At 39.9% G+C, this 141,455-nt stretch overlaps 10 protein-coding genes across 27 annotated transcripts in view; 6 read left to right on the top strand and 4 right to left on the bottom strand.

Moving 5' to 3' along the window:
* Nucleotides 1-3,077, top strand: part of rpl6 (ribosomal protein L6) — a 3,526-nt gene extending 449 nt beyond the window's left edge. Inside the window, exons 2-7 of the mRNA XM_034237443.1 lie at nt 324-470; nt 560-658; nt 1,019-1,162; nt 2,420-2,468; nt 2,597-2,781; nt 2,894-3,077. Of these exons, the coding sequence (XP_034093334.1) occupies nt 324-470; nt 560-658; nt 1,019-1,162; nt 2,420-2,468; nt 2,597-2,781; nt 2,894-3,046 (777 nt within the window). The 3' untranslated portion in view covers nt 3,047-3,077. The remainder of the gene's footprint in view (nt 1-323; nt 471-559; nt 659-1,018; nt 1,163-2,419; nt 2,469-2,596; nt 2,782-2,893) is intronic.
* A 1,112-nt stretch (nt 3,078-4,189) lies between these two features.
* Nucleotides 4,190-6,070, bottom strand: dynll1 (dynein, light chain, LC8-type 1). Its single transcript, XM_034237456.1, has 3 exons — nt 5,934-6,070; nt 5,069-5,207; nt 4,190-4,572 (listed from the first exon to the last, which is right to left on the bottom strand). Exons 2-3 carry the CDS (start codon nt 5,198-5,200, stop codon nt 4,435-4,437), a joined length of 270 nt encoding a protein of 89 aa, XP_034093347.1. The 5' UTR covers nt 5,201-5,207; nt 5,934-6,070; the 3' UTR covers nt 4,190-4,434.
* A 1,265-nt stretch (nt 6,071-7,335) lies between these two features.
* On the bottom strand, nt 7,336-12,615 carry polb (polymerase (DNA directed), beta). Its single transcript, XM_034237418.1, has 14 exons — nt 12,401-12,615; nt 12,024-12,081; nt 11,505-11,571; nt 10,890-10,964; nt 10,704-10,762; nt 10,480-10,529; nt 10,266-10,317; nt 10,084-10,138; nt 9,933-10,005; nt 9,773-9,843; nt 9,564-9,650; nt 9,374-9,441; nt 8,435-8,574; nt 7,336-8,305 (listed from the first exon to the last, which is right to left on the bottom strand). Exons 1-14 carry the CDS (start codon nt 12,459-12,461, stop codon nt 8,211-8,213), a joined length of 1,011 nt encoding a protein of 336 aa, XP_034093309.1. The 5' UTR covers nt 12,462-12,615; the 3' UTR covers nt 7,336-8,210.
* Nucleotides 12,616-12,996: 381 nt separating this feature from the next.
* Nucleotides 12,997-16,270, bottom strand: enkd1 (enkurin domain containing 1). Its single transcript, XM_034237403.1, has 8 exons — nt 16,153-16,270; nt 15,279-15,369; nt 14,728-14,952; nt 14,371-14,543; nt 14,153-14,296; nt 13,918-14,060; nt 13,542-13,678; nt 12,997-13,425 (listed from the first exon to the last, which is right to left on the bottom strand). The coding sequence occupies exons 2-8, from the start codon at nt 15,361-15,363 to the stop codon at nt 13,265-13,267; spliced, it is 1,068 nt and encodes a 355-aa protein (XP_034093294.1). The 5' UTR covers nt 15,364-15,369; nt 16,153-16,270; the 3' UTR covers nt 12,997-13,264.
* A 1,223-nt stretch (nt 16,271-17,493) lies between these two features.
* On the top strand, nt 17,494-26,768 carry vdac3 (voltage-dependent anion channel 3). 6 transcript variants are annotated; one of them, XM_034237352.1, is made up of 11 exons: nt 17,561-17,577; nt 21,297-21,410; nt 22,777-22,848; nt 23,092-23,141; nt 23,648-23,650; nt 24,143-24,295; nt 24,394-24,446; nt 24,607-24,834; nt 24,992-25,142; nt 25,630-25,687; nt 25,772-26,768. In XM_034237352.1, exons 2-11 carry the CDS (start codon nt 21,299-21,301, stop codon nt 25,861-25,863), a joined length of 972 nt encoding a protein of 323 aa, XP_034093243.1. In that variant the 5' UTR covers nt 17,561-17,577; nt 21,297-21,298; the 3' UTR covers nt 25,864-26,768. The 6 variants fall into 6 exon arrangements, with proteins under 6 accessions (XP_034093261.1, XP_034093279.1, XP_034093243.1 ...); XM_034237370.1 differs by lacking the exon at nt 21,297-21,410 and having other exon boundaries at nt 17,494-17,577; XM_034237361.1 differs by lacking the exon at nt 23,648-23,650.
* ikbkb (inhibitor of nuclear factor kappa B kinase subunit beta) lies at nt 26,769-42,882 on the bottom strand. 3 transcript variants are annotated; one of them, XM_034237335.1, is made up of 23 exons: nt 42,726-42,878; nt 41,564-41,619; nt 40,281-40,418; nt 37,999-38,093; nt 35,514-35,634; nt 34,541-34,610; nt 33,444-33,532; nt 32,737-32,826; nt 32,524-32,648; nt 31,832-31,939; nt 31,601-31,742; nt 31,152-31,346; nt 30,933-31,047; nt 30,571-30,694; nt 30,326-30,477; nt 30,083-30,144; nt 29,900-30,000; nt 29,759-29,808; nt 29,563-29,662; nt 29,198-29,345; nt 28,693-28,790; nt 28,263-28,356; nt 26,769-28,130 (listed from the first exon to the last, which is right to left on the bottom strand). In XM_034237335.1, the coding sequence occupies exons 3-23, from the start codon at nt 40,383-40,385 to the stop codon at nt 28,074-28,076; spliced, it is 2,241 nt and encodes a 746-aa protein (XP_034093226.1). In that variant the 5' UTR covers nt 40,386-40,418; nt 41,564-41,619; nt 42,726-42,878; the 3' UTR covers nt 26,769-28,073. The 3 variants fall into 3 exon arrangements, with proteins under 3 accessions (XP_034093226.1, XP_034093231.1, XP_034093219.1); XM_034237340.1 differs by having other exon boundaries at nt 40,281-40,402; XM_034237328.1 differs by lacking the exon at nt 41,564-41,619 and having other exon boundaries at nt 40,281-40,402; nt 42,726-42,882.
* An 18,356-nt stretch (nt 42,883-61,238) lies between these two features.
* plat (plasminogen activator, tissue) lies at nt 61,239-72,848 on the top strand. 6 transcript variants are annotated; one of them, XM_034238375.1, is made up of 15 exons: nt 61,250-61,375; nt 66,332-66,419; nt 66,816-66,858; nt 67,170-67,304; nt 68,047-68,157; nt 68,922-69,096; nt 69,261-69,352; nt 69,451-69,625; nt 69,722-69,807; nt 69,890-69,955; nt 70,079-70,283; nt 70,372-70,508; nt 70,822-70,962; nt 71,135-71,283; nt 71,507-72,848. In XM_034238375.1, the coding sequence occupies exons 2-15, from the start codon at nt 66,357-66,359 to the stop codon at nt 71,672-71,674; spliced, it is 1,746 nt and encodes a 581-aa protein (XP_034094266.1). In that variant the 5' UTR covers nt 61,250-61,375; nt 66,332-66,356; the 3' UTR covers nt 71,675-72,848. The 6 variants fall into 6 exon arrangements, with proteins under 6 accessions (XP_034094289.1, XP_034094266.1, XP_034094250.1 ...); XM_034238359.1 differs by having other exon boundaries at nt 66,816-66,939; XM_034238384.1 differs by lacking the exon at nt 61,250-61,375 and adding an exon at nt 64,703-64,967.
* Nucleotides 72,849-73,556: 708 nt separating this feature from the next.
* On the top strand, nt 73,557-81,016 carry si:dkeyp-117b11.1 (B-cell linker protein). Of its 2 annotated transcripts, none has more exons than XM_034238419.1 (19): nt 73,557-73,692; nt 75,865-75,890; nt 75,982-76,016; nt 76,123-76,160; nt 76,398-76,491; nt 76,578-76,648; nt 76,756-76,807; nt 76,908-76,979; nt 77,639-77,667; nt 77,942-77,978; nt 78,124-78,196; nt 78,404-78,434; nt 78,633-78,663; nt 78,786-78,882; nt 79,061-79,092; nt 79,285-79,328; nt 79,409-79,477; nt 79,853-80,011; nt 80,158-81,016. In XM_034238419.1, the coding sequence occupies exons 1-19, from the start codon at nt 73,690-73,692 to the stop codon at nt 80,272-80,274; spliced, it is 1,110 nt and encodes a 369-aa protein (XP_034094310.1). In that variant the 5' UTR covers nt 73,557-73,689; the 3' UTR covers nt 80,275-81,016. The 2 variants fall into 2 exon arrangements, with proteins under 2 accessions (XP_034094310.1, XP_034094300.1); XM_034238409.1 differs by having other exon boundaries at nt 78,633-78,669.
* Nucleotides 81,017-83,134: 2,118 nt separating this feature from the next.
* Nucleotides 83,135-112,137, top strand: cltcl1 (clathrin, heavy chain-like 1). Of its 5 annotated transcripts, none has more exons than XM_034237287.1 (33): nt 83,136-83,538; nt 90,275-90,482; nt 91,016-91,018; nt 92,461-92,729; nt 95,685-95,846; nt 96,069-96,182; nt 96,270-96,443; nt 96,583-96,780; nt 97,454-97,654; nt 97,741-97,893; nt 98,158-98,280; nt 98,656-98,793; nt 98,889-99,053; nt 99,190-99,370; nt 99,501-99,664; nt 99,781-99,906; nt 99,995-100,137; nt 101,000-101,234; nt 101,323-101,445; nt 101,537-101,682; nt 101,775-101,958; nt 102,392-102,584; nt 102,665-102,822; nt 102,932-103,096; nt 103,610-103,885; nt 104,455-104,604; nt 104,709-104,840; nt 104,952-105,062; nt 105,613-105,783; nt 105,883-106,104; nt 106,735-106,761; nt 109,594-109,669; nt 110,667-112,137. In XM_034237287.1, exons 1-33 carry the CDS (start codon nt 83,497-83,499, stop codon nt 110,789-110,791), a joined length of 5,058 nt encoding a protein of 1,685 aa, XP_034093178.1. In that variant the 5' UTR covers nt 83,136-83,496; the 3' UTR covers nt 110,792-112,137. The 5 variants fall into 5 exon arrangements, 4 of the variants coding, with proteins under 4 accessions (XP_034093185.1, XP_034093178.1, XP_034093199.1 ...); XR_004571164.1 differs by lacking the exon at nt 106,735-106,761 and adding an exon at nt 106,828-106,904 and having other exon boundaries at nt 83,137-83,538; XM_034237294.1 differs by lacking the exon at nt 91,016-91,018 and having other exon boundaries at nt 83,135-83,538.
* A 490-nt stretch (nt 112,138-112,627) lies between these two features.
* Nucleotides 112,628-139,236, top strand: si:dkey-178e17.1 (tricarboxylate transport protein B, mitochondrial). Its single transcript, XM_034237318.1, has 9 exons — nt 112,628-113,222; nt 130,265-130,372; nt 131,512-131,611; nt 134,528-134,666; nt 135,275-135,359; nt 135,517-135,621; nt 136,446-136,561; nt 136,696-136,769; nt 137,261-139,236. The coding sequence occupies exons 1-9, from the start codon at nt 113,111-113,113 to the stop codon at nt 137,373-137,375; spliced, it is 954 nt and encodes a 317-aa protein (XP_034093209.1). The 5' UTR covers nt 112,628-113,110; the 3' UTR covers nt 137,376-139,236.
* The last annotated feature ends 2,219 nt before the right edge of the window (nt 139,237-141,455 follow it).

Raw genomic sequence — 141,455 nt, 5'->3', positions numbered from 1 at the left:
GCGAAGGCTGTGGTGTGTAGCCACAGCCAAGCACGTTTAGTAATCATCTGCTGTATTGCCTGGATGTTTTCTTGTGTTAAGCAACTTCTTGCATATTTTAATATTTGTTTCTGCTGCTGCAAAAGCGTTGTCATTTTAAACTAGACACATTTTCTCATAGGCTGTAGTATTGCTACAGTGTTAGCCTTCTGTAAGGTTTATGAATACCAACATTCCAAAGCTGGAATACTGTTTGGAGTCAAGAAGATTATTTAAAAATAAATTCATTTGAAAGTGGACACCACATACTTCTGCTTTACTAACCTTTTTCTTGTTCATGTCAGATGGCAGACGGAGACAAAAAGACTCCCAAGAGGAAGCACGGGAGCCGGAACCCGGTCCTGGCCCGGGGTATCGGCCGTTACTCCCGGTCAGCTATGTATGCCCGCAGGGCCATGTACAAGAGGAAGAGCAAGATCACTGAGACCAAGGTGAGGGCAGATATGTGACACCATGCCAAATAGATGATAAAACCATACACTTGACTCTTGTATTGATGACAATTTGCTTTTTGTTTCAGGTGGAGAAAAAGATTAGGGAGAGGCCCAAGGCAACTATTGTCAAGACAGTTGGAGGAGACAAGAATGGAGGCACTCGTGTTGTCAAGCAGCACAAGATGGTGAGCAAAGTGTAATTTCTTGTTTTTAACCCTGAGTTTATTTTGTTATTAAGATCAGAATTAACTCCCATCATATACTTAAATATACTAAATAAATATATATATAAACATATACTAAATATCTCTTCAAGTATTTGAGAGCACAATTGGTGGCCAGTTTAAAATATCAGGGGCAGTGGGTCAATTCCTCTTACACCTTTCATATAAGCCGATAAAGCAATAGGGACACTTGGGTTCCACAGGGCTATGAGTTCAATTAAATGTACTTGTTTTTTTGTATGGACATGTCTTCCACTATATATTTTTTTGCAAACCTCAATTTAAAATGGTAATGTTTATTTCCATGTGCTCCTTCTGTAGCCCCGCTACTACCCCACAGAAGATGTTCCCCGTAAACTGAAGAGCCACGGGAAGAAACCCTTCAGCCAGCACAAGAGGAAGCTGCGCAGCTCCATCACCCCAGGAACTGTCCTCATCCTGCTCACTGGCCGTCACCGTGGAAAGGTGAGAATCATTTCTAGCGGGTCTTCCCTTTTTAATTTTGTTTAATGTTCAGGGATTATCAGTAATGAGGACATTAACAACACAGGCCCAAAGTGCTAAGATTCTTCTAGTGTGTTAGGAAGCATGGGTGAATTCTTATATATTCTTTGTACGATCAAAGCCATGAAAGATTATACATAAAGTAATGTTGAGATTACAGTCTGATGTCGGGGTTATTTTTTCTCTCTGCTTCAGGGCTAAAAGGGGGTAATTGGCCTGCGTAAAAATGAACTGAATGGGTGAATTCTTTTTTAAATGACTGCTCGCCTAGCATCATGTTTAATCATTTTCATGTTAAGTAATTGAACCTCGAAATCTTCTAAACCCAACGCTGCTCAACTCCTGGTTACAGCCTCAATAATGGAATTGGAGTAATGTTAAATTACTGAATTAGGAAATCCCATCTCTTCCATTTGTATGCCTCCTATTGCACAATATTTCACTGTACATCATTTTTATCAAGGCATTGGTGTGTTTTACTAATTGCATCAGAGGTGGACTTGTGCTTGTTGTTGTACTGTCACAAGTGTAACTGTGTAACAGTGGCAACATAATGGCTGCTCGGTTCTCCCCAACGTACATTCTTATAAAGGCGCATGTACAACCCACGTATCTATAGATAGTGCCCCTCCGGAAAAAAGCCACATGTTATCGTGAATAAAAAAGGAATTTTCTAACAAGCGTGCTTGATGCATCACTATAATCACACAACCTCAGGTCCACAGACACTGGCCGTTTCTCAATCGCAAGTAAAACTGCTGCAGAGCAACTATTTCAAGTATACTACGTCATCGAGTGGTGCCGAAGGACTGTTTAAATGCATGTTAAATGCCCAGCATTCTGCGCCACTCTGACGTAGTATACGTGAAATAGTTGCTCTGCAGCAGGTGTACTCGCGATTGAGAAACGGCCATTGTCTTTACCTCCCACACGCAAATGATGCATGGGCAAGTTATGGAGGCATGCTAGTGTGCCCACACACACTTTGAGCAGTAGCTGACCTAAATAATGTTTCAGCTGTGAATATGACAGTCTTCCTGTTATAATTAGGAGTGTCAGATTTATTTTTCTCCATTCTCAAAACCATGGAATGGAAGCAGCCATTTAACATGTCTTAACCAAATGACACATTTCTTATAAGCTCACTAATTGAGCTGAATAGTGTGAAACTCCAGTACAAAAGGTTGATCCTAAAGAGACTTGATTTTTGTCTTTCAGCGTGTGGTGTTCCTGAAGCAGCTCTCAAGTGGTCTCCTGCTTGTCACTGGTAAGGATAATTGTTTTTGGTGCACATGCTGTTACCTTCACATTTAAGCTGACTGACATTAGAACAGCAATTATTTGGGCATCTTTCTACTTTTCTTAACGTTGCTATTTTCCTGTTTGCGTGTGTAGGCCCTCTTGCGCTGAACAGAGTACCCCTGCGCAGGGCTCACCAGAAGTTCTCCATTGCCACCAACACCAAAGTTGACATCACTGGCATGAAGATCCCCAAAACTCTGAACGATGCCTACTTCAAGAAGAAGAAGCTGAGGAAGCCCCGCCACCAGGAGGGAGAGATCTTCGATACAGAGAAAGAGGTGAACTAACTGGGCTATTGTCTTTTAATGCCTTACTTTGAACATTTCAACAGGACTTTGCCTTCCACATTTTTACATCACTCACGGATTTCTTCTCCATGTCTCTGTGCAGAAGTACCAGCTGACCGAGCAGAGGAAAGAGGACCAGAAAGCGGTGGACGCTCAGCTCCTGCCCCTCATCAAGAAAGTACCTCAGCTCAAAGGATACCTTCGCTCTTCCTTCAGCCTGTCAAATGGAGTCTTTCCACACAAGCTGGTTTTCTAAATGTGTTGTAATAAACAGTACCACCGTCTAATCCTCTTTCCTGCCTCATTTGTGCTGAAGCTGAGTATGTGAAGGCAATGATGGAAGTTGAACTAAAAAGCCTGTGCTATAAGTACAAATCCTTCATTTTTAAATGGTACATGTAAAAAGTATGAATATTTAATGTAGATGATGGTTTTGAAGCACTCAATAGAAGGAAAGGGCTCATTTTTGATGCAGTAATATAAAATTAGTTTTAATGTTGTGGCTGGTAGCATTACAGCTAATGGTTAATTGCATAACCATGCCTGCATTTCAGGAAGTGGGTATGAGAACCGATCTGTGAAACTAGTAATTTGATTAATCAACAGGTGGGAAGTGAGTATAAATACTTCATTACTTACGTACATTTTTCTGGTATCAGTACTTACTCCACTACTTATTTTTCTGACGACTTTTTACTTACATTTTTAACACATACCTGTACGTTCTACTTAGTTTTTCATTACAAGTTTGTTACTTTAGTTTTAATCTGTCAGATGGCGTGATTAGTCATGAGGGCCTATTTTTAACACTATTATTCATTTCCTGGTCTTCAAAGAGGGACCAATGGAAACGTAATTTTGCCGTTCAGCATCAAAACATTCATTAGCTAACAGACATTGTTTTATTATGAAGTGAGGTCAGTTGCTATTTAAATCAGTCAGTATTTCTATCACAGTATTTTTAAACACTAGTATCTACTTCTTGAGTAAAGGATGTGTACTTTGCCATCTCTGGTAATCAAATGTGGTAAAACACAATGTTCCCCTTTTAAAATGGAGTGGGACATCGCATACAAATGAATTGAAATATATTTCTAAAGAGTTTGAACATTCAAATGCGTTGTAATATTATCAGGTTTATTCTGTTTTGTTCCCTTGCAATCAACCATAAATGAGCATCAGATATAGCCAAAGATAATTGTTCTACTACAAAAGCTCTAAGAAGCTGGCATGATGAGTGACTTGTCTTTCAAGTTATGGCGGAAAAATGTCAATTGCATACACTCTACTGTGTTAACTGCAAATATAGGATTTTATCCCACTTGTAATGTTATGCCTTTTGCTAATATTACCAATCTCCTGGTTCAGTTAGAGTATAATGAAGTGACCACACCAGACATTGGACCCAGACAGCTTAACAGCTACACTTTAATAAAAAAAATGACATGTCTAATGTAACAAGACAAAAATAAATACAAGTTTCATCTCTTTAACATGGCCACGTTTTTTTTATCCTCAAAAACAGAACAAAGTAGAAAGCAGCACAGAAAAAGGCAGCGGCCCCTTGCCAAGGAATGATAAGTGCCTTTGTCGAATCAGTCAGTACTGTATGTATGGTCAGCTGATTTAGAGAAAATGCTTCTCTCAGCCCGACTTGAACAGCAGGATGGCGACTTGACCCAAGTAGAAGTAAATGAAATGCTTGGTCTCATGGGTCACGTAGCTGCCAAAGTTCCTCCCAACGATGCAGTGCCAGGTTGGGTTGTATTTCTTGTCAAACTCCTGTGAGGGGCGAATAAATGTATTGATCAAACATTTGTGGTCCAACATGTTTGGAGGTGAAAACAAAATACATTATTAAATGCTTATATGGTGAAGTAATGTTTCTTATTTGTAGTTTCATATGCTATATCACAACTACCAAGTAATACATGTTTACGTATCTATATTTTTTGTAACTGGATATGGTTGATTTATTGTGACCAATGGGCCACGATCAAGACGCAAACATTTCTTACTTAGAAATGTTAAACTTAAAGTTGAATTTATAACTAATTTGTTTGATAAGCATCTTTTTTTTTCTTTCAATGATCTTCTGGATAAAATGCATTTTATAATGGGAATTATTCAAAAATTATTTTGAATTGCCAACGACTGGTTTTGTTTTTTGAATTATGTAAATTTCTTTGAAATACTACATGTTGCTCAAAAGTCAGCAGGTTAAAGATTCAATTTGTTTGAGTCTACTTTAAGACTTTTAATGAATGGAAGTATTTACCTTCTTGATGTATGCAGCGATATCTTTCTCGATGTTGTACTTCTCCAGGGCCTGAGTGGCACACTCCACGGCGTCCTGCTGCATGTCCTCCGACATGTCGGCATTTTTTATCACTGCCTTTCTGTCAGACATGGTTGTCCTGGGAAACCAAAACACAGCGGAGGATTTATCATCTTCACGGGCGCATTGAAACACACACAATACAAAAGACCCTGAGCATCCCAACAGTCCTTATCATCGATTGACTGAAACGATACGGTATGGTTAACGTACTTGGTTGTCATCACCCAGTAAATAAAATGGTTTACGTTAGTTGGTGACGAGTTATCGTTACATAATTAGACACATAATGTGAACTAGCCGTTTCTACAAGTGTTGCATAACAACTCCATCAAGCTCAAAGGATGCGCGCGCTGCGTAGTTTCTATGGATACGCAAGACATTTTAGATTATCGTCTCAATTTTGTCCAAGGTTTAATCCAGGATCCTATTAAACTAAATGAAAGACCATTTTCCACAAACGTTACCTAACATTATAAAGCAGCGAAAGGACAAGCCTCATTTGCCCTAACGTGCAGGATACCAGGAAAAGGCACATTTCTCATAATAACATAACGTTTGTGATAAATATGACTTATCCGAAGTAAGGTGTCATGGGGGTTTGCTAACAGACATCGATACATGCTTATTCAGCGACGACGAGCCTCTCATTTGCTAACGGTTGCGATAACTAGCTACTCATTCATATTGGAAAAATAAACATCGTCTAACAGTCAGCACAGATTTAATCGTTTTGATAATGATGAAAACTAAGTAAAGTACACATGCAGTCATTTTAAAATGCGAAATTGTTAAATGTACTTACTAGTCTCTCGTATAGTGTTGTCTAGTTTTAAAGAGATGACCGCTCCTGTTGTGATAACTCCCGCGAAGTGGTTGACACAAAAGTAATGTGGGTGTGTAGCGGTAGAAGACTGCTGCCTTGCCATATCCCCATTGGCTGTTATTAATGCACAGGGCGTTATCATTGGCTGGTACAGGCCAATGTCTCGGGTATTTCTGCCCGCATTTTATTTCAAACCATCATGCCTTGCGGTCGTTACCGCGGCAACCACTGTAAATACATTGCTAATGCCAAAGATGCTAAATAACTTTTTTTTTTAAACCAACACTGTTATTCTATGGTCCATGCCTCACTGATGGTAGGCACTAGGCAGGATATTTTAGTACTTCGTTTACAACTATGTTGTAAGTGAAGTTAAAGAAAATGTAGGCCTAGTCAATGTGAAACATTTTTGTTGGAAGAAGCAACATATTTATTTCTAACTGGAAAGGTTATTGGTTCAATACATGACTTATGCTTGTATCCTTATCCATAGCACGGGTACAAGTTACATTTAGATAAAGGCATAAAACATTTACAAAATAATAAAATTACCCTTTTTCAGCTTTTATTAGTCATACGTACATAGCTACAGTGTAGTTGTGATGATGAAAATCTTAGGTCACAGGCTCCACCAACAGTGCAACACAATACAACAGTGTGTGCAAAAAATGATTAATAATGACCAATCCAGTATGTCATGGCATAGTTTCATAAAAAAGGATAAAACATTGAACACACATTGATGATAAATAAATGATAGTATGAAACATAACAAGTCGTGGTTCAGCTTTTCTTAAAAACAAAAAAATCCTAGTAGTAGCCTACTGTAGGCTATGTCTTTTTCAAAAAGACTCAAAATCCAATCATTGTTTTAGTACACTGGACAAATATGAACTTTTTATTGTACCAACTATTTTGAGTTGTGTGTGTTGAAAAGTGTAATTTCTATTTCAATACATTCTATATATTGAGACCCATTGACTCCCAATCTGAACCAGATACAAACCTAACACTGTAAAATTAAGACACACTCCTTTTTATTTGGATTTGAGTTCACCTTCTATTTAATGTGTATGTAAAAATGTGTTTGTTTCCCCTTCATTTCTTTAAAAGCTTACATGTCATGTGACCAAGTGACTTCAACTCCATACCATTTATTAATTCACTGGAACACACACACACACACACCTTTTAGTCCACCCTGGGTTAAATATTATTTTTATCGACATTCAGCACTATTTTCTTTTGATTAGCTTTATTACTACACTGAATTCACGGGACACACATCTGTTTATTGGACTTAGTTCATTCTATGTCATGTCAATGATCCCAAATAATATCAGACCAGATATTATGACTACACTTGACAAAAAGACACATACAGGTTTCCATGGTTTTATTTTCTTAAATATCTTTTTAGAAAAGGTTACAATCCTCCCCATAAAGAAAACTAAACAGAATCCATATACTAATATTTAAGTTTTGCAATACAGATTCAAGTCTGTATCACCAAGGTTCATGGTAGCAGTATTTCAGTTGAATAACTGTATTACTTTTATACTTTCTAAATGCCACCCATATAAGCACTGAAGATACAATAATATCATATAAGTAAAAATGTTCACACAACCACATGCAAGAGAAACAAATCTACCATAGTAACATTCACACATCAATCAACAACTGGAAAACATCTCAACACATTGATGATCTTTTTTTTGTCCAACATGGAGCCCCTTAACCACAAATCACATTTGCTTTATTGCATTCTTTCCTTCCGTTTCATCAGTTTGCCCAAATTGGAAAATAAATACTCACAAGTTTAAAAACAGGGATTCTTGAATGTCCATGGTGATTGACATAAAGTAAGAACAACCGCAGTACCGCTGTGGTGTCTGAATGTGTAACAGTTATAAAAACATGTTTGAACAACAAAGCGTTAAAGGGTGCTATATAAAAAGTGAAATGTATATGCGTTGTAAAAAATAAAATTACTGTTGAGAGCATGATTTAAAAAAAGAGCCCAATAAGTCTTTACAAAGATACGTTATGGGAAAATCAAACAAAAAATAAATCTAAATTATAATTTTGTTTTGCAAGACGTGTATGCATTTGGGTTGAAAAGTCATTAAAAAGGGGATGATTCGTTTTCACAGTTGTTATTTTTTTCAGAACATAGTTGTACGGTATACTAACATATACATACACAGATCTTGTTTATAGGAAAGCTGTACAGATGTACAGTATCTGTAAACTTCACTGGCTGCGCTCACTTGGCTCTTTGTATTTGTAGTGGATGTATTCAAAGATGTCTCTCTCACTATCCACCAACAGAGGCTCCCCTGCCACACCTACAACAGATCGAGAAAGGAAAATATTTCATAGTTAGAGCATGAATCATTGATTACTGATTGATGCCAGAAGAACCACATGGCTGACAGATTGAGCAGGGTCATATGTCACATTGGACTGAGACTCACCAGTGACTCCAACAGGCCGTATGGTGTACTCATTGAGAGTGAAGCCTTTCTCCAGAGCATGAGTTCTCATGTTTTTATTGAAGATATCACTTCCAGTGAAATACAGAACTCCACAGTAGTACTGGTCCTTGGGAATTAACCTTGGGGAAATGGAGAACAGTCAGTCAGGGAGCAGTAGAGACAGAGAAAGTAGTACAGAAAGTGGCTTCTTTACTTGGTATATTCTTCTGTACTGGGCCTGTTGAGTATTGTTGTACGTAGAGGCAATGTTTTCATTGGAAAATCATTAGAGATGCAGCAATTGCATTTCCTGATTTCTTAAAAGCCCGACCGTACCTTTCCAATTTTTCTTTCTTTCTAAGAACTATATTTAATAGCATACATAAACATTTCTGTACCTTATTTTCAATATTGACTTGTAAGGTTCATGCATATCATAGGAGAATAAAGGACAAATATTATAGTTTTTCAGTTTTATTTAGAACACTATCTATCTGCTCTCTATTTCTTAATGAAATCATAATTGTTTTTATACAGAAAGTACAAGTCCACTATTAATTATATATCCAAAACAATGTATACATTTATCAATACAAAAGTATTTCGAAATCAGTATTTAACAATAATGTAAATGTGTGTGGCTGTCTGTGCTGCTACGTGTGTGACATAAGACCATCATGCAGTACATGCGATATAATAGAAATAATATAATATATAATAATAATAATAATAAGATATAATATCGGATCGACCGGACAGTTTCCTCGAGAGGCCCATTTTTTATTTTGCCTTTATTTATACAGGTCTCATTTTCAAGAGAGACCTGTTCAGTGGTTACACTACCACACAAAGTTACAGACAAACAGGACACTAAACACATGCACCATTCATTGGTGCATCCCTAAAGAGGATAGATATGAGCAATATAAAGAAGGGCACCTGATATCAATACGCCTGTGAAGGTATTCTTCCTCTTCCTCGTCGCTCTTCTGAAGCTGGCTGACTCCCTAGAAAACAAAATCCAGCACATTGTGACCAGTGATGTTCTTTATGCACTGGGAACTGACTGTGTTGCACATCGATCACACATACAGCTGAGCACCAGAGAGATAATAACTACAAGCCTCACCATGTACTTGGTGTCTCCTTTGGACATATTATCAGTCACAAACCCAATGGACTCGAAATGTTCCACCACGGCATGAAGGAGCTTAGGCTGTAAAAGAAGATAAATGCAACAAAATAAATTGTTAAAAGATGACAAAAGTGGAACCGCAGTTAATCTTAATATCGACGGTATACTGATTTTGAATGAGATACCCTAGAGAAGAGTCTTACCTGCTTCTCAGTCTCAGAGGTGTAGTCTGGGTGGGTCAGCAAAATATCAATATCACCACTCGATGCTGCACCTGGAAATTATGAACATGTGAATCAATAGCTTGAATAATGGAGTTTGAATTACTATTAACTTAAATTCAACTTGAAGGGAAAGTTTTACCTCTCCTGTAGCTTCCACAGATCGTCCCAATATATTCTGTATCGACCTTCTTCAACTCTTCATGAATAAAAGTCTAAACAAAACACACGGTTTAAGAAAACTCTCAATAAAATGTAATAGAAGATAACAAAAACTTTAAAACTTCAAGTACCTCCATCTGCTCCATTTCAGCACGTGGAATCCTTTTCTCAAATTCTTCAAAGTACCTGAAAGCAGCACAAATAATTCATGAAACAGCTGGAGTGATACTAGAGAAAGACTTTAATATATTTGATTATTTGGGTTTTAATGAATGTATTTACACATTTACAGACAACATCCAGCCAAACTTACCTGAGTCCAATCTGTTGATGATGGTTTAGCTTGTGCTCGATCTTTTTCAGATCTAAGAATACAACAAGAAACAGAAAAAAAACATTGCTCAATTATAAATCACACCAAAGCTAAATCTACATTGTGCACATGTGTTGAGATCGGTATATTGTACATCATATACAATGTTCAGCCATTTCTACCTAAATGTTTTGAAAAATGATAATAAACAAACCTTCTAACGTCTTCACCCCTTCTTCAAAGAACTTCCTGGCAGCAGCGGGGCTGAAGTCAGAACAAGGAGATGCATTTGGTAACATGAAGCATTATATTAAAACTATATCAGTATTCAAATCCTAACCATTCCTGCATCACTCCGGAGTGGCTGCTGAACTGGTGCATTTCAGTTTGAATATCCAATTAATAAATATTTGATTTAGATGATTTCCAATGACATACCCAATTCCAGTCACTCTGGTGAGGAAATTAATGGAAGAGCTGGTGTCATCGGTACGAATCTAGAGGAACAAATAGTCATCAGTCTGTGTAATACATTTAAAGTGAGCTATTTTAAAAACGCATACTCTTACAATGCAGCATTATTCAGACATTACCACGTGACTGTATATTAAATAGAACACTAACCTTTTCCAGTTTCCGTAGTGTGCCAGTTTGCAGGAACTCATCAATCTTTTCTGATATTTTAGCTCCAACACCTTCCTGTTGAAATGTAGAAATAAAATACAAAATTGAGAAAGCTGAATAGAGCTATTTGCAGCAGTTATGTAAGATGTAGTACTATTGACAAACAAAGGCTGCAGCAGAGCGCTCTACATGTCCCCAGAAACAAGAGCAGAGTAGTGCTCGAGAAGACAAGCAGTGATGGAGTCCTTTCCAGTTTCCAGGCAGCATTACATGAAATACACCATCAGAAAAGCAGAAATAGCATCAAGTCAGCTCCCCTGTTCAATACAAAGATGGATAATAATAAATGAATCCAAGAAATAGGAAATGCTATTAATTAACTATGAGAACCAGTATATTTGCACCATCTTCCACTACAACTAGTAAAAATGACAATCTTCTAAAATGTAGAATTTATTGCAGGACTGGACTCTGCATTGCGGTGTCTAGGTTTGTTATTGTTACACAAAATGTGCCTCTTGATCATTGTCAACAGTTCACATTTTTCAAACATTCACTGATGTGTTTTTAAGGCAATTACTTTTATGACAGTGAAACCAAATCCAGAGCACATACCAGTTTCTTGGCCTCTTCGCCATTTCTGATTTTGTTAGGGTACTTAGAAATGGTTGATGCTGCTTTCCTAGACAGGGAAAAAGCAAAAGGATTAATACAAAATAGAACATGATAAGGACTTTAAAGAAGCAAATCATTTGTTGATAAAAAGCTGCCTTTGAATGCCAAATCACAATTAATATTCAACTCTTTTTCCCATATAACATTACATATATTATTCACTCATTTGCCAGGCTAAAACATAACAACAAACCCTACCTCTATGAATGTTAAAACATTGAAATGTATTCATATATTTTTTACTTCATGGTTATTTTGTAGTTTGTATTGCGCATAATTATACATGAATGAAGTGAATTAAACACCTCTAAAATGGTTTCTGTAAATTGATTGTCTCTTAAACTGGCAGTTTGGTTTATGCTCTATATGCATCTGATATTGATGTATTTGTTTTGTTAAGATGCCTTGTTGTATTTCAGGCATCTTATCAAAGCACTCTGCTGAAGCTTCAGACCTTACCTGTAAGCGTTGGACTTGTGTATTGCCCTGTTCACGTTTTTCTCATAATTGGCCAGCTCTGAAATGACAAGAGAGACATCAAATGGTTTTTATATGTACCTCTTACCTCTGAAGTTTATTGAAACTATGTTCACAATTTGTTTTATTCCCTCAACCCAGCTGAAGGCAGGAAGCCTTTCAATGACAACACGGTGACTGTCAGCGTCAGAGCTGACAAAACTCAGATTTTAGGTCGAAGCAAACCACATAATTTAGCACATTTGTTTTACAAATATTTACTTCTAGTGCAAAGTATTTTTAGTTGTACTTAAAAACTAAACCCTGGTGCTATGCTAGCTATTGTTAGCCAAACTCAGCCGTCCCTTCCATTCACGTACCGACGAGAAAGTCTGTAATTCCCTCATTTGGGGATTCCTGTGGCGCTTTCCTTTTGCTCATTGTTGCTTTGACAAGCTCTCAGATGTCTGCTGTAAGACTTAAAGGTCTTATATGAATGCACGAAGTCTAAACCTCTGTAATCTTCGCACGATTCTAACTAGCACACTAGCTAGCTCAAGCCGAACAATGACCGAAGTACGCACAGGGGGCGGGGCGGGGCGTGCGTCAACACGTCATACATACTCAGCGGTTTTCCTTTTTTACAGCACTTTTTAATTTCATAAAACGATATACCTTAACGTAAATAGAAGACAGAAACACGTGCATTGGATAAAATGAACGTCTTCAATGGTATTCCAAGTTTGTTTACAATACTTTAAATTATTAAGGACATATATTCTTTCTACAATGTGATCACTGAGTTGTGTCATCATGACAGTTTTACAGAACCAATATGGAGTTCATCCAATCCGGATAAACAGAGAAATAATTACTTCTTTAGCAGTCTGCAACATCTTCAGCATATACACTTCCCAAAATATTCATTATTACAAACCAACAATCAGTTTTACACAAAAAGAAAAACACATCCAAGAAGGTTTTACCAAAGGAACAGTTTTTAATGTACAGTTTACATTGCATCTGATAGGTTAAAAATGCATATTTTCTAGTTGCATGTAAATTGTTCTTTAAGTAACTGATTATCAGTAGCCTCAATGGTTGACCTTATGGAATAATCACTCGTATTATAGACATGAAAATTGCTAACGTATAAATAATCATGAATTCTACAAGTTCAGCATTATTTACATGATGCTTAATGAAGCAGTACATATACAGGACCTTCTCCAGATTCTAATTGGTTAGGAATCTGTTTTCACATAAACTTTGTCCCTGGAGAATATTTGTATGGCTTCCTCAATTTCAGAAAGCCTAGAATCCAGATGAGCCCGACGTGAGCGAATACTCAGATTGTCAGCTTTGAGAGGGAAGGACAACAGCTCCGTCACCAGTGAGCGATGGGCTGAGGAAACAAAATCAATACAATTAGAAGAGCAAATACTCACTACCCATGTCGTAGCTTAAGTTGTGTTGATATCATTAATACAAGGGCAGAAATAAAGAACAATAGAGACATACTCTCTTTGAGGGACTTCAGTGTCTCCTGTCTCTTATTTTCAGGCATCAGCGTGTGACCAGTCGGGGCTGTAGGATCAGGGGCGTTCCTCCTCTTCTCTTCCTCCTCTATTTGCCACCTCTCCTTCCTTTCCTCCAGACTGAATGTGTGTCAATGAAAGTGATAACAGGAATGAGTAACAGGGAGTCAACATGGTTGCTTGCTGGGAAGAGTCATAGGTTTTTAACATGTACTTTTTTTTAATAGAAAAAGCACTTCAATCCTATAAGAAGTTGTATGTCCTGTGAATCCCAGAAGTTCCCAAGAATATATTCAGTTAAAATAGAAGATTTGAGTAGACAGTGATTCTTTTTTAAGATATGGCATGTGAATACTCACTATTGAGGCACCTGTCCCTTAACTGCCATGGGCACAGGCTTATCTCTAAGGTTGGTCAATGACTGGGATCGACGCATCCCAGTTTTTCCTGCAGAACGGGCATTATGTTTTACAAAGTCTATCGTCTGGCCTTGTACCTGTAACTGTATCCACAAACAGAAATGTATAGAATTAAAAAAAAAAATCCTTTATAAATACTCTCTGAACTGACTAAACACTTATTTGCACTTCTCACTTGCAAGTCGAGGTCCTGTATGGAGTTGCAGGAGGTCCGCCGTTGCAAAGTTACAGGAGAGTTTTTAGAGCGTGGTCTTGGTGGAGCAGTAGAATGGGCCTTCAGAAAGTTTTGAAACTGTGGTTTAGAAGTTGGACTAGAAACCTGCAAGGAGGAGACATGATTAAAAGTGATCAAGAGGACATATTTATAACCTAAGAATTTGCAATACTCCCTACCTGTAGTTGGACCATCACCCTGGATGCGACGTTCTCGTATTTGGAGGAGGTCCAAAGAGCTTTGACTGGAGCTGGACGAGACAGTGCCCTCTCTGACTCCTGCTCTTTGCAGCGCCTCTGAATCTCCCTAAGCCGACGCACATTCTCTTTACCAAAGTCATGTACTCGCGGTTCTGAGAGTGAAGAATCACAAACGTTTTTTCAATATCTTTTTCATTTTCGGATCAAGCAAGTGTTTAATCAAACTACCTTACTTGCTTTAACAACTCAAAAATTCAAAAGGGAAAACTAAAATAATAAGATACACGTATACCACAAGAAAAAACAACAAAAACAAAAAAAAACAATTGCATTTACTCTGTTTGGGAACAGGGCTGATAGAGACATCCCCTAGTTTGAGTAGTTCCCCAACTACCCCTCTCTGTCCGCGTTCAAGAATATGGGTGGCATTAGGGCCGATACGGGGAGGATGTGATGGGGTACGGGCACTATAGCAGCGAGGGTACAACACAGGATCTGGAGCGAGCGGCCCTGAGAGGAGTGCCACACTCCCAATGTCGTTTCTCTCTAAACGGCCACATGCTGGAGAAAGAAAGGAAAACTGAACAAGGTCACTTGAGGCTCATGATAAACAATGAGTTATCAAATATGAACAGAAAATTACTCTTTAATAGCAGTTTCCTGCATATGATTTTTGTGTATCATTTATTTAACGTATCATTTATTTAACTTAAAACACACTCATGGATGTCAATAGACTAACTGAAATTGAACTGAAATTCCCAATGGAAACAACAGTTGGAGTTAGTCTTTAGCTAATAGATATTATTTACTGCCCAAATTCATTGGGAAATAAAAAGATTGTTAAAGGGGGTTTAATATAATAGAGCCCAGAGGCTTCATCTAACCTGAAGCAGGTCGCTTGTAGTACTGTGGAAACAGAGAAGGATCTGGGGGGATTGGCCCAGATATCGATGAAGGTCCTTCACACATCTGAAGCTGTACATTTTACAAAAAAAGGAGATGAAAACAGTTAAAGTTACAGTACCAGCTAAGCAGAAACAGCACCTAACAGAATCACAAGGGCCTGCAAAGAGAAGTATTTTCGTCTGAACATAAAGTGAGCAGTGGTTTGCCCTGGCTAAAGGGTATTTCCACCAGAGGCTGAAAGAATAATGTTAGGACACTGATAAAGGATCCCAAACACAAAAAAAAACTATTCTCGTTTGAGGTTGGGGAAAAGTGACTGGACATATCCAGGCCAGCACTGAGAGGCTAAGGAAATATTTTTACTTAATGACAAGCTAGATAAGTAACTAATTTTTAATTACCTCTGCACTACAGGTGGTGTAATAGCAGCAATTTTTCTAGCGGAATATACATCCTAGAAGGTGATAAAATCACACTGTATGACTAACTATACAGAATTGTCGTGTATATGTTAATCAATAGTTAGTCAGTATGAGAGTGAATGAATGAATGAACAAATCAATGAGTCGTTCTTGATATTATAATAATCAAAATGTAGTTCATGAAGAGTTAGATTGCTTTCTAACGTTAAGTTACCTAAACGCTGTCTAAATAAAACTAATGTTATCTTAATTAGCTAGCCTGTTGTAAAGTTAGCAAAATCAACACGATCCATTTCGACGTATTCCTCCTCAGAAATGATTTAACACAAACGTCACCAACACATATTGCAAGTCTTTACGTCGACCAAACAACTGGAACGGGTTGCGATCTGGTTGCGATGCATTAGAATAGTCAAGACAGTTTGTTTACCTTTATTTGTCCTGTTGTTTATCACTGAGGATTTTGTTCACGCAGAGCGATGACGCCGAGGTATCAACACTTGTTTCAATTCTCTTCCCCATGGCAACGGGGCAGTTGCACATAGAACTAGACCTAATAGAAAAGAGCGGTTACCTCTGGGCTGCCAAAATACTATTCGAGTCCCACTTTTATCAAACACAATATAAATCCCAACCTATTTAAAATTAAAAACCTGTAAATGTATAGGTTGTTCAGATTTTATCAGAAATATGACACGTTCAATGCAGAATAATTATAACAACAACAACAACAACAACAACAACATACAACTATGTTTCGCCAAAGCGGACTTTTTTGGTGAGGTTCTATAAAGGGATTGCTGATGACTGTATCAATAATAATGACACATTGAACGAATATGCAACTCGCACCTTAAAAGGTAATTCGTTTTGATAAGCCACAGCCTGCGTGCGTGTGCTCACCTGCAGTTTTAAGTTCTAGCAGGTATATTTCTAGTGTGATCTTGCTGGGGTGTGTGGAAATCATAGACTGTATATACTGATACCCTGAGCATTGCCTTACAGGTTCACATTAAAAACAAATCTAATTTAGTAATCTACGACCGCAATGCTTATAGTTCTAATCTAAACTAGTTTACCCTAAACTGAAATGTTACTATATGATTGGGTACACTACACAGGAGGGAGCATACTACACTGCACTAATATTTAGGTACGCCTGACAGATTTACCTCAGGGCTAAGACACCCTATTCTAAACTATAGAGGTCATTTCCCCCGAGTGGTGAAAGAGTCTTACTACAACAAATACATGCATCATTTCCATAGTGGTTGTTTCACATAGGCAGTATAATCCGAGTAGTATAATACATACATAATACTCAGTCATTGAAATAATGTACTTATGTACATCCCTATATTTGATTTACCAATATTTGGAAGAATGTACTCTTTTTCCTATTTCCTTTGTAATGGCAATGTGTGTGATATACTGTATATTAAATTGTTACTGTAAAAACATGCACCAGGGTAATTAGCTAATCTCAAAAATATTGTATAGTCAGATATATAGTAATAAGAATTGTCTAACATTATACAACTATAAACCGTTTTTTCCTTAATATCAAATGAGTATTCGAGTGATATTATCTGACAGACCAGTAGATCCCAAATAAAAGACCATGAGCTGCAATGAGCAACTTAAAGACTGAACCCAGTGTACATGTGTAAGTGTTTACGAGTAGAATACTATTTAACAAGTTATTTCTGCTCAATGTCATTACACAACAGCCCCGCCCCCGGTTGGAGGTCTGCCTCGCGCCTGCCCAGTGTGTTCTCTCTGCTTTCTCCTTCACTTTGCCCCGCTGCATCCTACAGCACCGTTAAACTCTGCACTTCCCGCCCCATACAGAAAGGTAAGAAACAACTGACTATAGCAAATTGTTATTTTAGAAAAGGGTCTTATATCGATGTTTCCATCATGACAATCAACTGTTGACAATTGTGGTTTGACTGTCAGTGAGATTTGAAGGGTGTGCTGTAGCAGCTGCAGAGGGTATGCGAGGGTGTTAAAGCCAGTTCAGGCCTGTAAGTGCCGTGGCATATGTAAACTGTAATAAAGAACCATAAACAAGGAGTATAACTAAATGTCGTCCTATGTTACAGACAGGGGACACAAAACGACACATGGGAGGAAGGGAGGTTTGCGGGGATCATATTTTCTGCCAATACTATAAAGTAGCATATTTTTGCTATGGCCAAGCAATATATAGGATAGAACATCTGAAAACAAGCTTTTTTGGTGTAAAACGTTAGCCTTCGGTGGTTGCCCATTAGCAATACTCTCGTCTTATGGACGCACGAACAATGGCAACCAGCAGAGGACATATCTGGAAAATAAGAATACTCGTTCTCTTATGGGACAGGCGAAGGGAAGTTTCTTATCTGTCAGTCTGTCAAGAAGCACAAGGTCCATGAACAGCTACAGAGCAAGGACTTCCATCATTTAGCATTAGCCACCTTTACTCTTATGTCATTACACACAAAGACGCAGAGTGGCAGTGACCAACAATGAGTATTCATAAGGCAAATTAAACATCATGGACAGCTTGGAGAAAAACAGTTTAACAGTTAAATACATCTATATATTTGGGGACATTGTGGGAATGTAATATATTGTTTTATAGAATATGTTATAGAACATTGCCCATACTGTAGGTGTGATATCAGGCCTGGGCCAGACTGCCTCAGAACGGAAAACACTCACTACTTCTTATACAGGATGCTGCAGCCCACTGGTAAACAGGTGCTTGCACATCAAACTTAACTATCGTCATTACAATGAAGAAAAACCTCTGGATGCATATCATATCAAACTATGTAAGAAACTCATACCTCATGCTCTTAACATTTAAGCTATAAATTGTGTTAGTGTAACTTGACTTCACTTGAACCCATCTCACACCCTTACATGGCACACCCACCTCACCTTATCCGAGGGTTCACCCTTTATTGGGTAACTGCCTGTTTACTCAAGTTTGTAGTCTATTTTATTCATTATCTGCTCTTTAGCTAGGAGGGCAATCTTCATGGTGTTTACAACTGCTAAACTCTTTCCATTATTTAAATGATTTAATACATTTCAAAGCTATTGCTCGTACGACAGATAATATATAGGATAACTACACCGATTATCTTGATTGGTTAGAAATGTATCAAAAAAACAACATTAAACACAATGGCTTTACCTTTAAAATTATTTTATGGACCCTGAATCGAAATATCAGTTTGCAGTTTGACAGAGGAATTAACTACGGTTACTTTTATTCTGATAATAACACTTATTTGCTTTGTATATATCATACTCTGCAGAAAAACACTATTTAATAAGACAGGTGAGTAGCATGAACAATTATTGTATGCTGATAAATAAATGTTTAGCAAGTGAGACAATGTGCTGGAGCTAGTTTGAAACTATACAATATATTACAGGTGTTCCTCATTTTTTGGATCAGGCTTCTATGTGTTTTTACATCAAGCCGCTTTCATATTAAACAGTGTTTTACAATTAAGACCATCATTGGAAAATTGCTAATTGAAAAAAAAGGACATTTGTTTTGTTTCTAATATATTTTTGGTCTCTGTTTGATTATTGAACACTACACAACAACCATCTTGTTGTTTGTGTGGTCTCTGTTTTCCCTTCACATACATCTGTTGTTTATGGGTGTCATTTTTACCTTTAAGCTCAGTCAAGGCTGCAGCTAATGAAAGTGTTACGACGGGTAACAGGAATTATGATATATAAATAAAGTGTCTATGCAGACAACAACATTAGTATTCAATGGGGATTTAAAACATTGAACCTGGAGAAGGACACTCGCTGAAAGCCTAGTCACATGTGTTAGTGTTAGGTTCACCTGGGCTATATTTAGAGCTGCGTGACGAGACTGAGGAAAGAAGGCCAGGAGGGAAAGGGTCCAAAAATGTGTGTTGTTGGGGGAGAGGGGGGACAGGGTCGATAAGCAGTGTATGTTGGGAGACAAAGACAGTCAGGACATGCACGGGTCAACAAAAAGCAGGTCAGCTGGCAAACATTTGCTTACCATTTGAGAAATGCAGAGCAACTCTGAGACAGACAAGACTTCATGACACATACTTTGATTTATGCTCAGGATTCTGTGTGGGAGAAATATTGACATCTTAAAGGTCAAAAAAAAAAATCTTAAAGGTCAATTTCTTGTTGAGTAAGGGGTTGAAACCATAAGACCAACAAGACCAATTATATTTGCTATTTTCATAGAGAGAGATTTCTGTATGTGTGGTCTTTGTTTGTTGGTTAGGTTTGAAGTGTTTTGGACTTGATTGGAAAAAGGTAATGTCATGGTAATTTAGCTATATTTGTAAATGGTAGCGAACAAAACTGAGCTAAAAGAGTATAATTAGACCATAACAATTATTGTTTGTTAGAAAACATATTCTAAATGACTGTTGAAGTGCTCAATAACAAGCTAACAAGTTTCAACCTAAACTATTATAATATGTTGTGTTTGTCCTCTGTGGCAAAAATGTCAGTTATATAAATATAATAAATAGGGATGTAGGTCAATTTAACACTGACTTATTGTTTTGTAGTCGTTTATATGTTATGTTCCTCTGAATCTGAAGAAGACACATTTGGAGAGAGATTACTGTACATGTATTCAGCTAATCTTTTGGTGACATGTAAGAGGTGAGCGTCACTGTGTCATGAAGTAGCATCACAGCACTGTTGATGTAATGCTTGTGGACAGGCACCTGACTGGTGTGCTTTGTTTTCTGTGCCCTTGTAAGCAGCATATTTCACCAGATCATCATTTTGTACCCTTCATACACAATCAGTATTCTTTGCCAGATAAAAATGCCAGGCTCTACACAGGCTTTATCATGTTCAAAGGCTGTGCACAAAGTACATGTGTTCATCAACTGCTGGCCTTTGCAAATACTGTTCAATATAATCCAATAGAAGGCTAGTTCTCTGCATAGTAAGGCAACGTCTAAGATCTGACTGCATGCTAAAGAAGCATGCTGATATGTATAGCAGCTGCAGACAAACCCACATATTGTGTATTGCGTAGGGGTGTAACGGTATCCGTATTCGTCCCGTACCGTCACGGTTCGGCACACGCAGTCACACGACGAATACGCCTTTTTTTTATGAGTGGGAAAAAAGTCTGTCATTCAGGGCAGTATCCACTACACTATATATAATCCAGGGGGCGGTATTGCGCCTAAAAGCTGTTTGCCAGCCGCCCTTAAACAACAAATGAAGAACAAGAAGAAACACAACAACAAAACGAACAAAATACAAGAAGAAGAAAAGTTAGTATGGCGATTTCAGATAACACACAGGAGCTAGAACCCACCTGCTTCTTTTAAATCAGCTGTGTGGGAACATTTCGGGTTCCCTGTGGACTACAATAACGATGGAGTGTACGAGTGGTGGATCGGGACCGAACCGTGACCTCCAAACCGAGGTACGAACCGAACCGTGACTTCTGTGAACCGTTACACCCCTATGTATTGGTGCTGTTGAAAAAGGGCCAGACTGCCAATGTTTCTATCGTCCCTCCTTGCACTTCCTTCCTTTAAAGAGACATGGCAGAGAAAGGAGTTGGGAGTGAGGTGCAGCACAAGACAGAACAAGTCAAGCTGGTAGAGAACAAAGACCACTGTGGGACATGTGTGCACCACGCACCCAAGGGAAATGGTGAGTGGGGGTGTGTAAAACAGATGACGCATGGTCAGGGTCCCTGGATTGAGCTTTGGCTGCAGCGACATTAACCTCGACTTGCAATCTGTGAAATCTTTTTCAATTCCACTGTTTTTGGTTGCAACCAAACATGCATCGGCTCATTGAGTCATTAGCTTATAAGGATCTCCAAAGTCTCTATTTCTCTTCACAAAAGATGTCATAGGTGAGATTTATATTGGAGGGAGCAGCAGGACAAAGGCAAAGAAAGGAAGGCAAGTCACTGGTAAAATATTAAACCAGCCTAGGGAGTGCAGAACAAATGTCCCTGCAAAGTCACCTTGTCAAAAATGTCTTCTTTTTCTAACACATGCACACTCACGCACGCACGCACTCCAGCACGCACGCACTCCAGCACGCACGCACTCCAGCACGCACGCACGCACACACACACACACACACACACACACACACACACACACACACACACACACACACACACACACACACACACACACACACACACACACACACACACACACAGGTCCCTGATGACTGCCTGAAGCCGGTGCAGTGCAGTAGTGTGCAGGACTCGTAGTTGCTGACTAACCAAACCTGCTACTGCTTAGGCTAGCTTGACTGCATTAGCTTGCATATTATCTCTGTCCACATCATACATATGTATGTCCTCCTTCACACGCATATCACAGCCTAGATGCTATTGATGGTGAAACACAGTAGTAAGTCTTGCTGAAAAAGGACCATGTTTGATGGCTACGTGAGCCAAGATGTGCTGCTTGCTAATGGACTGTTGCCAGGCAATCAATGGGGGTCATATGGAAGAAATAGGGGGAGGAGAGAAGCTGTACATCACACAAACAGGTCCCCTCCAGATGGTGAGGTCATCCCAAATAACAAATATGTATACTGATGTTTGTTGGCAAGTAAATAATTGTAGAAATGATTTTTTTGATGCTTTGTGTGCAGGCTAATATAGTGAACCTAAGCCCTCATTAGTGCTCTCTGAGTTAAATATCTCATCTAACGCAACGTAGCTATATAGGTTCAGCTTGTATATATTTGTAGCATTTGTTCTACCATTTGTTCTAGCATTTTGATTTGAAGGGGCATTCCAACAATGTTACGTAAAAGTTATGGGTACCATTTTATAAACTCTTAAGGGTGTGGGCATCTACTCAGTATGGAATGAAAACACACTATTGAGTTGCATTATGCATCATCCATTTTTAGACCATTGATCACTACAACTTGGAAGCGCATTACTCAATTGCTGGAGTATCGCTTTAATTATGCATTTAGAGAGCCTGATGCAGTAAAGTGTGTATACTGAATGATGTGGTTTTTTAAATGTCTGTTTCCTCAGGAACAATGGCCGTCCCTCCTTCATACGCCGACTTGGGGAAATCTGCCAAAGACATCCTCAACAAGGGCTTTGGTAACTATACAATTTGTCTTAATGTATTTAAATACTATTTATACGATGTTGCTTTATATTTAGAACAGTTTTGGATGAAGCTGTTCTGAAACAGGATTGATGTTAGAACACTTTGCTCTTTGAATGCACTCTGTTTATTTTAACTGCAGCTGTTTTAGTGCCTTGCTGTGCAGTAAAAGGATGTGTGTTATTTTCCCAGGCTTTCCTTTTTTTCAAATTTCCCTAATTTCCTTTCTTTCCCAGGATATGGAATTCTGAAGCTGGATGTTAAGACCAAGTCCCAGAGTGGTGTTGTAAGTACTACTGTTTTCTGTGTTAATGCCTCTCTCTCATTGCCATGCAGCACTCCATGTCAGTGTGTTTGCTGCCTGACATGTACTCAGTGTCATTTACACATCAGCAGATTAACTCGGATCTGCAGATTAACTCTGTCTGCTTGGCACCTTACTGACACCAATACTCTTTTGCCTCAAGCTACATATTATGTTGTATCATGACGGGGAAAACAATTCTCCATTTGAGAAAAGTGTTTTGCTCCAGACATGCTGTGTGTCTGTGTTGGTATAAACCTGTTGCCATGGAAAAACCATAATGTACACTTGCACACAGAATTTTCCACATGACACAAACCTCATAAAAAACATTATAAATGCATTCCCTCTGACTAATCTCACAGGGTTCTGCTTTCTGTTTCTCTGCTTTTCATTTATTTCCCCAAAGAGCATGTTCATTCTGTGTGGATTTCCCCTAACTCTCTCCTTTCTCTTCTTTCTGCTTCTTCTTTGGATGTTCCTGTCAGATGGTAAGAGAGTGTTTGTGTGCATAAATACTATTTAATCACAGGTGCACCTCAGGGTAAGCCAGTTATACCAGTGATGTGTTTGTGTGCAGACAATCTGTGCAGGCTTTGTGCTTAATGTGTCTTTGCAGCGGTAGCTCGTCCGAGCCACACCCTAATCAAACTGCTGCACCGTGTAATTAACACAACCAGCCTCTCCCTCACAGTCCTGCCTATATTTTAACATTCCACCTAATTTCTCCATCTTAAAGGTGTAGATCCTCCGATAAATAACTGGACATACAAACCTGAGAGGGATTGTGTGGCAGAGGAAGAGCAGAGAACAATTGTTTACCTCGACTTTGTCTTTTCTTCTTCTTTCTCTGTGTATGTTTTCTCTCCCTTTCTGCCACTCGTGTCTGTAGTTGAGCTCTTATGTGCCTTTCTGCCTCCCTACCCATCTCATTTGACATCTCCATCCCCCCCTTCATCACTTCGTCCCTCTTTGTCCTGCAGGAATTTGCCACCTCTGGCTCCAACAACACCGACACAGGGAAGTCAGGAGGCCACCTGGAGACTAAGTACAAAGTGAGCGACCTGGGCCTCAACTTCAACCAGAAATGGAACACAGACAACACTCTGACCACAGAAATCACCATGGAGGACCAGGTGATTGCATATTAGTAATCTCAAACAATTTTCATAACATCAATACATTAACTTTCAGTTAGAATATAAGCTCATGGTCTGTTTCTGTTTGTCTGTAGCTGGCTAAGGGCTTGAAGCTCGGTCTGGACGCGTCATTTGTGCCCAACACCGGGTAAGAGCAATTGTGCTCACGCCAAGTATAGCTCCAAAATCTTCAAAATAATTGACTATACAGTGTAAACAGTTCTTAAATGAATACATGGGTGTGCTATCAACATAATACTAACTTCTTAATGACTGTCACAATTGTCTCTCCTTGTTATTCTTTGTAGCAAGAAGAGTGCCAAAGCGAAGACCGGCTACAAGCGTGAGTTCGTAAACGTTGGCTGCGACCTGGACTTCGACATGGCCGGTCCCACCGTCCACGCTGCTGCTGTGCTGGGCTTTGAGGGCTGGCTGGCGGGTTACCAGTTGGCCTTTGACACAGCCAAATCTAACCTGACCCAGAACAACTTTGCTCTCGGATACAAGGCCGGGGACTTCCAGCTTCACACCAGCGTGTGAGTCCCAACATCACAGTAAAGTGAAAAAGAGGAAAAGGAAGTGATATATTGGATGATGGCGGTAATGAGAGGAAGCATTTCCCCAGGATGAAACATGAAGTTTAGACTCATTTCCGCTCCTGCTTATCTCCAACATTTTATTTTTGTATTTCAGTAATGACGGCACAGAATTCGGTGGCTCCATCTACCAAAAGGTGAACAGCAACTTGGAGACGGCTGTACAACTGGCCTGGACAGCTGGCAGCAACAACACACGCTTTGGAATTGGAGCCAAATACCAGCTGGATAAGGATACCTCCCTGTCTGTAAGAACTGACGATTCTATAATGATAAGACAGCATCAATAGATTTAGCAGTGACAATGACTGCAGCTCATAAGGAATTATATATTTCAATTTGGGAGAATAGAGGAACAAAAGTAGAGAGTATGCAGCCACACTAGCAACTCTGTTCTTTGAGCTAAATGCACACAATGTTAAAATGCTGATGTTTAGCAAGTATATTTGACTATGTTTAGCGTCTTAGTTAAGCATATTAGCATGCTAACATTTGGCACTAAACTTAGCTGAGGCTGATAGAAATGTCTTTAGCTTTGCAGGTATTTAGTGATGAACTGAAATACTTGATATAGTGAAATTTTGATAATGGAAAGACATGAGCTCACCAATTATTATAATTCATTTTCAGGAATGTGTGCACCAGTGATCATGATTATCCATCTAACAGTCCAATCTGTCTACTCTCTTATTGCTGTGTTCATGATTATCCCTCATGTTTTGTTTCTCCTCACAGGCCAAAGTTAACAACGCCTGCCTTGTTGGAGTTGGATACACACAAACCCTCAGGCCAGGTTAGCTGATTTTCTTTCTGTTACAACAATCCAATACAACTTAGTCATGGCTTCTTGATACATATTCTGACTTTCTTACCTCAGGAGTGAAGCTCACCCTCTCAGGCCTGATTGATGGGAAGAACGTGAACGGAGGTGGCCACAAAATCGGCTTGGGCTTCGAGCTGGAGGCATAAAGAGACAGCAGGAGGACAGACAAAAAAAGAGGAAAACAACACAAGAAAAGAATAAAGAGCCCAAAAGTGAAACCAGCAACTTGTGAACACATCTTCCCACTGAGTCCTACACACTTATGCACACAGAAACACACGTTTGTTGGCCTTATCCCAGAGTAGCCTCCAAGACCTCCGGTACTGTGGTTTATAAAGAATCAAGCATTGTTTCGTGTTGATTACACCCTTTACAGCTCCCACAACCAACCTTTGAGCATAACTTATCAAAATACATCAGAAGGACAAACAGAAATGAATGTGAACGCCCCATTCTCTAAATAATTGGCCGATTATTACCAGACAAAGTGCACTATTAATAGAGCATTTGCGTCTTAAACATATCCTTTTCTTCCTGAAATAACATTTGAAGCACTTTCTTATTTTACTGTGTGGTCAGCTTGTTTTAACCTGAGTTAGACCATTAATACGTTTATTAGATGATGCTTGTTTTGGTATATTTTGGTTATTTGCATGCTTTCAAGGCTGAGGAGAAGTTTTTTTTGTCTTTTCATTGTCACGTTGACAAGTACGGTGACTGTAAATGGATGCAATAAAAGCTGGAGAGAAAATCCAGGAAATACAACATAGTAGCAGATCCTCAGAGTGAGTGGACTGACTTATTCCACCAATTGACCTCAGTAACAGTTTTAAACCTTCAGTTGCCTAAATATCTATTTTCAGGTTCTGTTTGGTAAAAAGGCCAACAGAAATGTGAGACTCTTTGTATCCTGTCTCGTTTTGTGTCCTGTACCTACGAAACCCTTACCACGACATTTCATTGTGCTGTGCTTTGTACAGGAGAGTTAGTCAACAGTTAGGTCCTCAAACTGATTTTATTGAATTAATGGAATAAACAATGTTAAACACTATGATTTTGAGGGCTGTTTATTTATTTTGTTTAAAGGAAACACCACTTACAGTACAGTAAAATACTGTATTCAAGTTACAACATCACTGTTGTTGTACATAATGATGTAATGGTCAGATTGTGTAATTCTACATTTTAAAAATCTTAACAGCATGTTCAAAGAAAGGCAAGATATCACAAACACTTATGACAGAATGTGTAACAATTATCATCACTTTGTGGAATCTATACACAATAATACCTCGAATAGTTAGAATGATATCTAGAATACCCTGTTAACGTTCATTACAATTTACTTAGTTTTAAAGCCATTTTCACAGTTTTGCAACAGTTCATAAATTGGATTCTACTTTTGCATGTGCTTTGTTTTCACCCTATTGCACCAAGCAAAGAGAGAACCAGTTTCAACATGAATTTAACATAAAAAGCCTCAAAACACTTCTTGCATACTAGATACATTATTGTACTGGACTGCTGCTGTTATTTTGAACACACCCTCCTTATGAGATTCAATAGATGACAGAAAACTTTTCATTAATAAAATAACATTTGCAAGAACAATATTGGTCCAGTGAGAAATACATACAAATGCAAAAATATTGACATTTTAGGTATGTAACACAGAGGTCAAGGGATATTTTTAGAATATAAAATGTTTTACATGATGAATGAACATAATTATTCAAAAATATAATCGGTGGTTTCCTAATAAAAATCCACCAAACATTATGAAACAATTGGAAATGAATATGCCTCAAAAACAGAAGAGAAATATCATCTAATTCGTGAATTCTATCACTCTTAAATCTAAAGATAAAACTGTCTCTCGATGTGTGTCAGCTTTTTATAGAGAGATTGAGTTTTATACTTTGTACATCGTGCAAGCCTCCCTTCATGCTGTGACAAGTGTACGCAAGTTTAATGAGATTTTCTAAATGCTTTGTTAGGACCATCTTATTTGATACATGATACCAATTAAATGGATATTTTTACCCCAAAACTCAAATAAATGTTGTGCTAAAATGGAAAATGGGCACATAAATAAGATCCTGCTTAAATAAGTTCCTCTGATTAAAATCGGAAAGATTTGCTTTAAAGCACTTTACATTTAATTTCCGTATTTTACAACGTTAGACCGAGAAGGATTACCTACTCCTAAATCTAATTTAGCAAATATGTTTCATCAGATATTCCTCTATATTCACATTTTTCACAGACCAGCTTGTGCTACATTCTGATGTAGTTTGACATCTCCTCCACACAGGGGCAGTAGAGTAACTCATGGAAGCAAAATAATGAAACCAAATTAGGAGAGGTCACTGGAGAAATTCTGGCCACTCATCCACGTCCACCCCCTCAACATCTAGGACAAAAACAAAGGGTAAATGCAGATAATCAATTATCATAAACCACAGCAGGCATCTGCTAGGCATCTCAGTGTGAGAGAGCTGAAGAAGGGAGAGTATGTAGATAGATAGATACATTATGTACGTACATCCATACTGCTCTCTGACTCCTGGATGGTGTCATTCAGCAGACTCTGGAGTCGACTCTCAAATGTCCTGCTCTCCTCCACAAGAGACTCGTCTCTACAGACACAAGCAACAGTGATTCATGCAGACAGTACTCGTAGTTTTGATGATAGGTTATCTGTGTAATTGCATTTGTGCCTTTCTGAAAGTCTCTGCTAATGAAAAGAAGCGGTGTGGAGTGTGTGAAAGCTAAATTAAAGTTTGTAGAAGACCATCAGCTTACAGGGAAAACGTCATGATTAAAGTAGTAGGCATACCTGAAAAAAAATAGTCCTAAACAACATTTATAAAAGATGAGTCTTTTAAACCCTGAATGGAAATCCTTTTTATACCCAGGTGTGGGGTGTGTCTGTGCGCGTGTGTGTGTGTGTGTGTGTGTGTGTGTAGACTCACAACTGCTGTAAACTGTGTCTGGGGGTGAACAGAGGCGGAACTGACGAGGGGGTTCGTAATCCGTCAGGACTCCCACTCACTGGGCTGCGAACTTTGCTCTGCACAGAAAAGATGATGAATTGTATTCTGTGTTAGTTCATCAAGCACCTGGAAGTTCTTACCTTTGTCTCTGGCATTTGTATGTTTAAATATCAAAGTAGAGTACATGTAGGTACAAAACACACAGGTCAAGCATCTTCTTAAGAATAGCCTTTTTTTAACTTGGGATGAATGTACATAAGTCTTTAAATATAATCTATGGTCTAATCGCAAAAGTCCACCAAACATGATGAAACAAATGTAAACAAAATACACTTTTCTTGAGAATGACGTGAAACTTTTCTATACATGCTGCTATTATATGGTTATACACTGTGGCTACTCGTATCATTAAATACAAATATAGGCAATTGACAGTCATCCCCCCAGTAAGAGTAGGTGTGAGTGTGTGTGTGTCCGTCCTTACACAGGCGACTTTGAGCAGGTTCCACAGCTCCCTCTGACGTTTCTCCTGCAGACTCATCAGCACTTGTTCGCTCTCAGCCATCCTCTGGACCACCCCCTCCACCTTTGGCAGCAGCTCCATCACCCGCTGACGGCACACTGCTGTCTTACTGCATAATAAAACAAACAACACTTACCATTCACATTACCGTTACATCAAAGAAGTCTTTTTGACTTTTTGATATCTTGCTTCATTTCATACAGATACAGTAATGCATTGCACATTCAGAGCTGCTCAGAACTCATTCAGTTTCAGATTGAGCTACATCTTTGTTCGATTGTCTTTTTAGACTTTCAGAAAATATATAGTGTTTTGTGTCTTATTACCTGAGGTGTGTGTAGAAGTCTCGGAGCTTCCTCTCGTAGAACTGCACAGCTTGCACCACCAGGCGCACCACCTCCTGACCGTCCCCTGCGCACCTCTGGTCTGAGCAGGGGAAAGAAAGAAAAGCCATGTTTATTTTCACATGGAAACACTGTAATGATTGTTATGAAAAGGCGAACAGAGGCATGCTATCCAAACCTCTGGGTTTCTCTCGGAGTTTGCGAAACAGTTCCATGGCCTTTCCTTCCCTGAGGACCAAAGAGAGGAAGAGAGCAGGGTTAAAGATCACAAAGCAGTTCATTTCTTCAGTTTTTAAAGTTGAGTTGGGTTCGCACTTACAGTGTGTCCAGGGCCTCTCCACTCCTACAGGGCTGTCTCTGCACATCCACTATGTCTGGCTGCAGCTGCATCATCTCCTCCTCCAGTTCACTGACCTTGGCCTAGACACACACATGGGTTTTATTGTCTTTAATGCACATGTGACTACTTCTTACACACACACATAAACACACTCAACTCTACCTGACCACAGCTGACAGCAGTCTGCTCCATCTCCCTCCACACGCCAAGGAGCTTTTCTGACGCTACAAATATAAAAGCACTATCATTAGTCAGGGGCAAACTAAATTCCTCTAGCCATTCAGGTGCACTTTCTACCAAATTAGGCAAATCATAATTAACATTAAAGGACGGATTAAATGTAGTTTTGGCAGCTGTAGTGTAAAATTCCTGCTCTGTACAAACATGCATATTTTTAAATAGTACCGATCCCAGTTGCTGTCTGTTCCTGGTATTTATCCATGTCTATGTGAAGGCTGGTGGTGAAGAAGTCCAGCTTGGCCATGAGTCTCTGGTGCATGGACACCATCTCGTTCTTCTGTTTGGAAAGTGAAGAGTTGTGTCTCAGCAGGCTCATGCTGAAAGAAAGAGGCAAAGAAATGTGTTTGTTTTATTAAATGCATGCGTATGTTGTGTGTGGGAGTTTGTGTGTGTATTTGCGTATGCCCTACATAGCAGCTTTCTGGCCCTGCTGCAGTCTTTGCCAGTCTTCCTTCAGGGAGCGGATGGTGTGCCACGCCTGGCCGCAGGTTCTCCTCAGAGAGCTGTAGGCTAGAACGTGTTTAGGGTCGTTTTCTGTGACAAAGACAAAGAACCAGAGAGAGAGAAACACAGTCACATAAGAGCAAAGGCATCTTGCTAAGGTAGTACAAAAAGGTTTTAGTGTCATATAGGCTGTATGTTTGATACAGACATACAAAACAAGTTGCTTGAGTACCCAAATAATTGAAAAGTTGAAGCAAATGTATCCATGGTATTTAAGCCAACACATGTTTGTAGATAGCAACAGGTTAGCTTATTGTTGTGTACTCACGGACAAAGAGAATGTTTTCTGGAAGGGTGCGAGGAGCAAATTGAGGTTCATAACTGCAAGAGGAACGATCAAACAGGAAGACCAGAGGCAAGTCTGTCCGTCGCCCATCTATCTCCTACAGACAAAGATAACAATATTTCTATAACTCACTCCATTATAACATTTCCTGTTGATTATTTTGTGAAGGTATTGCATGTGCAGTGTTGATGCTGATATTACTGAGTAATCTATGGCGCACTGTGTGGCCAGTCCATGAGGCTCCAAGGCTAGTCCCGCTTCCAGCAGCAGCTCCTGATTGGCTGCAGGGATGCTGGCGTCTTTCTCTATCCTGAGCTGCAGGTCGGCCACAGTCTCTTCTTCCGAGACAGAGTAGGTCAGGATTTTAGCAGAAATCATGTTCAGGACATGGACCAGCTGAGGGAAGAGACACAGGCCAAACACATTGCAGAAAGAATGTGAAAAACGAGTTTGTCTAAATCAAAACAGGTGCACATCTGTGCTAATTCTATAAAATGTAAACACTGATTTGGCTCTTAGAAAGTTAGGAATGTTGCCGTCTTTTACTAATATAATATCATCAACATCAGACCACTGAGGCCTAACTGAACAATAAAAACATGAAAGTAAGACAACATGAAAATAATAAATTAATGAAATACTCAATTGACCTTGAGCTGCAGAACGACCTGCAGCTGGGAGAAGCAGTCCATGGGTGCAGCGCCGGGCTCTTTGCCGCGCTCTTTGCCGCGCTCCTGAGGAGACCACTTCAACATCAGCTGTAGCCACCTCTCCAGTCTCTCTAATAACAGACTGCCAAACACCAGCCAACATATTAGACTGAGATAATTGGAGTATCAGATTAGTATTTTTTTGTGTATGTCTGTCATTGACAAAATCACCTGTTGAGGTTGTTGGGCTGAGGAAGATGTTGAGAGAAACGGACGTCCCCCAAGAGGTCCTCGTAGACGACAATATCTTTGTCCTGCTTCAGCCTCAGTTTGTTGTGCCTGAAATAATACCGATGGATTACATGAGAAAAAAGTCCTTCAAATCTCTGGAGTTGAATATTGTGCATACAAATGTTTTTTCCCACATTTTATTTGCTTTTTGATAATGGGAAATTCCAGCCTGCAAACACAACAAGTTACATGCCAGAAACTGAACCTCTACTGAGGGAGTATTTTCACATGTAACCAGACCCCCCACCTCCATATGAGTTTCATATCTATTATTCATTATATTAGTGAGGCACAAGGGGCATTGACGTTGGCACAACCCACATATCCTGCAATTCTTTGCTTTGGCATTGTTTATTTATATAGTCCCTGTGTGCCAGTCACATAGCAATACATTTTCATTTCAGTGCTTAATGTTGATAAACGTCATTGTTAAGGTTTGTTTTGCAAAAGATAACCTGTCTTAAGAAAGGTATAAAAGCAACATTTGAGTGAAAATAGGAGTTGAAAAGTGAGAAATGTGGGCATTTAGACTTGCATGAATGTCGAAATAGCCTGAAAAACACGACTTCACATTAAACAAATCAAATCAACAACTTAGTTCAGGTAAAAGCATTTTCAAAATGTGGTATTACCAAGGAACAGGTTGCCAGGTTGGTAAGAAAGGCCTAAATCCTGTGATGCACTCAAACACCAGGGTCCCGAAGCTCCAGTAGTCCACAGTGACCGTGTACTTCTGTCTCTCGATGAGCTCTGGAGCCTCGAGGAGGGAAGAGAAAACATGTTCAGCGGTTACTGTCCAGCGTATGGTGAGAAGATCATGTGGAAAATGTGTTTTAATTACCTACCAAGTACTGAAGAGTTCCCACAAATGAGGTGCACAGGCTGCTCTGGTCCAGCTCTTTAGCATAGCCCAGGTCAATAATCTTGTGGATCAACTAAGAATAAAGGGGTGAAAAAAATCAGCATTTTTTCATTCTACATTGACAAATTAATAACTTAAAAGAATAGCTCTACATCTTGGAGTTTGATTTGTTTCGTAAAGGTCAGCATAATCCCTGTAAAACAGCTTTATTTGTGCTGGCAAACATATTTTGTTGATATCTGACTGACAAAAAGTCTATATCTTAGATAAGTGTATGCCAGACAAAAACAAGTGTTCAACTGTAAACTTGGCGCAGATATAGTCTGTTTCTATAAACTTAGCAATGTGCATAAATGTGAATATATAACCTTTTTATATGTCTGGCCTCATGTATATGACATTCATAATTTGTTGTTGATCTACTGCAGGCTGGGGGATGCAACAAGTAAAATCAAAGTAGACTCATAGAGGAAGGTAGGAGATGAAGTGCAAATCTAAAGGAGTGAGTTTTCCAAATTAAATATTCAGTACAGCAAAGTTGTGGAGGGTAAACATGTGGACGTGAGAGTCAAGTTTCCTGCACTTATTGGACAAAACCCACACTGAGACAAAAAGCTTTAAAATAAACCTCTCTGTTGTGGTTAGGGTGCATTTGTCATAAAAAGACGGTTCACAGGGTCATTAACTCACTCTCTTCTCTCCCTGCTGCAGCACAATGTTTTCTGGTTTCAAATCTCTGTGGATGATCCTCTTCTTATGGAGGTAGGTAAGAGCTGACGCTGAAGAGAGAAGGAATAAGAAGGGATAAGAGTCATGAGTAAATGAGAAGAAAAAATAATGCAGAGTACAAGGTGAATGCTTTGTAAATGATTTGAAGAGTCCTGGCTTACTCTCATATGAAAAAAGTAACAAAGTATGTGAACTAGACATCGACGAACAATGCAAATTGACCGCAACCAGTTTGATGTGCAAATTCATTATTTACATAATCAATGATAATTCAAGAAGAAAACAAATTGGTTGGATGAGGGTTGATAGAGCTCATAAGATGATAAGACCGGTATTTACATTATGTAGCCTTTAGTGTGCTCTAACTGAAGTTGATGTCTAATATGTTTTGTCTCAGCAGAAACCACAATGTCACTTTATTGTACGTGTCAAAGGGTGAGTAGCGTGTGTGCTGGCAAAGAGTGTTCAACAAAGCGGAACTCGTAACCTGACTGTGAGTGTGTGTGTGTGTGTGTGTGTGTGTGTGTGTGTGTGTGTGTGTGTGTGTGTGTGTGTGTTAGGGTGTGGATGTGCATGACTATGTCTTTACCCTCCTTCTTTACAGTTTTAAGGTGATCACTCATTATCAGGAAATGTCCTGATAATTTATGTGTGTGTATGTGTGTGTGTCTGTGTGAGTTGTGTGTGTGTGTTGATTACTCTACTCTCTACATACTCTTACTCTGTGTGATCCATCCCATATGTGTACTGTGTCGCTGTGTATACAGTGTGTAATATACAATGTATACAAGGTCTTGTTGATGTGAGCATTTTTACATCATGTTTGGGTTAAAGCGTGAGCTGCCAATTGCTGACGTAGACCTCCGTCTGAGCGTGACGTGTCGCCATGGTGACGAAGAGGTTGGTGGTTAAGGGTCATTGATGACATCATGATTGTCCGTACTACAGGAAACTAATCACGCTGCCAGCACACCCAATCTCACAATGAATCCCTCACTTTCATCTCCACATGCTTGAAAATGTTGTTCTAGTCCCATTACAGCCGGGGGGATACTCACAAATGTCACATAACAGAATCAAAACAGAGCCCTCTCTCATTCCAGCGCAGTTATCCAGGAGGTTCAGATACTGCAGAGAGAACAAACAGACACATGATACAAAGAATTGCATTAATATCTGTCTTCTTTATGAATGTTTTACAAGGTTCTGCTTTTCTTTATAAAAGGGCAATTTCCTGCCCGGGGAGCAGTGTAGGGAACAGTGCCTTGCTCAGGGACACCTCGGTAGCACTTGGTCTTGCCAGGACTTGAACTGGTGACCTTCCAGTTGCCAATCCAAATCCCTATGGACTTCGCCACCACCGCCCCAAGTACATGTGTTTGGAAGGGATTAGACATAAAGTAGATGTCATGATCGGCTCACATTCAAGCAGAAAACGATCACTAGTATCAACTTTCTCTAATACACGAACAGATCATTCTTTCACGAGGCTGTCGATTCGATTTTTTAGATAATTTTTTTTTAGATTCAAACTAAAAGTACTTTTACAAATTGGCAAATTAGCACTTCTGTTGTAAATCCTTTGGTTTGTTTTACTTGAAACAATAACATTAAAACTACTTGAAACTTGTGGCAGGCGGGATTAAAGAGTCAACCTTTTCGTTTTTGGCCGTCTAAGATGCTTTGAAAGTTTTATGACACTGTGGTTTGTGACGGTTGACATTTTCCTCCTCTGCTGGCTGCCTGGTGCCAACATAGTCTAGCTCCTCAGGCTGCACACTTAGTTTGTTTCAGATTAAAAAAACATTTATGGGTGAGCATCTTAAACCCAATAAAAAAAGGGACATTTTGATGCGCCTGTATTCTTTATTCCACAAACACAGTCTGATCTTATTGAAGGAAGTCAGGATGAAGGATTATCAACACAGATGATTCCTGCTCCTTGAAAGGACTAAGGGCTCTTATCCAATGTCCTGAACTACATTTGTGCGCACACATTCCCAAACACATCCCAGATATATATATATATACCTTTCTCAGATCTCCTCCCTGACAGTACTCCATTGCCAGCAGCGGCAGGTCATTGGTGAACACCAATTTCTGCATTCCCTCAGGAACCTCTCGGGCTGCGACAACGTTGACATGATCCAACCTATGAGAGTAAAGAGGAGCAGACATCAGTTAGTGGGAGCAGAAGTTATCGTTTCATATTTCTTATTCAGATATAAACTTCCACAATAATCCAACTCCTAGGGCTGCCATTTTAGACGTTAAATATTTATAAACATAGCAGTCATTGTGCAGTTTATTTGAAGAGTTGTCAGAGAGTCTTCCTTTGTAAGGCTTAAAAGAGAGTTATTTGAGTAGGTTTTAAAGAATTTCACATTAAAGAGATTTGAGAAAAGTCTGAAAAAAAATGTAGACCACTATATTTCCCCCCCCTCACTATCGTGTTGATCTACTGCTCAGATTGATCTTGAAACCTCTTGGGAGGCATTTCCCATATCTAGACTAACCTTTATGAAAAAACACAATACATCATTTTCTCAGCTTATACCTGCATGACATCAATCAGAAATAATATTTTTCTTGCATGTCATGTCATTTGCTGTATCTAAAAACTAAAACGGCTTACTTTCGCAATAACGGGCAAACCTTTTCATCAGTTTATTCATCAATCCCAATACTCCCTTGACCTGCTGTGTTACTTTTGTCTTTTTCACATTTCCTGCTGTTTTATAACTTTGATTGAAACAATGTGTTCCTGATACTCACAGGGTCAGGCACTTTTTGAAAAAAACAAAAGAGAAATAAAGATAACAAACTCAAACTGATTCCAGATGCAGACGATGTATGATACCTTTTACAAGAATCATAAACTGTGGTTAAGTTGTAACCAGTAAGATGTTATCTTTCCCCTGCAAATCTTTAGAATAATGGACAGTATTTCTCTCACTCTAATCTCTCTCTTTGTTGTGCCTCTCTTCAGTTTACATGAAACACATTTTTGGGGGCGTGGGTACAAAAACAGTGAGAGAGAGTAGGATAAAATAGGGAACCTGAACAAGATTGTCTGATAAACAATTTGTTCATGTTGTTCAGCAGATGGTCTTGCAATACAAGCGCTGTATAACTAAAACATTGTGAAATGGAAGTGTTGTTATATAAGCATGTGTACATCTTTGTTAAGTAGCTGTAATAATATAATGGTAGGGTGCCATGTATGTGTCCCCTGCCCTGTGGTTTTTCCACAAGTTGAGCGTGGGTGCACGAAGGGTTGTGGTCCTGACCATGTCTGTCTGAAAACAACACACTTGTTAAACTGGGACTAGGAAATAAATGGTTTTATAATCATGTTTGCACCAGCAAATGACAAAACACACACACTACACACAAAAAAGCAAAACCTGCATGAGCTGAGATCCGGCTCCAGTGACCCGACACCCAAACTAAGACCGGTAATAGACAAAGCAGACGTGTAGGGAAATCAAACCCTCCAACGCAAAGCAAAATGAGGAGGTGGTACATTATCCTGTCAGAAATAACCGCCAACCGACCGAAATAACCCAAACGCCCATGCTGACCTAATGTTTTAATGTCTTGAGTGATTTCTACTATTTCAGGATACAAATTAAGCTTTTTCTTGCATTTTGAGAAAACTTGTGAAACAGATGGGTACATAAAGTCAAATGTCAAACTCATAAGCCCCGAGCGTGTCATGGAATGTACCGCGGTGAGTTACAACACGTCAAACCAACACTTGTCTCTCGTGCCAAACAGAGCTTTAAGGCAAAGCATGAAATAGTGTGGACGGCTAAGTTAAATGTGTCAAACAGTAAGATGAATCAGCCTGAATCATTTGTATACAGAGAGACAAACTTAGGCAAGGTGCGTCGGTCAAAAAACAAACAAACAAAATAAGTTGCTGCATGTTGCACAACTAATTGCTGCTGCTTGATTTTAAATACAAAACAGTGACTGATGAGAACTTATTGTACCTTTGGTAATTTTTATTAAATCATAAATGAAATGTGATTATTATCTGAGCTTGACCTAAGAGAAGAGTAGTCAGGTGTTTCTTTATTGCCAAATACTGAGCACATGGCCTGTGACGAAATACATTTTACAGATATAATATTGTAGTTAAGTTTGTGTTTATATGGTTCATACATAGTCCCACATACATTTCTGTTTAAAGCACAAACACTGATTGGAGAGTGGTCTGGTGTCTTAATGGTCATGACAAAAAACACATAACCTTTGTTGCCTCCCACTCTGTCTCTCTATATATATATATATATATATATTTCCCGTCTTCACCTGCACTGTCAAATATCTAATAAAGGCAATCAGCCAAGAAAATAACACATATTGCACATATATGTTGAAGCTGCTGAATGTCCTGTACATGAATGGTGTTTGAGGGTGAGAGAGAGACCGATTGGATCCAACAGGAAGTTTTTTTTGTTATTGTTCTGAGGCCCTTTAGTAGGCTGTGTGCAAGTGTGAAACTGACCTCTTCATGATCTGGATCTCCAGACACCATCTCTCTTTGTTTTTCTCGCTCAGCTCCTGACGACACTGCTTTATAGCAATCTGTTCCTCTGTGTCCTGAAACCACATACACACACATTGTTATACTGTAGGTATAGTTCAGTTGCTAAAGTTGTTATGGTTCATTGTGCGTTTAGATTTAGGGCAGAAACTAATATTTCATTTTATATTGAAAATATCAGCCTTTTATTTTCTCTATTCATTGTTTCAGTAAACAGTTACCAATAGAACATTAATAAAACACATTCGAGACGGTACATAGCAGGGGATATAAGTTTAACAGCAGGGTCGTTGCCAATGTATTTCTTAATAATAATTGATAAAAAGAGAGGGAATGGAGAACAAACCATGACAAATACAAAACATAAACGACTACAACTTGTCCTGCAAATCACTAAACACAATCTGAATTTAACAACTTGCCAAAAATAATGAGCAACACAAGTATCACAACGAGGAAAGCACACCCACCCTGCTTCCCATAAATCCATCTATCAACTAATAATAGCTTATAGTATTGTCATTAAGGAAGGACATCGGGGAAATCCTTATAAAGGAAGTGAAGTCCCTGCTTCCCATAACTTAATCTATCAACTAATAATAGCTTATAGTGCTGTCATTAAGGAAGGAAAACGGTAAAATCCTTATACAGTAAGTGAATATAGTCATTTTCATTTCCTCTTAAACACTGCTCTGCCATCATTGATGCTTCGCTGTGATGTTACCGTTTAACAATACATAATTTACTATTGAAGATTACTTCTTGCTTACTGTAAATTGCAGTAGAATTAAATAACATGACAAACTTATTTTTGTTAATTTCTAGACTTTTATACACAGCATATGTGTAATTGATGCCAAATTATGCAGGGAATGCAGCCGAACAGGGAGAAGTCAAAAAACGCTGTTGCGTTTGTATAATAATCTTTTATATTTGAAAGTATTTGAAATTATGCTTTCCTGCCGTTTGGACTCAACATCACTTCTATAACTACATTCAAATGCTGATGCTGTCTGGCTCAAAGCAAGGTCTAATTGTGCCTTGAAAATGAGTGTGACTAATACAACTCAAGTACACGTACAGAGGAAGAGGAAGAGGAAGTTCCTTGTTCCCATATTGTGCAAATGCAACTTTACAATTCCCTCACCCTGTGACTCGAATGGTAATCATGACAATAGCTTTCTGTGGAACTAAGAGACAGCTTCCCTCCTGATGTCATACAACCCATTTGAACAAATTCGGTTTACAGTTCTTTTTTTTGGTATGCAAGATGTAAACGAAAGAGTTATCAAAAACATGGATTTGAGTGCAGGCAAGCATTTTCGGCGCAATTCTATTGTCTTAAGGCAGAGACTTTCAAACAGTGAGTTAAGAGGGGGGTGCTGAGGGCAATATGTTTAGGGATTTTTTTGTCACTTCTCTGAGTCATAATATTGCAGTAAAATCTCAACACAGACATAAATACACATATGTTTAGATTCAGTATGACTTATTCTTCCTGAAGATATAATTATAACCTATTCCTCTATTGCAAACAAGCTTTCTTTTCAATTATAGAAAAAGAAAATCCTTCTAAATGACTGAACCTTCTTCATCGGAGAATCATCAGGTTTTTTATGTTGTCTTTAGTATCCAGGTAATCCTATGATAACTGACTGTACATGTAGTGATACATTGCCAACAGGAACTGCTTAGAGCTAATTATACATACTTATTGGTGCCAATATAACGACAAAAGTTAAAAAATAAAGGCTCAAGTAGTAGCCCACAGTTGACTCCATGGTAACATTTTCCTTCATGTCATCATAACTCAAAGCCCTCACATTATAGGAGCAGCCTGGGTTCAGGAGGTAAGGAAGGTCAGCCATAAATCATAGGGGTTGTGTCAGTATAACAATATGGTCTTAAGTTTTCACAAATGACACTCAATCAAGGAGACATTGAGCTATTCCTCATTGGAATTGAGAATTTAATTATGAAGTCGAAGGATTGTGTTTCTTTTCTTTCTTTATTTTTCACAGTTCTCATTTTGATTATGGAACGATGGGCGGCTGGGAAACGTCACCATGTCAAAAAAAGGTTTTTTCTCACTAGTAATTAAAAAGCTCAGTCACTGTAATAATCCATAATTTAAACTTCCTTTTTTCAGGTTTATGATCATGTTCTATCACTGCAACAAATACAATGTTCTCGCATGGGGACAATGATGCAGACAGTGTGTTTAAAGTGTGCGGACCATGTACCTTGTTTTGCCATCTTGTGACGTTCCCAAAGCCTCCGGTGCCCAGGCGCTCCTTCCGCTCCCAGGACCCACAGCTCTGCTGCTGCTGCAGGGGTACTCGATTCATGGCCTCGGACGCTGAGCCTTCACCCCAGGCAACCAATAACAATAATCAACAGTTATACACATTGTGTTCCCTTGAAGCTCACACCAGAAAACTTAATTGTATGATTAGTAGAATATGGAGAAACAACTTTGCTAATATTCGATCTTAACTACACAACAATTTTTAAATGTAGCCTGACGATGGCATTAGAAGAAGTGCCTTGTTGTTATCTTTATAAAAACAAGTGAATCGCCTGTACAGTTGATATTTGAGGACTTAACTTACCCAAGATACTATGCGGCTGTACTTATAGTTTTTCTCGATTGCTAACACACTAAAATTATACATGAAGCACAATTATTTTAACTGACACTCAAAGAGCAAAACATCGGCTCAAATCTCTAAACACATTTTCAGCTTTTCACACAATTTGCAAATCAACATGGCACTTTGTGCAAACCACTGCACACGTCTCTCCACGTAAGACACAGGAATCTGACATAAAGTCATGTGTTAGCAGGTTTAAAACACTGATATTCAAAATGCCTCACACATGGACCAATAATCAAGAAACACGTTCCACCTGACCAAACACCTGATAGCATCATTGTTGGCTCATCAATCAGGATGTTAGCACTAAAAAAAGACCACAGGTGAGTACTTTCTTACAGCAACAATGGAAGCCAACATGGAAGCAAGAGGAAGAGCAAGAGCAAGAGCAAGAGCAAGAGCTGGGCTGAGAGTGAGAGTGAGAGGAGGAGGAGGAAGAGGTGGGCTGAGAGTGAGAGGAGGAGGAAGAGCTGGGCTGAGAGTGAGAGTGAGAGGAGGAGGAAGAGCTGGGCTGAGAGTGAGAGGAGGAGGAAGAGCTGGGCTGAGAGTGAGAGTGAGAGGAGGAGGAAGAGCTGGGCTGAGAGTGAGAGGAGGAGGAAGAGCTGGGCTGAGAGTGAGAGTGAGAGGAGGAGGAAGAGCTGGGCTGAGAGTGAGAGGAGGAGGAAGAGGTGGGGTGAGAGTGCGAGGAGGAAGAATGAGAGGTAGAGCTGGAGGGAGAGGATGTGGACAAAGAAGAATACTCTCATGATATATCAGTGCTTATATCTGTTGTGTGAAACGTATTTACTTCATTACTGTAATTGAATTGTTGGCATGTTGCATACTATAACTGTACAACAATCCTGCACAATGTACTGTGGTAAACTTACTTTGATGCAACACAGACACTGACCATCCACTATATCTTTGTTGTTGATCTGAAGGACTGAAAAAAAGAGGTGCAGGTGGAAGGCTAAGGATGTTCAATGAGGCAGAAAGCAGCAGTTACAAACTGGGTTTTGGCAAACAATGCATCCCACTTAGAGAGATCCGAAGCATAGTAACTATGTGCTGAGATGCAGGATGTTGCACAATGTTATCTTTGAATAAAATGTGAGTTTTTTCAACAACTCATTTGTATTTCTTCCTTTACTGTATTTCTGTAAACTCAGCAATCTTTCTCTGCAGAAACCTCTCTGTACAGAGCACAGCCCATAACAGATGGAAGTGCTTTAGATTACGCTCAGCAGTGTGTAGTTGGATGGTCAAAACATCTAGTGTTATGAATAAAGTGTGTTATATTTGGTGCTAACATTTGCATTTGGTAAGTGTTTATGTAGTTTTGAGTGCAGTTCTTCATTTAGCAGGAGAAATGAGGTGTTTTGCACTTTGGGTCTGTGGTTTTGTGAATTGTGTTTAGTGTTCTGAGAAACTGAGCAATTAAAAGAAAAGTGTGTTAGCAATCGAGAAAAACTGTAACAACAATCTTGAGTTAGCCTACTTGTACTTGCCATATATGGAACTTTATGCTTTTTTCCACTACATATTTCAGATTCGGATATTAATACAAAAATATAGTTAATTAATACATAAGCGGGTATTATTAATGATCAAGACATCCAACAGTATCTTTTATAATGTGATTTGAATAAAGTTTTAACTTTACCAGCTACAACATTGAAGGGGTAATGTAATCCAATGAAATAATTAGTAGTATTCTGCATAATGAGTGCTTATACTTTTGGTTTTGTAAGTAGGCTATATTTGGATGATAATACACTTAATAAACACAATTTCTACACTGTTGTATTATTCAATAAGAGCTAAGTAGCCTTCTTCTTCCACCTCGGGTAACACAGTCAGTGGCTGCAGTAGTTATTACACATGCTATATTAACAGGCCTGTTTAATACTGCAATGACAGAACATGGTTATCCATATGTGCGTGTTTCCTGTTGTCTGAAGTTATAACAAACACTGCAGAGATGTTTTCGGGTTTTATTTAATGCAGACATGCGCTCCAAAGTAGCATCTTATTTAAACTAAATCCTACCTTAGACTTCGGAGGCAGCTTTCACACCTGATTTTCTTTAACACTCTGTATATTTATATATATATATATATATATACACAAGTTAAACGTTGGACATTTTGGTAGTCACTTCGCCGACACAACAAATCTCAAAAACGTTCGACTTCCTGATACTCACATTTCCTGTAAACCTGAAGGACCCGCCCACAAAGAGGCTCAGTCTCCAGCAGCTGGCAGCTGCAGGACTACGCTTAGCCAGAAAGTTTCACATGTTTACACATATATATTATTCATCTGTTTTAAGATGATTTTATGTGAAAATCTCCACCTGGACATGTCAAATAGATATTGAGCTCACTGAGAAGAATGTATATCATATCATTTCAGTCTGAAATTCATTTTGTGCAACTCAACTTGAAATGTCCCACATGTACACATTTGAAATATACCATTATTTTGTTGTAGAAATACTAGCTTTTATTTTACATAAAATAAAAATGTTAAATATTATGGATACTGATTGGCTTGGAGTTGTCGATTGATTTCTCATTACCACACAATTAAATAATACAATATATATACAATAATAAAAAATGTATGGTGCAGGTTTTGGTCCTTCAATATTATGAAGTTGGTACTGTAGGTATTACAAAGCATTTACGTCAAATTGTTTACAAAATGTGAAAATTGGTAAAATTGATAAATTAGAGAATATAGTTTTCATTTATGTCATCTTCCCAGAACGAAGCCCATGAGGTCACTGAGGTACATTTAATTCTGACATTTAAAGTGTAATAATTTATGTGGGATAATCTATTAGTCAATAAAGAAGTGTGAAAGCTAACAAAAGCACAATCAATGATTTTACTAATGTTGTTATGTGGCGCCATGCTTTGGGAATGGACATAATACAATTGTGAAGTCAATTTGAAAAATCCTCACAGGAGATCAAGGGGTTAAAAAGTTGGGCTGATTGACAGAGTGGCAGCTGTCTGAAATCAGTCTCTAATTGCTAATCAGCGTCGCTGCACCTTTAAAAGCAACGCACCTGAAAGAAGGGCAGTAATCAAAGCTGGAAAGGGACACACTAAAGAGCGTGCGTCCAGCAGCAGCAACGAACCAGCAGAATAAACGTCCAAGAAGCAGCACTGGTGCAGCCATAAAAAGCTGGAGAAGCGGCCGGTGAGAGACTAACTGTGTGTTTAGTCAAGTCATACAACTTACCGTTCATGGCGCACGTTAGAACGTGCGTTCTAGTTCAGTGTCATTTGTTTGTTTGATGTCCTCAAGCTAAAGCAACATGATTGTTGATTTAAAAACGAGTGTGTTTTGTTTATTGAGATATGTAGATTGGTAAAAACGGTTTGCATGCTGCTAAGAATTCAGTCTATTATATTTGCATTTTTAATGAGACTGCATAAGTTAAAAACTGTTTAAAACATAATTCATAAAAATACATTAAGAAAGTAAGAACAATATTCACAAGTGTTAAAAAGTATATGTAAAGCATGTATTTTTTCATTTATTATTTGATGTGCATTGTATTTACAGTAATTACTTTTTATTTTTCATCTAAGGTTTTTTTACCTTACAACTTACAACCTTACAACATAAGCTGTACTGCAACAACAAATACCAAAGTAAAGAAGAACTCAAAAGAAACAAAGTTGTGGTCATTGTACGAGTGAAACCCAGTGAAAACCTCCTATGGACTGCACCATCCCTTTCAAGCAGGGAAAACTGCAAATATACCCAAGGGCTTGACAGTAAAAAAACCGGGGCTGGAACAGTGAAAACAGTGACCTGGAAAAAGATAAAATACCACCCTGCAAACAGTCAGTGGACCCAAATCCAACATGGCTGATCAAACAGTCAGGAAAACAGTTGAGCAGCTCAAAAATTAGCGGACGATTAGCAAAACGATCCTTCACACGACTAGCTATAACAGTATCATCAGAACTCACGACGGCATGTCAGAAGACCAGCTCCAATAGCTTCAATAAACTCTCCATGGGAGCCGACAAAGTCATGGAAACCAATGACGAAGTCATGGCAGAGGTCATTGCAGTAAAGGAAGCAGAGCTGAAAGAGGAGGAGTCAGTCGAACTAACCGAACAGCAAGAAGCCGACATAGCAAGGACCACAAATGAATGTGACTTGAAGCTGAAGGAGGTTGGAGAGCTACTTAGAGACATGCTTTGGCAAAAGTTTGGAGATGAACCGTGCACAGCTGTAGAACTAGCAGAAGCTGAGTGTGAGCGTGTCGCTCGAGTGCGTCCTGATGGCAACCATGAGGCCTACGAATTCATGCTCAGCCATCTGAAGTCACTGGTGGGGACCGCAAAGGAAGCTCATTGCAAGTGGCAGCAGTGGGTTCCAGTGGAAAGCCAGAAGGAGTTCCGCAATCGGTTGAGAGACATAGAACGGGAAGCAACCAGTCTGGTTTCCAGAAAGGCTGAGTTCATCATGGCGAGACGACAGGAAGACACAAGGTCAGGATCAACAAGTACTGTCATCCCATCTTTACCCCAACCATTAGGCTAAAACCCACAGCTCTCCCCAGATTCTCTGGCTGCAAGCGTGATTTTCACAGGTGGAGAAGAGACTGGGAGTCGCTCCAAAACAGGGAGAACCAACAGGCTCCAAAGAAGTGAAAAATATACAGTTGCTAGACAGTCTCGATGACAGGATCAAGAAAGACTTTCACCTCACTACTTATAACACCGCAGATGACATTCTCCGTGTCTTGGAGAACCGCTATGGCAATCGAACGGCTATTGCCATTGAAATAGTGGAAGACCTTCAGAAGATGCTGTTGGAGCCAGTATTTTTGATTTGATAAGAAAGGCCACCTAATTGTGACGTCTGTAGTCAATGCACTATAAAGGACTACAATTCCCACGGCGCCTGTGCTAACGCCACAGTGATGGGCAACCTGTTGAGAGACGCCGTCGAGGAACAGTTTTTAACCGTACTCGATTGAAAAGTTTATTAACAGCTTGTATATTGGGTACAGTACAGTACAGCTCAAAACATACAATTGTTAAGGGGATGCAGACCAGAAAAAGACTTTCGTCTTGTTTACATCAGGGTCCCCCATTTCCAATTCATCATATCATTTAAGACATATTTGACATACAGATGGCTTATTTACAATTTACATACTGGTGTTTTTTTTACATACAGATTGCTTATTTACAATTTTCATTTTAGATTTCGTTCTAATACATCCTAACCGGACATTTAAGACATACCAAGTCTACAGATATACAGTTAGTAACAGAGTCTAAAATGCGAGTGTATATACATAGATGATGATGGGGGGGGGGGGGAAGCTGTCCATTGAACGACAGGTTGAGATTTGTACCCTTACCGGGGCCAGTTTTGCAATGCTCTCCCCCGAAGGTGCTCTTTAAGAGAGGTTTTGAAGGTAAGTATAGTTTTACTTTCCTTTACAGTTGTGGGAAGAGCGTTCCACCTTGATGTGGCATAATTGCGAAACGTGTATTCCCCCTTTTTTGTGCCAAATCTGGGTTTCACATGATTTGTGGAGCTCCCTCTGGTGTTATGATCATGGTATTCCTTGACCTTTGGGAAGAATTTTGACATGTACATGGGTACCATAGAGGTGTAGTGGATCTTGTAGACCAGGCCCATTGCAAGTAGCTGTACTCTGTCGTCTACTCTAAGCCATCCTAGGTTGTCAAAGTGGGCAGAGGTGAGGTGGGTTCTAGATGAAAGGTCAAGCAGTAGTCTGACCAGTTTATTTTGCGATGTTTGAATTTGTATTTTTAGCGCCTTGGAGGTGCTATGGTACCATGACGTGCAAGCATAGCCATAGTACCCTTGAATGAGTGCTCCTGCCAGAGTTTTCAGGGTGTTTTTGTTTACCAGAGAGGAGATGATTGACTTTTTTGATTACATTGGATGCCAAAAAAGGGATATTAAAGTGTACAAGTCACCCAGCAATAAGCCTGCTCATGGTTATAAGGGAAGTAGTTTTGTTACTGTGACACGCCCAGGAGTTAATGAAGAGCAAAAACCTTTCCAAAACATCAACTCAGACCATAAAGGCATTACTGTTCAGAAGCGCTGTGTATTTTGTGCAGGAGAACACACCTCTGAAACATGTAAGATGAACAAAACATCTCACAATGACAAAATCGACTGCTTAAAAGCACAAGGAATTTGCTTTGGCTGTCTAACGAAAGGACATCTAAGCAAAGACTGTCGGAAAAGAATGAAATGTGAAGTTTGTTCAATGAAACATCCAACGATATTGCACATCTACAAGAAAAGGATTGAACAAAAAGACAACTCTGATAAATACACCCAAGCAGCTTCTGTAAGCAGTGCATTAGTCTCTTTAAATGGCAGAAACCACACTGGGGCCGGTGGTCAACAAACCCTACCAATTATCCCAGTTCAAATCGAGTTGTCAAACTCGAACCAGACTGTGCAGACTTACGCATTTATGGATCAGGGAAGCACTGCAAGTTTCTGTACTGAAGCCCTTCAACAAGATTTGCATGCCAAAGCCAAGAGAACAAAAATCCTCTTAAAAACAATGGGTCAGGAGAAAATGATTGACACTTCCTTTGTCAAAGGTCTTGAAGTGAGTTGCATCGAAGGCAATGATTTTTATCAGCTGCCTAAAGTCTACACACAAGAGGAAATTCCTGCTGGAAAAGAGCACATTCCCACTCAAGAGACCATAAATAAATGGAAATATCTAAGAGAAATTAAGTTGCCTGAATTGGATTGTGAAATCGGGTTGCTTATAGGAACAAATGCACCAAAGCTAATGGAGCCGTGGAAAATAATAAACAGTCAAAATGGAGGACCTTTTGCTGTTAAGACAGTCCTAGGTTGGGTTGTGAATGGACTGAATCAGGAAACCACTGAATCTGAGAATACTTCATGTGCCGTTGTTAATCGGATATCAGTGACAGATTTAGGTGAGCTGCTGGTGCAGCAATACAATCATGACTTTCCAGAGAAAGGTTGTGATGAGAAGAAAGAGATGTCAGTTGAAGACAAACTATTTTTAAAGATCATGTCAGATTCAGCTCAAATCAAATATGGACATTATCAGCTTGAACTTCCATTCAAACAGAAGAATATCATGATGCCAAACAATCGCAAACTTGCAGAGCAGAGAGCAGAATCATTAAAAAGGAAATTCAAAAGGAACAAAGTTTTCCATGATGAATATAAAACATTCTTGGAGGCTGTGATAGCAAAAGGTCACGCTCAGCTACTGCCCCAAGAGCAGCTCAAACCTGAGAGTGGAAAGGTGTGGTACATACCACATCATGGGGTTCATCACCCAAAGAAGGGCAAGATTCGTGTAGTGTTCGATTGTTCCGCATCTTATCAAGGATATTCATTAAATGACAAGCTTATTCAGGGTCCCAATCTTACCAACACGCTACTTGGTGTGCTCATTCGATTCAGACAAGAATAGATAGCTTTCATGGCTGATGTGGAGGGGATGTACCATCAGGTCAAGGTGGCTCCTGCCGATCAAGATTATCTTCGCTTTCTTTGGTGGCCAGGAGGAGATGTCAGTTTACCTCTTGCCGAGTACATCTATTTGGTGCCACTTCATCAGCAAGTTGTGCAACCTATGCTCTCACTAAAACCGCTGAAGACAACAAAGATGATTTCTCTGCAGAAGCTGTTGACACTGTCGGAAGACATTTCTATGTTGATGACTGCTTAAAATCTGTCGCTTCTGCTGATCAAGCTGTGAAGTTATGTGAAGAACTCAAGGATCTTTGTGCAAAGGGAGGATTTAATCTGACAAAGTGGACAAGCAACAGTAAAACTGTGCTGGCATCCATCCTAAAGAGTGAAAAACCCAAAGAGGTAAAAAACCTGGACTTAGAGACCCAAGACAATCTTCCAATAGAAAGAGCCCTAGGGATACAGTGGCATGTGGAGGAAGATGTTTCAAGTCTGCTTAAAATCTCAACCAGCCACAAGGAGAGGCATCCTTTCAACAGTCTGCTCTGTGTATGACCCACTTGGATTTCTTTCACCATTTATCTTCACTGCAAAGCATGTCTTACAAGAGTTGTGCAAACTCAATTGTGGGTGGGACGAAGAAATCCCGGAGGCTCTCAAGAAACAGTGGCAAAGATGGCTCATGGGATTAAAGCAGATAGAAAGCTTCAAGATTGATCGATGTATCAAACCAAAGAATTATGGACAAATTAAATCTGCACCATTTCAGTGATGCAAGCGAGATTGGATACGGTGTTGTCACCTACCTTAAGATGACAAATGAAGATGAAGACGTTCACATATCCTTCATGTCAGGAAAGTCACGTGTCGTGCCTCTGAAAAAAGTCACTGTCCCAAGATTGGAGCTCACAGCAGCAGTACTGGCAGTACGCATGGACAAGATGATCAGAACCGAGCTGCAAATCTGTCTTCTGGACTGACAGTACATCTGTTCTGAGATACATCATGAATGAAACGCTAAGGTTTCAGACATTTGTAGCCAACAGAATAAGTCTGATCAGAGAAGCAACAACAACATCACAGTGGAAATACATCAACACTAAACTGAATCCAGCAGATGATGCATCTCGGGGATTGGCAGCAGAATCGTTCTTGAAATGTGAGACTTGGATAAATGGTCCATTGTTTCTGAAAGAACCTGAAGACAAATGGCCTGAGTTTCCGGACGCACTTAAACTGGTCAATGACAGCTATCCTGATGATCCAGAGGTGAAGAAGGACAAATTCAACGTGAACCCAACCATTGCAACTGACCTAAATGGCACAAGCAAGCTAGTGCATCACTACTCTGATTGGAGGAAACTGAAAAGAGCAGTTCCATGGTTCCTTCAAGTAAAACATCTCTTGCTGCTTTCAAGTAAGAAGAGGAAGGAAGTTACTTCTACTCAAGCAAAATAACCAAATCGAATAAAGCTGATTGAGAAGGAGATGAGAGTGTTTAAAGACTCTATGAGAGGTCTCACACACTCTAAGGATAACTTGGATAAGGCTGAAGCAGCATTGTTGTGTTTCTGTCAAAAACAGTCTTTTCCAGAGGAAGTGGAAACTTTGAAAAGGGGAAAACCTATCAAAGGAAGTAGCACACTGTATAAATTGGATCCAGTGTACAAGAATGAACTGATAAAGGTTGGAGGAAGGCTAAATACAATGGCAAAGCACTCAACTATTCTTGGAAAACACCACCATGTCTCTAAAACCATACTTTGAGATATTCATCAACAAGTTGGTCACAGTGGAAGGAATCATATGTTATCCAGGTTAAGACAAAAATACTGGATACCATGTGCCAATGCATTAGCCAGAAAAATAATATCTGAATGTACGGTGTGCAGACGCACGCATGGAAGTGCAGGAGAACAAAAAATGTCAGATCTGCCAAAGGACAGAACTACACCAGACCTACCACCATTAACATATGTTGGAGTGGATTACTTTGGCCCACTGGAAGTGAAAAGAGGGCGAAGCATTGTGAAACGATATGGAGTTATCTTTACCTGTCTAACAACCAGAGCGGTGCACTTGGAAGTAGCTCATTCGTTAGATACAGATTCATGCATTAATGCCTGCAGACGTTTCATCAGCAGAAGAGGACAAGTATTGGAGATGAGGTCAGACAATGGGACTAATTTCTTTGCCACTGAAAGAGAGCTGAAGGAATCTATAAAAGAGTGGAATCTGAGCAAAATAGAACAAGCCCTCCAGCAAAAGGATGTGAAATGGACCTTCAATCCTCCTTACGGAGCACATCATGGCGGAGTATGGGAAAGACTAATCCGGCTTGTAAAGAAAATTCTGCTTTCCATCACAAAGCAACAAACACTTGATGACGAAAGCCTTTCAACAGTTCTGTGTGAAGTTGAAGGAATTCTCAACAGCCGACCAATAACTACAGTGTCAAATGATCCAAATGACTTGGAACCTCTCACACCAAACCATTTGCTGCAGCTCAAGGTCAAACCTTCGTTGCCCCCAGCCGTATTCCATCAGCAAGATACATACTCAAGACGCCGCTGGCGACAAGTGCAGTACATAGCTAATTTGTTTTGGACCAGATGGATCAAAGAATATCTACCACTTTTGCAAGAAAGACAGCAATGGAATCGCATTAAAAGGAACTTCATACCTGGAGACATCGTATTAATCATGGATTCAAATGCACCTCGTGGATCCTGGTTAATGGCAAGAGTTATGGAGACGCGTCCTGGATCTGGAGGACTGATTCGGAGTGTTTTTCTTAAGACAAAAACCAACACGCTGGAAAGACCAATAAGCAAAATATGCCTACTGGTGCCTGCCTTAGAATAAGGAAATAACTGAAGATGGACAATTAAGACACCCTGTCTATCTCAAATAGAATATGAAGACTGACTTTGTCTGGCTCTTTTTGAATTTTTGTTTATTGTTATTAAAGATGCCCATAACAATAGGGGCCGGTATGTTAGAGCCAGTATTTTTGATTTGATAAGAAAGGCCACCTAATTGTGACGTCTGTAGTCAATGCACTATAAAGGACTACAATTCCCACGGCGCCTGTGCTAACGCCACAGTGATGGGCAACCTGTTGAGAGACGCCGTCGAGGAAAAGTTTTTAACCGTACTCAATCATACTCGTAACCGTACACACAAACCATACAAGTACCATTTAAGTTATCAAGAACGAAAGAATACCTAAGTTGTGTTGTTTTATTTGAGTTTTGCCTATTTCTTTTGAATATTGTAAAGGCCTATTTTTCTTTGTTGCATGTGCAAAAGTTTGTTACTTTATTTTTGAGCAAACACATCGCAACATCTTCTAAACCATCGGAGGCCAAGCAACACTTCAAACTGTGAGTACTTTAAGGAAAGAAACGAGTTAGAACTGTCTGTTTAAGGCGTCTAGTGGCTTGGTGGAAAAACAAGGAAGGAAGCCACGACAGATGCCATCTGTCAGAAGTAGCCAACCAAGGAAAATTGTCGAGTTGATTCAAGCCGTGGAGAAAGCACTCTTGGACCTGAGTGACCTCGGAGACACAGGCGCCATAAAGAATCCTCTCGTAACAAAATCGATAGTGAGTAAACTCCCTGAGTCCCTCAAAAAAGAGTGGCTTGTATATGTAGCCGATCCAAAAAATTATGTGAGGCCAGATAAAAGGTTTGATTATCTCTTGGAGTTTCTCAAGCAGCAAGAGACTATCTATGAGGAGCTCGAGCAGCTACGAGATGAGGAGCCAAGTAAACCAAGTAAGCCGAGTTGGAAAGACACCAGAATTGAGCAGAAAAGTGCCAGAACCAAGTCTACAAAGTCAGCTGATGACCAAGGCTGTGTAGTCTGCGGCGATGTCAAACACAAGAGGAAGCTCTACTTCTGCAAGCAGTTCAGGGCTCTGAGTGCAGCAGAAAGGAAGGCTTCAGTAAGGAAGTTGGGTGCATGTACAAGGTGCCTTGAGGTTCACGACGACCAGTCATCCTGCAAACCTGGCTTTCTATGCAGAAACGAGGACTGCAGAGATGGAGAGGCTGAGCATCACTACTACCTCTGTCCCAAGTCTCTGTCAAAGAGGTCTGGTGACAGATCTGAAAAGGATAAAGGCAAAAAGAAGTACACAGAGGGTCAAGAAGATTTCATCAAAAAATCTCCCACCAGACCTAGCAAAGCAGTGTAGGGAGGTTTTCTCAAATGTTGCCTCCAGAGTCTTTAAAACCTCAAATGACCAACAAAGTCTAATTGAAAAGAGTGGAATGCAAGAGCTTCCAGTGATCATGATGCTACTCGTCGTCACAGCTAACGCCGGACAGAAAGTCGGAACACTCATCGACTTAGCATCTGACACAAATTACATCACTCAAAGAGCGGCGAGCCGCCTGGATCTCAAGAGTGAAGATATCATGCTCGTTGTACATGGAGTTGGCGGAATGAAGATTAAAGTAAAGACAAAGCACTATATCCTCAAAATCCGTGTATCCACCCCCAAGGGCACACTGAGAGCACATCAATTGGTTTGCTATGGGCTTGACAACATTGCAGACGTCCACAAAAGTGACACCTCAGCAACTGCAGCCATTCTTCCCAGACGTACTTCTTGATGAGCTTGTGAGGCCCAAAGAAGTCAAGCTTCTCATTAGCCACAGAGAAGGCCAGTTAGCTCCTCAGAGGATCAGAGACGTGGGAGACCTCGTACTGTGGGACGGACGACTCTGGAAAACAGTTGGAGGAACTCACCCCAGACTGTTTGAGGAGGTTGAAGTGTCAGCCCACATGTCAAGGACGCACTTTGCGAGATCAATGAGAGCAGCAGCTGTGAAATATGAAGAGCTCACTAACCCATTCTAGAACAAAACCCCTCAAGCAAAGAAGCAGCTGAAATACAGGGATCAACTGTTTCGACCAGCAAAGAGAGTTTCCTGAAATGGTGGCAATGGGACAGCATTGGCGCAGCATGCAAGCCCAGATGTGGAGGCTGCCGGTGCGGAAACTGCCAGCCCGGTGGTAAAGAAATGACCCTTGCAGAGGAAAGGGAGCTTGAGGTGGTAAAGGATGGACTCACCTATGTCATGAGCGATGATCACAGCAGAGAACCACATTGGCATGCAAAGTATCCCTGGCGAGAGGATTCGGCCTCACTGCCGAACAACAGAGGTGCAGTTGAAGCAACATTCCTAAGAACAGAGAAGCAGCTAGCCAAGGCACCAGAGTGGAAGTCTGCCTACAAAGCTCAAGTGCATGACATGATTGACAGAGGAGCTGCAATCAAGTTGACTAAAGAGCAGATCATAACCTGGAAAGGACCAGTATGGTTCGTGAGTCACCTTATTGCACCAAACCCACACTTTACAACAACCCCAGTCAGGCTCGTCTGGAACAGCAGTCAAAAGTTCAGAGGCACCAGCATGAACGACTTGCTGATGAAAGGGCCAGACATCCTTAACCAGATACGTGCTGTCCTCCTGAGGTTCAGAGGGGGAACCAACGCTGCCTTAGGGGACATCAGGAAAATGTACAATTCTGTATGGTTGGAAGATAGAGAGATGCACCTCCACAGGTTCCTCTGGCGGGATTCTGAGGACAAAGAGTTGGAGGAGTATGCAATCACCAGAGTCAATATTGGTGACAAGCCTGCAGGATGCATCACACAGCTCACAATGCGAGAAACAGCCAACCTACCTCCTTTCAACCACCTTGAAGAGGAGCGAGGGGTACTACAAAATGATAGCTACGTTGACGACATCCTCACGTCTCTCAACGACTTTGAGAAGCTGAAAACCATCACAGCAAACGTGGAGCAAATCCTGAAAGCTGGAGGTTTCCTGTTGAAGCCTTGGGTCTTCTCAGGCCAAAGTGGGAGGAAGGGGAACAACAACAAACCAATGAAGACCAAAGTTAATAACATGGTCCTCCCGAATCAAATGAGGGATGAAGATAACAAAGCGCTTGGTCTAGGCTACCTTGTGGAAGAAGACAAGATCCATGTAATGGCATCCATTAACTTCTCAAAGAGAAAGAAGAAGATGCGACTTGGCCAAGACCTTCTACTAGACCAAGTAAGAGCGCAAACCCTTTGACAAGAAGGAACCTCCTGAGTCAAGTCTCAGGGTTGTATGATCCAGTTGGTCTGGTAACTCCTGCCAAGCAGAAGGGTGCCATCCTTGTGCGGAGAGCATTCCAGGAGGCAAAGAGCGACAACTGCCCTGTCAAAGACACCTGGGATACAGCATTGTCAGACAGCCTCAGAGAAGATGCAATCCGACTCTTCGAAGAGTATGTGCAACTCGGGCAGGTTACATTCACCAGGGCCATAACGCGTCCAAGCTTCATTGGAAAACCTTGGGCAATAACATTCTCCGATGGAAGCGAGCATGCTTACGGTGCTGTGATGTACCTCCGGTGGAACACCAACCAAGGCCCATTTGTCACTCTGGTGGAGTCCAAGGTGAAACTAACTCCTTTAGACCACAAAGGTGATGCTGTTAAGGCAGAGATATGCGGAGCAGTGTTTGCCTCACGTCTCAAAACATACTTCGAGCAGCACAGCAAGATCCAGGTTGGAAAGTGGTTCCATGTGATTGATAGCCAAACAGTCCTCGGTGCAATCCAGAGAGAGAGCTATGGTTATCAGACCTTCTTCGCAAACAGAATCGGAGAGATCCAGAACACAACAGCGATCCAAGATTGGTGGTGGGTTCCTGGTCCTCTTAATATTGCTGACATCATAACCAGAGGGGCCAGTCTTCAAGACCTGGATGAAAGTTCAGTATGGCAGAACGGACCAACGTTCTTGAAGTTTCCAGTGGATGACTGGCCCATGAAATCTGCCAAAGATTTGGTGACAGCTGCCAGACAGTGTCAACAGATTGCAAAAGAAAACGTTTGTTGCAGCACTAACCAGAGCCAAGGCACAAGTGCCATCAGATCCAAACGATGCCAACACACAAAACCCATCAGAGCTAAAGCTAGATCAGCAACAAACCCAAACACACCCAAAAAGGCCACCAGCAGGATTAGCTGTCCTAAACCTTGTGAACGTCAAGCGGTTCAGCAACCTAAATCGACTCGTCAAGACAGTTGCTTGGATTTGGAGAGCAGCGAAGAAGTTCATTAGAGGGAAACAGCAAACTGCAAACAGTCCAAAGTGGGAGGCAGTATCGTCTTCGCAAGTCATCTCAGTGAAAGAGAGAAGATGCCCTAAGAGACATCTTTCTTGCGGCACAGCAAGGTGCATCCTTCCCAAGTACAACCACAGACAGGCTAGTGGTTTACAGAGACCAAGAGACTGGCTTGTTGGTCTGTGGGGGTCGCGTGCAGATCTTCAATGAAGAGAAAGTTGCTGTCCCTATCTTGTCGTATGAAGCCTGGGTATCAACGCTGTTAGCACGAGAAGGCCATGAGGAGAACCACGATGGAGTGGCCGGAACCTTGCTCAAGATGAGGAGAAGAGCATGGGTCGTGAAGGGTCGGAGGATTGCTCAGAAAGTGGTCAAAAACTGCATGCTCTGCAGAAAAACTAAAGCAAAAAAGATGCCAGCAAATAATGCGTGATCTACCTCCAGAGAGGACAGAACCGGCTGCCCCCTTTGAATACACAACAGTGGACCTCTTCGGACCGTACCAAGTCAAGGATGATGTCAAGAAAAGAGGGTCACTGAAGGTTTGGGGAGTTGTGTTTTGTTGCATGGCTTCCAGAGCTATTCACACAGAGCTGGTGAACTCTCAATCCACTGAAAGTTTCCTGTTCGCCTACCAGAGGTTCACAGCACTACGAGGTCATCCAAAGAAGGTCTGGTCAGATCCAGGTACTAACTTCGTAGGGGCTAAACCAGTCCTAGAAGAACAGTACAGATTCCTTACCAATCTTGACAAAGCTACACTAGAAGAGAGAGCTGCCAAGAATGGCACAGAATGGACATGGAAAATTCATCCTGCCGATTCTCCACACCAGAACGGTGCTGCAGAAGCTGCTGTGCGCATCATCAAGAGAGCACTGCAGAGTCTGGGAGGAGAGTCGGGGCTAAGTTGGAGTGAATTCCAAACAACTCTCTACATGGCAGCCAATCTTACGAATGAAAGACCAATTGACGCCAGAACACAGAGCCGAGAAGACAGCGTTCAGTTCATCACTCCTAACTGTCTCCTGCTCGGACGAGCATCGCAGAGTGGAGATGTCAGAACATTGGACTTCAGTGACTATCCCTACAAAAGGCTTAAAGAAATGCAAGCGCAAGTGAACAAGTTCTGGAGGCACTGGAGTCAACTCGCTGGCCCTAATCTATTCGTAAGGAACAAGTGGCATACAGCCAAGAGAAATGTCGTAGTCGGAGACATCGTCTGGATTGCAGACCAAAACGCCTTGAGGGGTCAGTTCAGGATTGCAAGAGTGGTCAGTGTCAACTCGGACAGCCAAGGAATTGTGAGGGATGTCAACGTCAGAACATTCCCAAGCTACCCTGTTCCTGTCACAAGGCCTACCACAGCAAAAGCAAATCACCAAAGATCGAAAAAACTCAAAGAGGAGATCCCAGCGACAGTTCTTCACAGAGACGTCAGGCGACTGGTCGTCTTGCTTCCCGCTGAAGAGCAGAACAAAGCGTCTGACCCAAGTTTACCTTTGTAACATGCGACCTCCCAGGTGTCTCCACTGGAAAGTCGAGTGAGGTGTGAAGTCAACTTGAAAAATCCTCACAGGAGATCAAGGGGTTAAAAAGTCGGGCTGATTGACAGAGTGGCAGCTGTCTGAAATCAGTCTCTAATTGCTAATCAGCGTCGCTGCACCTTTAAAAGCAACGCACCTGAAAGAAGGGCAGTAATCAAAGCTGGAAAGGGACACACTAAAGAGCGTGCGTTCAGCAGCAGCAACGAACCAGCAGAATAAACGTCGAAGAAGCAGCACTGGTGCAGCCATAAAAAGGTTGGAGAAGCGGCCGGTGAGAGACGAACTGTGTGTTTGGTCAAGTCATACAACTTACCGTTCATGGCGCACGTTAGAACGTGCGTTCTAGTTCAGTGTCATTTGTTTGTTTGATGTCCTCAAGCTAAAGCAACATGATTGTTGATTTAAAAACGAGTGTGTAGATTGGTAAAAACGGTTTGCATGCTGCTAAGAATTCAGTCTATTATATTTGCATTTTTAATGAGACTGCATAATTTAAAAACTGTTTAAAACATAAAAATACATTAAGAAAGTAAGAACAATATTCGCAAGTGTTAAAAAGTATATGTAAAGCATGTATTTTTTTCATTTATTATTTGATGTGCATTGTATTTACAGTAATTATTTTTTATTTTTCATTTAAGGTTTTTACCTTACAACATAAGCTGTACTGCAACAACAAATACCAAAGTAAAGAAGAACCAGTCAGAGCTGGTTGATGTCGCCAGGGAAAAGAAAGTTTGGGGCTCTCTGCTGACCACGGATAAGCGGGAGAAGATGGATGGATGGATGGATGGAAGAAGAACTCAAAAGAACTCAAAAGAAACAAAGTTGTGGTCATTGTACGAGTGAAACCCAGTGAAAACCTCCTATGGACTGCACCATCCCTTTCAAGCGGGGAAAACTGCAAATATACCCAAGGGCTTGACAACAATTATAGGCTCCGTTTACTTCTCACTAAAAGATGGATCAACATCCCAAACCATTCAGGACATCTGCTTACATTACTGAACAAATAATACGTCACATCTTACCCTGAAAATTACACCTCCTCTCAAGCTGGAAAAGCTTTTTGTGTATCTGTCTTTTCATAACCTTTTTTTTTTTTAGGTGGTTCTTGTTTTTATAAAAGCTGAATCATAATGATTTCAAAATATATTGCACACATATCCAGATACTGTGACTCAAATGGTTTGCAAAAACTATTTTTTTATGCCGTTTTCATTTTATTAGTCATATAATATGAATATATACTCAAATGCATTTCCAAGAAGATCGAGGATTAAGGTCATCCAACATCTGATGGAGGTTACAATACTTATTTAAAACTAAATACCAATTACATAATTTAAAAACAAACTTTAATAAGAGTTCTAAATAACTAGAAATACATTGTTAATCAAACTGCTTAATGTGTCTTTAACTTAATCCAATATCATTATTATTTGTGTACCATTCTTTCACTTTTGCAGTATCATTGTTGATCAAATGGGTGTGAAGGATGCACTTCAGAATTTCCAGATTAAACCAGTGATGTTTTTCATTTCATCATCTGTTATTGTCATGATTTGGGGTAAAAGGTAGGACCCAAATTCAGAATAAAAAAGTCAAAAAGGTCAAGGAACAAAAGGCGAGCTTTATTTTATAAAGCTGATGACTGACAAAACATGACATAAAATAAACAGGTAGCATCAAAACAAAAACTGACCGTGACCAACATGGAGGAAGACAGGAAAGACAATGAACCGACAAGGAGCTCAGGGGAAGACAAGACTAAATACAAAGAAGGGTAATCACAGGACAAGACACAGCTGGGCAGGGGAGGCAGAAACACAAGGGCAACAGGTGAATACAATCAGACAATCAGACACAGGAGGGAAAACACAGGGAGGAAGACAAGACACAGGGAGAACAGAATTGCAAAATAAAACCCATGACAAGAAAGACAAAACTGAAAGATTGAATATTTCAGGTGAAAACTGACTACTCACTCTGATGTAACCAACAAACTTCATCGGCATGTGTTTTCCAACCCATATCTGATGCTCCTCTGACGTGATCTGTGGGTGTGTAAGGAGCACTATCAGATTGTAAATGTTTGTAGAAATATGTTCCTGTTTATTCTAACAAACTATGGCGCTTCCTGATTTTCTTTCCCAGGAACGTTTTTACTCAAGGAGAGGGCTCTATGGAAGTCAAAAGGACCTCATGATGAGACCTTTCTTGTCTTATTTAGATTAGTTCAGTTACGTAAACGTAGCCTGGGGAAGTGCCTTAAATGTTGTCCTCAATTAGGTAGTAAGAGTTTATTCTCCACTATGTTGTTCTGTTTAATTTGAACCTTTTAATTCTGCCTCCAACATTTCAGTTGAACATTTTATTGCTATAGCAACCTTTACAGTTAATAAGTGACTGTCAGGGACCAAGCAGTAAGGCAACTGCGACACAGGAGTTGTAACTGAGTTTTTATTTGCCCAAGACAAAATAATTAATACAAGCAAATACTTGTGTTAGCTCGCTGTGCTAAAATGTTGGAAAATAAATTGTGTAATTGTTTTACCCTGTGTGGCTGTGGCCATCACACTGACATTGTTGAGGCCCACATCTTGTCATGTGTGATTTAATATCGATTAATGTAATGTAATGTAATGTAATATACTCCCCAAATGTCCCTGTTGGAACTTTATCAACAACTTCATTTGGTCTGAAATTGCACTTATCTTGTCTTTGCTTGTCTCCTATTATTATTTGTTGTATTGTTTTACACTTATTTTTCTCTGTTTCAAACCTTATTTGACCTTATGTAAAGCAGGCTTTTAGCTGCTTCTGTGTGTGTGTGGGTTTTATAGATAAACTTGCCTTGCCATATCTGTTGATGCCTTTTTGTAAATGTTGATGTGTGTCTTCACTAGCTGTCTGATGCTTATGTGTTGTAGAAATGTAACCACCAAAGGAAAAGTCAGACATCTTGCTAAATAGGCTTAAATGCTTTTCAATAATCACCAGTATGAAAAGATCGATACCACTGATACATTTGTCTGTAATAAAATAGCAAGGGCTATCCTCTCAGCTAATTTGTATTTGAAAAACAAATAAAAAGTTGTGTCTTGCTAAAACTTAACCAAAAGAGTTCATTGTACATTCATTATACGTGGCACTTGATACTTTGTTTTGGGTTAGGAGAGTCTGAGTCCATGGAATCGTGAAAACATTCACCCACACATGAAGACAGTAAACAGAAATGTTTTAAAAAGTTTGTCCAGTTTCCGAAATGTCTTGTATTGCCAATCATTGCACAATGTAAGTGATGGGCAGTCAAATCAAGGATAACTGGAGTGTTTTTTAAAATTCATCACAAGGGAGGTGTAGAGTAAATATTCAATAATTAAGTTGTGTGTGTGATTTTCATCATCATGCAGTGGGAGTGCGGTCAAATCTAACACAGATGGAAGCAAATATGGCAGACACCAAACTATCTACCACGGCCCATTAAATCCTCGAGTACCATGTTTTCAGCTATTTAATGCAGAGTTAACAGACAGTAAAAACACTGAACATGAATTATCCAATGCAAATCAAATCTATGTGGGTGCTAAGAAAAGATGGAGCTATTCTTGAGGCATAGTGACAGACTTCCCGAGGAAGGGGTGGGTTGAATAAAGAGGACTGTGGTTGTAACAAATGACTCCTGGTGCCAGGTGGTTAACCACACAGATACAGTGTCACACACAGACAATTACAGCCTGATAAATCAATATTGTGGCACTTCTCATAGCACTGTACATGTCAACTTAAAAGCTCTGGTATTTTTAGATTTAGTTAAATCATTTATTAATGATAAAATACAGTATACCTAATTTCAAATACCATCTTATGTGTGGTGAAGTGTTATGTGGTGCATGCTTGGGCTTCTTCTTAACCTGATGTTCATAATGTAGTAATATGTTTATTGATTATTAATATGTTGTTGTATGAGGTTACTTCCCTTATACATAATGTTTACCTGTTTTACTTATTTCCCAGCTTGACAGCATTTTTTTCTATCTGTGTCCTAATATTTTCAAAATGTGTTTATAATAATTAAGGTTTCTTAAAGTTTAATTTTTTACAATGATATGTCTCGACATGCTTCTCTCAATGCTTGATGTTATAGTAGCCTATATTTATATTTGATCACAGGTGTTGATAGGTGGGCTGTTTTTTTTTAACATAGAACAACATTTAAAAACAGATCATGAGTAACATTATTATTTTTTTTTTTACTATTACAGATTTCCTGATGACGTTCTTCACAGATGAAAACCCCTTTGGGACGGTCCCGCCTGCAGCAGCAACGCCCAGCAGGCTGCATCATCATCCGGCCGGACAGCTTCCCCGCTGATCCCTCCCCCTTCACGCACCGGGACAACCGGAGAGCTCCGATAAAAACTCAGCAAAAAGGGGTAAAGCGCTCAGACTGAGGACACTCACTACTGCTGCAAACACACTCAGAAGATAACGACTCGGGAGACTTTTATTCTGGTAAGAGCTTGTTTTTTCGTGTGTATTTGACTGAAATGCGGATCTATGGGGGAAGCGTTCTATTCTGCTAATTGGTGTTATGCATTCTGAATTCATACCATAAACTTCCAAATTATCTGAGATTGAAGAGTTCCTTGGATGGTTATACTTTCTTAGACATTTTGCACGGTTATTATTTAATGTGTCAAGAAAAACACTAGTTCTGTTGCACTTTAAAGGAATCAAGATATTTTAACCAAAAGATAAAGATCAATTAACGCTGTTAAGTACTATCATAAATACAGTTGAATCCTTTGTGATTACATAATACTATCGAGTTATTTTGACATGTAGTTCTCCCTTTTATTTCAAAGTAATTAGCCAAATTACAATTAAAATAAATTAAAATCTCATGTAATCAAATCAGTCAATTAATTCAAACACACAATTGACTCAAAATGACCAACACATAAGGTGTGGACTATGTGATAAAGAATTATTGTGATAATGATGGCATTCTATGGTTCATAGTCTGTGATGGGAGGTGAAATTGCGATTTTGGATGTCCTTGTGCTCGCTCATTCATTTGGCATCCCAACACTTTCTCACTCTGACTTCAGCAGCTCTGTATTTTCCTCCAACCATCCACATCCACCTGTTTAAACTGGTGAGAAGTATGACTGACCTCTCAGCGTCACACTCACACTTCATCCCAAGCACTTCAAATAACGTAAAAACCAGTAATTGATGTCGTCATGGTCACATTTAATCTTTTAAGATATAAGCAAGATATAATGTTACATATTCTAAAAGAGCAAGGTGATTTTGTGTTCTGATGCTGCACTCAGTGTGTGTCTGTTATCGGTGAACATGCCTGCTATGATACTGTGATTCATCTCAGTGTGTGTGGGTGTGTGTGTATCTGTGAACCACTCGGAGCCAATACCTGCACAGGATCACTGCTATGCAGGCACTTATCAGGCTAATGAGTTAGATTTGTGTCTGGAGCTTGCTCTTTGGGAATTTTACTCCCCGGCATGCGTCAGCGCTGATGCTCTCCATCACACTGATAATCTGTATATTGCATATTTAGAGAAAGTAGAGTTTGTATCCATTATCTGCCTTCCTGGCTGTGGGGTCAGCTGTGTTAGTACCTCACACTGGTGTTTGTGACTCACAGGATCAGCCTGTTGTGTTTACAAGTTGTAAGAAAAGTATAGGTCAGACGGAGGATAGCGTTGGTCAGACTGTGGGAACAACGGTCCAGAAAGTGTCACTGGAATCAATACTGAGCTTTATCTAAGCCACAGTTTCACTGCAATCTTGAATCAAAAACCCTCACCCATTCACAAACAGTTCCCTATGTGACTTTTTGCTGCATTTAATGGCGTCAAAACTGGTTATAAATCCTATCAATGCCTCCTACTGTGTCCCTGTAAAGTCCTGGAAGCTGGAATGACTCAGGACGACTCATCGTCCTTCGGCTGATCTTTGGGATCTGTTTTACCTCCTCCTTTACTTATTCATCTCCCCTCTCTCCATCCTTTCATGTCTTTCCATAAAGCTGTCTCATGTTCCATTATCTCAGTTTATACTTATTTCTAATGTCAACACCTGCTATTTCTACCTGCCGCTTTTAGCTCTGAGTATTTTTGATAAGGAATTCAAGGCTAAACATTGTGCACAGAGGGAGTCTGTAAGGCAACAATGCCACCCTTTGTTCCTGGGAACTTTCTTCAGAGACGGATCATAGCTGCTTTATTGAAGCTTGACCGAAAACCCCTGTGTAAGGAATGCATAATTCCTGCTCAGTAGTGACATGACATCACATACCAAATCACATAATCAGCAAACATGCTACACACATGCTACACACATGCTAACTTCTTAACTGTACAACACCTTGATGGTTGATGCATGTTTAGGGATCCCAGCAGGTCAAACCAGTTCAAAAACATGTTTTGAGGTTTAGATTTGCCACCTCTGCCAACCTGCTGTGACATGAGAATGGGAATAGTTTTTATTGTTCATTCCCACAGATGTTGAGTGCTCCAAGAAGTACATGTCAGCGCCAAAGAAAATAAGGCAGTAAAAGTGCCACAATACTAACTGCATAGGTGTTTCCTCGGCTAGTTCCTTCTCTGGCTGCCAGCATGGGCTGTTCACCTACAACCTCTAATAAATAAGATATTATATATATAAAGAAACCTCAGAAATGCTTTAAAATGTGCATTGAACAATAATTTGATCTTTAGTCAGATGCCACTATGCTCCCTGCACGCTGTGAAACCATTTTCACCATTTTTGACTTTTCGGCCTTGTTACTGGAAGACAAGAATGTCTCACCTCCAACTCTTACAACCTCAGCGCACCGTCATCATTACAGACACATGTTAATGATCCGGTAAACTCACCGCTAAGATGTCAAGATTAGTGGTCGGAACATCAAACCAGTCTTTTTGAATATGCCACGACTGCACAGTAAGAGGAACTTAATTCTATTTGTAGAAAACAATGAGTGTGTTTGTGTGTGTCTGTCGGGGAAGTACACTCTCCTCAGGCTGCATACGTTAACTGATTGGGTGTGTCCAGACCACTATCAATGACTTTGAGACTGGGCTTGGTCCTATAGAGAGGCTTGCTCATGAACCTGTTGCTTTGTCTGACTTTTAGCCAACATATGATTGGCACTGGTCTTTATGAGCAGAATTAGTTATCATTGGGATGCCACTCTTTTCACAGGTTGTTTCAAACAGCACAACTTTGTTTTTTTCTCTTTAATGTTAGAAGAGGCTTTAAAGTGTTTATTGAATATTTACTGAAGCTGTCTTGGCTATTGATCCATACTGTAGATCATTCCTTACAATTATCTTAAGGAATGTTAGTTTTTGCACTTGATATATATAGAGATTTTATTCTAAGTATAGATGGATAGAATTCTAATAAAACTATTTTTTTCCAACCCACTGCAAACATAAATTCACATTTAATATTTCTTTGTCTCCAGATAGCCCTAGTTAGCCTAAAAAGAACTGCACACAACACAAACAAATTGTTTTGGTCAGCGTTTAAAAGAGTTGATCACTTTTAGGAAGTTGGTTCCACTACCTAACATTTAAAGACACAGTTTCACTTTCCTGTTTTCTAACTTGTGTTGATGTCTGTTCATATGCATTAAATGTTATAAGACACACCACAAAAACGGCTTAAACTCAGGCCAGTTTCATAGTGGGAGTTCTTTTGATGGCTCCAAAACAGGGCCTCTGCATGTCAGATACCACAGACAGAGAGGGTGGGGTACACATATGCTCATATCTAATGCGTGCATGTTGGTGTGTGTGTTTGTGGCGTACATGTGTTGATATGTACGCAGGTTTCCGAAATGCATGGGGCCCGTGCTGGCAGTATTTTAGCAGGAAACATATGTTTTCAGCTGACAGGGCTGGAGATAGGGGCGACTGAGCGGAGCTGAACAGCTGCACAAAGGAAACACAAAGGAAGTGTGTTGTTGCTCTGCCAATGAGGCTCATTTGGGGGGTAAAAGTGCTGGACAGCAGCGGGTTTTATTTCTGTGAGGCAGGGATAGCTTTCGAGGGGACCCATTCTCTTAAAGGTGAGTGTGTGACTGCATATATGTGTCTGGGTTTTAAAGTAAAATCCTGAGAGGGAGTCTTTGTTCCAATGAACAATGAGCACAATGAACAGTAAATCTTTGTGTTAAAGAGTTTTGATTAGCTCCACGTTCCTGAACACTTTGTGTCTGTGTGTCTGACTGAGAGAGAGTGTGAGTGTGTGTGTGTGTGTGTGTGTGTGTGTGTGTGTGTGTGTGTGTGTGTGGATGCCAACGTAGCTGTTTTACAGATGTATGAAAACACAGCACTGTTTCTTATTAGCTAGATCAACCACAGAAGGTGAGTCATTGGAGGAACAGCCCACAGAGAAGAGTAGACAAATATGCAGGCATGTAAGCACAAAGCTGTGTCTGAGTCTTATCATGCAAGAGTCTAAAACGTTTCTAATGCTTTTTTTAAAAGTGTGTGTGTTTTTATATTCAGGTAATTTCTCATTTTCAGGCCTCATTGTGTGCAACTTTCTGTTTTTTCTTTTCCATTTTTCTCTCTTCCCCACCACCCCCCCTTCTCCTTCTCTTTATGTGACTCATGTTTACGAGGAAGAGGCGCTCTTCTTCAACCTATTTTCTGCATAGAATTATTATTTAAAATGGAGAAGAGGAACAAGTCTGGTTTCAGATGTCCTTTTCTAGAAGTATAAAAAGAAAATATGAGTGTAGTTACTTTTTGGGGCTTCCTTTTTGTGTCCTCTTCCTTGCCTTTAAAGTCCTGAGTCACTTTATCCTCCCACAGCTGCTGATCTGCTCTGCTAGAGGAGGAATGCAGTCAGTATAGTGCAGAAACTTTTAGTTGCGTGCTGGGTCCAAATTGTGTTGTTTGATGTGGCAGAAAGCCACATCTCTTTTTTAACATGAAGTGAAGATGATCTGCTTCAGTTGAACCGGTATAGAGGAATCATGATAATAAGGGGAATTCGTTTTCAGAGCAGGATAACAAAGACATATGCTATAGCACAAATTGTATGTTGAACTCGGTGACCTTTCAGATTGTTAATGCTGTTAAAACTTCCTGTTTGGGCCAAGAAGTCAACACTTCAAGGAACTAAAAAGGACCTGATGTTTCCCACCCTTTCCTCTCCAGTGATCTCCCTCAGTGGCAGGCTTAGGGATGGAGGAAGGAAACAGAATAGTCAGGGGAAGGTGACCAGTGTCGATGGTTTCCCTGTTATTGTTGGCTTAGTGTTGACAGATTCATGACAAAGGATTTAGATGGATAGACATTCAACATTTAAAATACATGCTCAGTCTGCGCATGCAGCATCGACAGGTATCAGCGCCTACACATGTTTGTGTTTGCTAACATTTTGGACCATTGTCTTTAATATGTAACTTTATTCTTCTTCCAGTTAACTGAAGACGACTTGACAAGCCATGACGAGAACACTTGAACTAGTTGTGCTCCTGTGTGCTCTCTGCTGCTGCCTAGCGGAAAATGTAAGTCTGACATCCTCAACAACGATTTCAGACCTTTAACTATAAATCTTGCATAAGGAGGTCAAACAAGGTCTTATTTAAAAATAAAATAGATTCTGGTGGTTTAAAATCCATCTGAGCAAACATGCTCTTTTATATTTTTGAATTTTTGTTTTTGTTTATTTATCTATTTATCTGTTTTCTTTTAAAAGTACTGCTGTTAAACCTTTGCAGCTGACTCATAAGCCTTTGGTTTTGGAGCTCTACTGTCCTGTATTTTTATAGCTTGTGAAGCAAGTTTCAAGTACATTTTCGCAGCACTTCAAAGCACCTGCTGCCTTGGTTGGAAACCAATGCCATGCAACCAGTTCCCTTTTACTGCTGCTCTGTGTTTATTTGATCTCTTCTCTATTGCAGGTTGAGTTGCTCCGCACTAAGAGAGGGACTCGTTTTTACAGAGGTGAGCCTGACAGACGGCCAGCAAGACGGACGCTTGTGATTATTCATGTCCAGAGGTCTACATCTTCCTTTGACACCTCCTGTGAGCCCCATCACTCTTCTGTTTGTCTTTTTCTATTAACATGCACCATCACCCTCACCACCATCAGTTTCTTTTAAATCACTGTTGTCATTCACGTGTTTGTGTCTCTCTCTTTCTTTATGCACCTTTTTTATTTGTAACCCTCTTTTACATGTGTCAATGATTACGTTTTCTGTCTGTCTTCCTGTTTGATGGCTGTAAACTAATTGTGTTTGTGTGTTTGTTCTTAGTACATTGTGTGGATAGTGAAACGTCAGCAGTGCGTAGTTTTGGGGACACTTGGCTGCGATGGAGGGGACAGCGTGTGGAGTATTGCCGTTGTGCATTAAGAGGACAACAGCTTTGTCACATTGTGCCCGTCCTCAGTGAGTGTGTCATGGATGTAAACACATACAAACCCATGAGTAGAATTGAATGTTCTGTTTGTTAATGTGTCAGTCTGCATGCCTGTCCTTACTGACCTCTCTGTCTCTCATTATAGCATCACTGTACCTCTAACTTATTGTTAAATCCACTCATGATTATTTTTTTGCCTGGCCCTGTTATTTCAGTGCATCCAAATGAAGAGCTATTGGCTTTCTGTGTTTTTTTTGGTGTGTGTTATTTAGTCTGAGATTGTTTGAAATACTCCTGCCAGACAAGCCCTTGTGCGCACTTTCACCCCCATTGACGAATTCTGTGAAGCATAATTGCTCCTCCCTCAGACAAATTACAACCACATTTTCAGCTGGCCAAACTCTGAGCTCATACCATGAGTGGGAGAGCGAGTGGGGCACTGTTATTCTGAATGCCAGCCTTTAGGAAATGTTGAAACAATAAATGAAAAACCAGGCAGGTGATTGCCAAAAACCAGTTCTGGGCTAGAAAGAAACTCTTGGGATGGCAGGGTTTTAAAAAAAGAGTGTGTGAGAGCCAGGATGAACCATGCACACAAAGTTCTTCTTAATATGTTAACGTAAAATGTGACACACAAACCCACATCTTAAATTCTCTGTAAACACAAGTGGTTATGTCAATCATTTATGTTCTGATTATTGAAAAAGCTTGTGTTCTGAAGAGCTGGATGACGTGTGACTGACTAACCGTTTCTCTGTCTGCCTCTTCCAGACTGCTACGTGTCTCAGTGCTACAACGGAGGAACCTGTAAGGAGGCAGTTTACACTTCTGACTACATTTGCCAGTGTCCCCCAGGCTTCAGTGGGACTCAGTGTGAGATAAGTAAGTACTCAACAGACTCTTTAATCCAACAGATATTATTTGTCCAAAAAACTCAATATTTAGTTTACAAAAAGCTGATAAAAGTAGCAGACCCTCACAATGATTAATGTTAATGTCATTATGTAGTCATCTGTACTGCAGCAGCTACATCTAGATATTTCACTATGCCAAGTTTTAAATGTGCATGATCGTTTTACATCACAGCAACAACAATAAAAGTTGTTTATCCATAACAAGGTCACATAACACTGATTAAAACTTCCTACGTACTATTTAATGACTCTAGATAAGGTCACAGTCTGACCTTGTGACTCATACAGGAGGTGTCATGGGCCTGTGGTTCGGAGACAAGAATCATAAACCATGGACAGACATTCTGGGATATGAATGTTTTTGTTTCTGCGGGTGACTTTAGGGGCACCCCGCCCTCTCATAATTATTATGCAAACCCCAGCGGTCACAGCCAAGTGATTTCAGGGAAAGAGTAATGAGTTACAATGGCCAGACTCAATAAATCTGATCACATTTACAATCCTCACAGTTTGTGTTTAGTCCTTGTTTTAACCACTAATTGGAAAATTACTATTTATATGCTATTAGGACACACGTTGTTAGTTTAATATCTTATATAAGCAATAACACTGTTTTGATAATTTTCTCAAATGCCAGAAGAAATTAACGAGGTCAGTTATTAGAGTGATATCAGTCTCATATATAAATGACTGACATTTCATCCAGTTTAACTGTGTCCTTTTGTCCAACAGACAGCAATGAGAAGTGCGTTTTGGGGCAGGGTGAAGGGTACCGCGGCACATGGAGCATTAGCCATTCAGCGACAGAGTGCATCAACTGGAACTCCACGTCTCTGAGAGGAAAGAAGTTCACAGCCAGGAAGACCGACGCCAGCCTTCTCGGACTGGGCAACCACAACTTCTGCAGGTATGTAACCATTGTGATCAGTGCTGGAGAAAATGGCAACATTATTTCAAAGATTAGAAGGATTTAAAAATGAGGTGCATTGCAGATTCTTGTTCGGATAAAGCATTTCATCATCATCAATGTGTTGTATGTTTGCTCATTGTCCTCATTGTCCCCTCCCCCAGAAACCCAGACAATGACAGCACTCCTTGGTGTTACGTCTATAAAGGCACTCAGATTGTGTGGGAGTTCTGTTCCATGCCCAAATGTCCAAAAGGTACAGCTTTACAAAAGCCAATATATAGTGAGCTGAAATACTTCTCATTAAACCATTCATTGCTTTACACTTGGGTTTCTTCATGTGCTTTGGAGCAGATAGGAACCACCAATGTGTGCTGGGCTCGGGTCAGTCATACAGAGGCACAGCATCTGTCACTAAGAGCGGCTCTCGCTGTCTGCCCTGGGACGCTCCTTCTATTAAACGCAAGCTCTACAATGCCTGGAGATCTGATGCACTGGAGCAGGGGCTGGGCAGCCACAGCTTCTGCAGGTAGATATGCCAGCACCATTGTTCATTTTCAGAGGTTCCCTTTCTGCATGCAGAAAGATTAGAATAACAGTATTTATTTTCCCTATAAAATAACAGGAATCCAGACGGTGATGCAGGTCCATGGTGTCACACCTACAAGAACATGCAGCTGACCTGGGAGCTGTGTGACATACCTAAATGCTGTAAGTTTCTCACTTCCATTGTTTCATTCGCAATGCAGCAATGTGCTTTTATATCTTCTTACCCATGCTTGTCTTTTTTTAGCAAGACGTCCATCAATCATGAGCACTCTCGGTCCACGTGCCCCCACCACTAACAACAATAACAGAGGTAGGACGACTTCAAACTTCATATTCAATACAAATTAACCACAGGCCACTTCCTGTTATGATTTTAGTTTTTGGTAATTTTACATTTATTAAACCATCATCTTGGAACCTGTCCGCCCTGTAGCAACATGTGGGCAGCGCTTGGACAACACCTTGAACCGCCCGTCGTTCCGCATGTTTGGGGGCAGAGAGAGCGACATCACGGAGCAGCCGTGGCAGGTGGCCATTAACGTTTACCATGCCCGCCACAGAAAACACTTTCACAGATGTGGAGGTGTCCTCATTGACTCCTGTTGGGTTCTGTCTGCTGCACACTGCTTTGACGACATGTAAGAATGATACTCACACAAACGCAACATGCAAAAATGTATCACGCTTGCCATGAAAAATTCCAACATATTTTCTATCTTTTTTCAGTGGTAAGGCTGAAAAATTGGAAGTGATCTTGGGAAGAACATTTCGGAAACAGAATTCCAGCAGCGAGCAGATTTTCAAGGTTGAGAAGTACTGGAATCACGAGAAATTTGACAGCGAAACGTTTGACAATGACATTGGTGAGAGAACATTTCAAGAAACATTTATCACAAATGTTCACTGTTTTCCTTTGTCTTCATAGAATATTGTATTTGCACTGTTGGTACAGAACATTTTGTGTGATCAAAATGCCAGCTTTTTATGAACTTATAAAAAACACAGTTTTGGCATGGTATTTAGTGAATGATGGCATGTTTTCCCCCAGCAGTGATAATATGGAACCTTATGTGGGCCGCAAACGCTTGTTGAAACTCTAAATCCTCCCTCGGTCTTCATCCAAATTTTTCTGAGTGCCTTACCCTGACTTTTCCTCTGGTCATTTTCCACTTGCAGTTCTCTTGAAGCTAAAGACGGACATTGGCATCTGTGCTGTAAACTCTCCAGAAGTTCTCCCTGCGTGTCTGCCGGACCGCGGGCTTGTGCTGCCCGACTGGACCGAGTGTGAGATCTCAGGCTATGGAAAAGACTCAGAGTGTAAGCAACATCCATTATTTTTTGATGGCACTGTCATTTTGTAGAGCTGGCTACTGATTTGGCAAATGTTTCTCTCTCTTGACTGACCAGGAGAGGGCAGTGCTTCCATAAAGCCAGAATGTATTTGCTTTTGTGATATGCCAGATTAGTAATTCAAAAACTCTTTCCACAGTTTCTGCAGAGTTCTCTGAGCGTGTGAAGAGAGGTTACGTTCGCCTGTGGCCCAAAGAGCGCTGCGTGCCAGATGTGTTGTCTCAACGCACAATTACCCCCAACATGCTGTGTGCAGGAGACACCCGGGGCCTGGATGATGCATGCAAGGTAAATCACTTTGTGTGTTATGGTGCTTAACCATTAATTTATGATGGACAATTCATCTGCAACTGTTTTGATACATTTAAAATCAAATGTGCCAGATATTTTCTGGTTACAGCTTCTCAGATGTGAGATTTTTTATTCAGCTGAATATATTTTAAGCTATCCTGATTGTCTTATTTGTAATTTGTTCTCTCTCTAAATTCGACTTCTTTGCATTTCCCCACAGGGAGACTCTGGTGGCCCGCTCGTCTGTCGGAACAACGACAAGATGACCCTGATGGGTGTGATCAGTTGGGGCGATGGGTGTGGGCAGAAGGATAAGCCCGGGGTCTACACCCGCGTCACCCATTACATCGACTGGATTAACAGTATAATTAAGGCAAACCCAGTCTAAAGTAAGAGAGACTGCAAAGAAGATTTTAATAGATGACCGTACCCACAAACACAGTGGGTAGAACAGCAAAAGCAGATATGTTTATCATTGAGAAGATAGACAGAGAGATAAACAGGACTCTCACTCTGCTGTTTATCTAAATGCAAACTAATTGAGGTTCTAAACAAGCGGGACCACTCCTACAGGAACTCACAAGAAAGACCTCAATCACAGTTTTCATGTTCAAAATAGCTCTGTGTTTCATGTTTTTCTGTTCCTAACTGTGTTAACTGTGACAGCACAAATGGACAAAAACACAGGACAAACTCTTTTTGCTCTTCTGGGTCATCTTGACCTAAATAACACTTGTTGTCTCTTGACGTAATCAGAGTTTTGATGTGTTTCTGAATATTTTCTCCAACAAAATGGAGATTGAGGTGCCTACGCTAACAGGAAAAAGGGAATATCAGTACATCCCTCTTGTCTTTGTGCCGTTTAATGCAAATAAGTCAGAGCGGTAGACTTCAGGTCAGAAGTGCTTTTAATCCAAAAGAATACTCCACTTAACCCGATACATTTACTTTGCACAGCGCAGTTAGTCACATAGGAAGGAAGGCTTTAAACCAATATTGTATTTGAGGTTATGCTGGCGTTATATGTTTTGATGTCAATGCAAGTTCTGCATCAGTTTACTTTGGGGCTTGGAGATCCACACCGAAACACAAAATGTATCTGCTGGCTCAGATTCTGCTTGTTTTCACAGTTTGAACTCCTGTTAGCCTTTTAAATGGATTGCATTTGGGACAGGTGGAAGCAAAGAGATACTCCTTTTACAAAAACCTGTGCCATGTTCATTGTTCTCACTATGTGTTTTAAAATCAGATTCCCAGAGCACTTCTCCAACAGACACCTGGGTTGAGCCCAGCATGTACATAGCCTAACATGTATATTGTCTGAATATTGATTTTATATTGTTCTGTTCTCTGTTAAACTGCTTATTGACTGCAAAACATAATCCATTTGTTCTGTGACTGGGTTTTAAATGTTTTTTTACTAAGTTAATATTTATGTGTATTTTATATTGTATTAGAGAAAGTCGTTTTTTGCTGTGTGTAGTTTGGTAATGTATTGTCTCTGTCATTATAACCACATCTGGCAACATACTCCTTTGTTAATAAATAATATTTGGAATACATCTTTAGTTGCTTCCTGCTTTTTGACCTTGTTGTGTGATTTCATTAGCTTCGATTAATCACTGAAATATTAATGCTTATAAATGAGTGAAGTTCAGTAAGGTAAAGAAGACTCAGGCCTTAACCTTTGGAATAAAATTGTTTCCTAAAGCACATTCCTGACATGACTGATGATATTTTCAGCGTCTTGGAAATTAAGTCAAAACTTTTTTTGTAAAAAATGATAGTGATGTTGCAATTGCCAAGATATGCTTATTGTTAAAACATAACCTTACCAGAGATACAAAAAACATGTTTCCCATTATAAAAAACTGTATCCAAAAGCAGCATAATATGAATCAGCAACATATCGAAAGATTAGAGAAACCTGGACATAACTCATTTTGGTTTTACTCTGTGGGTGCTATGTTCCCCACTTCCACTGTATTTGTTGTGTATTTTAACCTTGTATCAATGACAGTAGCTTACTTGCCAAGCGTAATAGCGTGTGTGTATCAGGAGTTAATAATTAATTTCCACTTTTTGTTTGCAGATAGAATACAAAGGAGATGTTATTTAGCAGTTGCAAAAAAAAACAGATATATAACTGAGTTTGTTATATGGCCATGACCAGTTTAGGGAAATGTGGAGCCATGTTGGAGCTGCGTGAGTCGGAAGCTTATTTAAAGGCAGAGCAACAGGTGAGGCAGCCTCACTCAGGAAATGCAAATTAGATGAGTTAGAGCTGCTCTTCACATTCTCTCTGTATCGTTCACTCTCAATCTTCCAACCATTTGCATCCAAGGGCCAAAACAGACATTTCCACATGACTTGAGCTGCAAGACTCAACCCCAAATCATTACAATGGTAAAGTACTGTTTTCTTTTTAGTCAAATGTTGGTTTACATCCTGATAACTTGGAGCAGAGTGATAAGGGAGTGGTCAGTGTTGTCGATGGCATAGTTTTAGTTTTAAAAAAAAATGAGTTCTCTGTAAACCTTTCATGAAGGAACTTATATTTCAGGTTGTTATCTCAGGGAATTATGAATAAGGTAAATGTTATAATGGCAGCATCACTGTTAAAAGTTTAGATTGTTTGGAAGTATGAAGGCAAACTTGAGTAAACACACATACAGGTATCGGCATTGTGCTTTTCTTTATAGATAAGAGTTCAAACAAGTTTGTTTAACGCTGTTTTATGTTTGTTCTTTGCTGAACACTAAATAAACACTAAATAAAATCAGTTTCTTGGTTGACTAAGTTGAATTTATTACATTTGTATTATCCATGGTTTAGTGTACATTTGATGACAACATTTAATCAGAATTAATACAGATGCAGATAAGGTTTGTCTTATTTACATCAGGTTTAAATCCAATCCATTCTTTTCTGAAAATCTTTTCAAATAGTGTCACTTCTACATATTTGCACTCATAATCCCAATCTTCATATCTGATTTTAATATTTGAACTTAATCATTAATTGAAATGTAATAACTTGAGTTGAGTTGAGCTGTTCTAGGAAAAATGTACTGACAGCAAAACAATAAGTCAGACTGGTGGTGATCTTTTTTAATCGATTCAATTATTGTAACTCGTGCAAATGTTGTCAAACTTCTCAGGCGTCCTTGTAGAGACTCCAGTGAGTCACAGACATGCTTTATTTAATTTCACATAAAGAATATGTCTGATAATGTTTGCTGATCTATATGTTTGGAACAGTAAATGGATATCATTGTAAATAATAGTGTCTAACTACAGCAGTGTTTAAGAAAACAACAATTGCCGATAAAACGCACTCAATCCGTTGTGGAAAAGGCAGAGAATCGTGGTGATCAAAGTATTTCCCCATTAAATATACTATGGACACACTATTTCTATCTGAACAGTAAAACATTTGAATAACGTTCAGTATGTCTTGTCCTAGTTTGCATCATAATTCACTTCATGGTTACAGGACTTTTCCTTTTTCCTCCTGGGACCCTGATATAACTTTTCACTGAAACTTTAGGGAGGCTCGTCAGAGAGAAGTAGCTGGACACAAAGCAGTCATTGTCACTGCAACTTGACCCATTTAAATGCAGATGTTTTTTGAATCAATGTACTGGGAGAGAAAAAGTCTGTAAATACAGTAGTTATCTTTGTCCTTTGTATCACCTCTCAGCTGCGCCTCATTTATCAATATTAGGAAGCTGTTATCTAACATTTTATGAACCAATGTGTAAGAAATAGAAACTCTGCAGTCGGTCACCTTCGCTCTGATCACCTGTAACCATCACTTCCTCTATAGCTGCTTGGCACTGTGGGAAAACAAAAGATATCCCTCTACTTCCTGATTTCACCTGACATGTTTATCTCCTCCTCCCCGTGCCAGCCTCAGCCACTAACCTGCAGATGAACTCTTCTGTGTTTTTACTGATAATGTTCATTATTCTCTGCTTCAAAACAGCCATTGTGATTAAACAGTAGCTTAAAGTCACAGAGATACAATCCTAAGGATGAAATTCACAAATAATAACTACATTACAGTTCATATACTAAAACTACATACTGTAAAACTAATGTAAAAACACCTTTAAATTTGCTTGTAATTGATTTATGTGATATTATTTTGAGAAACAACATGGTTTTGTTCCACTAAGTTGCGTTTAACCAGCACTTAAATTCTAAATTTTTTCTAAGGAGGCTTTACATAGATATTTAGAATATGCATACTGTCCATTACCACCTTTAAAATGTATAATAACCTAAGAAATTAATAATGTTATATGTATTTCACTAACCTAGCCTTGTTATAGGTACAATGGTGTGCACATAACAGAAATATTTTGGACTTGTACTACCTAGTATTCTGGTTGTTTTTACTGTACTAAATGATCTTGCTTACTAAATAAAGCTCTATTGTCCATGATGTGGATCTTCCCCAAAGAGCAGCGTCTGAGTCAGGATCATGAAGCTGATTTATAACTAAAGTCAATACTACCAGCCAGTAGTGAAGTTTATTTCTTTGGATACTCATCTGCGATTTCTCTATTTTCAGAGCTTCTTTGGAAAACTGAAGAACCGGTAAGTATTGTGGTCGTTTGTTAAAACTCAGTAGTGTTGCTGTTTATGAAATAAAATGACTGCAGCATCTCCTCTGTCCTCTCTCCCTCAGACACAGTGGACCTCCAGCTCCACCCAAAAGGGAAGGTGAGATTTGACCCCACCGACAAATAAAGGGGAATAGTTTGGGTTCCTTCTGTCTTTGTTTCCTCACCGTGGACTTTTTCTTTAAGTTTAATGTGTTTTTTCACAGATGACAGTGCAGGGTTCGGTTGGCCGCAGGATGAGTTTGTGAGTAGAAAGACATCAAGCTTCTGAATGTATGCTAATATGAAGGGGTGCTGCTTTATTTAACATGTTTCATCATTCTACAGTTATGACATTTATCTTAAGCACTGTTGCTTCTTTTTGTAGAGGGATACAGTCAAATGCTACAGTTTAATATAACTAAACTTCATACTTATATTCTCAGTATTATTGTGCGGATGAGTATTTGTGAAAAGGCACCACTATATTTTCTATTGGCAGGATGATGAAGATGGTGACACGTATGAAGTGCCTCCGTGTGAGCTTTCGCCTGCGAAGGTCCCACAGACACAAGTGGAGGAGAATGTTTATCTGGGTAAACACATTGACTCAATAAAGCAGATAGGGTTAGGGTCTCAACAAGAACAGAAAGGCATGTTTAAATGATGTTACTCTTTGCAGAGAGGACATCGCCTACTCCACCTCCCCCTCCTCCTACTCCACAGAGGAAGGCTGCTCCTCCACCCAGGCCAGTAAGAACACCTCAGTGTCCTGGAAGTCTGTTTCTTTGTGTCTCTGCATCCATCAAGTCTTAAATCCTCTGCATTTCTTTGAATTAAAATAATGCTCTGTCATCCAGAAACCTCAACAACGCACTGAGGATTTCTTCCATGATCCCAAAACCGAGAAACGTTAGTCTTTCATCTGTATTATTTTGCTGTTCACAAACATGCTGGTGCTTTATTCAATTCATAACCCACCTCTCTTCATTTCTCTAACCTATGTTTTCAGCACCGGAGGTAGACAGAAATGACAAGCCTGGAAGAAAGAATAAGGGGCCTCCTCCAGACCCCATTGACGAAGGTGCTATGATCACTTCTACACACACAAAGCCTTTCATATAAATTCTTTATCAGTCTTTAAATGTATGTTGACTGAGAGGAGGGTATATATCAATCAGGTGGTATGACAACCAAATAAATTATTTGTTTGTTATTAGTCTTGTGCTAGCTACAGAAACACTCAACCCACTCTATGAAAGACTTTGCATTTCCTCTATCTGTTCATCCATCTTTCCAAGGAAAATCTTTCTGCTGCACAATCAATGTTTAATGTTTCCAGCAGCAACCGGTTGTTTGTTTGTGATAAAAAATAATAAAAAAACTGGGTAAGAGGAGATTGAAGCTGTGACTGAAACAAAGAAGAGGGTGCGACCTGCTGTTGTATTGCTGAACTGCACTCTGAGACTAGGCCTTATTGGCAAACTGATCTGAAAGAAGAATGGAAAATGTTGCCAAAATCAGTATATCTACAAGATGGGGAACTTTGTGTCATCCCAATAGTGGATTATTTTTGCATCCTCTGGCTTTGCCTAATTGTGCAAAACTTAAGGTCAAAGGTCATGAGCAAACTGTGTGAGATGTTTTGCTTTTGACTTAAAAAGTGTTATATTTATAATGTAATTAGGTAATGACTGAATCGCAGAGGTAATAGATCTCCAATAATTTCTTTCTGCATTTCAGATGTGTATCTGGATCCAAATGAAGATCAGGTAATATACGATATTCATCAACCCTGTCTAAAACATTAATACATAAGGAGAAGGCAGCAAAAGGCCATGGTATCAGATATGTGTTGGTATAACGGGTAAGAATGGCCCTGACTGTTAACAGCCAGATATTGTCACAAGCCTGACTTCAGTTATCTGCATGAACTGTGTATGGTTTATCACTGGGCTTCAACAGGAATGATTACCCAACACATTACTCCATGTGTATAGAGGAATACACTGCTATGTTTTATGAATTTGTCATTCTGTGTTTCAGGACGACAATGAGGAGCTGTATTTAGAACCGACAGATGGTAGGTTGCACCACACTTCACAAGAACTTGCTCCGTACTTTGCATGTTCAGTTATTGGTCTGTGACTGATAATCAGACTGTATTTCTTCTCCAGATGATGAAAAGTCTAATACATATTATAAATTCCTTTCCTCCTGCTCCTCAGCTTGCTCCCCTCCCCCTCGTGAGCCGATGAGGATGCCTCCATCTCCCATGACAGCACCTTCTCCCATACCCATGTCAGTGCACTCAAAGCATCGTCTGATGATTTGTACCGACCAATGATACAATCTGTCTGCATGGCTTCATACTACCTGTCACACCAGACAGTAAAGCTGCTGTGTTTTACAGTAAAATGCAAATATAGCAGATAATGTTAGTGGCAACACACAGTAAATTCCTAGTACTAAACATGCCATGAAAATGAACATCCTCTCTATTTGCAGGTGGAAGCCACTGGTTCCCAGAGCTCATTCTGTGAGTGTCTATTCCTCTCAGTGCTTCGTTGTTATCATTTCCTTATGCTAAGCTCTGTCCCTATTTAAATAAAGAATGTCAAAATAGAGGCTGAATCGGAAATGTACGTTTTTATTCATACTGTTTTTCAATTTCCTACGTAGAAAATGAAACTCATCAGTATGACACAGCAGAAACTTTTTATTTCCCTTCTTTCAGAATCCATCCCTGCCGTCCTTAAATGACTCAAGTACGGGTACAGACAAACCATTGTATAATTGTGAAACACTAATCAGTACAAACTACATCCAAATAAATAGTTGTTATCATTATGACAGCGATGAACATATCTTGTCTCTATAACTCCTCCAGTTGAAGCAAGACGAGGCACATTTCCTACCAAACTCCCTTTACCCCCCACCAGTGTGAAGCCCCCTCTGCTAGCCCACCTGAAGGAACGCAAACTCAGGTAAGAGGTGACAACTACAAAGTCATTTCTAAGCCATAAGAAACACGAGTTGAACATTAAATGGCAATGATTTACATAGATTTCCAGCTTGTTTCTGCAGATGATCCCACCTGAAAGTGTACACATACATCATTATTCAATTCAATGTTTAACATGAGATTCATGGTCTTTATTCTAGCATTGCACCAATGCCAGACACTAAGCCTGTGGGTAAGCTACATTTTTGTTTATTAAATAGTGTTTTTTAAATCCTGAGAAATGACTGTGATCATTTGTGGTCTGCATATATATTTGAAGAATTCCAAATGTTGCATGGACTATACTTTACATCTATTTAAACATGTTTGGGAATATGGATTTACTAAACCTGCGAAAACACACAACATGTTGTCTGTCTTGAAGTCTCCTCTGGTGGCATGAGGGCGACCAAACAGTCTGGGAATGAGGTAAGTTATCTTTGCACGCAGAAAATCAAATACAAAATAGTGAGGAATGATTTACTATTGTTGACCATGTGATGTTACAGGACAAAGAATGGTTTGCTGTAGATTGCAACAGAAAGAAAGCCGAGGAGCTCTTACTGAGAGTCAACAAGGTAAAGTTGAATTTAATGTGGAGATAAAATGTGTTTTTTTCCATTTAGTGGTTTTAGGGAATAATGATTGGAGTTCATTCGTCATTTCAAACAAACTTTTTGTTCAGCTGAGCTAACACAAAGGCTTAAGGCAAGGGTGTTGCTCAGATATTGGGGAAATTTGCTGCGTGTTCATGTGCATGTTTTTGCTGACGCTCAATTAAAAGTGAGTCACACACCTTCAGGGCCTCTGTGAAGGTGAATTATTTCCCAATTCAACCACTTACTCTGGAAAATATGGACAATGTTTTTACATCACCCTGAATTCTTTATCCATCCTGCACTGTGATGTGTAAATCTTGCTTGGATTTCCCCTTCTCTTTGTCCTCATTGTAGGACGGTGCCTTTCTTATCCGACACAGCTCAGCTCAGAGCATCCGGCAGCCGTACACCCTCGCTGTGCTCTACCAGCAAAAGGTGTACAACGTTCCCATCCGCTCCATGGGGGAGACACAAGGGTATGCCCTTGGAAAAGAGGGCAAGAAGAATGAAGAGGTGATGGCAAATTCATATTTAAGAAAGGAGAGTGAGCTGTAGGAAGACACAGAGTGTAGAACGCAAAAAATAGAGCAGGGTTCTGGAAGAATGTTAATCTTTTCATTTATTACATCTCTCTGTTTATCTTGCTGTCCCTCTCTCAGATATTCAACTCCCTCGACGAGATGATTTCTCATCACAAGAATAACCAGCTTCTTCTGATCGACAGCAAGAGCCAGGCCAAGCAAACAACTTATTTAACCCATGCTGAACGCCCTTAAAACCACACTAGGAGCTTCTGTCAGGTTGTATTCAGGGTAACATAATGAACATTGTAGCTACTGTTTGAAAGTTTCTGTAGGTACACGGTGTGTCACATGTGTGTATTAAGTTTAACTCTATGAAATCAGTCAGCTAACGTATGGTTTCCTTTATATTGTTCACAGATAGGAATAGCTTGTAATGCACTGGAACCTTAGCAGATATCATATTTCACCAACCATTTCTCCAGAGAGTAGTCTCAGCTTCTGCATGATGTAAGAACAGCATAACCTTACAGTAAAGTGTCTGTTGGTTCGCAAAGTGATATTGTGTTGTCATAACTTTAGCAACAATTGAACATGGTTAACAGTTTTTTTGTGAAAAGGAACATATTTCACTATTTGTTTCCGCCTTAAGATAATGGTGTTAGTGTAATATTACTGTATATTTCAATCTCCTTTCTAGCATTACAGTATATTTCTGCTGTGTAACAGATGCCACACCACATCACATTGCCTTCCAGGTTGCAGCTTAACTCTTCACTTTGTGCCTCCTGCTCATTTCCATATGACAGTGGTCATGTGTGATGAACTGTTGAGATAAATGTGACCATTAATCAGACATTTTTATTACAGCAATAGAGAGTTGTTGTGAGTCTTTCCCCCAAGTTTAGTTTGATAGCTTTAAAATGGTTTGATATATTACAATTGTCTTTTAGGACGTGATATTGTAGATATTGTTCAATACAAAGACAAAATGAAACTTTGTTTTTGTTTCTTTCTTTTGCCATAGTTTCGCTGTTTTTACAGAACTGGACCATTGTCTTTATCTGATGATTGTGTTATGGGTGTGGCTCATGTACAGGATTAGATAGATAGATAGATAGATAGATGGATAGATAGAGAAATATATCACAAATAATACACTATATAAAATAACAGATTTAGTGTTTAATAAAAGGTTGATGTTTGATGAAGTCTTTTCAGTAAACTCAAACCTTCACTGCTGTCAATCTGCGTCACTGAAGGTCAGTGTGGTGAGCGCAGGGTTTGTGGGTTTAACTAAATATCAAGGAGCTGTGTGTGTGCGTGTGTGCATGTGTGTGTGTGTGTGTGTGCATGCGTGTGCGTGTGTGATGTGTGTGTGTTCTTCCTTCCAGTGGCACTGACCAGACATTGTTGGTAACACCTGTTTCCTGTCAGGGTGAAACCACCGTCTCTGTGGCCAGAACATAAATCCTGGGCCTGCCAGCAGACAACAGAGTCCTGTGTGCATGATTTGACTAAAAGAGTGTAAACAGCGACGTTATAAACATATTAGCGTTCAATCTTAAATATGTTTTAGAGTGATATCGGCTCATTAACTGGGAAAACTAAGTAAGGGAAAAATGATGGCTATAATGTGCCTGAAGTCATGATATTACTTACAGGAAGGGGCATATTATGTATTTTTGTTTTTAGAATTTACCATTTTATTAAACCAGAAAAACGTATACGTTTTTTTTTATCATATTAGCTGGTAGATTTGAATACAGGCTGAAAGGGTAGAGCGAGTTCGACATTTGGTTGTATTTACATAGGCCACTGTGTGTAAATGAGTACGAAATAACTTCCTGGAGCCAGGGTAATTTGACAGGTGGGTGTAAGCCATGTTGAAGCTCTGTTACAGGATTACTGCTGGGATGAAAAACAAATGTATCCTCAGGATTCCAAACCCAGACAAATGTGTGTGATTTGCAACATAATTTATGTAGCAGCTCACCATACATTTAGACTAAAATCTCTTTAAAGTAAGAAGGATCTTTTTTATTTGTTCACTCAGACTCAGTTCTCCACAAGCTTAGGTTTATTTTCATAATTTTTAGGCATTTTAGCCATTATGAGGTAGTGCAAGTAGAGGGGTGAAAGGAAATGAATGGGGAAAAAGAGACGGGATGGCATGCAGTAAAAGATCCCTGAAAGGACATTTCAATTATAGCGAGCATGCTAAAGCCACCGGGTAGCCCCGAGTTAGAACATTTATTAAAAAAAAATAGAATTATAACTGTAATCATTTTACTGCTTTATTAGATTTAAAAAAGATACTGGGAATATGTAATGTATATGGCACAGTGATTTAATCCTGCTGTGCCATATACTAAACGTTTTGTATAGGGCAGAAAGTTTGACATTTAATAACTAAGGAAGTTAAAACTGTAGTGTTGGTCAGATCCTGTCCACATCATGTGTGTAATACTGACTCACATTAGTGGTCTAAAGGCCTTTGTGGATTTTAAAAGGAAGTATTTTTCAGACCAACCGCAAACAGCTGACAGGTCTAAATGATAAGATTAGTTTAAAACACTAAATTATTTTCTGTTTTGCATTTCCTATATGCAAAATCCTCTTATCCTCTTACACTTCACCCTCATTTGCTCTTGTGGGTATTGTCCACAGTATAATAACTGTTACATGTCTAATATGTGTAATGTGTAATTGTAAAGCGCTTTGAGGGCCTTGAAAAGCGCTCTACTAAAAATGTAATGAATTATTGTTATTATTATTATGCATTCAACATTTTGTAAGAACATAAGTTTGTCAAAATATCTTGATGCATCTGAAGGGCATTAGGTGATGTTTAAAACCACATAGCATTTTTATAACTGTGCACAACCTGATGATGATAGTGACTGTATACGTCAAAAAGATGCAGTTTCAGCTCTTTGGGGAAAAAAAGCATCCTTAAAAAGTATAATTTTAAAGAAATCATGCAAAGGTGGGGCGTTTTGTCACGAGCCCTGATTTCGAAGTTGGTGGGCAGGAAGGGGGAAGGGGCTGCGGCGGAGGGGTACACACTGCACATCCGACCGCCTGCATTGACAGCTTAGAGAAAATAAAGGAATTTACGACACAGGGAACTCACGAGAGCTCATCAATTACAATGAGTCAGCGTGGATTTTTTTAGCACGCCCCTCGATCCTTCTACAATTCTCTTGGATCACACACTAGTTGAAGAGGACTAGTTTTCTTGGCGGAGGTGCGGAGTTTTTGATTCAGGACTGCTGTATGGGGGCTACTGAATGGGAGCAGTCACTGGATTCGTGTGATACCAACGCAATACACCAGACTACCTACCACTGCCCATCGGATTTGACTTTTTGGGACGTTTAGGGCACAAACAGAACAAGATCACCTCTATTTCTCCGGTTGTCCCCTTCCCCTTTCCTTTCTCACGGATTGTTCTGAAAGAGAAATCCTGCAGTCATGGCTCAAATACTGCCGATACGATTTCAGGAACATCTGCAGGTAAGCAGACACAGAAAAGCCCTACAAATACATTTTTGCTCGTTTGTTTTAGCGCAACTCCTTTTATCCGTGTAGGTCCGCGCACACACGGCACATGTCGCATTTATATATAATCTGAAATAGTGCTGCAGGGTGGTGCTCAATATAGCTACAGGCCTAGTTTTCTCGATGACTTGTACAAATTGACCAGTGAGATCTCATAGCCTACAGCTCCACTGCGGACCGGTGTGTGTGTGGATACGCCGCAGTTTTCTCCTCCAAGTGGAAAAACGCCGCTGTCATTTTCGGTCAGCGTCGATGCTAACTGCGGTGTCCTTACATTTCATGCTGCAGTCAACTGAGCTCAGCTGTTGGAGATAACATTGTAAGTGAGACCTGAATGGCACTTGCACTCCAGCTTTGTGGCTACCATGTTGTCATTCCCTGCAGCAACATTTTCCTACTTTTTAACCTTTAATAACACCGGCAGGGCGTCTCTTCAAATGCTGTGCATAACTGACACCATTTTATATTTGTTAGGTAATTATAAGGTGTATTTACACAGGGTCCTTTTTGGAAGTGTGTAAAGAAAGGTAAGAGTGCATTGAAGCATTTAGTTTGCTCTAAACCAGTTAATGTTATAATGTTCACAAAACATCAACACATTATTGGAGCAATGTCTTGATATTGCAATAATCCAAACCCACATGGGATCTAGTTTCATATGACAGCATCAATACAATAGTGATTTGATGTAACCATCTGCTCTTCTTGGTGGTATTTTCATGCCAGAGGCCCATCTGTGCATCTTTAAAATGACCAGCATCAAAATGCTAGTAGGAAAGGTTCTTTAGTCTTTGGTTGGAAGTCTGTTGGGGAAGAGAAACACACAAAATGCCCGTTTTACTATATGTGACAAAAAAACTAAACAAACAACCAGTTATTTGGTAATCTGTGGAAGAAATGTTCCTACTATGGCCCCTTTCTGTCTCTGGTTTGCACTTTATTAATCATTGTCCCATAGCAGCCCCAGTGCTTGGTGCCTTGCAGTCAAAAGAGAAAGTTTGTGACGCACCCCTCCACCTCCCCTTGTCTGTAGCCTGTTGTTATGGTAACAGTAGGCAGTGAAATGGCCTTTCACTAGAAAAAAAAAGAGGCACAGAGCCCCCACCCCCCTCTCTGCTCCCTTCCTCTGGCCAGTAGCCCCACTTTCGTCAGCCAAAGAGCCTTTATCCTCCAAAAAACTGTGCTGGCCAAGAGAGCTTGCAGCTAACCAAGCTCCTCTCCTCACTGACAGGCCTGGTGCTCGCTGATGGAGGGCAGTGCACAGCCTGGCAATGTCAGGGTTATTATTTCAGATTGCTCTCAACAGCACATACCTTTCCCTTAAACATCTCCTAAGAAACCCTCGCCTTGAGACTGATAAGCAGCAGACCTCTACCGTGAAATCCCAGCTCTGCTCCTCTGTGAATCTAGGTGGCTCCAGCCGAGTGAAAAATGCTTGGAATTTGCAAAACCAGGACTTTGGGCCTCAAGATGTTTAGCCTTTTCCTTTTTTTCTCCTTGGATTGGTATTTACAGCTCTGTGTCTGCAGTTAGAGACGGGAGTCAGGGGTGTAACGTGGGCCCATCTTCATGATGAGGTACCAGCCTTCAGAGCTAGAGGTTGCATTAGAGCAGTGGTTCTCAAATTTTTTCTGTCAGGCCCCCCCTTTGGAGAAAAAAAAAAAGTCGGGCCCCCCCAACACAAATAGTCAGGCTCAGTGGCGGCGCCAGAGATTTATTTTGGGGGTGCTGTGGGGTAGCTTGACGTTTCATAGAGGGTGCTCAAACATTTAGAGTTTCCCATTAATGTACCGGGCGCTACCGTGGAATTTTCTACTGCAACAATCCCCACGCATATACACAGTGTACCCGCGACTGTTACAATGAAGGCTCAATAATCAGCTCACGGCATATAGGTGCAAGCAGGGGTCAAGTGCTATTTTTATAGGTGGTGTGTGGACCTCACATAGGGGGGTCCGGGGGCAAGCTCCCCCGGGAAGATTTATTTCTAAATATTGAAGTTAAATGCATCAATCTGGTGCACTTTGAGAGCAACATGAAGAGATCTATGGATACATCTCTCAACACCCATATGAAACAGAACTGTAAACAGATTTACTTTTTCTTTATGGATATTTTACAAATCACCCTTTTAAACTTTATTCATTTTTTACTGTCATTTAGTATTTTATAGCTGTTTTTCATTTATTCTCTTATTTTTTTATAACTATAATGATCATATAAATGTGTGCCTCGGAAATAATTGTTTACATTAATGGTGACCAAAACGTTTGAGACCTACTGAGATAACACTGAGAGTCCTTTAGCTCACTCAGTCTCTCAGTCTGACAGGAGAGCACTCTCCTCCACTTTGTTGTTGAAAAAACTCCTTATATCTGTTAGCGTAGCTCGCTAGCACCAGAAGCTAACAACAACGATCTGCGGTACCGGTGCGCTCTCTCTCTCTCTCTCTCTCTCTCTCTCTTTTCCTCCTGGTCTCTCGCGCCCCCCCTGGCACGCCCCCCACTTTGAGAACCACTGCATTAGAGAAAGAGCAAATCAAATGCTCCTAATATCTTCATTATTCCACTCCAACCTGTTCTTTAATACTGCTGTTTTTGTTAAATCTGGACGTGAAAATGGTGTAGTGAGTTATGAAAGTGCTAAAGTGAGTCATTTGTAGCTTATGTGGCTCTGCAGCCTACATACTGTAGCAGCTTGTGTAAGTGCAAAAATGTCCTGCAGCTCATTGTCCTATCTAGTCGAGTTAGGAGAGTCCAACCTGCTTCTCTGCGGTTGTTTACAACATCATGGTGTGTGATGCTGTTTCTGTGCTTATGAAATGATGCCATCACGTCAACAGATGTGACAGGCATATGAGGTAAGCAAGCCCTACTTAAGCCCGGCAAATCACATCAGGATAGGATGCAGCATGACAGTGTAACGGGACACATCTGTGACTGCAACCGTGGCTGGTGGGGATGAGCGTCTGTGTTCAGTCACCAAAACTGAATCATGAATGCGTTAAAAGAGCAGTCATTCACACATACAATAAGTACATTGTGTTCTTATGTACTGTCATACAAGTCACACACATGAAAGCTGCATTAACTGCACTGTAACTGATTTTTATTTTCCATAACAATTCAGTTGCAGATTATATTCTAGATTTGATTAACTGTTTTGTCTATAAGTGTCAGAAAATACTGAAAGCTGTCTATTAATTACTCACAGCCTGATGTAAAATCTAACCAAGGCTGAATGCTGCATTTTCGGCCATTTGTGCATAACAAATGGCTTTTTATGATAACTTATGTCAGTTTAACGATGATACAGAGCAACATTAGCATTCATTTAGAGTCCAGTTTCTAACCACTGATGAATGTTAGTTCAACATTAGCTCTCTTTTTTGGTCAACACCAACTCACATGCTAAATTGTGCCACACATCTACTGTTTATTCTTAGAGAGTCTACCTAAACAGAAAAAGTTGAAGGCCCTAAAACCAAAACAGATGCTATAAACTCTGTACAGCTGAGGGGAAATGTTCCAGTTCCAGTTTTCTGTGTGTTTATCACTACTGATGACCTGCACATACTCATTTGATCTATTAATAGTAGAGCATATTTGTTGGAGCAGCTGTAAGGCTTTCATTTTCGGCTATATTATATACCTCATAATCTACAGGCTGCATACCTAACCTGTACCTGCTACCTGTGGAAGACAGTGTGAACTGTGAAGTAGCAAAAACTTGCACATCTTTTTTCTGCTTGCCTCAGTTTTAATTGTGCTTGTGTAATCTCCTGATGAACCCAAAGCCTCAGCTGCTGATGCGACGTGTCAGTGCCTCAGCAGTGTGTCCAACCAGCCTATGACTCATCAGATACTGTCAACACTATATCATCCGTGAACTTCTGCTTCCTTTGTTATTGTGATATGTGTGTGTCTGTTGATCCCAGCTGTTGAGGAAAGAAGACTATTAGGTGTGTGTGTGTGTGTGTGTATATTACTAGAGGTAGTTGGACACTGGAGACAGTAGGTTGTAGTTGAAGTGTGATTTTAGACTGGAATGTTCTACCACGAAGGAGTGTGGGGGGGTTTACTTCCTGTCAGTTGCCCCACCCTGTGCTGTAGATTGCCAAAGGCCTGTGTTACTGGAAGTGCTCTGTACATACATAACTCTCATCCCTCCTTCTTTATTTCTCATGAAAGGTACATTAATCACTGTAGCTTCTCTCCTTCACACGGGTTCTCTCCTATCTCCCACCCTCCCCTCGTTTTCAGCACAATAACTTGAGCTCCTCCATTTACTCCCATCCTTATCTTCATGTCTCTATCTTTATTGTGGTTTTCCTCCCCTCTCCTCCCAGAGATAGTTTTGGCAGTCTTGAGGATATTAAGCAACATCGGGCTCTAATCTACCCTCAGGTTTTCTCTTTGGCCTTTATCTTGTACGTCCACTTAACTTCACAGAAATCAACCGTACATCATTCAATTATTTATATAAAAAGTCAAAAAGAAGTGAAAATTGCTCACCACAGTTTCCCAGAGCACAAGACAAAATCTTAAAATTGTTGATTTTGTTAGACCAATAAGTCAAAATCCAAACATATTTTGGTTATATTAAAAATATCTATCTCTATAAGCGTTGTCACATAGCTATCATATGCCTAAAACAGTGTGTCCTGATGCTCTTCTAGGTAATCATACATCCTGTTACGTACACAGCTACGTAGAGCTTTCGTTATCATGTGCTACTCTGATATTGGTAGAGTACATTCAGTATTTTTCCAACAATAGAACTTAAAGGAACTGCAGAGCTAGCTCATAACATTTCTCTGTAGAGGTATACTGAAAACCCCCTCTTGTATTACAAAAACTGATTCTAAAGGGATTTCTAAAATAACAAAACATTGATTACCACGGCTTTATCCTAGTGTGACTGAACATCTAAGGATGTATATTTTTGGATATAAATTAAATGTAATTATTTAATAATTATTTTTGCCAGAGAACAGCTTCTTTCATTGTGACCCCCCTCCCCCCCACTGATGATGATGATGTTTCATTCTGCCTCTTATGTGAATGATTTAAAGGGCTCAGCGGTCATGATCTGTTGTCCTGCTCCAGCAGCCTTCTGTGAGATAGTACAGTCCTTGTGATGAGCATCAGGATTCCTTTCCGCTTGCCTCAGACTGCATAATGCACTGTGTTCAGTCGTCAGAGGGAGAGAGAGCTTGTTTTGGTCTGTCCTCTCAGTTCACAGTTAGTTTGACAATGTGCACAATAATTCCCTCTGTTCAGTAGCCGTTTATCCAGGTGGAGAGTTTCATGTTGGTTAGTTCTGCTAAGCTACTTATTTCCCTTTAGAAAAGTAAATATGCTGAATAATGGATTGGATTTGCTGATTTAGTAAAAATATTCAAATGTATTCTTAACTTTAGTGGATGTCTATTTAGGACTTTCTTTAATGACTGGTTTCTGCTGAATAATCTGGTGGTGATTAAACCTTTTTTCAGCAGACTGCTCAGACGATTAAATTCAGAGTCAGCTTTTAATCACAGCCTCCATTGAAATAGAGTAACTCTTTACTTTTTTTTATGATTGAGATGTCATGATGGGATACATAATAGCTGTGAAAGTAAAAGAAAAACCTTCTATCTTCAAACTTGGTTCTCAAAATATTTTAATAAATGTAGGAGATTATTAGCAGCTATATTAAGAGTGTGTGTGCCCACACTTGTTCCTTGTACCACTAGACCTTCTGTCTGGAAACAACCTTTACGACTATCCCTGGAAAACTGGAGCAAACCTGCTCTCATTTTAATCCAAACACTGTTTTGGTCCACTACTTGCTTGCTGTTTTTTTCCCACTGCAACGAAATGTCAGATGCTGCCAAGTATGTTTTCTCAGTGCATTTTTTGTAGCTGTGACGGAGGCGTACCTCCTTCAAAGGCCTTAAAACTCTGTACAGTTGGAATATTACTTCTAGCTAAGTTTAACTTTAAGTCAAAATGTAAAAAAACTTTTCACACACTTTAATGGAAGTCTTTTCTTCTTCCCTTTTTTTTTAATAATTCAACATATTAGTGGACCATTACAACTATGAGTTCAGTACCAGCTCATCCATTACAGCAATTATTTGGTAACACCCTCCCTTTTTCAGAATTGAATGTATATAGTATGTAGTTTTAGGCACATATAGATACATGTTATGCTTATATGTTTTATATTTGTCAATAGGTTATAGCTGACAAAAGAAACAAGAATAAGCTCTCAAAGTATTAGTTGAACTAGGGATGTTTAGTTGATTATTCAATTAAACCTTGCTACCTGTGCTAGCATAGACCATCAAACTTTTTAGCAAAATTATAATTACTTTATTGATGTACACATTTAAAATAATCTATTGGCATAATTTGCTCTGAAATCTCATGTCTTTATAGTCAAATGTTGCTTTTAAAAAAGCCGCAAATGGCATAAAAAGAAAACATCTTTTACATATGAGAACGATATATACATTTTTTGTTTTACTTTAAGACTGGTTGACTGTTCTAATGAGTCGTCATGAACATCCCTATCAACAGCTACATTATAGTGGGAAATACACAGTTATACCGCTTTTGAATGATACATACTGTACATACATACAGCAGTGACTTTACCCCACTTAAGTAATGATTGTCATTGTTACTGTGTTTAATATTTCCAGCTGCAGAACATGGGCGTGAACCCCGCCAACATTGGGTTCAGCTATCTGACCATGGAGTCAGACAAGTTCATCTGCATCAGAGAGAAGGTGGGCGATCAGAACCAGGTGGTGATCGTGGACATGTCCGACCCCACCAACCCCATCAGGAGACCCATCTCTGCTGACAGCGCCATCATGAACCCCGCCAGCAAGGTCATCGCCTTGAAAGGTGAGAGCATGTATTGTGAGACCTACAGCAACACACCCAGACAGCCCCACCACTCACTATTACAGTAAATGAGAAATACTGTGTTGTTGTGAGAAAAAACCGTGCGCTGGTATAATTTATGGCTTTATACCAAGCACTGAGTTTTGAATTGTTGTTCAAATTCCCAGGATGAAGTGTGTGTCTAGTTCTTACATAATTAGCCATCTTTTAGTATTGCTGAGGGAATGCCATGGTCTTGCAATGACTAATGCTTTGATGACGCTGTGAATATGTAGAGTGCACTCAGATCTATTGCCTGAATGTACTAAGTTGGTTGTGCAAATTGATTTTCTGCACTTGATCTAGCTTGCATTTTGAGCACAAACACAAGCGCTGATCAGGATGATTTGCCTATAATGCTTCTCTGTCTCCTCCCCCTCCCTCTGAGGATTACATTCCCCCATTTGCCCTTTCCCTCTAGGCTATCTTTGTCTTGTCATTCTTACCTGATTGACACTTTTGCTTTTTCTCCCTTGCTTGCTGCCCTTTCTCAGACGGTGAGTTGCTTTTTGTCTGTCTGGCACTTTGTAATGTTGATACAGTAGCCATGTCTCTCATAATATCTTGCCACATACGCCTCTCAAGTATACAGATCTAATTTGAACACTTATCATTTAAAGGACAAACAACAGTTTAGAAATGACTCCTATTGCTAGTACATTTTAAGTATCAAGTCCCTGTACCAACCTTATCTGCTGGCACATATCCTTCTACTCCTATGATAAGAATACATGTGTTAGCATGACTTCTTGCAGTGCTTCTCAAAGTGTGGTCCGCGAGCGCCCCCTAGTGGTCCGTGAGTATATTGGTAACATTTCACATTTGAAATAAATAAATACATTTAAATTTTCCGCACTCTGGCGGGAATATCTCCGCAATGGAGCGAGGTTAAGTTAAGTTTCAATTGCATGATATAGCCCAGCGCAACACCTTCATCACACATGTTGCCACTTGTTTGTACCATTTTCAGGCGATTTGTAATCTGTTCTAGAAAAACGATGTGTTTTTTTTATATTTGTGGAGTTAGGTGGTCCGCGAGTGTTTTTTTATTGGTTAAGTGGTCCTTGGTATGAAAACGTTTGAGAAACCCTGACTTATTGTATTCTGCTGGAGTGTGAGTGTGTGTGGTATGCATCATCAGATGTTCCTCACTGAAAAGAGTTGTTTGTGTCTTTGCACGTCGGTTTGAGCGTGTGCCAGCAGCCATATCAGATCCTTCCCTAGTGCATATAAGGGATGCCATTAATGTACAGTCATCATAGCTGTGTGTGCTGATGGCAGTTTGTACAACAGTCACCTCACTCATACATTACTTTATACATTACCATTCACTTGTCTGTTTCTGTGTAAATTGAGGTTTGTAGCTGTAATTACCTTAGAGCTGCTATCTCCTTTCTGTAGCCAGAGGACAGCTGCACCCAGGCTGGTGTGTACAGAGGGATGCAACATTAGCCCAACAAACACCCATAACCAGAATAACAAAAAACAGACTTTCTCTGTCCTCTAGTTGTACCTAGCTATGCAGATTTGTTTTATTTGTATACATGTTTTACTAAAATCAAGGTTAATGTGTGCTCATGGGTAGTGTGTTCACCCACAAATTCATTCATAAATGTTGATTAAAAAAGTTATACGTTTTTTTCCGTAATTCTTTTAATACACGATACACAATAAAGTGGGTTGAATCTGCTTTTACTGTACTAAGAAAGATAGCCCATAATAAATAGTTAAGGGCACAGAAGAAACCTATTTCAGTAAAAAAAAAAACATATAATGATTTTGAGTACTAGTAGTTCTTATAAAAGCCCATAAAGCCAGTAATTACATTGATAGTTTGCAACCAGAATTAATTAAAATATCATTAATACATTATGCCTTTTTAAATACCCTCTGGGCTAAACTCTGTCTCACTTCCTCTCTGTTTCTTTATTTCCCTCAGCTGCCAAGACGCTGCAGATCTTCAACATCGAGATGAAGAGTAAGGTGAAGGCTCACACCATGACGGAGGAGGTCATGTTCTGGAAGTGGATATCGGTAAACACCGTTGCATTGGTCACAGATACGGCCGTCTATCACTGGAGCATGGAGGGGGATTCCCAGCCCACCAAAGTATTCGATCGGCACGCCAGTCTGGCCGGATGTCAGATCATTAACTACAGAACTGACGAACAACAGAAATGGCTACTGCTGATCGGGATTTCTGCACAGGTATGAATACACAGAGGGACATGCTTACTCACACAGTAGAAGTGCATTTGACAATACAATAGCATGATTTTTCCTCTCTGATCACTAATGTATAGCATCAAGGAACAAAAAGTCTGTCTCTCAGCTTTGTCCCTCTGTCCACAGTAACCCTGGTTTTTCACACTCTATAGATCAGGGGTACCCAAACTTTTTTGTTAAAGGTCCACTTGTGAATTTTATACAAGGTCAATGGTCCGGATCAATGCCAGTAAAGTCCCGGCAGCGTCAGAAAATAAAACCCTCTCTCTTTTCTTCCGTACCCAAATCTTTTAAAAACGGGTGTAAAACGAGCGGATACAGATTTTCTGACGTCAAATCGGCAGCGGACCCACAGGAGATTGCTATCAGAAACAATGCCTGACGTGTTTTGGACGTAATCTCGTCTTTGTTTACATTAGCAAGCCTTGCTAACACTCAAAGCTAACCTCTACTGAAGAGCACATGTGTTTTTAAAAAGCAGGAAATAAAAAAAGGAACTCACCTTGTGATAAACCTGCAAGAGAAAAAGCATTTGAGCTCCATACTGTTTCAGAGATAATCTTTGAAGTTAGAACAGGATGGCGTTTTAACACAGCAGAATTTAACTTTATCTCTGGTAGAATTCTGATCAGGCATTAGCTCCGCCTCCTCTTTTCTTTTTTTTTTAAGCTAAGGACCCAAAATCCGCGTTTCTCTAACAGGGCTGCAAAAGAGGGGTTTGAAAAGTATGAGGCATGGCTACAATGGGTGAACTGTTTGGTATTTTAAGCAAAAAACTTCACAGACATGTTTTGTATAGGTATGGCCCTACAATATATTATTCCAATATAGCATAATTAAAATAAAAAAAATGCATTTTTTTTTTTTATAATTTGCAGTTCGGTCCGGATCCGACCTTGGTCCGGAGTTTGAGAAGCCCTGGGATAATTCTCAATTTATTTTTTTGAGTTTCGTGGAAAATTATAAATTAACATTTAAAGGTGGGGGGTAGGTAATTTCGGAGAAACCAGCTTGAGTGGGCTAGAATTTGAAAATACACAACCGGAGAAAATCTGCCACTTCCTTACAGAGCCCCTCCTCCAACACACACGAACGCGCACATGACCAATGAGGGCACGAGATAAGTTTGTGCACAGATGGAAGGCTGACAGGCAGGTAGGCCATCCAGTTATTGTAGCCGGGCCGGCTCAGATGATTGGTCGTGCTTTTTACAGTACTACGGCTTCCAGAGGTGACATTTTTTCATGGATTTTTTGTCAAAGCAAAAAGATATTCATTGCTATCGGGATGTTAAGAGCATTCCATGGAATATAACAAAAGTGTATCTCGAGCCGGTTTCTCAAACTTACCTACCCCACCTTTAAAGTGATTTGTTTTATTGGGCAAAAACTGAAAACAATATTGTATTAGTTGATGCTTTAAAGAGGAAGATGATTGTTTGGATCTCATAGAAATAGTTTGACATTTTGAAAATACACTTATTCACTTGACTAGAGACCTATGGAAAATATGAAGTTGGATCCATAAGGCGCTTAGCTCAGCTTATCATAAGTCATGGAAATGGAGGAAAAAGGCTAGCATGGCTTTGTTCAAGGGGTACAAAAAGCCTCTGGGTACCTTTTACATTGACAAATAAACATGGTATGTCTCATTTGTTTACTCTGTACAAAAAGTGCAAAAACGACAAGTTGTGCTTTTTAAAGTTGATTTATATGCTGGACTATTTTTCTCTCATCATCGTGAGTTTGCCAGAAACGAGCAGAGACTTCAGGCTAGAATATTGATTTTCTTGTCTAACTCTCGACAAGCAATCGATTCAGCGCATTTCCCCTAATGCAGTGGTTCTCAAAGTGGGGGGCGCGCCCCCCCTGGGGGGCGCAGAGGCATGCCAGGGGGGGCGCGAGAGACCAGGAAGAAAAATGGTTATCAAAAAAAAAAAAAAAAAAATTACGTCTGGGTCTCTGTGTTTCATTAAAGCTCGGCTCTGTGTGTGTGTGTGGAACGAGCCATTTTGTGTGTGGGAGAGAGAGAGAGAGAGAGAGAGAGAGAGAGAGAGCGCACCGGTACTGGAGATCGTTGTTGTTAGCTTCTGGTGCTAGCGATCACGCTAACGGATATAAGGAGTTTTTTCAACAACAAAGTGGAGGAAAGTGCTCTCCTGTCAGACTGAGAGGCTCAGTGAACTAAAGGACTCTCTCAGTGTTATCTCAGTGGGTCTCAAACGTTTTGGTCACCATTAATGTAAACAATTATTTCCGAGGCACACGTTTATATGATCATTATAGTCATAAAAAAATAAGAGAATAAATAAAAAACAGGTATGAAATACTATATGACAGTAAAACAAGAAAAAATAAAGAAAAAGTAAATCTGTTTACAGTTCTGTTTCAAATGGGTGTTGAGAGATGTACTGTATCCATAGATCTCTTCATGTTGCTCTCAAAGTGCACCAGATTGATGCATTTAACTTCAATATTTAGAAATAAATCTTCCCGGGGGAGCTTGCCCCCGTGGTGGTGTGTGAGGTCCACATACCACCTATAAAAATAGCACTTTACCCCTGCTTACACCTATATGCCGTGAGCTGATTATCGAGCTTTCATTGTAACTGTCACACTGTGTATGTGCGTGTGGGGAGTGTTGCAGTAGAACATTCCACTGTAGCGCCCGGTACATTAATGGGAAACCCTAAATGTTTGAGCACCCTCTATGAAACATCAAGCTACCCCACACTACCCCTAAAATAAATCTCTGGCGCCGCCACTGAGCCTGACTATTTGTGTTGGGGGGGCCCGACTTTTTTTTTTCTCCAAAGGGGGGGCCTGACAGAAAAAGTTTGAGAACCACTGCCCTATTGTAACATTTTGCCTTTGAATGTTAATGACTTTACTCACTGCATCAATGATTTCTTTGACTCTGTGTCTCTTTGTCATGCAGCAAAACCGTGTGGTAGGGGCGATGCAGCTGTACTCTGTTGACAGGAAAGTGTCCCAGCCCATCGAGGGCCACGCTGCGGCCTTCGGGGAGTTCAAGGTGGAGGGAAATGCCAAAGCATCCACCCTCTTCTGCTTTGCTGTGCGCTCACAGGCTGGGGGAAAGGTGAGGGCCCCGAGACACGCAGGAATTTCACTCAGGACGATGTTATCACACTGTATTTGTCTGAACAAAGATATCTGATTTGCAGACAAAAGTTGTTATTTTTGTTAGGATTATAGGAAAACAATGTTTATACTTTGTGCTTTTTGGCCAGAATAGCTCCTTTTGTTGATGTTGCTGCTGTACTTTGGATGTCTGCCTAATGTGGTCATTTCTTTTCTCCAGTTGCACATCATTGAAGTTGGTCAGCCAGCTGCAGGAAACCAGCCATTTGCAAAGAAAGCAGTGGACGTGTTCTTCCCTCCAGAGGCCCAGACAGACTTTCCTGTTGCTATGCAGGTAGGGAAGGACCCCTGCTATGTATTGGTTTGGAGTAAGCTACAGGTGAATGCTTATCAAATCTCTCTCTCTGATTATTGTTTTCAGATTGGCAACAAGCATGGTGTAATATATTTGATCACAAAGTATGGTTACATTCACCTGTATGACCTGGAGTCTGGAGTCTGCATCTACATGAACCGAATCAGTGCAGAGACCATCTTTGTTACCGCCCCTCATGAAGCCACCTCAGGAATTATTGGGGTCAACAAGAAGGGACAGGTGAGAAACAAGAAGGCATTTTATTTACCGGCTTTATACAACATTAATAATAGACCTGCTTTGATGTTATGTTTAAATGTTATTCTGGCCTCAAAGAACCAATGTATTGAGCACTGTATGTTTATTGCTCTGTCTCCAGGTGTTGTCAGTGTGTGTTGAGGAGGAAAACATTGTCAACTATGCCACCAACGTCCTGCAGAATCCTGATCTAGCCTTGAGAATTGCTGTGAGGTCAAACCTCGCTGGGGCCGAGGAGATTTTTGACAGGAAGTTCAACACTCTGTTTGCACAGGGAAGTTATTCAGAGTCCGCAAAGGTTGCTGCATCAGCACCCAAGGTACGTCTGTATTTGCTGCTAAATTGTAGTGTTTGCACTTCTTATACATACCAGATGCTTTGGCAAAAAGTCAGAAACAACTGTACGAAACGGTGCTTGCACACATTTGTACTTTAAGTAGATACATTTTTGAATTTATCTGGTGATGATTTAGTTATACTCGCTGTAGTTCAGTATTGTAAAATATAAAACATAAACAAATATAAAGTAGGGCTGCTCGATTATGGCAAAAATCATAATCTCGATTATTTGGGTCAATAATTGATATCACGATTATTAAAAACGATTATCCATTTACTTTTAAAACATACATTTATTGGAGAACATTTTTTTTGAACAGTATGTTTTTAACAGTTGATTACCCTGAACTTTAAGCATAATTCAACTGAAAAACCAATAATAAAAAAAAAAGAAGTAATAATAATAATACAAAAATAATCGTTTTATTTCGATTACGTTGTTTTCGTAATCGTTGCAAGCCATAATCGTAATTGCGATTTAAAATACGATTAATTGAGCAGCCCTAATATAAAGGGTGTACTAATATTTTCCATACGCATTGTATATTGGTTTGTGGATATTCTGCAGAAAATGTAATAACATTTATATTCCTACTCTCTTAGTTTTTTCTACCCATAATTCCTCCATTGTTTACCACCCTTCCTCCCCTCAGGGTATCCTGAGGACAGCAGAGACCATCCGTAAGTTTCAGAGTGTCCCTGCCCAGCCCGGGCAGGCGTCTCCACTGCTGCAGTACTTTGGTATTCTGCTGGACCAAGGCCAGCTCAACAAGTTTGAGTCTCTGGAGCTGTGCAGGCCCGTCCTGCAGCAGGGCCGCAAACAGCTGCTGGAGAAATGGCTAAAGGAGGACAAGGTAGGACCAGAAGAATAGAACAACCTCACCTGTAAATCTGGCTTGTTCTCCACGTTGTATTAAATGTGCTTTCATATGTGCTGTAGCTTGAGTGCTCAGAGGAGCTGGGAGACCTGGTGAAGGCCTCTGACGCCACCCTCGCTCTCAGTGTGTACCTCAGAGCCAACGTCCCCAACAAGGTCATCCAGTGCTTCGCTGAGACGGGACAGTTCCAGAAGATAGTGTTGTACGCTAAAAAGGTAATCAAGGACTCAAATAACTTCTTCGCTCTTCAAGTCCTTCATTTAATTATGCATCAAAACATGTTTATTTCTGCATGTGAAAGAAACACTACATGATAATATTTTGCGGAAAACATATTGCGGTAGAATGTTAGTAGTCTAATTAAAAAAAGTTTGTATCATTAGTACAGAATATAATATTCGGTGTCTTAGTATGATTTCTATATAACCTTAAAAAGAGAAATGCATTTATTATCTGCTTTATCAATGGTACTTTTGTAGGTGGCCTACACCCCAGACTGGGTGTTTTTGCTGAGAAATGTGATGCGTGTCAACCCAGACCAGGGACTGCAGTTCGCCCAGATGCTGGTGCAGGACGAGGAGCCGCTGGCCAACATCAACCAGGTAACACACAGAACAGCTGATGGTCTCACTCAGACATACTGAGTCACTTCCACCTTTTTATAGCATGTCTACAATCACACTCAAACACAACGTCCAGTGTGGGAGCTTCCATCTGTTTTTCCAGATGTGCCAACAATGCCAGAAATTCCCTGCCTCTTAATCTGGACTAGAGAACTTGACACGACATCCACAGATGTCCTTAAATAAGGAAAGCTGAAACATCTGGCTACTGGGCCTGTGATTCCTAATAGTGTGTGACTCTTATCTCACCATGCATGCTAACTCATTCACAGATGGGAGGAATTCAAAAATCTCATATTTTCCCTTACTTTGTTGTTTATTTCATTTTCTCTTCTACCTCTTGCCTATTGCTAGATTGTAGATGTGTTCATGGAGGGAAACCTGATCCAGCAGTGCACCTCCTTCCTGTTGGATGCACTAAAGAACAACCGCCCGGCCGAAGGACACTTACAGACACGCCTGCTTGAGATGAACCTCATACATGCTCCCCAGGTACCAAAATCTCTGCCCTGATTGAAGAAAACAACTTCACCTTTGGTAATATAAAACACAATTAGTATTTTCATGCGTGTATAAACCTTTTTCAGGTAGCAGATGCGATCCTGGGGAACCAGATGTTTACCCACTATGACCGTGCCCACGTTGCTCAGCTGTGTGAGAAGGCAGGACTGCTGCAGAGGGCTCTTGAACACTTCACAGACCTGTATGATATCAAACGGGCCGTGGTGCACACACATCTGCTCAACCCTGAGGTACGCCTGTGGTTGTTGGGTCACACCTGTGAATATCGCTCTCTCTGGAGCAGCGACTTTTCATTTGTTTTTTAGATGATGTGTGAAAATGACCTCCATCCTCCCTTCTTGCCCTGCTGTTTCACTTTCTCCTTAGTGGCTGGTAAACTTCTTTGGATCTTTATCAGTGGAAGACTCGCTGGAGTGTTTAAGGGCCATGTTGTCGGCTAACATCAGGCAGAACCTGCAGCTGAGTGTCCAGGTAGCGTCTAAGTATCATGAGCAGCTCGGGACCCAGTCCTTAGTGGAGCTCTTTGAATCCTTCAAGAGTTATGAGGGTAGGTGTCACATGTGGGTGAGGGTTGGGGGGCAGCTCTCGGTCATGTTGAATGTGTTGAATTCAGGTTTAACTCCATTGTAGACTGAGCTGACTTTTCTGCTGTTTCTCCTCTGCCATCTCTATTCAAGGCTTGTTTTACTTCCTTGGGTCGATTGTGAATTTCAGCCAGGAGCCTGATGTTCATTTTAAGTACATCCAGGCTGCCTGCAAAACAGGCCAGATCAAAGAAGTGGAGAGAATCTGTAGAGAGAGCAACTGCTACGACCCGGAGAGGGTTAAAAACTTCCTCAAGGTACAAAGATGTCAAAAATGTTTATGATTGATTTGATCTTTCAGCAGAAATTCAAAAAAATCAGTTTTTAAAATATTTTTTTAACCACAAATGAACCTTCTTTCTTCTCTTCGTAGGAGGCCAAGCTGACAGACCAGCTTCCTCTCATCATTGTGTGTGATCGCTTTGACTTCGTCCATGACCTGGTGCTCTACCTCTACCGCAACAATCTGCAGAAATACATTGAAATCTACGTACAGAAAGTAAGATCACTACTTTATACCTATCTGGTTTTCCACTCAATCTTTATTTGGGCTGTCTGTATTTAGAATGTGTTGCACTTGTTTTCAGGTGAACCCCAGTCGTTTACCGGTGGTGATAGGCGGCCTGTTGGATGTGGACTGTGCCGAGGACGTCATTAAGAACCTGATCATGGTGGTCAGAGGGCAATTTTCCACTGATGAGTTGGTGGAGGAAGTAGAGAAGAGGAACCGGTAGGACCAAAATATGAATGGCTTCCTCTATTTCTTGTTCATTTTTGTTGCAACTGATTACTACTTGTGACTTTGTGTTGCATATTTATTTGTCTCTGTAGGTACCTGTAGGTACCTGATAGATGTTTAACCAAACCTCTTTAAAAGGACCAGCTCCAGAAACAGCATGAGAGAGATTAATGATCTGCAAGTCACAGTAGAAAGAACATGTTAATAATGACTTGAAAATAAAAATATCTTTAAAAATAAATATTGAGATAATCAGAAGAAATTACGTTAAAGACAATGCTAGCAGAAATTGAAATATGTAATAGCTGATATACATTTATAAAACACCAAATGCATCTACATTCAAAGAAAAGACAGGGGGGACTGAAATATGTGAATACGTAAATATGAGGCAAAATACAGCGTTTTTATTTGGCTCTTTATCACTCAGCAGTTTCTGCACTACAGAAGATGTAACGTATATTTTTTTAAAGCACAAAAGGTACTTCCAAATCTTTACAGACATTAAGTGGCCTGTGTTTAAAGCAGACGCCTCTAATAATGCTAAGAAAATGATACCTTCCTTATCCAGTGAAGCTACTTTCACTGTAATATATGACTCTGTACTAGAACGTGAATACGGGAGATTGTGAACATGAATACAGCATGACTGAACACTGCCATCTAGTTCTGTGTCAGTGCAAATACACTCCAGAAACAGTAACTATCTGACATCACCCCAGAGATATTACTCAGGCTTTATACCACCAGGAAGAAGGGATATCCAATATTACTGCATGTTAGTTAATATATTTGTATAAATGCTGTGTATTATATGTAGATGATATTTAAAAACAGTGTGCTATCTTCTTAGGTTAAAACTTCTATTGCCATGGCTGGAGTCCCGTATTCATGATGGATGCGAGGAGCCGGCTACCCACAATGCCCTGGCCAAGATCTACATCGACAGCAACAACACACCTGAGCGCTTCCTGAAGGAGAACACGTTCTACGACAGCGCCGTGGTCGGGAAATACTGCGAGAAGAGAGACCCCCACCTGGCCTGTGTGGCGTATGAGAGAGGAGAGTGTGACCTGGATCTCATCAAAGTGTGTGGATCACGTTATGTATCATTTAGATAATGCATCATTCTAATATAGATCAATCTTCCACAAATGTACATGTTTTTTTTCTCAGGTGTGCAACGAGAACTCCTTATTCAAGAGTGAGGCTCGATATCTGGTGCGAAGGAAAGATCCCGAGCTATGGGCGAATGTTTTGGAGGAAGACAACCCCTTCAGAAGACAGCTAATCGACCAGGTTAGATATCGTCCAGCTGTAATCCTGAAGTGATGCAGGATATAAATGAGTGGTATTCCAAAGTTTATTTTTGAACTCCTACTCCTCTCAGGTGGTGCAGACAGCGCTGTCGGAGACCCAGGACCCAGAGGAGGTCTCGGTCACAGTTAAGGCCTTCATGACGGCAGACCTGCCGAACGAGCTGATTGAACTTCTGGAGAAGATTGTTCTAGATAACTCTGTCTTCAGTGAGCACAGGTACAGCAGGCATGCAGCTCGCAGCATACAAATGTAACCCTAATACTTTCTTCTTTTTAAAAATCCTCTCTGCATCTATGGTATTTTTTCAGAAATCTCCAGAACCTGCTCATTTTGACGGCCATCAAAGCCGATCGCACTCGTGTGATGGAGTACATCAACAAGCTAGACAACTACGACGCTCCAGACATTGCTAATATTGCCATCAGCAATGAGCTCTTTGAAGAAGCGTTTGCCATTTTCAAGAAATTTGATGTTAACACATCAGCCATACAGGTACACAAGAATGTATACACAAATAGTATTAGTAAAGTTCCAAAAACAGTAATTGTATTTGGTAAAGTTGAGATTTAATCAGAGTTTTTCTTTTATTTGACATTCAATACTATTAAAAAACATTATGTGTATGTTATGTTTATGGTTTGAATGTATTTTGATCACATTTTCTGTTATTCTGTAAGGATTTTCCTGTCTTACTTTCCTTTTTAGCAGTTAAGGCCATTATTGTATTGATCTTTTTTTGTAAAACAGGTAAATTCATTTGAAAATGTTTAATATTTAGAATCAGTTTTAGGAATTGATGCTGCAGATTGTATCAGTGTATCTCTTAACTACTGTTTAGTGACATCAACTCTTATTGCTGTAAATCAATCTGAAAATATAAATGTTCAAACAATATTATTCATTGTGTTTTATCTCCTGTCTCCAGGTATTGATAGAGCACATAGGGAACTTGGATCGTGCCTATGAGTTTGCTGAGCGCTGTAATGAGCCCGCGGTGTGGAGCCAGTTAGCCAGAGCTCAGCTGCAGAGGGATCTGGTGAAGGAGGCCATCGACTCGTATATCAAAGCCGTTGACCCTTCAGCTTACATGGAGGTGGTCAACGCAGCCAGCAAGAACAGTAAGCCTTCGCTCTGCAGCACAGTTACCTCTGATCGTCTCTCCTGTGCGAGTTGATTTCTGAATTGTTGTGTTTTACAGATAACTGGGAAGACTTGGTCAAATTCCTCCAGATGGCTCGAAAGAAAGCGAGAGAGTCGTATGTAGAGACAGAGCTGATCTTTGCTTTAGCTAAAACAAACCGTCTGGCAGAGCTGGAGGAGTTTGTCAGTGGGCCCAACAATGCTCACATTCAGCAGGTAAGAAACACTTCACAGTGTTGAGAGGAAAGATAAATGCATGTTGTTCTTTCCCGTACTCTAGCTTGTAACATCATATATCTGAAAATGTCTCCCTCTCTTTCTACAGGTGGGTGATAGATGTTATGATGAGGGCATGTACGACGCAGCCAAGCTCCTGTACAACAATGTTTCCAACTTCGCTCGCCTCGCATCGACGCTCGTCCACCTCGGGGAGTACCAGGCGGCTGTGGACAGCGGCAGGAAGGCCAACAGCACACGGACGTGGAAGGAGGTACCTGGCACACAAACACCTTTAACCTCTGTTCAATAAGCTGTTGTCTCAGCTCTTCTTTTGATCACTTTTATTTTTTCTTAACATTAAGATATATTCAGTTGTTGGCAGGGCTGTCAAACTCAATGTCATCGCAGGCCACTTTAGCATTATGGTTGCACTCAAAGGGCTGGTTGTAACTTTAAGACTATATAAATATACATATATAAATAAAATAATGTATTATATTGTATTATTGCCTCTGCATTGGATTATTATCAGATAGGGTAATAACTAATTGCAAGTCTCTTCAGTGCGCATGTCACAAAATGAGATGCATTGTGGGGCATGTAGTTTATGGGCAACGTGCTTCTGTAAAGCGGCATGTAACCGTATAATAGACGTATTATATTCTTTACAAGCTCTTGCGGGCCACATAAAATGAGTTTTAACACCCCTGCTTTATGGTCTAAGATACTTATTTATAAGTATATAGACAAAAGACTTCAGAAACCTCCTCTCTTCGATTTACAGGTGTGTTTCGCGTGTGTGGATGGCGAGGAGTTCCGGTTGGCACAAATCTGCGGCCTCCACATTGTGATCCACGCTGACGAGCTGGAGGACCTGATCAGCTACTATCAGGACCGTGCATACTTCGAGGAGCTCATCGCTCTGCTGGAGGCTGCGCTGGGCCTGGAGCGCGCCCACATGGGCATGTTCACAGAGCTCGCCATCCTCTACTCAAAGTTCAAACCTCAGAAGATGAGGGAGCACCTCGAGCTCTTCTGGTCCAGAGTCAACATCCCAAAGGTAGATTTTGTTTGAGTGTCTATGTGTTTTAAAAATAAGTGGAGGCTGCTTGTGAGTCGTGAACTATTTGCTTCTTCCCCGCACCCTAGAAAGAAAGTAATAGTGAGCACTAAGACACTTTGAGTTGCTTTTCTCTGCTTTTTTTAGATATTTATCTACAGATATATCGGAATAGGGACATTCTTTTAAGATGCTAAAATTTTCATTCAGGTGGTCAAAAGTCTGTGTACCGTTTTACTGATTTTCAAGAACCTTTTGAAAGATTACAGACAAGTTTTTCAATTAAATTTGCCTATTACAAAATCATACTCACACGGTCTCTTGTTGTGATAAGTAATGAGTTAAAATAAATAGATAAATGCTGTCTAATTTGTCAGATCTAGTTAGGTGTTCAAAAGTATTTAAAGACTTTTTTGAAAATAGTATATATATACTGTTATTTATTTCAAGAAATTTCAGATTTTAGTGCGTGAATTTAAGCAAACAAACACAAATGTATTACTTGACAGTAATGAATGAGTGCTTCAATTACCTCAAGGGCTTTGAAATGATGTTTCTGTGTTTGTCAGGTCCTTCGTGCAGCAGAGCAGGCTCATCTATGGGCAGAGCTGGTGTTCCTTTACGATAAATATGAGGAGTTTGATAATGCCGCAATCACAATGATGTCTCATGCCACAGATGCGTGGAAAGAAGGGCCGTTCAAGGACATTATTGCTAAGGTAAAAAATGTGTTGTGACTGAACATTTAATTTCCCTTTTTCATTGTCTTTACATCTTATCATCTTTATTATGTTTTCTAATCATATTTTTTTTTTCTCGTCAGGTTGCCAATGTTGAGCTGTACTATAAATCTCTTTCCTTTTACCTGGAATATAAACCCCTCCTAATTAATGACCTGCTGACCATCCTGTCTCCGCGGTTGGACCACAGCCGAGCTGTCACCTTTTTCAGCAAGGTAACCAGCGACGAGGTCAACCTCTGTCAGCCAAATCTTCTGTATTTGTTTACCTTTTGTACGCTGTACGTAACACAGTTGACATGATTTGGGTTATTTCTGCTCGACTAGATGAACCAGCTGAAGTTGGTCAAGCCTTACCTGAGGTCTGTCCAGAGTCACAACAACAAGTCCGTCAACGAAGCCCTCAACAACCTGCTGACAGACGAGGAAGACTTCCAGGTCTCTCAGCTTTTCTTTTTATTGACACTTGAAATAGAAAATATCCTTAAATCATATAGAGATATTAGAACATGACCAAACCTCAGGAAGAAGAAAACAAAACCTAATAAACATCTATAATTGTTAAACATTTCAAAAACACTTAATAATGACAGTAAATGTTATTAAAAGTTCCTAAAAAATAAAAGGAAAACTTATCCTTGATGCATTACCCACATACAACGATCTGTTATGAATTCATCCAACTTCCTGAAATGATTGTGTTCACTATCTGGGTTAATTGCACAGTTCTTCAGTGTTCCTTCCTTTTATTTGATGCATCGAACATAATATGGAAAATCCATACATTCAGGCACACAGTCATGAATGTGTCAGTTTACTCAAAAGTGGTCAAAAGGTTGGAACCCACTGTTGTACATGCCTTTCGAAATTATTAAATGTATACAGTACTGCAGAAACTAAAGCTCCTTTGGTCACTAGGTGGCACTGACTGGCATCACTTTGTTTTAATCCGTGGTGTAATATTTGTTTTGTTCTGTGTAATTCACAGGGCCTGAGAGCATCCATTGATGCCTATGATCACTTTGACACCATTGACCTGGCGCAGAGGTTAGAGAAACATGAGCTGATTGAGTTCAGGCGCATCGCAGCGTACCTATACAAAGGCAACAACCGCTGGAGACAGAGTGTGGAGCTCTGCAAGCAGGACAAACTCTACAAGGTAATGAACATGTTTGAGAAAAGCATTTTCATGTGCTTTCAAACTTTCATTAAGGCTTTAATAATAAAAATGATTAAACTGTATTTCTGTTTTTCCCAGGATGCCATGCTGTACGCCGCAGAGTCTAAGGACGCAGAGCTGGCAGAGACCCTGCTCCAGTGGTTCCTGGAGGAGGACAGGAAGGAGTGCTTCGCAGCCTGCCTGTTCGCCTCCTACGACCTGCTGCACCCGGACGTGGTGCTGGAGCTGGCCTGGAGGAACAACATCATGGACTTTGCCATGCCGTACTTCATCCAAGTCATGAGAGAGTACATGACAAAGGTTAGTAATCAACAGAAAAACCGTCAACAGAGTTGTTGTTCTTCATATTTTTAGCATCTTCTATATCATAAAATCAAGTTTACTTAGTGTATTTTTTTTAGAGGAAACAAATTTTAAATTCTGCATTTTGACTGTACTAAAATATATTTATTTTTCTTAGATGGACAATAGTCTGTAACATTCCCTGCAGGTATTAAGAACCAGGTCATACTACAGTATGAGTTTAATCTAAACAGATATAGCTTTCTTAAAGGCAGGATGAGTGGGATTTTCCTAAAAAACTGAAACAAAACAAAGACCCTGCTGCCATCTTCCTGTATTTTACCTTTTGAATAGGTTAGTTACCGTTACCATGTTGTGAGCACACATCCAACAGGAACCTAGGAAATGGCAGATACTGCAGAAAAAACAAAAAACAAACATTAGATATCTCAGAGGAGGTACGCATGAGGAGCCAACTTTGAATGTTGTGTCTGCAAACTACGCAAAGGACAAATCCTTCTCCATCTGCCTTTAATAGTAGTGAAGTATATTTGCCAGTGAACTCCCTCTGGTCCCGATGATTTTCTAAAATGCTGACCTGTAGACATGAGAGGTCACTTGAGGTCATCTCTTTGGGTTCTCTTCCAGGTTGATGAGTTTGCAGCGAAGGTGACGGTCTCTGGCCCTCTTTTTTATTTCTCCTTTGTGTTCTGTCTGTTTTTGTTGTAACTTATCTCTTAGGTTTCTGATGTAGGAACCTAGCATGGACTGTAGACTGAGTACGGCCTCACTAGCTCTGGTCTTGGAGAGCTGTAGTGGTTTGTGCAGGCTTTTGTTCCACTTCAGCACCAACACAATACGTTTTACATTTTGAGTATACCTGTATAGAGGCAGTTTCTAAATTATCCACCTGGGGTACGTCATTGTCTCAGTTGTATTGCTAATGAATGTTAAAACTAAGGCTTTAATTAGTGATGCAGAAACAAGCTAATGAAAATATGAATAACAGAGTCAACAGTTGGATTAGAGCAGTTTCTGACTCAGATTGGATATATGAATTGATAGACTATAAGGTTTAAAGAAGCACTATATCAATATTTATATGATAACAATGGAAATAATTGCACTAGTTTGGTACGTTTTAAACTTTTCCCTTTGAGCTCCTAACTGGCCTTCATTTTATCATCAATGGACGAACAGACCTCTCCAGATTGTCGTAGTATCCAGGAGGTTTAATGTGGTATAAGGAAACGTCTAAGAGCTGCTGTGTTGATGGCTGGAGCCAAAGCCTGTGCACCATCTTGTTCTTCAGGATTAGTCGGTCCTGCCCTAACAGAAACCTCTCTCACCCTCTAACTCCTCTCTCTTGGGGCTGCATCTAGTGTTAAGTAGCATTCATTAAATCCTGCCAACTTCAGTTGTGCTGATGCAAAAGATTGATGATATGGCACAATATAGAGTAATACAAGGAACACAGTGATTTTCCCTCCTGGCTAATGCTTTATAAATATCAGGAGAGCGAGCCACTGTTAACTTGTTAGATGCATCCCCATGTTTCTAACTCCTGGTTAACAAGTGTTGGTTTAAAGTATGTACCTGTTATTTAAATGCAGGGCTTCAAACACTAACTAACGTTTATGGAGTGCCCTTTCCTCTTTCTGTCTCTGGGAAAAGAATACGTATTTCTTTGCTAGTAGTGGCCATTCAGGAAGTGAAATACCAACTTCTTGTACATTGAAGTTTTCAATCATATACTAGGAGACAGAGTTTAAGTTGTACCAACATTTTGTTGTTAGTCTCACTGTTGGAAATCAACAAGCAGCATAGCAAAATAATATTTTGTTTTATGATACAATCATATCAATTTAGATTGGATGTATTTGGATTGGACTGTATTTCAAATCTGCGTTTTAAACATTATTATTTATTATCACTCCATATAATAATTTGTTATAATGTATAGAAAAGTGATTCACAATGCAAGTGCTGTTTTACCAGTTCAGTCCTTTTAGTTTTTTCCCCTCATCTTTCGAAATGATGACTAAACAGAAATGAACTGATATTTGTTCTATTCAGCTGCCTCAACAGTTGAAGCAAAATGCCTGATTGATTTGCACTTAGTGGGTAGGACTATTGGCACTACAACAATGTCACTGCCCAAACACTGATGCCTGGCACAGATCAGCCTAACCTATAAGCTTCTTACACGTAGCTAGCAATCCGGCAGAATGACATATTCTAAATGTAGTTCTGTTTGTAGCCTTTATTTAACCAGGTGAGTTCTGTCTGGAGGGCCTGCGCACAGGATGCATGTGGAAGCTGTGATTGTCCTTTATTGATATGGGATTGTTAACTGGGAATGTCTGAAATGTAGCATCAGCACATACTGTAGGCATGTATAGCTTCTCCTTTACTTAATACAAAATGTAATATTTCTTTAACCTTGAGTCCCACCACTATTGTTTTACTTTTAAAGGGTCAGTTTACACACAAAAACAAAACTATCTCCCCCAGGGGTATCTAGCCACGAAGCCATGATGTAGATTTGGTTTTATTTGCTGAGTTTTAAAGGTACATGCCGATGCTTTATTTCTGTTGCTCAAAACAAAATAAAATTTAAATTAGGTAAATAAAAAGCATTAAATGACCAGATATGATGTCCTTGCTATCTATCTTGTTATTTATAATATCCCACATACCTTGTAAACTTTTTTCACTAACGACTATTTTCATTTGAGTGTATAAAATAGTGACGACTGTTGATAATGAAGTCTGTGAACTTTTTATGATAAAAACAGACATCCTATCTGGAAAAAGACATTGCTTTGGAGTTCACATTTTTCAGTGCTTCAAGTAACATTTTATTCCACTTGATTGAATTAGGGTGATCGTAGTAATTAAGTCTCAGCAGTCACTATCTGCCTGGTATGATACCACTAGGGGTTAAGTAGTTATTTGTTTTTTGTGACTGGGGTGAACGGGCCCTTTAATTGTTGAATTAACATTTCTACTGGAAGCTGTTTTAAAATGTCTCACCAAACCTGCATGGCATCTTCTCTCAGGTAACCTGCACTGTGGAGTTTCTGTGTGTAGTTTGTCTAGAAGTTGATATGATACATCTACAGTGTTAACAAACATATTCATCACTATTTGTTTTTTGAAATGAAAGAGAACTTTAGTCTTACTGCTGAAGCATTTAGAGTTTAGGGTATATTGCGGGACATTAAATATATTCTTGTAAAAAAAAAAACAGACACACTGTGATCATACATATACATTATGTATTATACGTACATTAATATAAATATATTTTTGTATTGAAAGCTGGCATTGTTTTGTCTCATGCTACCAATAGGACAGGGGATATAATCTGACATTTGTATTTAGTTTACAGACTGCAAAGCAAAGTACATGGGGTCACAAGGTTTCTGTAGGACACCTTTTAATATATTAAATCAGACTGTCTTATGAGTTATACTCGTCTGAGCTATCCTCTTTTTTTGCCAGGTGGACGAACTGGAGGAGGCAGACAGCCAAAGGAAAACTGAAGAGGAGGTGACAGAGCCTCAGCCCATAGTGTTCGGTAAGTTAACCAGAGGGTTGAGATTTCTAAATAGGAGAAAATGGCCTGCAGTTTTTTTTTGGAATAAGCCCAACTGTCTGTAAAAGACTTGGTGGAAAATGGCTGTTGGATTTGAAATGTAACACTACCCAAACACATACTGATTGGATGAAGGTGAATGAACTGAAACTTTAAGCACATAGCCAAAAACGTTATCGTCGTTGTTGTCAAACTTTGACCATTTTTCGCACATTTAATTAAAACCAGACAGACGGAGGAGATCTGTCATTTAACTAAACAACCTTTTGTCAAATTAGTTTACGCCACACAATTATTCAAATTATTTCATTTGAAATTTGCCCTAGGAAAGTTTACTGATAACAAACACAGACACCTGTTTGTATTTAAACCATCAGCAAATTCAGTATGGGCTTTTATCCTATGATATTTTTCTTCATGAAAACAATTTAAACACATCATCTGGGAAAATCAGGACAAGGGCATGGCTTGTGCCCAAAAGTAGATTTGTTAGTAAATCATAATTTTTGGGATTATTTTCCACATAATGGCCATGTTACAAACAAAGAAAACCCTAATGACAAAGACATCAGTATTGGTAACAAAATTACTAAAAAACTCTTTGACAAATGATATCTAAAGCAACATGCATACACTTGTCCAAAAGTTGAGATCTCGTCTATTAGCATGTAACCCTGTGTGTGTGTGTGTGTGTGTGTGTGTGTGTGTGTGTGTGTGTGTGTGTGTGTGTGTGTGTGTGTGTGTGTGTGTGTGTGTGTGTGTGTGTGTGTGTGTGTGTGTGTGTGTGTGTGTGTGTGTGTGTGTGTGTGTGTGTGTGTGTGTGTGTGTGTGTGTGTGTGTGTGTGTGTGTGTGTGTGTGTGTGTGTGTGTGTGTGTGTGTGTGTGGTGTGTGTGTGTGTGTGTGTGTGTGTGTGTGTGTGTGTGTGTGTGTGTGTGTGTGTGTGTGTGTGTGTGTGTGTGTGTGTGTGTGTGTGTGTAGGCCAGCAGCTGATGTTGCCTGCCTCTCCTGCTCCGGTGGCTGCCCAGCCGCCGTACCCAGGCTACGGTTACCCAGCTGCCCCGGCGGGCTTCCCTGCTCAGCCTGCCTACGGCTACAACATGTAGAGGCTTAACCCCGCCTCGTCCACCCCTCTCCCCTGCACATACTCACACACCTTGGACCTAAACCACACTGAACCGTGCTGCTCTGGGTCTCAATTGGCAGCACGGAGACCCCTGAAACTGACCTGGTCCTTCATTCCCAATGAGACTGAAACTGCAATATAAATCCATCATCTCTACTTCTCCACACATACTGCAGAACGACCCGCTCTTACAAGATTGCTGTACCCTCCCCCCCCTTTCTTTTTTCCACATGGACAGTATAATTGCATCCCTGATCTACACAGCATGAAGTCACCTCTCAGCTTCTAGAGGAATTAACACACCGAAGAAAATACGAGTCACACTAAACCACCTGTTGCTGTTCCATATAGACTTTATTAACAATAGAGCTACTTTATTTTCAAAAAGATTCAGCACTGATGAGGAAGAGACTTGTTACCGAGGAGAGGAGGGGGCTTGGGTGTGTCTCCCTGGTCCCTTCTATAGCACTGCTACGGCCTTATTTACTTTGAGGAGGCTGCAAAAAAACTGGCTCATTTGTTCATGTTAAATTTCACAACTGTCTCATGCTCTGGTTAGACAGATGGTTACTGTGCAATAGTTTTGTTTGTCTTCTCACAACAGTTACACAAGTGTTTGCTGTATATGGACTGAGAACACTTGTTTATGAGGTTATGATACTGTCTGTGGATGTGTGTGTGTGAGTGTGTAATGTAGCCTCTAAAGCATTTGAGGGATACGTCAACAAACCAAGAGACACTCAATGAAATGTCCATCACCTGCAAACCTTTCAGAGCTGTTGATTGTGTCCATCGACTTTTTGGACTGCGGACATCTGGATTTCCAGTATGCTTGTGACAACAAGAAAGAGGAAAGAAAGAAGGTGAAATAATAATAAAAAAATGCTATATGCTGTAGTCTGTGCATGTGCTGCCAAACTATAATGCTGCAACCAGGAGCACAATTTTCATGTTGCATATATCAAGTATTACTAATGTTGTGTGTGACGTTATATGAAACTTTCTCACCCGACTAACAGAAAGCGGTGATGAAGCTCCTACAGACTCGAGTAAATGAAAACGCTGGATCATTAGCTCACATCCTGGTGCCAGTTGGTTCACAAAAATAATCATTATTGTACTGAAAACTGTATAATTTAAGCTATATTGAAATACCTAACTAATCAAAGAAGTCAGATATTATGGAATACCGTATGTATTGTCTATAGTGTGTTGTTGTAGTCTCAAAAAGCATAATGATTTTTTGTAAGAAAATGACAAAATGCAAAAACAGCAGGTTAATAAATGGCAAAGTCTTGAGGCAAGGCTGCTCAAAGTGACAGTTTAGTTGATTGTTTACTTCCACTGCTTTCCGATACACTGAGGTCTGTCCCAACGTGGTGTCAACTTTGGATTTGTCAAAGCAAAAGCTGCACACGACTGACTCCCTTTATCTGCACAAATCGAGCATACAGAAAGAGGAATAAAGTTTAGTGTTGGTGCATTTTTTAAATTCCTTCACATTTTAGGAAATATTAACAAGCTCTCTGTTGGTTTCAATGTCTATGTTTTGTGTTTCTGGAGGTGTGAACAGCTGGGAACATTTATGCCATGGTTTCTTTTGCTGCACCCTTTTTCCATCCCTTGCTACACTGACATTTTGGTTACCAAGCTGCCAAGACCCGATTGATGGTTTCTGTGTGTCTTTGTTCAGAGGGGGTGTGGTCAGGCTGTCTCGACCTATCACTGGCTGCTGTTGGGAAAACACGGAAGGTTTTGGTAGTAAAATATGTAATAACAGGGGAAACCGATTTTATTCTCCCTCTCTGAGCTGCATTTAAATGGTAATGTAAACCCTGAGAGGCTGTGCGCCACCCTTTTTCTGTGGTGGAATAAAGGTGGCCAGTCTCGTCTCCTCTCACCCCCTGACCCCTGTCAGTCGCACTACAGGCTTGTTGAAATTCACTTTTGTATACGCGGCAGATACGGAGAAACTGCTCCGGCCGCGCCTTCTTGCTTCCGGGTTGCTTTGCTCTCCCCTACGCGCTTCAGTCGTGATACAGCGTTAGTTACCATGGCCACACATCGCAGATATTGGCTATAGAAGATCCCAACTTCCTTGATAGTCCCGGGTTCCGCCCACTGTCAGCAGATCAGCTGGAAGCTCCGCTCATCACCGGCATCAGAAGCGCACCAGACAGCATCCGTCCATGTGTTGCGCGCTCCAGCCTACTTGGAAAAACACACTGCAAGCTACCTAATAGAAGAAAAACATCACAAGACTAGATTTCTAGATATTACTGTTCATTTTCCCGTCATCATGCAGGGTAGAGGCACATTTATCAGCCCTTTCCCCAGACCCCGGTGTCTGGCGGCCGCGGCTCCGGCGGGGAAAGCCAAACTGACCCACCCGGGGAAAGCCATCCTGGCAGGTAAGTTAATTAATTGTCAAGCGGAAAAGTCCGAGTTGGACAAAATGTCACCGGTTAGAATGCTGGGTGATTATAACTTTATTGTAATTATTGTTGAATATAGTCATCTGTGAAATTATGTTGCAACAATAATGCATACTGAAAATATCTATGAAGGCAAAACAGGTAACCATTCAAACTGGACTAACTTAATGGTAACTTCATGTAGTCACACCTAAAGAAAGTCATGTAAGGTCAGCCATTTTTTTGTTATTTTGCACAAACAGGTTTTCATTTGTAAAATTATAAACGTGATGTTAGTTATTTATTACGACTGTGCAGACGTTTTTTTTCTCCCCATTTCGTTTTTATCTCGAGTCTGTTTGGCTGCACGGATCACATCCAAGGCGTTTCTCTTCCTTAATGACACGTTTCACTTTAGTTAGTGGAGCTGCACAGAGGAAGTATGTGAGAGCTGCAAAACATGTTTCTCAAGATAAACGATGAGCTGTAAAACGAGGTATTTTAACAGTAATACTTGATCTTCCACCAATTTCTGATTCTGACCCTTGAAGCAGTTGTAAAAGAAAAATATTTTTAAGAGCTTATTGCCCCAAGAAAAACAAGAGTTTTCTTACTGACAGTGCCAGAGGCAGATCTTACCTGCAGCACTGATGTGATTGTATCCATCTAATCTAGATCACCTCCAATGCACTTTACGTAATGGTATTAGAGTGGTTTGATGCATGCAGCAGTGTAGGGGACACTTTCTCCTGAGACAAGCACTAGAGCCATTTAAACAATGTCTCATGTATGAAGGTGAGCGAGAGGACAGACCTTTAATGTTAAGCATTTCTCTTGATATGATTTTCAGAATTTTCCTGGAATTGTACATTCAAATATACATTTCTTTAGAGACTTCAACCAAATTAATCTCTACCATAACTGATCGCAATCCATTTTTTTCTGGTGTACATAATGTTATATAAGATCTAAAAGTCCCTGAGCAGCTAATGAATAGACGTAGTTGGATTACTTTCTCAAATATAAATGATGTGCTGTAGTCTCCAGAAAATTCTGCAACTGGAAAAACAAAAATGTTCCTCACAACAATCATTTAAATAGAATATAATGGGTTAACTCTATAGTCAATAAAATGTCCAAAAATATTGATATGATGTACCCAGAGAGTGACCAGGCTTTCTTAGTTTGACAGCTTGAAAAAAAACCCACATAATTTATGATTGTATATAATATGAAACAGAATATTAAAACAATCTATGAACTGAAGCTGCACATTCAACTAATATTAAGTAAAACATTTTAACAAATCTATGAATTGACTTTTTGGTTTAGCACAAGCTGATGCTTGTTTTAGACATCAATCAATCAATCAATGTTTATTTATATAGCCCAATATACCTGCTTCATCAGTTTATCCCCGCTGAGGTTCAGACTCTCCTCCCCTGCTGCTCTCCCCCCCCCCCCCCCCCCCCTTGTGTTGATGATCGGGTGCAGCAGATCCGTTGATGAAGCGCTTCACAGAGATGCTGCTGTATTAAGGCCACATGCTGATATTTGGCTGCACTCTGTTGATTTCAGTCTTGTTTTCTGGCACCAGATACATCCTGAATATTTTATTGTTTTGAATTAATTACTAAGATTGAAAAAAACTATTTAAAGCTGCAACTTACAGTTATTTTAGTTTTCTGCCGTTACTGGTTTTTTCATCAATTGAATTGTTGGAACCAAAAGTCAGAAAAAAGTCAAAATGCCTGCATGAGTCCTCTGAACCGAAAGGGACATCTTTAAATTACTTTCACCTGGCCAAGTGTACAAACAATTCAACATAATATATATGAGAAACAAAAGCATCACATCTTATAATTGAGAAGTCTAAACCAGCCAATGTTTAGTATTATTTTCTTGAAAATACTAATAATTGATTGATCAATCATCAATTATTCCTTTAAACTCTAGTTTGCATACATGCTCAGTGTAGTCATATGTTAACAGTAACATACACGCTGCTCTGTCAGCTGCTGTAAATGGGAAACATTTGCAATGCCCGATTCAATTTAGATTTAGATTCATGTTTACATGATGTGGCACACAAGTAACATATACCGCATCACACAATGACAACAAATAAAGAATAACAAATACATTTGACATTACAGACCGTCTAAATTTCCATCAAACCCTTTATCCACTTATGCTTTTTACCTTCCTATTGATATGGTACTCTAATTCAAAATAAAGATCATGCTCTAATGTATTTTGGAACTCGTTACTGTATACGCACCAATCTGCCCTGTCAACAAGGTGTATCCAAAGAGATTCAAAGAGGATTAAAACATATAAAAACAACTGTTGCATAAATTATGTATGTGTTACATGGTAGAGACGAAGAGAAAAAAGTCCCTCTACAGTCCCTACTCGTTTCGTCCTGTCAGACACCGAGGAATGGAAATGTCCTTTCCCCTCCCCCCTCAGCCCTGTGGAGCCTGATTGACTGGAAATGGCCCAGTGTTGCTCCCGGTGTCTTTCAGCTCGTCTTCAGCCTGTCTGTCCAGTTTTGCAACAGCAGCATGACTTCATTCACTCTGTCTCAACACTGTGCACCCTCTAACTCCTCCTGATCAAGAAAGCATTGATTTATCACTGTCTTCCAAAGATTTTGGAAATGACAGTGTGTGTCAGTAGGAGTAGCTTAATGATAGTACATTATTGGCATGACTCAGCAGTAGATTAACTCTCTTTTGGAATCTGCCCTGAGATGTCGTCTATCAAAAAGCTCAGCTAATTGTTTACATTGTCTCGATACCAAATCTCCTCACCTATCTGTAGCAGTGCATAAATCCAATTGACATGTCTCACAGTGTTGTGACATGCTAATGCTACTTAAAATGTATCTGTCATGTTTAGCAGTATGTCTGTGTGCAGATAGCCAGCCTTACGCACATGCCCAAAGGCTCTGTTTAGACAAAGCAAGAAGTAGAAGGTCAAAGCATAATGGATTACAGATCCCACATAGACAGTGGTTGGGGAGGATGGGTGCACATTTCCAAAGCTTTTAGAGGTCTGTGAGCTCTCGGCTAGTTAAAGTCTTCCCTCAACAGTCAGTGGTGATGACTGAAGTTCAGACACGGAAGTAGTGAGAGCTTTATCTGTGTGAAGCCTTAGGGAGAGAGAGCGCTCTAAATGGCTCCCTGGTCCTGATTCACTGTCTGCTGTGCATTCATACCCTGCACCCTGTTCTATTGTGGCATTCATTTATTACCCCTCTGAGAAGAGCCTAGAAAGCAGAGGGATGGACAGAGAGGAAAAGTATTTTCATTATTATCTTGATAACAGGATAGATTTGATTCTCCACTGAGACAAGTGTGTTTTTACATCACTTTTCCTGCTCTCTTTTCGTCTTTTCCTCTCCTCCGTCTCTCTCTCTGGCCTCAGGGCAGCCTGTTAAATTCTCTGAGTGGCTGTCTCCTCTCAGGCTCAGAGGGCTTGTCAAACTGTGCGCTTACTCCATGTTGCCTCGGTGACGTACACAGTCTCCTCCCCTCCCCTGTGCTGATGCCTGCACACCCTGAGTATCAGGAGCTGCTAGATGATAAATTACAGTGCACCCCTTTAACACCTCCCCCCGCCTGTCAGCTACATATTGGTGTTATGCATCCACACAAACAAATAGCTGTGCAGAAATCAGCACAGTAATTTTAAATATATTAGACCCATGTGACTGCCGACTTAATAATACATTATTAGTTTCTTAATTGCTTGCTTCATTACCGCACTACACAGATGCTTTTAGATGTTTGCCTCATCATTTTCACCAACAGACTGAGAGTTTCTATATATATTTTCTCTTTCCATTAGCCACTGGTTTTAATTGATGTCACTATTGTGTAGAGAAACTGGGCTTGTTTGATATAGTTAATCAGGGTTGTCAGGTATTTGCTATAATTTGTCAAAGTTATATAATCACAGCAGGGTCATTCATTTTAAAGTAATTACCTTAGTGAAATACGTCGTAGAGTTGAAAGATGGTCGCCCAACAACAATCTTTTAAAGGCCTCAAAGTGTTGTTCTCTATCTGCTTCCTACTGAGTGATATAGAAGATTTTTAGAGAATTTTGACAAAAAAACAGTTGTGAATCAGTGATGTAAAACATGGAAAGCCAAACGGTTTTATTCTTTATCTGGTAAGAGCCTTGCAGCTTTGCCTACTACTGTACACAGTGTCAAATCAACCTGTGGGCAGTTGTCCCGTTCATGTAAATCAGTGAACAATCTGCATGCTACAGTTAAAACAGTTCCTATGTAAAATTAATCAGCATCCTCCCAGTAATTAAACATCAGTGAAGCATTAGGGAGTGTTGAGCGGGACAGAGGAAGGCTTAAAGGCCAGGCGTCAGATGAATAATTCTTCTCATGTTTTGCTCTGGGCAAAGAGGAATATGACGGCTCTCTTATTAGGACACCTCATGTTTGAAGTACATATGTTCTCCGTTTGGACTGGAGATATAGACTTAATAACATCTTCCCCCTGACTCCAGAGAATTTAAAGGAATCTAAATAAGGAACATCTGGATGAATAATACATTGATTATGCTGGAAAACTGCTTATGAATCTGCTGGTACATACACCAAAAAACACACGTACAGTAGATACACACTGTTGACTGTTGGGATGAGTTTGTCTTAGCCGAACATGGAGTCACTGAAAAATAAATCGGTACCAATTTACAATAAGACTATCCTTATAAAGGGTTTACGAATAGTTTGTAATTCATTTATTAATTAGGTTATGAACACTTTATAAGTCATTCATAAGGATAAGGAGGCTGTGGCTCAGTGGATAGTGTGATGGACTTTGAATTAGGGGGTAGCAAGTTCGAGTCCCACTGCAGTCAGCATGTCGTTGTGTCCCTGGGCAAGACACTTCACCTCAAATTGCTCCTGTGGGGTTGCCCACAGTACTGAATGTATGTAAGTCGCTTTGGATAAAAGCGTCTAACAAGTGTCATGTAATGTGCTTTTATAAGACATGAGATAAACAGGGCAACTGTGACCGGTTACTTGCCAAATAGTGAGCCCACATTTATCTGTGCTGCTAAGTCTTATATTGGCTACTTAGCTTACTTTGTCTTCTTCATCAGCCAGCATCCTTGGTATCTGTTGCTCACTGAGTTGATTCTCGCTAGGTAGCCAATATAAGGCTTAGTCATCTTGTCAAATAGTGAGCCTGTGTTGATGAAAACTATGTTAGAACTGGTTTATAAATGGTTCTTAATGATTAATAAAGGCAAGGCAAGGCAAGGCAAGGCAAGGCAAGGCAAGGCAAGGCAAGGCAAGGCAAGGCAAGTTTATTTATATAGCACTTTTCAACACAAGGCAATTCAAAGTGCTTTACAAAAAATGAAAGACATTAAGAAAAAGGCATATAAAATCAGTCATTAAAAAGAAAAGCTAATAAAATAAACATTAAAAGAAAAAATACATGGATAAAAGTTTCAGTGCAGTCTAAGATATGAATAGTTCAATTAAACATTAAAATAAAAAGTACATGGATAAAAGTTACAGTGCAGTCTAAGATATGAATAGTTCAATTAAAAGCAGCGACAAAAAGAAAAGTCTTCAGCCTGGATTTAAAAGTAGTCAGAGTTGCAGCGGACCTGCAGGTTTCTGGGAGTTTGTTCCAGATATTTGGAGCATAATAACTGAACGCTGCTTTACCATGTTTAGTTCTGACTCTGGGGACAGAGAGCTGACCAGTCCCTGAAGACCTGAGAGATCTGGATGGTTCATAATTTAGCAGGAGGTCAGAAATGTATTTTGGGCCTAAACCATTCAGTGCTTTATAAACCAGCAGCAGTATTTTGAAATCTATTCTTTGACACACAGGAAGCCAGTGTAAAGACTTCAGAACAGGAGTGATGTGATCCACTTTCTTAGTGTTAGTGAGGACTCGAGCAGCGGCGTTCTGAATCAGCTGCAGCTTCCTAATAGATTTTTTAGTGAGACCTGTGAAGACACCATTGCAGTAGTCCAGTCTACTGAAGATAAAAGCATGGACAAGTTTTTCCAAATCCTGCTGTGACATTAGTCTTTTAATCCTAGATATATTCTTTAGGTGATAGTAGGCTGATTTAATAACTGTTTTAATGTGACTGTTGAAACTCAGGTCAGAGTCCATGACTACACCTAGATTTCTGGCTTTATCTGTTGTTTTGAACATTGCAGACTGAAGCTCAGTGCTAACTTTTATACGTTCTGACTTGGCTCCAAAAACCATTACCTCAGTTTTATCTTTGTTTAATTGGAGAAAGTTCTGACACATCCAGTCATTGATTTGTTCAATGCACTTACTCAGTGTTTGAATTGGAGCATAGTCTCCTGGTGAAATTGTTACATAAAATTTGTGTGTCATCTGCATAGCTATGGTAACTTATTTTGTTGTTTTTCATTATCTGAGCCAGTGGTAGCATGTAGATGTTAAAGAGAAGAGGCCCCAAGATGGAGCCTTGAGGAACCCCACATGTCATATTTGTCAACTCAGATGTGTATTTACCTATAGAAACAAAGTTGTTTCTGTCCTTTAAGTAGGATTCAAACCAATTTAGAACTGTTTCCGAAAGTCCCACCCAGTTTTCCAGTCGGTCTAGTAATATGCTGTGGTCAACAGTGTCAAACGCAGCACTGAGATCTGATTGATTGATTGAAAAGTTTATTAACAGCTTGTATATTGGGTACAGTACAGTACAGCTCAAAACATACAATTGTTAAGGGGATGCAGACCAGAGAAAGACTTTCGTCTTCTAATCTAATAATACTAACACTGAAGTTCTGCCACTGTCTGTGTTTAAGTGGATGTCATTAAAGACCTTTACAAGAGCAGTCTCAGTGCTGTGGTTTGGACGAAAGCCTGACTGGAACACATCGAAACAGTTATTTAAATGCAAGAAATTACTCAACTGTTGAAAAACAACTTTTTCAATGATTTTACCTATAAATGGGAGGTTTGATATGGGCCTGTAATTGTTCATTACTGAAGCATCTAATAAAGTGTTTACAACCTAATTCATAACCTAATTATAAACCCTTCATGAATCTTTTATAAGGGTAGTCTTATTGTAAAGTAGTACCAATACATCTTTCATTTAAGTTTTTTGCAACACTGCTTTAAAAATATTTATCTTAAGGAAAATAAAATACACATTTTCGAGCCTGCCACATCCAGACACCATGCTAGATAGTCAGCTGATCCAAAAATAAATGTTGTTTTTTTTGTGGACCAGATGTGTTGGATGCTCATTAGAGTTACCACAGCAGGCAGGACAAGATTTCAGAGACAGTTCCTCCCTGTCAGCTGGTGGCCTCTGTGTCTCTCTTTGCTGTGAGAAAAGTGGCTCTGAAGTTGTGTCTGTGTGTGCAGCATGCATCAGTAGATTTGTGGAAATGTGTTTACACATATATAACGAAGTATAAGCTGTTGGATGGATTGTAGTGATATAGAGATTTGTGGTCCCCAGAGGATGGTCTTGTAAACCTCAAGTGTTGCTAGCTGGTGGACATTTTCTTTATTGACATTTCTCAACAATCATTAGATGGATTGCTCTAAAAGTAACTAAAAATGTCCATAGTGACCAGAGGATAAACCTCAATGACTTTGACGATCCCCTGACTTTTCGTCCATCCTGTTTTTAACGTGACTCTAGTGCAAAATGCCAGGTCCATAATGCAATGGATTTTCAAATTTGGTATGGAAGAACGTCATTAGAACCCCAACCTTAACACCTTCACACATCTTTGGGTAAAACGTGAACGCCTTCTCACCCAACATTAGTAGCTCACTTACGTTCATGTTGTCATCCATTAGAAAGAAGCTTTTATAGCAGCTTTTTAATATCGTGTACGTAAATAGTATGCGTAATTTTGAAATACAGGCGTAATTATCACATCTGTAGTGTTGGTAGAACTATAAAATCACTTTGTCCATGCACAGTGTTACCTTCTACCTTACATCAACATATAGTTTCCGATTTGTCAAACTGCTGCTTAGCTTGAGGTAGTTTCCAGTCTCCTCAGAGTCTGTAGACGCAGGCTCTACCTGTTTGCGCCTCCTCTGGGCTCTGAATATCACTCAAGCCATTTTCAATTTCTTGTCGTGTAATAGTGAGTGTCAAGGATCTATGTGGATGTATTGATTTTATGACACAGCGTGGAGAGGTGTTGCTGTGAGATTAAGGAGAGAGGAAAGAAAGTGCTGCTCATAGAACGGGAAGGAGAGTCTATTTGTGAAGATGAGGATTAATGAGCATTTTTCTCCTGTAACCCACGTTTTGCGGCTGCACAGGAGTCATTGTGGGTGTCTGTAGCAACATGGATGCAGGTAGCAAAATGAACTAGAAGACAAACAAACTGCTCCTTCACCACAGGGGCTGTGATTCTGATGAGGATTGATTGTGTGTGTGTTGCACAGTCGCCGCCTCTGAGTGATTGCTGCTTGGTTTTCACGTGTGGCGTCTGGCTGAACACAGTTGAATGAGGTTTATTGTTTCCTCTTCTCTAAGGTACACTGAACCACTGATCCAGGATCCGGGTCTGGAATGGAGCATTGCAAAGCTTGTGGGATTTATTTTACATCTTAGCCCCCTAACACTTATACTTACAACTCTGTTAGGATTAAAATAATTACAGCTCACTGGCCTGTTGATTAAAGTATGTGTGTGTGTGTGTGTGTGTGTGTGTGTGTGTGTGTGTGTGTGTGTGTGTGTGTGTGTGTGTGTGTGTGTGTGTGTGTGTGTGTGTGTGTGTGTGTGTGGTCTAGCATTACCATACTTGTGGGGACCTACATCTGTTTACATAGTCACGTGTGGGGACTGGCTTCCCTTATGGGGACAAATTGGAGGTCCCCATAAGGGGAATCATTAATTTTAGGGTGAAGACTTGGTTAGGATTAGGGTTAGGGTAAGGGTAAGGTTAAGGGTAAGGGTTAGGCATGTGTTGGTTATGGTTAAGGTTAGGACAAGTCTCCAGGAAATGCATGTAAGTCAATGTAATGTCCCCTGAAGTGAAGTATACATGGTATGTGTGTGTGTGTGTGTGTGTGTGTGTGTGTCATGATTCAGCTTAGTGGTGCTGCAGTTTTGTATCATTTAGGGATCATTAGTTTGATCAAGGTAAAATCAAAGATGGATGATTAGCAATTTAAAATGTTGTGCTGACATACACATGTTAAAGGACCATGTTTATGACATTGATTAAGATTGATTCAGATTGATTCAGGCTGTTTTAAGTTTAGGTAAACCACATTTTATAGAAACATACATTCAAACCTATTTCAGATGTCATGCTTTAAAACATTTTGGTGTGGATTTTAACTAATAGTTTAATCACACAATTTCAATATTAGAATTTGGCCCTTTTAGAATTTGTCCGCAATAAGATCACATTGAGATAAATGACGCTTAATGATTATGTTAGATAAGTGTGCAGCCTTAAGTAAAAGCCATTTTCCTTATTGATTTCCTTTATTAAATCAGTCGCTCTCACAGAAAAGGGCGGTGCAGACAAAGAGAACACGGTGAGTCAGATGCTTTTAATAAATGCTTTTTCCACAGGATTGTAGCTGACATCCTCGTGGATTCATCTTCTTATTACAGACACATGCATTTCCTAACATTCGGTCTATAGCCTATGCTGTAAAATGTATTATCTCTTCAATTTACACACGGCATCTATTGCACGTCTGTCCGTCCTGGGAGAGGGATCCCTCCTCTGTTGCTCTCCCTGAGGTTTCTCCCATTTTGTTTTCCCCTTAAACTGTGGGTTTTCTCTGGAAGTTTTTCCTTGTACGATGTGAGGGTCTAAGGATAGAGGGTGTCTATCCTTATGAACAATCTGTGCTGTTGTATTTGCTGTAAAGTGTCTCTACTGTAGGCTATTTTTATTACAGCACTTTGGCTCGACCAAAAATCGTTTATAAATGTGCTATATAAATAAAACTTGATTTGATTTTAAGGCTTGAGCAAACTGAGACGTCGCTTATGCAAAAGGCCACGACTAATATCAGGAACACTGTTATGTTCATTGAGTGTGCATAGAAACTTTGGGTATTTAATTTGAATTGCACTGCCATCTACTTATAGTCCTTTAGTGTGTGTCCTGGGTTAAATATATGTTTTTATCTTAAGTGGAGACTTGGCTTTGAGGTGTCACAGGGATAAAGGTTGTGTTGACAACAGTGACGAGTGCAAAACTGCAGAGCTAAATCGCTCACATGCATGTTTAAACTGTAAGAAAGAACACTGCCTCACTAACAGATTTGTAAGACGTAAAGGTGGGGTAGGTACGTTTGAGAAACCGGCTCGAGATACACTTTTTGTTATATTCCATGGAATGCTCTTAACATCCCGATAGCAATGAATATCTTAAGTGCTTTGACAAAAAAATCCATTAAAAAAATGTCATCTGTGGAAGCCGTAGTACTGTAAAAAGCACGACCAATCATTTTAGCCGGACCTGCTAAAATGATTGGATGGCCTACCTGCCTGTCAGCCTTCCATCTGTGCACAAACTTATCTCGTGCTCTCATTGGTCATGTGCGCGTTCGTGTGTGTTCTGTTGGAGGAGGGGCTCTGTAAGGAAGTGGCAGATTTTTTCCGGCTGTGTATTTTCAAATTCTAGCGCACTCGAGCTAGTTTCTCCAAAATTACCTACCCCACCTTTCCTTAAAACAAAGAACATTTCTGCCAGTAGTCTTAGTATGAGAAACCCATGTACATTTCAAAATTCTTCCCAAAGGTCAAGGAATACCATGATCATAACACCAGAGGGAGCTCCACAAATCATGTGAAACCCAGATTTGGCACAAAAAAGGGGGAATACACGTTTCGCAATTATGCCACATCAAGGTGGAACGCTCTTCCCACAACTGTAAAGGAAAGTAAAACTATACTTACCTTCAAAACCTCTCTTAAAGAGCACCTTCGGGGGAGAGCATTGCAAAACTGGCCCCGGTAATGGTACAAATCTCAACCTGTCGTACAATGGACAGCTCCCCCCCCCATCTATGTATACTAGTGATGTGTCGGTCGCGAACGAGCCGGCTCAAAGAGCCGGCTCTTTTAAGTGAACGACGGGAGCCGGCTCTCGCCCGCGAACGAGCCGTTTTTTTTTTTTTTTTTTTGCGGAGGGATCTAGATCGGCATGAAAGCACAGTGTGCAATGTGCACATTATCCCGCTTATTACATGGCCACATTCTCAACAAAGTAACGACATGACTCCCAATATTAATTGAAATGCTTTTATGGATTTAGAAAATGATTTTATTGATTTAAAAAATAGTTTTATGTATTGATTTAAATGGACATGCATCCGCTAAGAAAAATAGTCCGTTGTTACTGTTTGAACTAACGTAGCAACGGCAGGAACTGCTTCGATAGTGTTTTTGAGGAGCTTTTTGATTACAGATTTGAAAACATCGTTGCTTGCTTTAAAAGTAGCACAATTCATTATGTCAAACCTTGGAAAGTATCTAGATATCCCTGCCCTAATGCCAAAGTAACTGCACACTGAATATGTGTCGCCGTTTGATGTCTAGTCTGGACCGCTGCGTAAAAAGGAGGGTTTCTGCCCCATTACTTCTCTTCTTACTTCTATAAGAATAAAACACGGAGGACGGAGATCTCTTTTTCTCCCCCTCTTCTGACAGCCCAGCAGCTGATCTAAAGCACGCTCCCCTCTCCTGCAGGGGGCGTGGTCAGCTGCAGCAACACAGAATCAGCCTCCTGCAAAAACAGCGCTGGAAAGAGGAAATAGAGCGAAATGAGGCATGGCTAAAATGCAGGATCTGTTTGGTATTTTGAAAAAAAAACTATATTTATATAGTTTATAAAGGTTGATACAGTAGCCCCTTTTTTAAAATAGTTTTTTATAGGTATTGCCAGGGCCCCGGATGTTTTTTCATTAGCCCCGGACAAATTCTCCCTCAATAATATAATACATGAACCTACTTTACCTATAGGACGGACGGCAGGAGTGTAATTTCCCATGTTCAATGAATGCAACACAGAGGCAAGACGACGCCACCAGACCAATCAGAGAGTTGCATGGAAATAAACGTGTTTTATTGGCTGACAGGTACGTACTCTCCTCTGTGACAATGTTTAAACTTTAAACTGTCAGCCCCGGACGCGGAGATTCTGAAGATGGACATTAGACATTTCTTTAATAAAAAAGACGGCAATTCTCAAGTGGTGGCTCACACAACAACCCCAGAGCCACCACCTGAGCCAGATGAACAAGGTATGTACCTGTCAGTAAACTTACAAGTTATGCGAACATGTAAGCAAAGCATACATTATAGCTACGTTCACGTTACTTTGAATCGCGCCTGTAAGCTAAACCGTTAGCAAGTAGCTATAGCTAGCCAGATATATTAAATAAACACTTTGTCATACAATCTAAATGTTGTGTTTTTTAGCGTTACTTGGTGATTTCAAAGAAAGCTCTCTGGGAAATGTTGACTTACTGTCTGTGTTCGACATGAAGCTAGAAGCTACCTTACAGTAGTACACAGTTGATCCTGATTCCTGAGTCCTGTCAGTTAAAGTGTTTCATAGTTAGCTTAGCTAAGCATCAACCTAGCACTGAAATATACAGTATATGTTATGTGACAGTATTTCTGAGAAAAAGTCAGCTGAAATGGTGGCATAGTTGCCACTGCTTTACGTGTCGACAGCATGTTTGAACGTATTTGCAGCAATAAATGTGGCTAACAACACATTTAAATGTGCAACCTCTTTTTGTGACAGATTTTGCATGAAAATATAATTCTTCTGATTTATATTTCCTATTGACAGCTAGTTTCTATGTGAACATTATGAGATGGACAGCCAGCTAACAAGCTTTATATACAAATATTTCAGATCAAAGCCAATCCAGTGGGGCTCCTGAAAGGGAGCAAGGGACACTATGCTCCCAAATATTAAGCCTTGACCCGCATCTTAAAATGTATATGATCAAAAAATGATCTGCATTGTCGGAGGCCTTTTTTCCTCATTATCATGTCAAATTGTACAGCTTTCCTTAGTGTTGAATGCAGAAAGATGACTATATTAGAGTATTAAGTGAAAATGACTATATTAAAGTTTTAAGTAAATATATTAAGTGAATTACTCAAACTGCATTTGTATAGGAATGATTCTGTCCTATTGGCAGATAACTACTCTAACAGTGATATCTACAAGAGATGTAAATTTAACTATTTTTAATTGGTTAGTATTACATTTTGTGACAGTGTGCTGACACTCATTTTAATGAAGTGTGTATCTTGAAATTCATTTATTTGACAGAGCTGGAAACTGATACATACTTGTTACAACAGACAAGAACGACAATGGAGACAACAATGAACAGGAACACCAGAACAGACAAGAGTCAATGGGTAACATGACTGATTTAGGGACTGCAGATACAGGGCCAAGGCAAGTGAGACATCACTGCTTTCCATCCAGCATGTTTGGCCAGCAGAAGAGATCATTTCAACCGCAAACAGCAAGAGATGAGGGATTATTATTTCCTCCTTCCATCCCTTTTTTCTGTTTAATCTGATTACTAACAACTTCTAATAATTTGACATAGTTTATGATTTAATTGGAAAATGAAGTGTTTTTAAATAATAAACCCGTTTCTGATTCTGATTCTTTGATTTCTTTTGACATATGGGTGTTGAGAGATGTATCCATATCTCTTAATGTTGCTCTCAAAGTGCACAAGATTGATGCTTTTAACTTCAATATTTAAAAAAAGTCTTCCTGGGGGACCCCAGAGGAGGTGAGTTCCCCCCAAAATAGCACTTTATCTCTGCTTATGTAACTCCGGTGTAGTGTCCCCTCGTCAACAGATCACTCAGAGCTGATTACTTTCCTGCATTTCAATGAACAGCATATAAAAAGGACACATAAGCTGCATTGCTTTAGAGATCCTCTCATGCTATCTCTTTTACAAAATAAGTGTCCAGTCAACAACAAAACATCAGTGATCGTATAGTGGTAGTATATTCACAAGCAATGTGAAACATTAAACTTATACAAACTGGTGTACAAAACTCACATACCTGCGTTGGTCTCCTGGAGTGTCTCTACTCTTTCTTCTCCACATCTCTTGTCCACCATCAGAGATTGCAAACATTTCAGAAACAGCTAGAGGTAGGGGACAAACAACTTGTTCGCTGGGCATGTCAACAGCCTCCCTGCTTTGATCAAGACTTTAGGGAGCCTTTCAGCCCCTCTAGCAAAGGGACTGGAAAGCAAGCTTTGAACATGCAGTACCATCTACATGCTGTCATGTTCCAGACACTGCTCTCAACCACTCAGGGCCTGCACAAATACCTGCAGAAAGAAACAATTGACTTGGTGCAGGCAGTAGATTACAAAACAGCAGTTGAGAACACACTGAAAAGTTACCGAAGTAATGAGAAAGCACATGAGGTCTATGACAAGACCAAGGCCCTGTGCAATGATCTTGATATTCCTGAAACTGTGACACAGAGGAAGAAGCATACCTTGCATACCTGCATTTAAATGGACAGCATAAAAGGACTCGTGAGCTGGGTTCTGGTGTTCAGATTAGCTATTGAAGAGCACGTTGATAAATCATATAAAACAAATAGCCAATCACACTCAAAACATGTTGCTGTGACTGTGAGCATTAAACAATTAACATTAAACTAAACAAACACAACAGTACGTTATTGTCCTTATAAAATAAAAACATACATTTTGTCCACCGAGATAATACAGGCAACTTACCCTCAAGAGATCCTAACGTGTTATGAGAATCTCCCACAATCCATTGCCGTAACAAAGCTAATGCAGGCACACGTTTGTGACACCAGATGGCGCAATTGTGTATGTGCGTGTGGGGAGTCTTGCAGTAGAAAATTTGACTGTAGCGCCGCCACTGTGGGCTAAGCCCCGAATGTTTCCAGGTCCAGGCGACGCCCCTGGGTATTGCTATCTGTTTTGTGTAGCGTGGTTCTACAAGCAAGTCAATGCATTCATTGGGTGGTATCAGAGAGTTACACGGGTCTGTAAATGCAATGAAAACAATTGGCCACAGCAAATCATTTATATTAAACATGTAATTTTTACTTTAGAATACTTCAGTACAAAGGATGTATTGAATAATTTAAGTGATATATGTGTACACATATAAATCATTAGTCAAAATAGGGCTACATTTGATTGAATTAAAAGGTATAATAAGTGGTAAACTGAAGAGCCGTTTGGGAGCCGAAAGAGCCGGCTCTTCTTGGTGAGCCGAGCCAAATGATCCGGCTCACCAAGAAGAGCCGGAATTCCCATCACTAGTATATACTCGCATTTTAGACTCTGTTACTAACTGTATATCTGTAGACTTGGTATGTCTTAAATGTCCGGTTAGGATGTATTAGAACGAAATCTAAAATGAAAATTGTAAATAAGCAATCTGTATGTAAAAAACCACCTGTATGTAAATTGTAAATAAGCCATCTGTATGTCAAATATGTCTTATATGTCTTAAATGATATGATGAATTGGAAATGGGGGACCCTGATGTAAACAAGACGAAAGTCTTTCTCTGGTCTGCATCCCCTTAACAATTGTATGTTTTGAGCTGTACTGTATTGTACCCAATATACAAGCTGTTAATAAACTTTTCAATCAATCAATCAAAACGTCTTGAGTGATCTCATAACTCCAAACAAGAAACAAGATAAGATGGATGATTACATTTAAAAAATGTTTTGAAACTTGTTGATTTTACGTGAATTTATGTTATTCTCCTGTTTAAAGAAATAGGATTTTAGGACTCAATTATCGACAAGACGACTGGTTCAAGCTCTGAGTCATAGTAACACAAGAGACATTAAATTCCCCACAGAGAGTTGGAGGAAAGCAGCACATGAATGCACCAGTGTATCTGGATTCTCTACAAACAAAAACATATGCCATGAAAATAGTTGGAAGGATACTATAATCACTTTAATATTCTTCACGAAGAGGCTTTTTTTAGGGTATTGTTTGTAATCGAATGGGAACTCTTGACTGGGAAGTCTTTTAAAAGCATCTGAGCTACTATCTCAACTGGTATTTCCCAAAAACAGATAGACAACCACTTCCTGTTGAAACCACTTCTCTTTGTGCCAAATTTAGACTGTTCATGAGACAGAAAAGGCTTTTCAGTTTGTGACCATTCATGGGTTTTTGAATGTCTCGTGTTCTGACTAACACAAATACACAAAATAAGTACAGTAACATTTTCCTCATAATGTTTGTTTTGTTTTGGGGGGGCCTGTCCTTATGTCTGTGTGTAACCACCCAACGTCTGTGCATTCCTTGCCCAGTGCTTGGGTGCATTTGTCATTGAGTTAAAGGAGGGTCTTGGCCTGGGTAATGGAGCCCCTCCCTGCAGCCTGAGCAGATAATTCAATGAATGTCAGCCCTCTTTCCATCCTCCCTCCCGGCCTCGTGACTCATCGTGTTGTGATTCGGCCTCGCGTTTGGACACTTGTCCTCATCCACTCAACTCATCCACTGTGCGGGTTTCAGGCTGAACTCTTACACACGCTTATTCATTCACTTCTGATTTCTTTCTTTTAGTGTATTTTCAATCTAGACATACGATAATTTGAGATGCAGATACATTGTCTCACACAACCCTTTCCTCTCCTCTCAAACAGCACAGGCTGTGTAGTTTAGCCGTGGTAGGAACAGTTGATTTATCTTTGCTCTACTCGTTACTCTTCCTCCATGAAGGCTGAGGTGCTTTTAATGTTTATGGAGGGAAAGCCATTTGTGGAGTCTCTGTAATGATCCATAACGTAATGGCACATCCAAATCAGCTTTCTTAGGCTGCAATCAGGCAGGCATGGTATGATAGGTTTAGGCAATATGTCAACAAAGCTTCCTTTTCCTGCTTGGGCATTCGTTTTTTGTTCACATTAAAGTTAATTTATACCAATTCTTTGTGTTCCATATATTAACAAACAATGATTCTTTGTGTTTTTTAGGGGGCCTTGCAGGTGGAATAGAGATCTGCATCACCTTCCCAACAGAGTATGTCAAGACCCAGTTACAGCTGGATGAGAGGGCCAATCCACCCAAATACAGAGGAATCGGTGAGCTTTTTGTGTGTTAATGACAATGTTTCTCCAGTTTCAGTTCTGACATTTTACATGAATTTTAAGAGAAACCATCCATCTATCTATCTATCTATCTATCTATCTATCTATCTATCTATCTATCTATCTATCTATCTATCTATCTATCTATCTATCTATCTATCTATCTATCTATCTATCTATCTATCTATCTATCTACAGCAGTGTTTCTCAAACTTTTTCATACCAAGGACCACTTAACTCCACAAATATAAAAAAACACATAGTTTTTCTAGAACAGATTACAAATCACCTGAAAATGGTACAAACAAGTGGCAACATGTGTGATGAAGGTGTTGCGCTGGGCTATATCATGCAATTGAAATTGAAACTTAACCTCGCTCCATTGCGGAGATATTCCCGCGAGAGTGCGGAAAACTGAAATGAATTTATTTATTTAAAATGTGAAATGTTACCAATATACTCACGGACCACTAGGGGGCGCTCACGGACCACCAGTGGTCCGCGGACCACACTTTGAGAAGCACTGATTCTGTACTTCATCGTGTCTCTGTGCTTCTCTCAGGAGCTCATTATCTAATTACCCTTCATCCCCAGGTACATTAGTGATTCTGGCAGGCTGTCGCTTGTTTATATGACTTAGAACAGACCGCTGCACACCCACCATCAATACACACACACACACACACACACACACACACACACACACACACACACACACACACACACACACACACACACACACACACACACACACACACACACACACACACACACAGGAAGTGTTATATTGGCTGACACGCTGAGGATAGGAGACCATGCTAATGAGTGCTCGAGACAGCTGTTGCTTCTCTGCTCAGTCGTGCACTTTGCTAATTAGCAGAACTTTGATAACTGGACTTGGAGACATCTCCAAGAGTAAGCCATAGATTAAAAAAAAAAAAGATTTGGGGAAAACAGCCTCTTGATTAGCTAGGACAGATGTTCCTCTTTTGGTGTAAGGCTTGTTCCATACCGAAGGCACAATCAATAAAAAACTAAATAATAAACCATTTCACTACAATGAAAGGTAAGGTAACTGGGAAATAAAAAAAACGTGAATTAAAAACATTAAAAAAAACATTTTCTTCCTGCAGGGGACTGTGTGAAACAGACGGTACAGGGTCACGGAGTTAAAGGGCTGTACAGAGGACTCAGCTCACTGGTGTATGGATCCATACCCAAATCTGCTGTCAGGTGAGTCAAATAACTGAAATGTTTACTGAAAGAACATTCAGAAGAAATATATATTCGCTAAATTAAATTTGCAACATACATTTCTACCAATGTAAAGTAGCTCAAAATGTAAAACCCATATACAAATAATAATTGAACATGCCCTGTTACATGTGATATTTCAGCACTTTACATTTTTTAAATATCATATATACAATATATATGTTCTAATAAATGTGTGCAGTAAAGGCTGGAATAAAATGAGCACGTTTAGCTGAGCTGTTGTGATCTTTTACCTGGTAACACTTACAGTACTCACACGTTCCAATTATTCTGCTCCATTACCCACAATGCAAGGCATAAATGCCACACTAGCCTTCAGTATAATTGCATTATTCTTTTACAGCAATGACATTTATCTCCAGACAAAGGTGCACTACGCTGTGCATGTGTGCTCACACACATGTTGCACAGAAATAAGTCAGACGCTTTTATTGCCACGAGTCTTTTTTCCCCGTTTCATTATTTCGCTCCTTCTCTTTCTTTCTTTCTTTCTTTCTTTCTTGTGATTGTTTGTGTGTGTGCATGGGGGGGGGGGGGGGGTGTTATCATGGGAGTAGCCCTGCTGGACCTGCCTGTCCATCAAGCAGACAGGTCCAGCCAGGCGGAGCGATGATGCCACTCAAAAACAGGCTGGGTCTCAATAGGGGAACTGAGATAGAGACTTGTGTGTGTGTGTGTGTGTGTGTGTGTGTGTGTGTGTGTGTGTGTGTTGTGTGTGTGTGTGTGTGTGTGTGTGTGTGTGTGTGTGTGTGTGTGTGTGTGTGTGTGTGTGTGTGTGTGTGTGTGTGTGTGTGTGTGTGTGTGTGTGTGTGTGTGTGTGTGTGTGTGTGTGTGTGTGTGTGTGTGTGTGTGTGTGTGTGTGTGTGTGTGTTTGTGTGTGTGTGTGGGGCATGGAGTAGTAGAGAGATTTAGAATATTTCCTGGTTCTGCATATGAGATATATAAATATATAACCTGTTGTTTGCAAGTTCTTTTTCAGTTTTACTATTGTGTTAATTATCTTATGACTTTGTCCTGCAGTTTTTTTGAGTGTACCGATCTCCATTATCTGCCTACTGCTGGCATCAGCTTCCTTTTGAATGGTTTACAATATTTTATACTTCTATATTTACATTTGCCTTCCCTTTAGTTTATTTACAGCAAAACATGAAAAACTGATTACAAACATGGAACATGACGGGGAGATTTAAAGCCGTTGGAAGCAGTTAGATTTAGATTTATTGAGAATACCGTGGCACTTTCATTGAACATCACTTTTCCTGAGTCGCTTGGTCGATCTGTTCTCTTCTTACTTCCTCTAGCATCCTTCCCCTCCCCCTGTATATCGCTCCTTTCCTCCTCAACCCTCTTTCTCCCCCATCCCATTAACTGATTGCCTGTGCACCACCATGCGTCACACCGCCTGCTTGAGCTATCAGAGGGACAGACAAGAGAGCCTTTGACCTTTTCCTCTCCTTAACCCTTCATCCATATTTACATCTCGCCCTTGTCTGCCCAGCTTCCTTTCTTTCTTTCCTTTTCAGTCTCCAGATGGCCCTTTTCTCTCTTATTCACCTCCTCTTGTAATCAGCACAACTGACCTTGTAGAAAGACCCACTAATGAAGATTTGGCAGCACTGTCCAGAATGACTCATCTCCGACTGTGAATGTCGGCCAAAATGCAATGTGTCACATTTGAACGCTGAAGTTTAGTCCACTTGTTAAATGGGGAGAGGAGTATTCAGGGAGTAAATTGGCACAGGACCAGGCCTGGCAGTGGCATATTTCTCTCCAGCAGTTTTAACCAATAGCCTTTGTTTCACAAGGTTAGGCATTAAGTGCACCGCCATTTCGGTGCAGCCTAAGTACAATCTTTCATTTTGTATTCTCTCCAAAGCCAAAACACTATTTGTAATGAGCAAGCGGTGTGCATAAGAGAGCGAAAGGATGGATTTATTTTCATGTGTTGTTTGTTTCGGTTCAACAGTAGGAGTCAGTTAATTGTGTAGTCTTTCAGGACTGAATGTGTGCAAGGAGTGAGACAGAGGAACAGATGTGGAAAGTTAATGAGCAGAGGAAAATGTTCAACTAAAAAAGCAGATGGGAAGAAAGGCACTGAGACGGGTAGAGGAGATGAGTCCTGTGATGGCGGCAGGTATGGTTAAAGCAGACTAAGAAACGTCAGAGGGGAAAACAAAGCATTCATCAAGGCCAAGTGTGTGTCCTCCCCCGCCCTTTTGCTAAATGTACCGGGCAGCATCCATCTTTCTCTACAATTGAATTCCTTCTATAAATAGCATTTCTTGCACAGGACTTACTGGCACAACATTTTCTGATTGCAGAGATACATAAAACACACCTGTGTCTCTGTCGCTCTCTCAGGGCTGGACTCCATGGCAGCTGTTGCTGGTCACTCTCCGGTTACTGAGACACCATTTTATTGGTGCATCATTAATTAGTGCCCAGTAAACTAAGGACAATAAACTAAAAGCTGACATCATATTCTGAAATGAGAGCAGTTTTTTTGATTGATTTTACTTAAAATCTGAGGTGTTAGGAAGTTTCTTGCCCCGTGGTTATAATTTATTAATAAATGTATGAGTGGAAACATCCTCATGTACTTCCAAAAAAAAGATAATTATCCTGCTGACGTTGTGCAGGATAATTATCTACTGTGTCCTTTTTCAGTAAATTCTGCTATTTTGCAATACTCTCATCTGTATGTTTTCTTTTACAAATGTACTCAAGCCTTTTGCTTGATCATCTTTACATACACTGTGATCTTGTTTTTTTTAAAGCTGCAATAATCCTAAATATAACTATGTTTCTTGCCTTACATCAATCCTGTGTTAACGTGTCCCATAATTCCCTGCTGTCTCTGTTCTGTCCCTTCAGGTTCGGGGTGTTTGAGTTCCTCAGCAACCGTGCGAGGGATGAGAACGGTCGCCTGGACAGCACCAAGGGCCTGCTGTGTGGGCTCGGAGCCGGCATATTGGAGGCTGTTTTTGTGGTGTGTCCCATGGAAACTGTTAAGGTATGTTACCACCTGATTTATTGTCCCAGAGGGATACTTGATTCCACAGCCACTACACAGAAACACACAGATATACAGTATGTTTAACAACAGACAGATAGCAGCAGATGGATATACACGTGGCATCATGCAGATAAAGACAGTATGCATTATCTTATTGTGTACATTAATTCAATTTTCCTGTTGACAACAGTGTTAGCAAGGCTAATCTGCTATTTCAGAAGGAACAAAACTCCGGCTGCAAGCTTTTCTCCATTTAATTGTTCTGTATCTCTGACCAGATGGAAGTAATGTATTGTTTTGATAGGGGATGATCACTCTCATTTAGCATCTAGGAGATATTTATGATCCGCAGAATAAATTAGACTTAAATATAACATCTGCTACATTACTATAACACATCTCATGTGATAACACTCTTCTCAGTTTATTATAATCTCAGTAGAATTGTTTGCTAAGCATTGTGTCTGTCCGTGCACATTGACAGTATCATTTAAAACCAGACTAAACATTTGTGCCGTTTTTATCACCTTGTGTGTGTGAAAAAAAGCAAAGCAATATTTCGTGTTTTGGTTGACCTTGTTTTTTGTTTTTTTGAATCTCCGAAGGTTAAATTCATTCACGACCAGACATCAGCCAACCCAAAATACAAGGGCTTCTACCACGGAGTCAGGGAGATCATCAATGCCCAAGGTAAACACCAGCTTCAATGCATGTAGCTCACCTGACATCTAGTGGTCAGACTGGGGAATGCAGCTGCAAACATAATGTTATTAAAACATGTTGCACCCAGATGATTTGTATTAAATATAAGAGCATAATAAATGTACCTACTTATCATGCCTTACAGGAATAAGAGGGACATACCAGGGTCTCACTGCCACAGTCCTTAAGCAAGGCTCCAACCAAGCCATTCGGTTCTATGTGATGACCTCTCTCAAGAACTGGTACAAAGGTCAGTGTGCATCAATATTTACTGTATGTGTTTGTATGTTTATAAGTGTGAGAAATATTTAAAAAGACCAATACTGCTGATGGGTTGGTAAATGAGTTGAAGTATTTGTTAAAGTATTTCCTCTGTAATGGTTTAGCCTAAACGCTTCATGATCCTTTGAGAAGCAGAAGTCTACCTGCAAAAGAATGCAAGCATACAGACTGGGAACAGTTGGGGTTTGGTCATAATGGATTATAAATGATCACCATTTATTTTGAAATCTGATTTCTAAAAGTAAGCACGTAAAACTGTATTGAAGTTATATTGACAAGGATTACTTAATAACATTTTTGATTACAACTTTATAAAATGTTGTTTCATGAAAACCGATGCTATTACTTTCAATAAAAGTTTGTTGCAGCATGTTTTGCCAGTACTGTTAGGATAAGGATTATTTGATTATTTGATTTATATAAGTATAAATGTGCAATATTTTTAATAATTGATTTTGAAGTTAATATAACAAATACTTTTTTTACAATTTATAAAAAATAAAACAAATCATTTCAAATATATTCATGTTAGATTACATTTCTATGTTTTCCAATCGATTATGTAACTGCCATGTAATTTGATTTAAAAAATGGACTTAATTCAAAATGTTCTGACCCAGCAATAGTATGCTATGAATGTTACTCTAATTCTGCATAGTGTATGGAATTGGGACACAGCTGTCTGAGCTGCTAATAGTAACTACAGTACACACTCAGCCGAGATGTACCAGGACTGAAATTGCATCAAAGCATTCACTGTTACTGACTCCTTCTGTTATGTCCTTTCACCAGGTGACAACCCCGATAAAGCCATGAACCCCTTGGTGACGGGAACGTTTGGCGCTGTAGCTGGAGCCGCCAGTGTCTTTGGAAACACACCACTAGATGTCATCAAGACAAGGATGCAGGTACATTACTCGATGGCTGAGATTAAACACAGGTTTTTGTGTTCTTTGCTGGCATTTTGGTTGAATTTTTTTTGAGTTGTTACCACCTGTGGTCATTGATTAGAAATAACAATACCTTTCTTTTCTTTCCAAAGGGTCTGGAAGCACACAAATATAAAAGCACATTGGACTGTGCATTAAAGATCATGAGACACGAGGGCTTGGCAGCGTGAGTACGCCTTCACTTTGTTTTGTTTTTGCTTTGGTTTATAGAGTTAGGTGCACAGCAGGCTTATCCCTGCTGCTCTGCTGCTTTTAAAGCTTGCTGTTGTAAATGGAAACACAAATTATTGACTCTAGTTCAACCCAATTATTTATATACAGTTTATATGACACAATATCATATAAAATATGTAGGACATTGAGTCAAAAATAATTAAATCAGCAAGTACTCAGCCCAGAAACGTATTGAGGGAGGATTTTTAAATAAGAAATATTTGTCTAAAACATTTGTTTAAGTCACAAAACATTTTTAATACGGTAAAGACAGTAATAACACATTTAACATTAAATTAAACAATTAAATCTTATAAACCAGCATCAAATACCATTTTTGATTTGTATTTCATTCACACATGGATAAGTCATCAATAAATGTGTCTACCTAAAAAAAAGATGTTTTATAATGACCTCTCTCTGCCTCTCTATGTCCACCTGCAGTTTCTACAAGGGGACGGTTCCTCGGCTGGGCCGTGTGTGTCTGGACGTGGCCATAGTCTTCATCATCTATGAGGAGGTGGTGAAGGTCCTGAATGTTGTCTGGAAGACGGACTGAGCCTCTGGAGCTCCCTACTCTCCAGGCATCAGACATTTGGCCGACCTCCTCCGCATCACAAAACCAGAGGGGGTGAGACAGAGAGCTGAACTTAGATGAGTGTCAAATGCTAACAGGAAGTTAAAGAGCTCATTTAGATAAGGGGCAAAGCCTGAAAATAGTGCCGTCCACATCTGGACAGCTGTGTGTATGCAGAGCTTTGCATTAAAACAAGACATCTTATATCAAAAGTGGGATCATAAAATGATCCAAATAATGTGGAAAAGCATATCCTAGAAAGTCATGATTTCTCCAAGTTAAACAAAATGTCAATATGAGGGTCCACATCATGATTAGCTTAGACATTTCCTGAATGAATGTAAGCTTTTTTCCAAGTTATCTGGTTACATTTATTTGAATCCTGCTTTTAAAATACCCTCCTTCAGTGGAGAACTTTATTTCTCGTCATTCATAGCTGATTTACTCATTACTGTGAGTAATGCATGTGTCATACTTAGTTCTCTTAAGTCAGATGTGCTCTCTGCCTCTACTTGTGCCTGTTTTTAGTTCAGAGGAGCCAGACTCCAGCTGGCTGCAGTTTACAGTCACATATACGGCAGTTACTTCCATAACTAACCCTTTAATAGAATGATTTTACAATTATAATATGCCAATTATTTTTATAAATTATAGATTCTTATTTAGTTTATAACCAGCATTATAGTTTTGTTGCAAAGTATGATATATATTGTTCTTGTGCCAAAGGCCAAACCTGTTATACTAGGAAAATATGTTCAGAATAAGAACATGCTAATGTAGCATAACGTGCTTAAATAGAGAAGAGTATTATGACTTATATTGTGACCTTCTTTGTAAATGTATTAATTGAATGTTCAATATCTTTATGGGTGAGAAATGACTTGCTGTTATCGTGGGCCACTTGTTGTTTCTGTGATCAGGTCTCGGTGTGAAGGTTTTTTAAGATGTTAGGAAAATATGATATTGCTGTATTTCACTGTGAGTCTAAATGACCCAATGACAATAACCTCTGACCTGTTTTCTTTAATGAAAGCACTACTGTTCATCAGGTAACTTGATGCTTGATTGTTTTCTGCTTATGTTAGAAACTGGTTTCATATTTTCCCTAAATAAATGATTCCCAGATATGTGGACCCTGGCAGCGGGTCACACAATAATTATTGAAAATGAAAAAAGAGACATATTGTTCTGCTAAACACATACAAAATAATATATTTAATATTTAAATGTAATATATTTATATTAAGATTACCATTGGTGTTCTGATTCAGTATTTCATTCAGGGTTCATTTTTATGTATCACTCATGTGCCTTTTGTTTTTCTGTTACACTGTGAATGCTACTTGAGGTAAATCCTAATTTATTATCAATAGAATATTCATCTCATCTTACCGACACAACAACTGAATGATAATGAAAACAGTCATGTATGTATATGTATATATATGTATATATATATATGTATATATATGTATATATATATATATATGTATATATATATATATATATGTGTATATATGTATATGTATTCATGTAATAATTGAATTTAAATACGGATGGGTTGTGTTTCACTATTTCTGTAATAATGTTCTTCATTTTTAATAGCATTTTTCAGTTTTAACCGAACTATGCCGAACTATATATATACCGAACTAACTGCCAAATATCCAAGAGAACATTTAATTATTATTGCAAATCAATGTATTTAGAGGCTATGTGGTTCTAAATGATGAAGCTTGAGCATAAACACTGTCCCCTCTATTTGTCTGTGCTTAATGTTCAGTTTCCTTGTTTAGTAGGGGGGTTTCAAAACTCATTAAAACAAGCATCTGAAATCTTAAAAGCATGAGACTGTTTTCTTTAGCTTCTCCATCCCTTGCTCGTTTGTTGTTCTACCCTTTTGGTTACAACAGATCACGTTGGGACAAACCACGGGGGGCAGGTAGGGAGGAATCCAACAGGGGTATCATTGTCCCAGTTTTGGCTGATGCTCATAGCCTCCCACTCTCTCTCTCTCTCTCTCTCTGTCACACACACACACACACACACACACACACACACACACACACACACACACACACACACACACACACACACACACACACACACACACACACACACACATTCAATCCGTGGTGCCCCAGTGAAGGAATGCACAGCTCGGTGCAGAAGATGGGAGTGAGGACAGCATGTAGTGCACATTTTTGGAAGTGAGGAAAGTGTACTAAAATATTATAAATATTTGTCAGTGGTGAAAACGTACTCATGTCTTATACTTAAGAGAAAGCGCAGGAGTCAATATTTTCTAAAATTAAATTACAAAGTAATAGCATTCAGGCAGATTGGCTCCATTCAAGAGAAATATTAAACTTCATTGTATTGATGTTATTTATGTGTTAATGCACAACATCATTGTATTTTTTGCAGCATGTAAAGGTGAGTCTAATTTGAACTACGTTATAAACAGCATAGTTAAATCTGTAATTAAGCAAAATAATGTATTTGTTGATTATATTTGTAAAAGTACAGTACTGAATGACTGTCTTAAAGGTGCAGGACAGTGGACAGTCTGTGTGTGCAGCTCAGTTTATGGGACTATAACAAGTTAGTAGTTCTTCTTGAACAGTAGGTGGAGCTGTTGCCAGAGTCTCAATCACATGTGTGGCCTCCATGCTGTTCTGACACACGCACACACACACACACACACACACACACACACACACACACACACACACACACACACACACACACACACACACACACACACAGTGATGAGAGAGGCCTCCTCTCCCTTCATATCTGTACAATAGGGCTTTATGAGAGGGGTCAAAGAAGAAAGAACCAACATCCCTTCATCCTAACATCATCAGCCCCTCCTCCTCTCTGCTGCCAGAAAGAGGATTGGGCCAAAATTGCCTAAAATCTCTCATCATCTTCGCAGACATTAGCCATCTTTGAACTCCAGAGATGAAAAGTTAAGATCCCTCTTTTTCTGAGAGGTGTGGCTTCATAACGCTCCTACTTTTAGCATGTACGGTAGAATATAAATACTCAGTTAACATTCACAAATCAAGTAGTTCTTACTTTTGTGGCACTGCGGTTTTTAGATTGAAACATTTATAATCTATTTTTAGTAGTGACCCTTTGTGACCTCACACAACAGCTAATGGCCTTGATGCCGAGTGAGTTAACAGAAGAAGTTACACAATGTTAAATAACTTCCCTGTCAGTAAAGTGCCAATAGCATCTCATAACACATTATGGTCGCCTATTAATCATGCTACAACATTATTTTTGTTTTTGCTTTTCGGCGTTGCACTTTTGCAGATGATCCCTGGAGCTTGTCTCTCCTACAGCTGCAGAAAGAGACCGATGAATGTTGTCCAGCTCCGAAGACAGGCTTGTTTGAATGAAAACTATTGCAGCTTGTTGTCTACCTTCAGGGCCGGCCCTCGGCATAGGTTTGGCAGTATAGGCGAATGCTAAGGGCGCATCAACCCATAGGGGGGCCGCCGAAAAAAAGAAAAAAAAAAGAAGTTAGAAATTTTAAAAAAATTATTTTTTAAAATTTCATAAGAACACCATTTCCCGATTTTGGATCAACAAAGTACATCTTATTATCGTATACTAACGGAACTACGCCTATATTGCGTACAGCGACAATAAACTATGGCACACCCCCCCCAAAATCAAGTTGAACCACCCCAGTAAAAACCAGAGGTTTATGTGAAATTGTTCTTTTTTTTGAAATAATGGGTTTAGTGTGCAATTATAGGTTTTAATTTTGTATTTGTGTTAATTTAAAATAAATCAAACTCCCAAAAAACGCTTTTGAGAGCTCTCTCCTGAAAGACTGAGCGGCTCGGATAACCTCAGCTCAGTGAGAAGGCACACCTTTATATGATCATTATAGTTATAAAAAAATAAGAGAATAGATGAAAAACAGGTATAAAATACTATATGACAGTACAAAAAAGTTGTTATTAATAAACAAGAATACAGTTTGAAAGGGGAGTGATTTGTAAAGTATCCATAAAGAAAAAGAAAATCTGTTTACAGTTC

Source organism: Gymnodraco acuticeps, unplaced genomic scaffold, assembly GCF_902827175.1.
Source record: "Gymnodraco acuticeps unplaced genomic scaffold, fGymAcu1.1, whole genome shotgun sequence".
NCBI classification, from domain to species: domain Eukaryota; kingdom Metazoa; phylum Chordata; class Actinopteri; order Perciformes; family Bathydraconidae; genus Gymnodraco; species Gymnodraco acuticeps.
Note: the sequence above shows the minus strand (reverse complement) of the source record. Positions and strands in the feature narration are given on the sequence as shown.

Bases quoted from the DNA above. Each gene is read 5' to 3' on its own strand.
- ikbkb (XM_034237328.1), bottom strand. From the start codon at position 40,385: ATGAATCGAGTACCCCTGCAGCAGCAGCAGAGCTGTGGGTCCTGGGAG. The intron at 31,048-31,151 runs GTAATATCAGCA...CTTTGTCTGTAG, and splicing joins AGTGCGCCATAGATTACTCA to GAGATAGATGGGCGACGGAC. The intron at 30,145-30,325 runs GTACTATTTAAA...TTATATTTGTAG, and splicing joins ACAGACAGCAACTGGGATCG to CGTCAGAAAAGCTCCTTGGC.
- si:dkeyp-117b11.1 (XM_034238409.1), top strand. The intron at 79,093-79,284 runs GTAAGCTACATT...TCTGTCTTGAAG, and splicing joins GCCAGACACTAAGCCTGTGG to TCTCCTCTGGTGGCATGAGG. The intron at 79,478-79,852 runs GTAAAGTTGAAT...TCCTCATTGTAG, and splicing joins TCTTACTGAGAGTCAACAAG to GACGGTGCCTTTCTTATCCG.
- plat (XM_034238359.1), top strand. From the start codon at position 66,357: ATGACGAGAACACTTGAACTAGTTGTGCTCCTGTGTGCTCTCTGCTGC. The intron at 66,940-67,169 runs GTGAGCCCCATC...GTTTGTTCTTAG, and splicing joins ATCTTCCTTTGACACCTCCT to TACATTGTGTGGATAGTGAA. The intron at 70,963-71,134 runs GTAAGCAACATC...CTCTTTCCACAG, and splicing joins CTATGGAAAAGACTCAGAGT to TTTCTGCAGAGTTCTCTGAG.
- enkd1 (XM_034237403.1), bottom strand. From the start codon at position 15,363: ATGTGTGAAGGACCTTCATCGATATCTGGGCCAATCCCCCCAGATCCT. The intron at 14,953-15,278 runs GTTAGATGAAGC...TTCTTTCTCCAG, and splicing joins CTACAAGCGACCTGCTTCAG to CATGTGGCCGTTTAGAGAGA. The intron at 13,679-13,917 runs GTGAGTATTCAC...ACACACATTCAG, and splicing joins AAGGGACAGGTGCCTCAATA to TCTGGAGGAAAGGAAGGAGA.
- vdac3 (XM_034237352.1), top strand. From the start codon at position 21,299: ATGGCAGAGAAAGGAGTTGGGAGTGAGGTGCAGCACAAGACAGAACAA. The intron at 24,447-24,606 runs GTAAGAGCAATT...TATTCTTTGTAG, and splicing joins TCATTTGTGCCCAACACCGG to CAAGAAGAGTGCCAAAGCGA. The intron at 25,688-25,771 runs GTTAGCTGATTT...TTCTTACCTCAG, and splicing joins CACACAAACCCTCAGGCCAG to GAGTGAAGCTCACCCTCTCA.
- cltcl1 (XM_034237287.1), top strand. From the start codon at position 83,497: ATGGCTCAAATACTGCCGATACGATTTCAGGAACATCTGCAG. The intron at 99,665-99,780 runs GTACAAAGATGT...TTCTCTTCGTAG, and splicing joins GGGTTAAAAACTTCCTCAAG to GAGGCCAAGCTGACAGACCA. The intron at 104,605-104,708 runs GTAAAAAATGTG...TTTTCTCGTCAG, and splicing joins TCAAGGACATTATTGCTAAG to GTTGCCAATGTTGAGCTGTA.
- si:dkey-178e17.1 (XM_034237318.1), top strand. From the start codon at position 113,111: ATGCAGGGTAGAGGCACATTTATCAGCCCTTTCCCCAGACCCCGGTGT. The intron at 135,360-135,516 runs GTAAACACCAGC...CATGCCTTACAG, and splicing joins GGAGATCATCAATGCCCAAG to GAATAAGAGGGACATACCAG. The intron at 136,562-136,695 runs GTACATTACTCG...TTCTTTCCAAAG, and splicing joins TCATCAAGACAAGGATGCAG to GGTCTGGAAGCACACAAATA.
- dynll1 (XM_034237456.1), bottom strand. From the start codon at position 5,200: ATGTCTGACAGAAAGGCAGTGATAAAAAATGCCGACATGTCGGAGGAC. The intron at 4,573-5,068 runs GTAAATACTTCC...CGCCCCTCACAG, and splicing joins TCGCTGCATACATCAAGAAG to GAGTTTGACAAGAAATACAA.
- polb (XM_034237418.1), bottom strand. From the start codon at position 12,461: ATGAGCAAAAGGAAAGCGCCACAGGAATCCCCAAATGAGGGAATTACA. The intron at 10,763-10,889 runs GTTAGTGTTCTA...TTGTTCCTCTAG, and splicing joins CACTACGGAAACTGGAAAAG to ATTCGTACCGATGACACCAG. The intron at 9,442-9,563 runs GTGAGGCTTGTA...TTTGTTTTCTAG, and splicing joins AAGGAGACACCAAGTACATG to GGAGTCAGCCAGCTTCAGAA.